Below are 144,179 nucleotides of genomic sequence, written 5' to 3' on the forward strand. Positions count from 1 at the left end.
CAATTAAATGTTCTTGTTTTACCGCGTGTTAGAAAACATTTTTTGCCTCTAAATTCTCGTAGCACTGAACATTCTCATTATTTCTACTTTTTACATGTCCATCTTCAGGTATATGTTGGATATGGTCTTGCCATGTCTTTCTCAGTCTTCCCGATTTCTGCATCCATCAATATTTGCACCGTTAATCTTTTTACACTCAAGTCCCTGAAGTAGTGTACATAGCGACGGTTAAGCGTCAACATGAACAATATAATTTTTTTACCAAATTATTATTATTATTTTACAATTCATATACATATAAGGGCGGGTATATTGCCTTAAGGCAATTTCTTCCTACCTACCCAAACCGTTCAGTTTGAGAAAATTACAAGTACATGAACATATTGAATCTTACAATTTTATACAAAATTTAAAACAAAGATTAGATTAGTATGTAAAAAATAATCGAGCCTTCTTCTGAATCAACCTGTATACTCAATTTCGACCAATTCTTACTAGGTCGTATTAATTCAATTTAAAAGCTAAATTGAATTACTGTCTTTTTCTTCTTTGAATTACTCTAAGCTTGTTTTTATATTTTTAAGCTACATACTTTTGATCACTTTTGGAATTCCCTTTAAGAAGAACATATATTGTTTATCTTACCGAAAAACGTTATTATTTTTTAAGATGTTTTTAAATTAACTTTAATGTATTGTCTTTAATAACGTTTACCGTTGCTTCTCATTTGTTATCTTTAAAATTCCTTAAAATATATATCTAAATATATTTTTCCTCTTTGAAAATATTTTTTTGCATTTGAGCATGTTTTTTATTAATACTCATTAAAATTCTTACTTTAATACGTTTTTTACTTTGATTTCAATTTTCATTTAATTTTTAAACTACTTTTAGATATGCCTTTTCTCTTTTAATATTGATGTTCTCGAAAAAATAAAAATAGTCAATTGATAACCTTAGCATGTCATGTAATATGGAAACTTCACTGATCCATTAGAATTATGTCTAGTTTTGTTTACTATAAAACTATGTAATTGTACTCTGTTTCCTGAATAAAAGAAAATAAAAATAAAGTCACATAAAAAATTCTTTTGTTTTTTGTTTTTTCTGTAAAATGCGTAAAAAATAGAAAGGTCATGTTGCCGCTTAAGTGGCGATATGTATTAAGTTACCTGCATACTACTGTGTTTACCATTTTGTTAACTTTTATAGTATTTTTAAATTAAGCCTTATTTTGCGTTTAATTTGAACGTCATGTCCTTGGGCCATTATTGATTCCTTCTCTAATTGTGTAAAAAGTGGAGCTCGCCCGTAACACGTGTGATCCTACTGCCTACAATTGGAACCCCTTCTACTTTACGTGAATGAATTCTTTTATGATTCATTCTGCAGCACAAAGGCTGTTTAAATAGGTAAAGAGGGTCGGGTTGATAGCGCTGGCAATTTAAGCGAACTTCGCCCAAGGTTCTACAATGGGCAGGGCTTTTCTATTATTAATGGATTTTCCTGTGTCAGTGTAACGCTGACACGGCCGCGTTTTGTGGAACGTGTGACACCTTCTTTTAAGTACAAGATTTCGAAAGGCTTTAATTAAAACACAAAATTAAATAATGGCTTCATCACTTTTACTGAAAACACAACCATGTGTTAACAAATTACAACAGGGATGGAGAATACCTTAAAAAAGGGAATATGGAAGTCTAGGCATTTACAGGGCTTATGACCTGCCAATGGCTGATTTAAGTGGCCATTTTACACACTGTAACGTTCACCATTTTGCCTATGTTTGAACATCCATATTTCTTCAATTCTTCCATTTGTTGATTTTAGTGAAGTTAAAGAGCTGAAACCTTTATTGTTGTGAAGAGATTCATCTGACATGATTATTTCACATACTAGGCAACGCCTGAAAACAATTTTCCAATTTTTAAACTCCTTGGACCAGTTGGTTTTATTACACTATTTGAGTTTGTCCAAATGTTTACAGAAAAATGACTTCACCCCTTCGGGAGTCATTAAGATTAACAAATTACAACAGGGATGGAGAATACCTTAAATAAGAGAATATGGAAGTCTAGGCATTTACAGAGCTTATGACATGTCAATGGCTGGTTTAAGTGGCCACTTAGTCTTTTGTCTGCAAACATTTGGACAAACTGAAATAGTGTAATACAACCATTTGTGTTACTTTCAGTTGTAGTGCGTATATCGATTATCTGATGCTTTTTTACCTACTACTGGTATAGGCACATTTCAAATGTATTAATCATATCAATATTGGATCTAATTTTCATTAAAAATTAAAATTAAATAATAAAGTGTTTACGTTAAAAATAATTTAGAAAAAAAAGAAAAAAAAAACTTTTTTTTTTACATCCACAAGAATTAACTTAGGCCTGAATGTGTAAAATAGTACATTTTTGACAGTTATACTGTGTTTTTTCTTATTTATTTACGAAATAATGGTTGTAGGGGTACCTTAGTTATGTAATTGACAAGATTTCAGCGCAAGTCAAGTGGCGCGAGCGCTCGTAAAAAGCTCATAAAGGTGGTTCCGTAAACACAAGAATATCGCTTAACGTTCCGTTGTCTATTTCACGGTCGTTCGCCAATATTTTTATTGGTTAAACCTCTCGCGTGTAGTTTATTAGTAATAGCTTAAAGCCTAAACAAAACATTGCGCATTCTTTTGGTATTTGAAAAAATTGCGGCTTGTGCAATAAAATATCCTCATTTCGCATTGATTTTTGTAATATGCATTGGTTTATTGTTTATGCAGCCGTAATGAGATATCACACCACCGATTAAATAGAATCATCACTTGAAAAATCTGATGTTGGATAGCTAATAAATTATCAAAAATATTAACATGATTCTAGAACGCGACTATTCTCTCAAACTGTGTTATATTTTAACTTTTTTTTTATGACAATCCAGATTTTTATCGAAAAATCTACTAGCAATTTTTGTGACAAATCTAAATATATATGACGCTTTGGCATTGCTTTTAAGGTAGATAGGAAAAACGAAGAATCGATGAAAAACATACGTTTATTACCGTTTTTTGGCTCTCTTAGAGTTTTTTCTTTTTTTTAATGACCGTTTTATCAGATGGGTGATATAAATTGGTAAAAAAGTCGTATGCAAGGGAAGTGATTTGCTGATCAATGTCGATAAATCGAATATTATGGTTTTTGGAAGACACGAAAGTATGACTAAATGTGAAATCACTGTGAATGGGGTTATACAGAAACAGGTAAAGGAATTTGTTATTTGGGAAATATTTTTACTAGGGATGGAATGACTAAGAAAGATATTGAAAGAAGGGTGAGTGCTGCGAACAGAGTGAACGGTGCACTTACATCAGCCTTGGCAAATAAATGATTACATAAGCATAAACATAAGCATTTTCGACAAAATCAACAAAGCTGTGCGTTGGTTTGGACATGTAAAGCGAATGGACAGCGAAAGGACAGCTTAAAAGATTTACGATTCCGAAGAACGGGAAAAACATGGCATGACCAAATCCAATAAAATATTTGAAGATGGACATGTCAACAGTCGGAGTAATCGGCTGACGCGCATGAGAAGATGTATGAATGTAGAGGAAGAGAGCGATATGGCATTGTTTCCTCTCTGTTTACCCTTTCGGGGAAACAGCGTGATGTTTTTTTTTGTTTTATACTAAAATATAAAATGTGTATCGGTAATAAATTATTTTGAGGAATCTACAATGAAAAACTATAATGATCCTTAAGATAAAAATAACTTTATTTAATTTACTTACATATAACTTTGAATTATGTATCCTTACCTCTGTTCTGTATAAATACATTTAACTTTTTAATAAAGATACCAGTCTCGAAGATGTCGCGAAAGCGATGAAACCGGTCACTGGATATTCCAAATTTGTGGATTAAAGTATCACTCGTGTTTTACTTATATAATAAATTCATAATATTGACATGTTCTGCAAAAAAAATGAGAACAATGCAGTACTATGTATAGGTACATATTTATATGAGATAATTTTAAAAGATATCGCTTTTTAGTGCTTTTGCTAAGTTTCTTGCCGAGATTTGGAAATATTTTCCAACTTCTGTAATGGGTTTGCTTTGTTCTATTCAAATACAGTATTAGTTATACGAAGTTTATGACAAACAATTCAAATGCCAAATGTAGGAACTTCCGAAGAGAACACGTGTTTCATCTTAAGTGAGAACTAATGTACTACTGTTTTTATCATTTTAATAGGAACATTACAGTACATATTTATTTCAAAACCTCTCATACTCTGTATAAAAGTGTACATGCATAGTTAGCTATAAAATACAAGAGCTCGTATACTCGTAGTTGTTTAAAATAAAACATTTAGTGTTAATGTTAAAAAAACATTACATATTTGAAATATTCACATGTTAAAATTACATTACGTATATCATGTTATTCTACCTGAAATGAAAGTATTTATAATACACTGCTTATTTCAATGTATGTAAAATATGTACAAACGTATTTTATTAATAAAAAAGGAATCTATTGCCTCTCTGAAGGCTTTGTTTTCGAGTACAATGTAAGTCGTGTTCTCGAACAGTTTAGGAGAATTAATGTTGAACACGCAGAAAACGTGTAATGCGGTAGAAGGCTTTAATAAATAAAAGCCTTATTAAATTTATCTGGTTAATACAGTTTGATTAGCTCGCCAATTTATTTAGGCAACGAAAGAGAAATAGGCTACGCAAATATCGTCCTTCGGCGAATTTTACTGAAGAATATTAAAAGATCTTTAAATTTACCTACGAACATTTTCTGTTAACAATCTTTAAAGTTTTATTAATATTATGAAACGAATAAGTTTCTTGTAACTATTCACACGCGTAAAGCAGTAAAAAAATTATGTCGCCGTTAGAGAATAATATTTAAAACATTTATGTTTTTACTTTACGTCTAATAAAATGTGTTAAGCATCAAACCTAGTTTTAGTAACAACGCAAATATTTAAGGATCGTGCATGCTTAAATTTTCCTGTGATCTTAATTAGATACTATTTTAATCCACCCTATAATAAATTATTATATACAGTTTGCTGATTGACAGCGGTCGTAAGTTTCTCAACAGCTTTAATAAGATGGTCCGAAATATCGAACGCTTCGTCGAATTATGGTAATTAATCATCTTCGTCTATTTTGAAACGCCGCGTCTCAAACCAGCTTCTAGATTTAATACCTCATTAAACCTACTCGTATTCCGAAAATAATCTCCAAACAGCGGCTAATGATTTTAATACATCGATTAGTTTGTTAACATATTTAAACCTCTCGCATAATTGAAAACTTAACTAATTAAGGGATTTCTGTTGCGAACGATCAGAGATGTTGACTCTGTTAATGTATTGAAAATTTTATATGTTGCTTTAGTACGTAGCCAACTTGAATACAACTCGGTCATATGGTCACCATATTATAAAGTGCACATAAATAATATCGAAATAGTTGAACATATTAATTACTCCTACTTAAATAAGTACTTAATTGTACAAACATTAGAAAATAGAAGAAAACTGAATGATTTGTTATTTTTATTTAAAACATTAAATTCAATATTTGATTGTTCCGAACTGTTACAACGTATATACTCTAAGGTTACAACTAATTAACTTGCGAGGTCCGGGCCGGGTTACCCAATTTAATAAACTATTATATGTAAATGTATATATAACAAACTATAGTGCACACTCGCTAATTAGGAGAATTCATGCGTTAGCAAATGAATACGCAAATGATGTAAATAAATTTAATATAAAACTTTTTAATTTGAAAAGGCAGTGTATTAATTTACTGTCTTCAAATTGAAATGCGTAAATAATACTGTGTTGATTTCCATTGTTCACCGTTTATTGACTTATATCTGTATTCAAAATTAGTTTTTTTCCAATTGTAAGATTATTTCAATAAAACCTACACGAAAAAATGCACTTCTGTTCTCTCCACTGCAATAAATGTGTGTACTATATGTTTAGTATACCCATATGTGCTATACTAATATGTAATATGATATTTTTATTATTTTTCTTTTTCTTATAAAAATCATTTATATTATTTCCTACTTCTGTGTAAAATACAAGTCTGTCTTTATTATATATATGTATGTAAATCATGTAAAAGCGTACAAGGCGTTAAAATAAATAAATAATATAAATAAAAATAATTAAACCAAAATTATCCCAAAGCTTCAGAAATAAACGCTTCAAACAAAATAAGCTTATTATTCAGTTTTATTAAAATTCGTAAGCGTGTAATCGTCTTTTGATAAGATTTCGCTATGGGAAAAACAAGATTGGAACGATTGCCCGGTCAGAAAAGTTAAGCGTTGACTAGTATTTAATTTGAATAAACAACGCTTAATTACTTTTGCTCACTAATACCCATTAGGTACTGTGAGTTTTCCTTGTTGTCTTTCTAACTTTCCGTACACGTGGAGAGTATTAGAATGTTTACAAACATATTTATGCGTACGTTCGGTGCAGCGTGTGTTCTGTGTGCGGATAGTGGATATAGCGCGAACAGCCGTCGCGTCGGCTGAAACACTGCGAAATTTCCCCCCGATAAGTACAAATGGCACACAGTTTTCCGCACGAGCGGTCTCTTCTCTCCTCGCTACTCGATCCCAGTGTATGGGCTCTTAGTCTCCTTCCATTCCGCAGCCATTTAAAGTTTTATCCCAGGTCCATGGAGAATATTAACACGTTCCCTCGCTTTACGTAACCACCGATGAACTGACATAGCTACAATGTCACGACATAATTTATTCCGAATATCTTGTCATTTGACCGAAGTTTGTTTACGTCGGCGGCGGCGTCGTCCTTACCCTTGCCGCAACATGTTTCGCTTATTATGTAAAATAACGCCTTAAGTAACGTTACTCGGAATTCGGATCGGAAGACTTGCATAAATTACCTCGATTTTAATATGTAATAGCTCAGGAGAAGTGAAGAGAGTTTTAGCTTCGCAGTTTGAGTTGCGCTGGGGCGAGAGTAAGCTTCTATCTCTTCCCCGACCGCCCCAACCCCTATCCGGTATTACCTCCATAGGAAGTGAGTTTGAACTGGAAGCATTTTACCGAAGAGCTAAGCTGAGAGCTGAAATATCATAATTGAACGAAATAACGTGGCTACTTCGCCGGAGTACCGTACTCGTTCCATATTATTACACTTTAAAAGTTAATGTGTAAAGTACAACGTTAGAAAACATCACTTGTAAACTATCTTAAATTAAATTAAATTTGTAATAACCTATAAGTAATAATTAATTGTAATAACTTGTACAACAATCAAAGAATTCAATTAAGCTAGCCAATATAAAAAAATATCTATTGTAAACTTTTTTTTCTTCTTTATTTGTGCATGCTGTGTTCACATACGAGGGTACTATTTTCAAACCCGGCAAAATCCATCTTTCTTTATTTTGTGCAAATCGCAATAAACTGATACAATACTTAACTACATTTTTTTTATACTTCAATTTTTTATTATAATCAGTAAATATTTTACACGTAAGCAGTGATGATATAAGCATGAATTTGTCAAGAAACAGTAGTGAAATAATAAATTTAAATGGTACATTCCAACTTTACAATTCTTAGGTAGAGGTTGCTATGTTTGCAACAAACCCGACAATTTAAAAGTCAAGTTCTTACCAATAAAGGCGTATTTTTAACCGACAATGTTATAATTACGGTAAAAAGTAGTATTCTGAATAAGTTTAAATTAATATCTCACTTTTTTAGATTTTGGATTTTGCCGGATTACAAGTAGTACCCTCATATAATTGTTGAACAATACATAAAATAACCATTTATGATAATTATACCAATGTCATATGTATTGTTTGTGAACGAAAATATATAAAATAAAAAAATAAATCATCAATCTCTTTCCCTCACAATACTCATTTATTACATTTAATCAAATTATTTACGTGCAAGTATATTTTTCGTAATTCGTAATGTCGTATTTAGTTCTATATGTAAATTCATAAAGATGAATAAATCGCGAACTTTCCTGTTCCTTCTGATTTTTAAATTATGACTTTTGGTTCGTCCTATTATGATGTGTACTATCAAAACTACTCAATCGATGCTGCCTCAACTGAAATATTTAGAAAACTATGTTTTATATTTACCCTCTTACGATACGTTAATTCGTATACTATTTTGCTTATTACATTATAAGAAATAAGAGAACGGACGCCACAAACTCCGATGACAACTGTCATCAAACGGAGGCGATACGGTTGACTGGACCATATACTGCAGATGCCTCCTGAGAGCCTAACCACGCTTGCCCTCGTTACAAAGCATCAGGTTCTCGACGCCCTGGCAGCCGATAGAGGTGGCTGGAAGTTTTTTGATGACAGTATATGCTCCAACTAGGGAGCGGACATGGAATGATGATTTTGTTTACACTATTCGACAAATTGTATTGTAATGGATTTTAAAGCTAATAAATTCTTATTCATATCAACCACTTTCGTTAAAATGCGAACAGGTTTTTGTTAAAGACGATTATTAAGAATCGGGAATTTCAGGGAGTAATGAATACGTACTTTAACATTCATTACCATAATTTGGATTGTCACGAACGCAGTTCACCTGAAGCCTTTGCAGCTAAGAGAATTCATATGGGTAGATTAGTTATGTAAAACCAGTACGTATAACGGTGGCATAGCGGTGGATTCTGTAATAGTTAAAAGCCTATTCCATTCCGAGAAGGAATAAGATTGGGTAGGTTCATGTAGTACCTAGTACGTTTAGGAAACTTGGCAACTTCTCGAAACTTTACAGTCTGCAGCAGTATTGTAATCACCCCAGTTCGCCATATTACAAACTGCAATTAGCTTCTGTATAATAATCCGATATCCCCTTGCGAGAATATATTTTTTGATATTTGTAAGTCCAAAAAGTTATCTTAACAATACTTTTTCCAAAAAAAAAAGTTGCATATTTGTATAATTCATTACCGATATTGCTCATTAATGAACAACTCGCCTTACATAAGTTTTTTAACAGCTTCCCTATGTGTATATTTTTTATTTGTTTATTGTATCAAAATAGCCCAAGAGGCCTCAAAGCGGAGGAAAAATAGTCAGGATTAAGAATTTAGATTATTGTGATCTAACCGGGTATCAAAACTAGAACCCCCCGAATTTAAGGCATGCGTTTTAGCCATTATACCATAGGAGGCCTTATAACATTCCTTTCTCGATATGTGCTAAGACAAGTAATAAAATCAAATTTGTAAAATGATGCGTGTTTTAAATGAATTAAATAGTTTCTTCTTAATATGCACTTTTTTTCAATTTCAACATCTTCTTTTAGTCCTGATTGAGTTTCCGTAACTCCTGGAAATGTAACATATTGTCATTGTTTTGTATTATGTATGTGACTTTAAAAAAAATCTTGAGTATAAATATTACTATGCCACGTAATAAAACAAAATTTTCAACTATTGTTTGAGATACAAAATATGGAAGTAAAAATGAAGGTAATTTATTAATTAGTGTTTTGCAATGAAAACATTATTTTTTATTTCAGCATATTCCTTTCTGAAATGTTTTTTTTGTTCATAAAATGTAACACAGACAAATTCTTTGCTCATGCCCCATTATAAAAAAATTGGCTGTATCAGTGTACCCCGGAGCAAAAATGTTAATTTGAAATGTGATTTAATTAAATGCTGTTGGTTATAAGAATATGTATGTTTATAAATAACTTTCAAACAGCACAAATTTCTCGGGAAAATTGGATTACCTCGAATGTTCCTTTAACGGCCAACACCAAGTTAGGTATTTTTCTGGCATTCACATGTTGCCTCGGGCTTGGAAACTGTAGATATTCTGTTTTTGTGTGGGAATTTCGCGAAAAAGACACGCGACATTTTCTTTTCAAAACAATGAATAGGCAGAGCCTTTATTATTCCACGTATGTGAAGGTTATTACTGTTACTATTCCACCCCTTTCCACACCCAACGAAAAGGTTTAGGAGCGGTCCTTTTTAAGCCTTTTGCGCAGAGCGAAGTGCTTTTTACATTTTATATTATAACCTTAATTTATTATAATGAGATCGTCAAACTGTATACAGATGCGGTCGTCTGTATCGTTACCATTCAAATAATGTATCGATTTTCTATATTTTCCGTTCACAAAATATATAATTTACCAGATAGGCTCAATATAATATAAGCGGTAATTATATTTTTAATTTATAATTGGCATTTCAAATATTATTAAAAATCTAACTGATTTTAACTAGCCTAACTAATTTAAGATTAGTATCATATATTTTTTCAACCGAGATTAACCTGCTGAGAAAATGAAAGTCTAGGCATTCGCAGATCTTATGATCTGTCATCGGCTGGGTTAAGTGACTACTTGACACACCGGAACATTGGCTTCTCTGCCTATAAGTAGTTGACTTCCATATTCACGTATATTTTTTTTTGATTGTCCGTCTGATTACTTTCGCACGGATGTTGGCCCACTATAAATAATGGAAGTATGGAGAATAACAGCGAAATTATCTACATCACAATAAATACATTATAACTTATATTGAAATTGTATTATATTATTTATATTCAAAGCATAAATTTGTGGTTAGACAAATATTTATTAACACTTAGAAATTGTATCATTTTATGACCAATAGGTACAAGAATAACGAAATTGATTTTTTAATGTTGAAAACGTTGAAAAAGTTATTATATTTAGGAATGCCATAATAATTGCATAAGTATATAGATTTTTAAAAAAATATTCCTGGATTCTGTGGCAGATAATTGCCAATGACTCCTAATCTCCTATCTCCATGTGCAGTATCACCGGGCCGAGATCCGGCTACAGTAAATAGTCAAATACGTTTCATAGTATTGTTATACGCCGCGAGTAAAGCCGGCTTACTTCGAATCTCAGTCGGAACGCCTCCCGCTCTAAATGTTTTGTCATAATAATACTGGGCGCTTTAAATCTCATGCATATTCATCTTTCTCGGGAATATACATATTTGCCCGGTACGGCTCCTCGGGCGCGTGGCGTATTGCCCCAGCCTCCCAGCCTTGCATTTAAAGTAGCAAAGCGTGGCTGCTGAAAAAGAGACGACCGTTCGTTTGATTATTTCCAGTAAAACAATGAAATAGCGTGGATTTTAGTCGCTCGGGGGCCAATTTGTTAATCAAATTGGAGTGGATCTGAATACCGTCTACGTGCTGCCTACCTCGCGTTTTTTTATTTTTTTTATATCTCAATTGATGCTTATTTTTCTCAGCTTTTCCCACGCCCGAGCTTTTCTCTGAACATGACAGAATGCCGCGGGCTAAACGAATAAGTTACACAGCAGGCATTGTTACGGAAGAAATGTATAAAACTAGCGACAGAAATGTTACCCGAGACTCAAGTCGAGTCATAGTTTTTACGAGTATTATTATTGTATTTTATCATTCTTGACTACGAACTGTACGTTAAACAGCGTTGCCAACCCTACCGATTTTTCGGTAGATCTACCGATTTTGGGAGTAATCTACCAAATTCTAACGAATTTTAAACATAACTTTTTTCCATTTGTACATTAAATTTCCAAAATTTTAGAAATGACTGGAATGGTTTTATTTTTTAAATGTTTAATAATTGTTCATTTAAAAAAGCGGTCTTTGGGAGAATAAGACATATTACGAGACTAGCGACGCTGGCCACCTCACGTCGACACTCGGGTTGATAATGAATCTGCCGAAATCAAAATCGAGATCGGCATCGCTGGTTTAGAACAACCCCTCACGTAATCTACGTGAATTATTTTTATTGATGAAAATATATTTTTTTATAACTTTACAAATTTTATATCCCTTTCATAAATTAAATCCCATAAATAATTATACATTCATTTATTACATGTTGAATTTATTATGTTTATTACGTTTATTTTGCTATCGGGGTTAACAGCACCGTATGCATCAGCATCGTTTCTTCCAATCACGTAAGATGCTCGAACAAGTCATTTATACAATCATTAAAATCGTTTGTCGCTAGTCGTCGTTATACACTAAATGACCTGCAGAGTACCGATTTATTCTCATGTAAGTTATTGCAAAATAAGTATCTTCTTTTCACTTTCTCCCATTTGCTCCTAATGGCAACGGTGATTTGGTACATGCATTGCAGTGTTATCTCGATTGTTAGTCGCACAAATGTGCGATCTATAGGTAAGGTCACAAACCGAATATCTCATTTCCGAAATTAAATCGAACCTATGCCTATGATCCGATACATGCCAGTAAAAACCACAACATTATGGAGATAGATGGAATAATTATTCCCCACTTTAATAAGATCAACGAGACATTGAAGCCGTTTGTTGTGTATAATTTAGAACAATCTTTTAATAGAAAATATCCGTATTTAAAAAATCTTAAATTTTTACGCTTTTAACCGTGTAAAGTAGTGTACTTTATACTTATTTATATTTTTTACCTAGTGGCCCTCACATGCGGCAAATTGATATGGAATGACCCTTATTTCCTCGATAAAAATGGCGACGATCAATTTCTGGATTCTATGACGTGTGACAAATTACTTCTGTCACGGATAAATCCTCGATATAAGACATCGCCGCATATAGTTTTCGACATCCGACACAGTTCTTATCTTCGAAAGATTGATAATGATCCCCAAATAAATAGGTAAGTGGTAATGATTTTGCTGACCTGATATAACATGACCATTTATCAGGAACTGGAATAGCGCGATGGCATTGAGCTAGACAATTAACTTCAAATAAAATAAATAATGTTGGTTTAGCTTGTCTCGTGTAGGGCCGTAGTGTAGTTACATGTGTGGTTACTAGTTACACTTCGTGCAGAGTAAATTTCGGTCATGTGTTCGGTTTCTTCAAGGCCGGTAGTAAAATCAGATAAATAATAATTTGTTAAGGTCAGCTTTCCTTTACTCCATAAATAAATATAATTGGTTGTTAACAAAACACGACGCTCTAATCTGGTAAACAAATCTAAACACCTATATGCTCCCATTTTCACAAGTCGATTGTTTTAGGGTCGATACGACGCAGAAATAATATTACTCGATACACACGAACTTAGGTACAGTGCTCTAATGAAATATAAAGTCTCAATAACTATGTTTCATCCTTTAGATTACACATTGCTAGCGAAATAACTGTGTAACGAGAGCTATGTTTAGATAAATGCTCGACAACAGAATCGAAAAATGCATTAAGGATTATTAATTACGCAAAATCTCCACTAACGAGGGAATTTTAAGATAAAGCCGTAGCTAACAGCGTTCCAGCGGATGAAAACGGCACTAAGCGAAGCGATCGGACAGCCCGTGAAGGGATTATAATACTAATGAACTTTTTCTCTCAGTTTTCCGGCTTTTTTTTCGCGGAAGAGAAAATAGGAATTATAATGAATTCCAGAAAGCAGGCGTAATTGAAAAACGTGTAAAGATTACGCAAATAAGTCCCGCTGAAAAGAAACGGTGTAGAACGAGTATCAAAAAAGTTTATTATAAGTCTCAGAAGTCAATAACAAAACCTAGTTCAAAGTTTATATTATCATATTCGAGATGAAAGTGGTCCTAGCAGATAGTATTGCGTAAATGTAAGCCGCTATGCTACAATTGCAGTTTTTTTAATATTTAAAATGCATACTTAATATATATTTCTTCCCAACGAGCTACTTCGTTACTAATTTATTGGGTAGCTTAAATGACCCTAATGCATTGGAAACTTTTAACTTCAATTTGAAATTCTTCACAATTGCAAATTTCTCTATTCCCATCACATCGACTAACAACAACGATTACAAGTCTCGTAACTTATATTATTGCGTGATTAGCTGCAATCTATATGGTATATAATTTTCTAGGCGTTACTAAACAAAAACATGACTATACGGTACTTTATTAAGTCCTAAGCTAGCTGTTATGTGCGCAAACGTGACTTTAGATGATGCACTCTGAATATCGGTTCATTGATTTTAATCATTTATAAGATGTTTCTAATTCTAAGTATCGTTTGTCATTAGTTTAAAAAAACTTCCGTATTCCCAGAGGAGCGGGAATTTATTTTTACCGTGAATTTTGGGGGGTTCTAATATGTAGATGAATACTTGAAGGAGAAGAAGGAAAAAACGAAAAGCATCAGAAATGGATGCTTAAAGTTTAATAGAACAAATTTTTAATAAAAATTAAGTTTATGTCTTCATTTTATGTGCAGTACTCTCATACTACCTAAATGCCCAGCTATCACTTCTCTAAGAGTTAAAGCTGATGCGCGTTTTTTTATTTAATATATATATTTTTTTTAAATAAACCACTTAAAATACTGGTATAATTTATTAAAAATATTTCAATTGCCTTAAAATTGAAAGCTACAAAAAACTTAACTTAACTTCGACCTAACAATTTGAAAACAACAACAACCACTCACTATTTAAATGTATTACTTATCTGGCTTCTAGCTGCTTTTGTCTGACCTAATCTGAAGTTCACATCGATGCATGATTATACTTACATGCATTTTTTCCTTATTGTGATAAATGCCGATGACGTTCATTATATTGCGCATCGTGTGCCTGTGAACGGATTTGAAAAGTGCATCCAATGCAATTTAAAAGTGGGTCTAACACCGCATCTGCCCTGGATACAACAGTAAGTTGATTGTTTCCGTACCGGCTAATGTACAATATAACATATACGTACGTACGGGGTACTCGCTTTGTATTTTATTGTAGTTGGGCGGAAAAATCCGCCCCATTGGATGCGTTTCCCGCGCAGTCTGCATGTAATAATTACAGGATGCGGTTGGAATCCCCAGAGTGGGAACTGCAAATGTGCTGACTCCCCGGGGAATATTGGAAAACTACATCACAATCAATGCATATTGAATATTCTTCGTTGTAGCTGATACTTAAGCATGGTGATTATTTTACGAAGGATCCATTGCCCGTTTTACTATATAAAATTCGCAAATAACACCAGTTAATTGAATTATATTTTAATTATGTCTATTTTACATTGAAAATTGAATAGTGATGGATGAAGAAATACTAAAGAAGGTGAAAGAGATGAAATATTTGGGGATTATTATAGATTCTAGACTGACCTTTTCCCAGATAGCAAGGAAGGTTTCTCTCATGGGAAGAATCAGAAGATATGTAAGTGCAGATTCGTGCAGAATGATATATAATTCCATCATAGTGCCTCATATAAATTATTGTGGTAGTATTTTGTTTTTAACTACTGAAGAGGAAAAAAACTTACGGTTCTGCAGGAGAGTAATTTTGAGAAATAATAGAAACACTAGGATAAAAGGGATGTTGAATAAAACAAACATGATTTTTTGGACTCGTTAATGCATCGAACTGTACAGTTATATTATAAGGAAATACCATTAGAAATAAGAGAACAAAAAAATATTATTTCATTTAAACGTAAGTTAAAAGAATATGTGTGTAGCAGATAAGTTAGCTCTTAAAAACTAATTGTATTCGAGTTGGCTTTGAAGAAGTTTTTATAAAGATTATTTAGAAATGTTAAAAATGAATATATATTTTAACAATAATTATAAATATATTTTTTAGTTTTTAAACTTAGTACATTTAATAATTAGAAGAACCTAGAAAAATATAGATCTTTATTTTCACGTTGATTTATTTAATAACAGTTACTTGCAATAAACACACACACTGCATTCATGTTTATGTCTCGGCTTGCTAGAAATAAAATCCGCGTGAAGCCTTGACAAATGACTTCTTTTAAGTTCAATGTGTTCATTGAACTTAGATGAATAGTCTTTTCGCTACTGGTTTTGTTGGTCTTCCTAAAAACAATGATCATGGACAGTGGCAGTTTTGCGTTTAACCCCCTCATATTGTATATTAATCATTAATTTTACCTTGCTTTCTATGTTGACTTTTTTCTGCTTTTTATGTACGTATTTGTATAAATTGATTTTTTTGCGTTCTCATCGGGAATCGAACCCGGAACCTTCCGTGCGTGAGTTAAACGTCTTAATCACTTCACTACGGAGGCCGCCAATGCATGTTTAAAGATACTTCTCCTTTCTTTTTCTTTTTTTGCTTGTTCCGCCTTTTTTTTGGAACTGCCGTGTTATTATGTGTACGTATTTTTTTTTTCTTGGTGGAAATAAACACTTAATTATTTGAAATGTTTATTTCCACTCATTATGTATCGAAGGCACTGCGTGCCGTATATTTAAATAAATAAATAATTCAATTACGCCTAGTTATTCGGTACTTACCAAACTTTTATATTGCTCTACGAAAATTGTAAATTAAGTGACGTAGTAGAATATCAACCTTACAACATCTGTATTATGTCGAGCGGTCTATGTTGTGTGTTTACTGTATACATATTAGTCCTTAGAGTGTGCGTGTTGCGTGCTTTGGTCTTCGAAGTATTCCGGCTTGTAATATGGCCACTTGAGCAGACTCTCGTGAAAGGCGCGTGGAATATTCCTAAGCCAATGTCGCAAGAAGTAAGATGTGATACTTAAAGACTGCGAGGAGTGCTATGAAGTAAGTGCTCGTCACATCGCGAAGTTATACTAATTAATAAATAATTATTTTCTTTAGTTTTCCCCGATGTACGATATTATTGTGCTGTACAGTTCGCCTGGCTTGAAAGGACTTCCAATACGTTGCTCCGTCACCGAAGCGGCCAGTTTATTTCAATTGAATGTTCCTGTTGGCCACAATAGTAATTAATTAATGACACCATTCGCAGTCCCTTTATGGCAGGACATGAATAACAACTCGCAGTTCACAAGGATAAAGGACCTTCGGTTGCTCCCACATTATTCAATTCGCAAACACACCATTATAATCTGCAACGGTCATTTTCTTTTGTTGAAGTAAATACACTAGAACTCCGTTTATTCGAACTCCAGTCATCCGGATCACCAAATATCCAGATCTTTATCAGTAAATAAAAATAAAGGACATGTTTTAAATTTTAATTTAATTATGCAATTCAATTTGCTGGAAATTTTCAAGTCAGTTTTTAATGTGATTCCATTTAGCTGTATTAATTCAAAAGCAATCAAATCTGGTACTCGTTAATCCGGATAATTAGAGCTTTACTGTAATTTTTTTTTATATCTGTCATTTAAATTTATTTTATCAGTTTTATCCCGATATTTCTGTAAAGATTTAAAATTGTCAACGTTATTATTTCAATGAATTTAAAAATAAAATGAAGTGTTTTGCTGAAAATTTTATATTTTTAATGAAAAGTAAAATATAATTACTGTCCTTAAACATGTTTTTCCTTTTTTTTTTAAGTATTTAAATTAATTTTTTAATTGAAATTTATTGTAACAGAGAATAAACCTTTTTTGAGAACGGAATATGGAATTCTTGGCATTTACCGGGCTTATGATCTGTCATTAACTAGTTAAAGTGACTACTTCTTTATGCTTATTTTTATTAAGTTTCTGACTTTTCAATTATGTTATTCGGTTATTTTTGCAACTTAGCTTTGAAAAGGTCATGGTTACATTTTTGCTGGTCCTCTTTTCATGTTATTTTGAAAAAGAGGAAGTAATTTTATGAATTTTGTCTCAAAAACATTAACCCCTTTGCGTCTAGTTCCGTTTTCCCGTTATGTATGCCATTAAAAAAAACCGTAAATAACATTTGCCCTAAAAAAAGTGAAGGGTTTCTTTGAATAATAGCGCGAGGAAACATAAACATTTGAAATCTTACCTTTGATTTGATTAATGTGTCGAAAATAAAAAGTTACTACTTTAATATCTATCATCAGCGAATACTTCTGTGTAATGTTTTTTTTTTAGATAGATACAAATCAATTTTGAACACCTCGTTATATCTTAACTAATAAACAATACAGATGTACAAAAATAATTTCAAAAACAATACACTGTTTTAAAATCCAGACGCTTTCCGATGACACTCTATCCACTATCTACCTATATGGATGTTGGTTTTTTACAAAAATCATCGACATCCCACGAAACGATGCAATAAGACCCATCATCCCTAGTCTCTTTTGGAAACTCATTAAACATCTTAAATTCTTTATGATACAGATTGGTTTGTACTTCTATCCGATTAACAGTGTTTATTACTGGAATCGAGGAAAATGGAGCGTTTTTAAAATTCCACTTTATTTTTATTACGTTTATCTTTCAAGCGAGATCCTTAACTAATATGTTTGCATTAATTAAATTATATCTTTCCTATGTGGTGGAAAACGTTAGTTGCTGTTATTGTGCATTTTATTAGAAGCCATTAAATAAAATGGAGAAAAATACTAACGTTTAATAAATAGACCCGTAAACAAACGAACCATCTCGCCGTTTCTCCGTAAGGATAGGCAGAGGATAGAATCTCGCTCCCTCTACATTCATACATCATCTCATGCACGCGCGCCGATTATTCGGACTTTTGACATGTCCATCTATAACTGTTGGTTGGATTTGGTGATGCCATATCTTTCTCAGTCTTTCTCTATTTCTGCATGTCTATACTAGGTACATCTTAAATAAAACAAATATTGCGTTGTCCTCAAATTGTACACGCACACGCACGCCGATTATTCCTACTCTTAACATGTCCATCTTAAAGTATTTAATGGACTCGATCGTGCCATGTCTTTCTCGGTTTTCCTTGTATTCTGCATCCATCAACATTCGCATCATAGATCCTTTTAGCCGTTCTTTCGCTGTCCATTCGCTCTACATGTCCAAACCAACGAGCACCCCTTTCTTGATTTTGTCGATAATGCATGTCTCAGCCTTACACAGTTCACGGATCTCGACATTTGTGCACCTGTCATACAATGTTTTACTACACATTCGCCTGAGGGATTGCATTTCGACAGCATTTAACCTACTTTCATCATCATTTTTCATATTCCATTCATCGTATTATTAGCGCTGGGATTTTTTAAAGATTTGTATTTCTAAAACAACTCCGCGTGTGACGTCAGAGGTTCTCTTGCGCTTATTCTCGATCAGAATGTTGGCGGTAAGCAAACCGGAAATCTTCCATAACTCTCTTATCTTTAGTTGATTCATATGAACTAGTGACGTCGTTCGAAGTAGTTCGTTTTTATTAAAATATTTATTATTATCTGTCGGCCTCGTGGTGTAATGTTCAGCGCGTTTGCCTACCATGCAAGAGGTCTCGGGTTCGATTCCCGACGTGGTTGATATGAAATATTTATTTAAAATAGTGTTTTTACACTAAAATATTTCATAGTCCCTGGACGGTACCTGAAGCGTAAAGCTGACCATCTTATCTTCATGCAACAAAAATGATCAAGATACGCTGCGACTGGTTACCAATGCAGTGTCATATGCACCATTAGGTGCGGAAAGGGAATGATGACATTATTTTTTCGTACATTTGCGAGAAACTTTGCCGCACAATTAATTGAAGAAAACATTTATTGTTTCCATTTTCCATAATATTATTTAAGTATAATTTGTTACCTTAGATACGACACTAGTTTGCAACCGTCAAAATTTAAATAAAATACATCTTATTATCATTTATATACATTAGATGCAGCACTAAGTCTTGTGTTCCATTCGACCTATGTTTAATTACACCTCGGTGCGTATTACAGTCAACAGTATTAAGGCTGTCTAGAGATCGGATATTTATTCAGAGAAAACCAAATGCCGCCTATACAACGCCTGCATTTCACCTATTCTCTTCTACGGAAGCTAATCTTGGTACTTCACTAGGGCCCAGAAGAGCAAAATACTGAGTTTTGAGAAAAGGTATCAGACGAATCTTAGTTATGACAACTTTCGTCGAGCGGAGGCGATACCGTTGGCTGGGCTATATACCGCGAATGCCTCCGGGAGCCTTAAACAAGCTAATCTACTTTATAAGGCATCAGTTTCTCGACGTCCTGGACGTCCACTGCTGACTGTTCGTCAGCAGTTTATGTCAAAACTACGGGACGCAAACCTGACTCGGGAGGTCAAACAGGAGTTTTCCAACAAATAAGTTCAAATCTTCGGCGTCCGTTGTAAAAATCGTCTAGGACACCCAACACATGACCAAAATGCGCTCTGACTCCTACCGCTGGTCACGTCCCACGCCCACGCCACAACGCTCGCTCTGTGGCCACGCACTAACTTTATACCAGGTTTATAAGTAAGGCCCTTTTCTTATAAACATCCTAGTCAATTTGACGTGTTTATCCTAAAATGATTAATCAGATTGCAGATCGCTAGATAATTATTCAATTTGACCATTTCAAGTCCCAGTATACTGTATGTAAGTTGCACTAAAATGCTTCACACGCGATTCCCCAATTTAGGGTTCAACATAAGTGGTGCTACAGGGGCCGGCCGAGGAATATCGCCGTGGTAGTCATTTAAGCAATTTGTATCCATTTACTTCCAATAGATGACGTATTGTTAGTTATACTCAGTTATTTTTATTTTGTGCTCATTTGGTTTGTTCCATGCTCTGTCAACTACGCGTTCATTTAATATAATGTTTTGATACCAATCTCACTACAAATCTGATTTTTAAGTAAACTTAAGCCGCCTTTCGCCATGTAAATTGGTATACCGCCATCGTATGAAAAATTGTGACCTTTTACTAACTTTTGTAGGGCAGTCTACTAGAATATATGAGAATGTCTTTGCATTGACTTTGTGACGTCAACTTGTGCATTTGAAATAAAAATATTAAATTTTGAAGGATCCTATGTGCATTTCAAATTTCCAATCATTTCACCAGAAGTCAATATCTGCTATTTATCAAATCATCTAAGAGGAACTTTTGTTTTTGTGCCACAATGTCCAGAATGTGTAGATTAGCCAATTCGTCCCACAACATGGCATTCTTTGGGATAGATTTTCCGGCTTTTCGTAGATCTCTTCGCCCCTAAGAGCCCCCGCTGGATTGTGACAAAAAGTCATAGTGACTTTATTTAGAGGATATTGACGTTATCTAGAATACAGGGTGTAAAATTTTCCTTTTAATATTCGTTCATTATTTATGGGATGTACCCAGTAGTATTTTTTTCGTTTAATTTTCCTTCTGCGTAATTCATGAGCGCAAATCACTGCGAAATCCATCGCTAAATGAACATTTTGTCACCAGTTGTTAGCGCACCCACAGTTAAACACGGTGACAGTGACACAACGTGACAGTGACAAAAAGTCACTGCGACAAAGAGTCACAGTCAGCGGGTGGTCTAAAACAGTGTAGGATGAAGATCGATTGGCATGGTTTAGCTCGAAGTCTTATATGTTTATGAATATATCGTATACCATTATTTTATTGCCCTTGTTTGTTTTGCTACGTAGTTTCGTGTTCTTTTTGTTCAGTTTCTTGCATATTATGTTTCTTTATGTAACTGTTGTTATTGGCTTAGGCCTTATGGTTTGTTAGAAGAAATTGCCATTTGGTAATAAGCCCGCCAATGTACAAATAACATTACTACACAACGTTAAATAAATAAAGACCATAGAAATAATCATTAATGATTATACTGATCTAGGACATATTTTTACCAACCAACGAATAGGCGTGAAGTTAACCGGGAGCCAAACCCCTCAGCATGTCATTCCTTCGTTTTGTAAGTTCATTCGTATCCTATACATCTATCTCCATACGAACTTTTCGTAGCTCTTGTGCTCTTAGAAGAAATGGATGCTGTAAATATACAACACAACACCAACAAACCATCACGCCGTAGAGAGGATACCACTCTGTCTTTGCATACATACCTCGATTCCTCTACATTCGCGCATCTTCTCATGCTCGCAAGCCGAGTATTAGACTTTTGACATGTCCATCTTCAAGTTTTTGTTGGATTTGGTCGTGCCACGGTTTTCTCGGTCTTCTTCACTTTCTTGATTTTGTTGATAATGCTAGTCTCAGCCTCACATAATGCACGGTTCTGGACATTTGCGCATCTATCATACATCGTTTTACAACGATTTCTCGCGTAAAACGATGTTAATATACAAAATACAGTAAAACCAATCATATGCAATCGCCATCTTACACGCCGAGTTTAGTTTAAACAATAACAAAGACCCACACATGTTGTTTTTTGATACGGGTACTCGTATTTCCATTTTTCTATCTCTTACTATGAAGAAAATATTTTTTTCGTTATAAACCCCTGAGATTTTGATGTTGTTTTTGGAAAATTTCTAACGATGCAACAATATTCTCACTATTGTTACAAACAGCACACGTTAGTCTTCTTTATTCTATATTCTTCTCCTATAAACGGAATACCGAGGGTACAGGAAGTAATTATACTCCGCACGAAGTAACAATTTTGTGTGATACCTTTCAACGCACTGCCTATATTAGCGAACTAAGCTCAGTAGCTTTACAGCACAATTTACAGAGTAACGGTCATGACATTCATACCAGAAAATCTTCAAATCTCGTTAAAATTGCAAAGCGCACTGGATTATAACAAAGTAACTGTTTTATTAATATAACCTTCTTTTTTGTATTTCTACTAAATGCGTTAAATTTACTCGAGCGATTTCGCTTGTTAACAACCACCGTTTCAGTTAGCAGGTAATTAATATTGTGGTAAATATATTGGTTGTACAGTAAAATGGCGTAACATTGCTTGTTGTGCTACGAAATTTTCAATTTTATCTATGGATTGAAAATGAAAATGCATGAGAAAAATCACATTTTTTTTACTCATCTATTATATTTCTGTTAAAATACGAATTTTTCATAAAATCAAATCGAATTAATGTTCACGCTCAGCCACCGTACGGGCTGGGCGTGAAATATAGTTCCTCCCCAACCGTAGCTTATAATCTTATAATAAATCTGAAAATAAGTTGTTATATGTTAGAAAACAATGAGTTTATGTTTATAAATCATTAGTGTGTAGTAGTGTAGTCATGTTTCAACAAACAGTGGAAAAAAGAAGACTATTTATTTAATAGCATTGTTTTATACTTTATTCTTAACAAAATATGTGACAAATAGTGAACAATGGAAACTTACAAAAATAGTGCGTCTGTAACCTTAAAATCATAAAATTTTATATGAATCCTTTTAAACCGTTTAAGAATGCATCAGTTTTTGACGCGAAAGTACCTAAATTTTGCTATTTAGAACACTACACCCATAATTAAAAAATTACAACAGTGCTACTAAAAGTGAACTGACATTTATTGATAAATACATAATATTTCAAATATCTGCCTTCTAATAATATACAAAATTATAAATCAAACCGCTTATACACGCGTTTGTGTAATATTCATGTAAAGAAGTGAATTTGAACAGGAATGTTGCGTCTCATAAAACGAAATAATACGGACCAAAATGGACACCAAGTCGTTGGAACAATAGGCGTAATCCTGGGGTCTACACACGTGCGTTTCCAGAAATTCTCCAGCAGCCTAGTGGACCACATGGTGACGATATCTACCTACTGTCTACAAAAGATTCTCTTCGGACATCTATCTCCCTTTGTTAACCATGGAGTTGATACAGTGCTTTATTTATTTAGTTTTTTATTGCTTACTTCTTGGTATGAACACTTGACCAATTTACTACTATACTCTATTTTTTATAGATTTATTGATATTGTTTTAACTTTGCTGGAATTCCTCTCATCCATGCGCTTTGTAGCTGCACGATGATTGGTTATCTAGCTTTCATATTTCAACTTTAAAATACCTTAATTTTGTAAACGGGGTCTAGAATTCCAATCGTCTATGCGCTTAGTAGCAGCAAGGCGTGTTGTAATCTTACTCCTTTTTACTATTCATATTATTATTATTTTGTAATACACTAAATTTATTTGTCAATTTTTAAAATGTGTAAATGGGGGCTAAATTTCTAACTGTCTATGCGCTCTGTAGCTGCAAGACGTCCTGTAATCTAGCTCCTATCTATTATAATTTTTGATTGATCTTAATTGAAAACGAGGAACTAGAATCCCAACCGTCCATGCGCTCTGTAGCTGCAAGACGTACTGGGATATTTATTAATTGTACAGCGCCCTTGAGGTGATTTTCACAAAAATGGCGCTTTATAAATTATCCAACTATATATATATACACCAAATTGATTTTGCCATAAGAAAAAACACTGACTATAAATAAATCTTGAAATAAAAGAGTCATTTTTTAACTCTCAAAAAGCTGTGGTAAAAAAAAATTTCGCGCAGTAATGTCGGCCCCGTAGTGATGGTCAGCGCGTTTGCCTGCCATGCAAGAGGTCCCAGGTTCGCCGACATGGTTGATATGAAATATTTATTCAAAAGGGTGTTTTCGCACTAGAATATTTCATAGTCCCTGAACTGCTACTTGATGCGTAAGACTGATCATCTATCCTCATTAAACAAAATAATCAAAATACGCTGCAATTAGTGTAACAATGCAGTGCCCTATGCACCATTCGGTGCGGAAAAGGAAAAATGATGATGAATGTAACATCGTGTTATCTTAAGTAAAAGACGGATTATTCTGAAGTTTAGACATTTGAAAAAAAAATCATCGAGACATAGTTTTTTTTGCATAATTATGAAAATAAAAATATTATTTAGCTCTGTTATAGCAAAATAAATTGAAAATTATAAATACGCCGGCCATCTTACATGTGTGCACCCTCGTTCACCGCCCATAACTGACCGAATATACGGCCACCGGCCACAGAACATCGTCTCTGTCTTCCTTGTTATGAGTTCTATCTTCGTGCTCTCTCTTACACAGATTTATTGCTGTATTGGCGTCACAATAATTCTTCGCATACCAAGAATAAATGATTTGTATTACAATGCTACATATTTATACAAATTTTACTTTTCAAATCCGGTGTGAAAATGTCCATATGAAGATTACAAAAAATACAAGTTAATCATTTAAACAAATTAAATAAATATATCAAGGCTTGCTTGTATCGTCTGTAGACTAGTGTGACATCTCAGCCACACAAGAGTTAAAAATTATAATATTTTAAGGATTTGTTGATAATAATGTTCCAAATCTAAAAATCTACTATTTTAACTTTATTTATGCAAAAATATATCGAATGAAATAGTGAGATTATCCTTAAAATTCACGACATCCCTCCCACATTACCTCGACTTAAAACGTGGTTCAGATTTCCATCTTGGCGACCTTACGTCTATGTTAGGACTCGCCAATGTCTGCGTCTGTTTGAATTTTTCAATCCTTTTGCACAAAACCACCCCTCGACGTGATGCGTGGTTCGTCTGCATCGCGTGGTCTGAATAATAATATGATTCCACTAAGGGCGCAGGTGAACGTCTCTCCCTGAGGGGAGTTACCGTCCTCTCTGTGCTCGGGGAAAAAATTAAATTGAGTAGTTAGGATAGAGATACCAACTGTTGGATATTTTTGTACTTTGGCTGCCAGTTATCTCTGTTTCTATTAGACGTTTGAGAGCCATTCGGTTTAATAAAATATTTTAGTGATTTTGTCTCAACGTGCTTTCAAAGGCTTCGAATTATTCTCCAAAACAAAGTAGTGCATAACGAACTCGAGAACACCCGATGTAATCGTATTATATAAGCATCTACAATGTTTTGAGTTTGTCCAAATTTTTGTACACTAGGGCTGGATTCAACACCCTAGGGAGCTGTTAATATTAATACATTACTATAGAGAATATAGAAAACCTATATTCCTATGTAGAATGTAGGAATATAGATGTGTAAATATAGGCAGAATGGTGAATGTTACACAGTGTGTAAAGTGGCTACTTAAACCAGCCAATAATAGGTGGATGCCTAGACTTCAAAAAGTTCTTCATCTCTGTTGTAATATGGTGATAAGCATATGTTTGTTTAACAAATAATAGTAGCAATGTAGTTTGTATTAGGCGTGAAACGGGGATGTGTAATGTCACCATGGTTGTTTAATCTATACATGGACAACCGTATGACAGAGATAGAATGTATGGGTATTGGAGCAAAAATTGATCATTTTTCAGTAAGCTGCTTGCTGTATGCTAATGATGCAGTTCTGTTAGCAAGCAGCAAGGATGATTTGCAACAAATATTATCTAGAATGTATGATGTATGCCTGGAGAGCGAATTGGAGGTGAACAAAAGTGATGGAGTTTGAAAGGGAAAGTGAGGTTACTGACTGCATAATAAATGTTAACAACGAATGTCTTGAACAAGTAGAAGAATTTATGTATCTGGGAAGCATGTTTTCAAGGGATGGAAGAGTAGAAAAAGATGTTGAAAGGGTAGTGAATGCGGGCAAAAAAATAAACGTAGCACTAAGCACAGTAATTGCTAAAAAAATATGTCTATTGAAGCTAAACTGGCAGTGCACAACGTAGTTTTAGTCCCAACACTTGCGTATGGAAGTGAAACATGAAACTGGCAGAGGAAGGAGGAAAGCCTAGTAAACGCGGTTGAAATGCGATCTCTTAGACGAATGTGTGGAAAATCAATGTATGACAGGGTTACGAATGATGAAATCAGGCGAGAGTGTAAGTCTGAGTCAATTTTAATTGAGAACTTATAATATTAGAAATCAAACACTGATTTGAGTCTACTGAACACTTTATTTTATTTTTACAAATATAAACATTTTCGTTTGAAAATGCCCTAACAAGGCGAAACAATTGTCACGAAGTTTTGTTTTTATATTTTTTTATATTTGTCAAAATAAAATGGTGTTCAGTAGACTCAAATCAGTGTTTGATTTCTAATATTATAAGTTTAAATATGGAGTTCTACAAATTAAACACCAAATCAATCTATCCGCTATCTGAGACAGTTTGGTCACGTAGAACGAATGGATGACGAAAGAATGTTAAAACGTGAAGACGTGGCATGATCAGATAAACCAAAAACTTAATTCTGGTCTTATCAAAAGCAGACAGAACTGAAGGGCATGTATAACAAGATGTATGAATGTGGAAAAACTAGGGAATATACGCCAGGATAGACGTGTATTCTCTCTAATAGTAGTAGTATGTGATAAATAAATTAACGACGGTTAATTTATTGTTAGTATTGAACGTCTTAAACTTTTATTACACTTCCATTTTTTGTCGATTCACTATTGATCAACTCACAATCTATAAATATTTTTCGAGCTTTCCGTCAAAAGAGCGTGAAATTTATGGGAAAAATGCTGAATTTTGTTGGTCTTTTTCCTTGGTTCGTTCCGCTTTATGCGCTAAATGAAATTTATTTCCCACAAATTCAAGTTTTTCGGAAAAGGTAAAAATCCTTATATGTTTTTTTCCTTATATGAAATATCGGGCAATTTAATTTAACGCCAGCGAAAGAAAAACTGCTCAGTAAAATATTTGATTTGATTACATTAACGATTTTTCCGGAACTTTTTATATTTCATTGAGATCGACAAGAATTATGCGTCTGAAATGTTCTAGCGTGTTTTTTACTATGCGTGAAAAACATCACCTTTCATGTTCGTCTCAATTTCTGCAAATCTTTTTATATTTATATTGAATTCTCAATTGACGTAATGGACATGTTCTAAGTAGGAAGAAAATTGCTTGAATTCCACCCAACGCGATTCATCAATCCATCTTCGGAAAACTGTCATTAAATCATCAATCTCTTTGCTAATCGCGTTTGCTTGGCTATTAACATACATAACGTACATTGTTTTACGCTTAGTATTCCGGAGACTATCCTAATTTTAAAGCATGAAACAAAGACTAAGGAAAATATTCCTAAGGGTAAATTTTAATTCAGGATGGCTGTAGGTTTTTAAAAGTTATTTTTAATTTATGGATACCTTTACTGTGGTACGTGCAATATAAAAAGATACATATTCTAGAATTTCGTTTAATTTAGTTTCTTATATATATAAAAGAGGACATTCTAGAATTTCGTTTAATTTAGTTTCTTATATATATAAAAGAGGACATTCCTTGTTTTATTTTGTATTAAACGTTACGAGTATAACTGAAAGAAAGAAATCCTTTTTTTTATTTTAATGTGGACTGAATTTAAATTATCATTATATAAATTGAACGTAGTTATGCAGAAATAAGCCAGTCTACAATTTTGAAAAAAATGAGATATTGTTGTTATCGGGTGCAGTAAAGTTAATTCTACGTTCTGCTAAAAGAAGCCAGACCGCTTTCATTAAAAAAACTAATATTCACTTTCTGAAAATAGTGACGGTCACAAAAGCGGCATTTCTTAATTTTATTAAAATACCCACAGCACTAAAAAATCTTACGGTACTTTAAAAATCATTAAAACTAGTCAAATAGATAGTAAAATTCTTGTTACGATAATAAAAGAAAAACATTTATTCATTGTTTACATTTGTCGAAGTCAAAATCATTCGAATGTTGTGTAGATTAGATTATTAACTTTTTTCACAAAGGTGCTATTATGTCAGTTTCACTTTTCTATGGCTATGCTTTCTGCATAACTATGTTTAATATTTCCTCTGCTACCAAAATATTCATGCCAGTGACCTAGCAGATGGTTTTCAAAGTTATCGCCGTAGTTGTAAAAATGACATAAATAATATAATAAAATCACCTATTATTTCATTATTTTCGGCACAAATTAAAGTTATGTATAAATATGTCATTTATAAATCACTTTGTTTTTACACCACTTGGACTTATTTCTATGCTTTACTAGTTTCGGAAGGCACAGTTCCTTCCTCCTACATAGAGATGCAAGGCGGTAAAATTACCGCGGTATTTTACGGGAATTTAACAGATTTTGGTAAAATAAGGTATTTTTCGGTGATTTACGGTATTTTTCGGTGTTTTACGGTATTTTTCGGTAAGAAGCGAATTTGACTACTACTTTAGGATAACAGGTTAGCCTGCTTAACAAGGCATCAAATTCTCAGCGTCTTAGACCTCCCCTGCTAATTTAGTTGGTAGTTCATGTCACAACTACGAGATGCGAACCTGACTTGTGGGGATGCACAGGAGCTGGCATCCGACCGAGATGCCTGGAGGATCCTGTCAACACCATATGCTCCAACTAGGTAGCGGACATGGAATGATGATGATGATGGTGATGACTTTTGGTAGGTCAACTATCAAATAATTAGTAAAAAGTTAGTGCAAATAGCGCTCTTCCGCTATTTTGATAAAATGTTTTTGATGTTCAAACGTGTATCTTGGAATGTATTGATCCTACGAAAAAAAATTACTACAATTTTTAGGTAAATGTTATTTTCTCAAACGTTCGTATATTTTTTTCTATAAAATCTTCAGGGACGTATTATACACAAAAAACTGATTTTAAGCACCATTTTTTCAAAATCGTGGCATGATCGGTCAAAACTTAAGGTTTTACTAAGGGCCCTATGTCCACCGGTCCTGTTAAGTTTCAAAACATAATAACCTTTTTTATAAAAAAAAAGTACATACCGAATGACCTTGAACGTCCCATACTTCTAATAAATCTTGACAACCACCCGATGGATCTAAACCTGGTTTTCGCAGTCATGTCAAGTATCCTAAAACAATGCTACTCGTATTTGTAATATCTTTGAAAAATTAAAATTAGTACGTCAAATTCGTTTCTTACCGAAAAATACCGTAAATTACGGTATTTTACCGCGCCTTTTGGTAAAATTTCGTAATTTTACATCCATATTCCTACAGGGCTGGTATTCCAAACGCTCTCGCGGCCGCACATACCGTTTTGTATGTAAACACACGAGAAAACCTGTTTTCTCGTGCCACGAGTGTGGTTCAGAATAGCACTCCTGGTGTTATAAACTGTATTGCATTGAAATAAACTCAAGTGAATAAAAACAGAGTGTTTTCATAATTATAGATTTAATCATGTTATTCCATAAAATTGACGCCGATTCAATCAATAATATTAGTTATGTATAAGTATCACAACATAATAGTGTGTCTGATATTATAATATTTAGTGTAGCTGAACGAACCCTCTTATGAATAAATTGACGTTCCAACGCGTCCTTACCTACTGTAGTGAACTTTTTACTTGGAGACACCTTATACCGAGAATTAATGTAATCTAAATGCAAACAGCGTCCTGTAGCTGAGACATTGTCGTCATATTGATGGCTTTTCTGTTTTTGAAATGAATTATTACTGCTAAACGAATCTTCCTGAATCGAAACCACTTGCTAGAAGTTTATAATTAAATAACAAAATGTTGAAATGACTACGTACTTAAATTTATTGCAACAGAGAGGGAAAACATTTTTGTAAGTCTGCTCATCTTACCTTCATGTAACAAAAATGATCGAAATACGTCGCGGTTAGTGTACCAACGCAGTGCCCTATGGACCTTTAGGTGCCGAAAGAGAGTGATGATCAACTGTTATTCATATTAAACCCTGAAAAACAAAATCTTATTTATGTTCGTAATGTAAGGTACAGGAATGCTTTGTAAACTAATTACGCAGGCGGTAATGAAAATATAATATCCTAGATATTCTATTGTTATTAATTAAATAAGCGTATTCGGCCTCGCAGTGTAATAGTCAGCGCGTTTGCCTACCATGAAAGCGGTCTCAGGTTCGATTCCCGCAATATTTGATATGAAATATTTTTTTAAAAGGGTGTTTTTACACTAGAATATTTTCATAGTTCCAAGTTTTCCCAGGAAATTATGTTAAACCCAAAACCCGAACGACTTTTGCTCAGAGACACATCTTCTTTATCGCACCGAGAGCGTTTAATCTTTTGGAAGAAAGTATTAAGCTTTCAAGGACGAAATCTATTTTCAAAAAAGAGTTTCAAGGCTGGATCTTTAATTTGAGTAAGAAACTCCTTGATGGTTTTACAAATATTTGACTTAGTTTATTTCAATTATATTTATTTTTGTACTTCTAATGTTTTTTCATTATGTGTTCTTTTATATGTTAAAATGCTTTGTATTTTTTAATGATGTTTTTGTTCTGTTATTTGTGTAGTATATATGGTGATATTTCAATTTTATTTATTTATTCATAAATATGTACACTACAAAATGGAATATCCTCATTTATACATAAAGAAACACTAAAAATAAAAATGTTAAATTAAAGGTATACTCGTATATAAAATTTACACATAAGTATGCATAATATTCATATAATAATATGTTAAAAAAGTAAGAGAATCTTGTAACGAAAAACTCCCTCAGAGACGTGAAAAATGTCAATGTCCAAAGTGATGTTGTTCAACATAGAGATAGCCCTTCCAACAGTCATATCCATTGGCAGGTTGGTTCTGTATTTTGAATTATGAAAAAGTCTGTGCTTACGTTGTCTAAGGTAATTAATTATCCGGAATATAAAAGCTGATTCTCCACACAAATACACATTCTTTCTGGTCTCTAATCTGCTGTAACCAAACATTCCTTGGAGGAACTCAGTGGGATAAAGCCATGGATAATATCCGCACTCCCTCATGTACAGAAACCGAAGAAATTTCTTCTGAACCCTCTTCATCATCAGTGATTACTTCAACTCACACGGTCCCCAAATCATCGAGCCACTCTCAAGTCTACCTCGCACCAACGAGTTATAAAGAATTCTCATTACTCGTGTATTACCAAAAACCCTGGCAGTTCGCAGGATGAATCCTAACATCTTCAACGAACTACTACAAACTGTTTCGATTTGATCATGAAATGTCCGGGAACTCACAAAAGTGATGCCCAAATCTTTAACCTTCGAAGTCCGCGTAAGGTTCTAGTCATTTATTCTATAGCGGAAAAAAAGAGTTTTGTTCTTGGTGAAAGACATAACTGAGCATTTTGAAATATTGAACAATAATTTATTTCGTCTTCCCCATTCAGATACGTTTATTATATCCGTTTGGAGAGAACGAAAATCATCCAAAGTTTTGACCTAGTACTTATGTAGGTGAAATAATTCTGTCAGATCAGTTCTCTATCTTTACAAAAATCAGCACGAATCATAATTCAAGAAATATGGCTGTTGGAACATTGGCAGAATGAAGAATGTTACACCATTGCCCAAATAATAAAATATTTCAGGTAAAAAACGGCCTCAAAATATCCATTTTATGTCAACCTCGTTGATAATCATATCATGATCTCAATTTCTCCCATTTTCATTTTTTTTTCTTTTATTTAGGAAACATACAATACAGTTAACGCCTGTAGAGTACGAAAATAAACCAAAGCTTTAACCCTCAAAAATAGCTTCAACTCCCAACTCAACACAGGACTTTGATTCAATGGAGTTGGGATTTGTGTCTGAATAAATGTTACACAAATTTATTGTGAATTAAATAAATAATCCCTGGAGCGTAAGACAGATCATATCACCTTCGTGAATCAAAAATGATCAAGATACGCTGCGATTGGTGTACCAATGCAATGCCCCATGCACCATTAGGTGCGGAAAGGGAATGATGATGATGATTGGTATGCCCACGATATGAACATGTATTCGGCCTTGCAAAGTCAGCGTAGCTGGATCAGTTGTGAAATAAATATTTACAGTTTACGCTTACTTATTCAAGGCTTTTACCGAGCTGTGAAAGCACGCAAATCCTTACACGAGCACATATATTACAATATTAACTACTGCGCTTTATAGGCAGCTGATGGGAAACCCGATTTATGAAATACCACCTTATTATTTATGGTAAGTTGTTTCTGAGAATTTTACATTTAACTCGAGACTACGTCAGGTGAAGTTCGTTTCTGTGAACGTTTATTTTCAAAGACATTATTTCCAATGGTGTCTCAGAGCAACAAAATGGTGAAAAAGATGGCCTCAATGACCAGAACCTCCTGCAAAACGAAAATGGAAGCTGCTTATAGCCCATTTCTCGTGTATCGTCCCAATCCACACGGCACGGTATAATTAGGGCGGGTGGATACTTGTTTATTATTTTATTTTTTCGTTTTATTTATTTGATTTCTACTAGCAGGTAAAAAATCCCGAAAGGAAATCAAGTGGAGATTCGGCCTTATGGTGTACTGGTATAATGATACGCGAATGTAGAATTTCGAAATACAATCAGTAAGTCGCAAGTAGCAACCAATTCTCACATTCAACTTGTTAGGTTACTTTAAACATTGGTTGACTGTTTAGCAAACATTTCTTAAAGTAGGTAATAAATACAAATATGAATATTTAGGTGCGTTAAAAGGTAAAAGAGATATGTTTTAACTCTTAAAAGACTTGATATATTACAATAAACGTGAAGAACATTTTACAGAAGGGAATAAAGAAGTCTAGGCATCTACAGGGCGTATAACCTGTCATTTGCTGGTTTAAGTGGCCACTTTACACACTTTGTAAAATTCACCATTCTGCCTGTAATTGAGTATCTACATTCCTTCGACTCTTCCATCTGTTGACGTTTAAGCTCTGTGGATGCCTATATTCCCTTCTGTAAAATGTTTTTCATCTCTGTTGTAATATGTTAATATTAACAGTTCCCTAGGGGGTTGAATCCAGTCCTTGTCTCCAAAAATTTGGACAAACTTAAAACATTGTTCTTAAAAGACTGCTATAAAATCCCACTTCAAATGGTTCTGTAACATCTGTAAGTCGTTAAGCAAAAGACTAGATATTTTGAAATACTATATTAAATAGTATATGTTCCTTGATTTACATAAATAATCATATGATATAGGCTTGCGGTTGTATAATACGACTTAATATTTTACTAGTGAGATGTATCTTTTTACGTAGAGAGATATATAGAAAATCCCCCTATTGTGTTAAAATAAGCTGTTAATATGTATGTGTGCATTGTTTTCGTATTCCATGTGATTAGAGAATGTATTATAATTTGTGGTGTTGGAGTGAAAATGGAGGTATTTTATATCCTACCTAAGTACTCGTAGATATTTCGTAAACAGTTCGCGCCCTTGTTAGGCGTATTTACCTACTAATCAAACAGAGTTCATGAAACATTTAAAGAATTTCTTGAGTTTATTTCATTTTTAACGAAGATGGAAAACAGATAGTGGAAAGACGCGCTGAAAATACTTTCTATCGGGATCCAGGACACGCAACCTTTTAAAAATGTATCATTACTTTGACAGGTTTGCTGTTTTTACACGGAATTAATTCGTTTTGACGGCAGTTTTAAAATATATTTTTCGCTGCGTAAACAACATCCTAGTCTCTGTTTCATCTCGTTCCAGTTTTCAGATTTGAACATGAAATCAGACTGACATAATATGGCAGATTTAACGCGTTTCTTACAAATATTGACAGCCAGAACAGGTTGGATCGGTGATAAATGTCTGACTATAAAAATTCGAAGATCTGGGCTAAAATTACCTTTAAATAAATATCAATGTACAAGTTTTACGAGGGAATAACGTGTATTCCATAAACACGGGGCAGTTTTTTCAAAAATCGTACTAAGATTTATTTATGTATTTTTTGGATAAAAATACACACAAATATGACATTTAATTAATTAATTTATTTAAAACTTCAAGTACAAAGAATAAGTATTTTGGCGGACTTGTTGCTAAAAGCAATATCTTTCAGCTAACCAAAAAGCAGACTGGTCAAAAGAAGAGTCGGTCTAAAATTTGTACCATAAAACGAAATATCAACAGATACATACATGAAAAAAAAAACCTAATTAATTTAAAAGAACAGATGTTTTTTAAAGGGGAGATAAGGCTTACGCATATTAACTTTAAAAAAGTATAATATGTTATACATGTTAAAGGATGAGGAATGAGGAATCAGATAATGAGTTTGGAAGGAGAAGAAAAGAGGGACCTTAGGAAGTTTTTAAGATATTTATTTTAGTAAAATTATTATTAATGTTTTGCAAATGGATTATTATCACCAGTTTTACTCAATTATCAAAGGCGATTGTAATTTGTTCATAATTCAGAAGTTAACAAATTAAAACAAGGATGGAGAATACCTTAAATAAGGGAGTATGGAAGACTAGGCATTTACAGGGCTTATGACCTGTCATTGGCTTCTTTAAGTGGCCACTTTACACACTGTATAACATTTACCATTTCGCCTATGTTTGAACATCCATATTTCTTCAATTCTTCCATTTGTTGATTTTAGTAAAGTTTAGGAGCTGAAACCTTTATTGTTGTGAAGAAATTCATCTGACTAAATTATTTCACATACTAGGCAACGCCTGAAAAAAATTCCCATTTTCAACTTCTTCTTGGACCGGTTGGTTTTATTAAAATATTGGAGTTTGTCTAAATGTTCGTAGACAAAAGACTGGATTTCACCCCCTCGGGAGTCATTAAGATTAACAAATTACAACAGTGATGGAGAATACCTTAAATAAGGGAAGTGTCTATATTATTTATTATACAGATTAAAGAGCGTCAATGTAAGATGGTAAAGAGCAGTTCTTTGTTGAAATGTCTGGTCATTCAGAATGTTTGGAAATTTTAAATTTTCATCGTGGTCAATATAAAAAACCTCAAGACTAGTGTGATATCACAATAACCATAATATTATTACTTGCAGTTTACTTCACTTACTTCTTCTTCTTCTTCTTCAGCCTTGTTCTCTCCACTGTTCGATAAAGGCCTCTTCCAAACGTCTTCATTCTTTCCTATCACCCGCTTTCATCATCCATGTTTTACCGGCTATGGAGACAATGTCATCGACCCGACCCATCTTTTCTGTGGCCTTCCAACACTTCTTTTGTTTGGCCATGGTTTGGCCTTTATAATTCTGGGTGTCCACCTCCCACTTTCTACATTTTAGTAAATAAAGTACAGCTTTTGCAACATTGTTAATTTTGCCAAATAGTTTTGCATTTTGTGGTTTTTTTAAATGAAGTACCCTACAGAATGTATTTTTAGAAAAAATAATTACGTATTCACTTTTGATTTTATAACTGAGTTATTCCGCTTTTACGAATTTCTTAAAGTGGTACCCATAAAAAGTAAATTAACATCTTAGTTTTACTTTTACGTTTAATGATTGTGAAATCTTCAAGATTGGTTTTTACTAATAAATTTGTAAAATCCCCCCGTATCCTCATTCAGTATTGACTTAAATGAAATCACAGTTAATTTAAATCAATAACTATAGATTAGGTAAACCATCATTCATATCCCGAAGTGAATTGCTCTAAATATGAATATATTATTTACCCAGTGAATGTATTTTAAATGAAGGGAGTGGACTGTGAAAACACTGCAGATAAACGAATGAACTCGCATAAATTTTACCTTAGAAAACAGCGACACAGATTTTTAACATTAATGTGAAAGAGAATAACGTTATCTAAATTTGTATGAAAAAAAAATAACAGTCTCATTTTTATACAGTACAATCTAGATATACTTATACGGAATGAATAATTCCTTAGCTCGTTACATTCTCTAATTAAGTTTTACTGTTCGCGTTACTGTGAACGTGAAATGATTACTAATTTTAAGCTTTCTTTAAATCTCCTATGCCTATCAACATATTTGCTTCCTACAAACGAAATTCCCGGTCCATAGAATTACTTTCTTTCCTAACTAAAAGAAGGGTCCATCGGTTCAATTTATTTAATGCTTCTTATAAAGCTACACAATTTTTAATATTTTCCCTATTTTCGTTATTACCGCTATAATTTATTTTATCAAGCTCCCCTTGGGCGAATGCTTTAAACTTATGGGAAGCTGCACGTACAATATTTAAATAGCAAAAGGGTTTAATTCCGCGTATAATTAAGCATTTCCTATTTATTAACGTCTGCATAAATTATTATTTTCATTTATTGAACCAAATTATGTTACAATATTCTGAATTCACAGGCATGAGTCGTTCATGGTTGTGTCACTATAAACTATGTCTCGGTTATCAATATAATGTTTTTTAATAAATTAATAAATAATTACATTTATTTATTATAGAACCAAAATCTTCATTTAAAACGTACAATGAAATAATTTTATAACATACAATGAAATAATTTTAAAAGTATAACAAATAATTGGTTTTCTTTATTTTTATTATTTTGTTAGATAGTGTAGATATTTACATTATACAAAATTGATTGAAAACATGGTTTGAACATCACCTTAAAGCTAGTTTATTTTGTTTTTAATACTCAAGAAGCCAATTTTTTGAAGGATGTTTCCGGCCCCTTAAAAGTTACGATTTCTTCTTGGTTAATATTTTATTATTATTTTTTATTTTAGGTGAGAATCAAAACAGTTTTAAGAATACTGGCTGTAACATTAGGCGTTATGTTATTTCGATCCTGTTCTACTATTTGTGTAGATACGAGGTAATAATATTAATATTCAACCTTCTGTTTCTTCATCTTATGTATTTTCGTTTATTTTATCGCGTTTTCCGTTAATCTTTCTTCAAAGAGACACCTGCTCCTTGTTCCAAATGTCAGCAATAATCTATAATGAGCTACAGAATCCAAGGTATAATCTTGTCAATTTTTTATGTGTTCCTCAAAAACGATTTATTATACCCAATTACTATTTCAACGCGCTTACGTTGTTTTATTTTGCTAGCAGTACCTGGGCTTAGTTATTTAAAAATACTAAACTTAAAACGTTTTTATAAGTCGTCAATCTTCGCCTTGGACGTGAATTTCGGGTTAATTATTTCTTCATCTTAAATATGGTATACCTGCCATAGAACATAACCAATTATGTGGTTACTTTTCGAATGATTTGTTGTTATACCGAACCGCTAATAATCATAATTAATTTTATCCTTTTTTTCAAATCACGTTTACGTAAAATTCTTTCTAACAAATTTGACAACTAAGACGAAATAAATTTTGATGTTCGTTTGTGGTCAATGTTGCCTTCTTTTGTTTATAACTCTTCGTTGGTCAGAGTTAAAGTGGAACTTTCCAACTCTCCCCGAAACAAACCTTTATACGAACAAATACCAGGCAGAGCATTTAAGGACCAAAGTCTCTTTGGCAGAGCCCACATAAATACGTTGCCAAACAAGAAAATCCGCTCAAAGGAAACTCTCTTTAACGTACTTTATTTTTATTTGTATGAAAATCAACCGATCCAGACACAAAAAATGTTCTTATAACAAATCAAAATGCTTTGATTCAGCGATTTAACCTTTTCAGACCTGAAGTAATTTCTTTGGATATAAAATGTAGTTTTAATTCTGTGTGTACAAAAAGAATTTAAGATATAAGTGGATAAAGGTATTATGTGATGAAAAAACAAAATGCAAAGATATCTTGGGTTAAAGTTTTAACACCAGTACCTACAATTATTACACCTTTGTTCGCTCTCAAAATTGGTTTTCTGCTATTTTTTCATGCTGGTTTTATATGGAGGACTGTACATAAAATTGACATCTATGAAAAAAGTATATTTTTGAAAAATTTGCGACCTAACACCTTCATCTACTCACGTCTCCCACAGTTTTTTGGTATTTTTAATGTTTTTTTACTTTCATCATCATCATCATCATTTCATGTCCGCTCCCTAGTTGGAGCATATGGTATCCACAAAGAGCCTCCATGCATCTATCGGCTGCCAACTCCTTAGCGTCCTCCCAAGTCAGGTTCTCGTCGTTTTCTACTTAAGAAATTATTCAACTTTATTTTTTTATAAACAATGGAACTCAAAACTAATAATCAACCGAAAAAATGTATTTTAAATGTGTTATTATTATGTAATAATACAATATATGTTTATCCAATCAAATTAATTTAATTTTACTGAAATAAGTTCAAGACTTGCCTTACATATCATTTATAAGGATAACAAGTACCTCTAAAACAAACAAACCAGCTGTCAGAGATAAAAAACGATTTTTCTGTGTAGAACTTCGCCTTACAATTTTATGCTCTAATTTTTTAAGACTACATTTTTATCCAATTTCCCGTACGGCTAAACTTCATCATTATACAGATTAAAAACATATATGTTCTTTTCAGTGCTGCTTATCGTAAAATGCGGTTTTACATTATATTGGTTAATTTATACTGTATAGTTTAAATTAATTATTTCTTAATAAATTCCCAAATATCATGCTCTAAAAATAAAAATGCTGACGTATTGTTATTTGCTTTGTATCTGTGACAATAGTAACTATTACTAATAACTATTATGACTCCGTTTATTTCTCTGAAAGGGACCAGCTATTGAAATGGTTTGTTATCCTCACTTTTACAATTTAAATTATTCATAACTGGACATTATGTGTGTGAAATATGAACCAGTGCATTGGCACTATTAAATATCTGTACGTATGTATCTATATAAAATACATCCGATAATTTCCGGGTGTGTAGTCAGATAAGTTACAAAATAATAAAAAATTAGTTTTAAGCGCCACTTGATTATTTTTAAAAAATCTTTTTATGTGAGTAGTCAGCTCAGTCCAGAGGATATTTTTCTTAAGAGAAAATGCGGTCTGGCTTTTCTCCTCACAAATTTATTCCCGTATATTGCTCCAGATTATGGCACTGTGAGAGTTGTGTTTTTTTTACACACTATACATACTCGTATTTAACATTGACGTATCCGTCTCCATTGTTTTACTTTTTTGATAAATGTTTTTTTATGGAAGCTAGGACCATTCAAAAACACACGAAAGCGCCCTGTCTTGTCTGCCGTCTTCGGGCGTACGGTAAACAAATATTTTAAACATTTTTGAAAATCGGGAAAAATACTGACACGGAAAATTTTATTCTAATTTAAAAAAAAAAACAAAATCGGTTCAGTTTTGGGGCGTGGAAAACGGTATTTTTCGCACAGTATCTGAAAGGAATATTTTTTGTATATGACTGCATATAGTTGTTAATTAAGTTAGGTTTTGTGTCAATCTACATAGATAAGTCCAACACTTTTTTTCAAATCGTCAAAAACGTTATGAAATATTTTAATATGTTAGTATGTTTGACATAAAATTAAAAGTCAATACTTAAATCGTTATTTGTTTCCACGAACAAACATAATTTTAATTAGATGAATGTAAATATTTTTTTAACGATGTTTTTGCTGTATCTCAAAATAAGAATTTTGGACTCAACTGGGTACACACACTGGCCCGGGAATTATTATGTAGTTACACGATCTATAAGTCTACTTACACATTAAATATTGATATAGGGAGGGTGCTATAGTAATTGGTCATGCTACAATAATTGGACATTCTAAATCTAATGGTCGCAAATAAATAATAGAATAATCCTTCGAAAAATGTATTTTGGATAAATACAGTTTTTACTGAGTATAGTGACTTTTTAAAAATCAACCATTCTAAAATAAAACATTCTCTTGTTGAAAAATATGTCACAAAGAAGTAACACTTTTTTAACTTTACAAAAAAAAATACTGAAGTTTTTATTCATTTTCGTAAAAAATAGTACCGCGTTTTATAAAATGTTACTGGTTTCTCCTCCAAAATGTTCGGATGGACTTAACGAGCGTTTCCCAGTCGATACTATAGGACACGTAATCCCATATAAATGACGAATATCCTTCAATGAGTGCGGCGCAATATAGTTCAATGAGCAATGAGAATTGAACAAAGGTTCTCGAGGTGAGTCGAGTCGTTTAGCCGTTCGGTGTGTAGTGTTTACGGTCGGTTTTAGAGCGGCAGTATAATCCACCCATTCTCCGTTCTCTAGTACTACGTTCCAGTCCACCGCGCGTAAACCGCACCTTGTTATTTCTGCGCATCCTCGCTCCGGCTTACAAGTTCAAGTTGATTCGGCTCGCCTGCAATGTTCAATAAATAAATAATTACTGACTGTATTAGATACTAGGTACCCACTGTTCGCGGTCGCCGGCCGCTGTCTCCGATCAAAATGCAAAGGCTTCACCGCCAAACAATTCGAAGCCACTACTTCGCAGTGGTCAAAACTATCAACGCTATTTATAATTTCAGCCATGAAATCATTTAAACCTTATCAAAACAACCGCGACAACGACAAAAGTATAATGTGGGAGTTTATTGTACTTTGGTATGTCATTTCGAATGCACGAAAATGACGTCACGCGACAATCTGCTTTAGGTTGTGTCCCTAATTTCCGTGTATGATTTTTTATTTATGGATTCGGATGCGCGATTCATTCCCCGTAATTACCTGTTATTTGTGTATTCTAACTTACAATTTCTACGTATGTATCTGAATACAAGTAATATTGCATTAATACTCAATAATATTACGGCGTTCATTGTACTCGCGTATTTCAATGAATAATTAAATGGAAATTATTTAAACCTGTTTTGCATTAGTACTGGGTTTGGCCTTTTTTTATACATAACCTACCTAATAATTATTTTTGCTTTAGGCTAAAATTAACTCTAACAATACGCCCATTTAAATGCATATTTTTACAAGTAAAAATCTAGTAAAATTGCCGGATTTTCACAACGATTTGGAACTGCATTTACTCGTCGCTTTTCTGAAACTTTATAAAAGCATTCCATTTTCTCCCTGCAAATTTCAAAGGTATTGTATTGTATCTATTGTTGTCAGTTTTATAAAGTTTCCGTCTCGAATTCCAAGTATAGTATACAGTCATATATTGAAGTGTTGAGGGGCTTGCAGGTTTTGTTTTTCTATTCTGCATCGAAAAATATAATAAAATAAGTTTTTTTTATTGTATTTTTATTTGTTCCCGATAATTAATTTGTTCGAATATCAGTGAATAATTTAAATGATGTGTTGCTAGTTTCTATTTTTGTTTGTGGTCTACTTTTCCAGTAAATCTCCATTAAAATCTTAAGTTGGTAAGTTTTCCTTGGCTGTCAAGAGAACGCATATCGTCTGTCTTCACACTGACACTGGCTGTACCGTGTTCGCCATTATTGGATGTCACGTCTATCCGCGATTTTGTGCAGATGCCAAATCGGTTTCAAATAGTTGGGCATCATTACGGATCCCTGGTTCGATTCTCCGTTTGATTAATGCCAGATAACTCCGTTCGATACATTATAGCGCAATTGCTTGACAATTAGTAATGTGGTCATGCTTTCATTAATTGTGAGCCAGCGGTGTCCGTTTCCTGATCCCCGAACGATGAATACACATTAGATATTCTGTATAGCGACTCTTCGCCCACACTTCCGTTGTCTGCTTATAGCAGGAATCAGTTAAGGCGTGCCGATCCAAACCATTGTTCGAATTGAACACAGTCTGGCGATAATTTCAGTTGTAATACGTTATAAAGAAGTATCATGATTTCAGTTTATATTAAACAAACGTATGAACCATCTCGCCGTTTCCCCGTGGGGGTAGGTAGAAAGGCTACAACAAGGATTATTCCAAATTTCTTCATGTCTATCTTCAAGTATTTTTCAATTTGGTCATGCCATATCTTTCTCGGTCTTTCTTGTTTTCTATCAATATTCGTATTGTAAAACTTTCTTTAGCCGTTCTATCATCGTCCATTCGCTGTACATGTCCAAACCAACATAGAACCCCTTAATTGATTTTGTCGCAGAGAGATTGCATTTCAAAAGCATTCAGCCTACTTTCATCCATGTTTTTTCCAGCTCCATATTTCGCTTCCACCAGGACTACACTGTGAACAGCTAATTTATTTTCTGTCAATTCTCTGGGTGATATCTATAATTCTAAAATGCCTCTTTTTCAGCATTTTCTACATCATCAATTCTACATGAAATGAACATTTAATGTAAAATATTATTCAATCAAAATTAAACTGATGTTCCTCCGGCGAGTTGTGCGGTTTCGGCAAACTGTGAAACTTTTTGCTCAATGTTTAAACTTCGAAAGCAAACAATTGTTTTTCCACTAATTTTATTTATTGCTTCAAAATGTTTCCCCCGAAATTAATATAATGAATTCTGCTTGTACATCTCGTTATACGCTGAATTAAATATTAATTCCCTTCGGATTTCATTAACCCTTTTTATTGGTCGTTGTATTAATATGATTTTTATTCCTGTTTTGTTTAGGGGCGGGGGTTGCGGGTAGATGATATTCTGAAACAGCAGGAATTTATGGTGAGTTTCAGTACAAGTCAAACTGCACTAATATGTTAATGTGCACCCACCTGCATCTTAGTTGATAATTGCTGTGGCATGATGGTTATAGTTTATACAATTTAAATATAAAATAGTTTTAATTCACAAATATATCTTTAATTGTGTACTTCTTTTTTGATAGTAATATTTCCATGGAAATCTACCGTTAAATGCATGTATGTATTGTGTTGATTTACTGAATGTTTAAATAGCATCTAGTAAATACTTATGTTTAAGCATGTTTGGTGTTTTTTTTATAATTATTATTATCTCACAAAATACACTATTTAGTTGAGTGTGTTGAAAAAATATTTGTATTGTTTTAGCATAACATTGACACGTGTTTGTATCTATGAAAAAAATATATTTTCATAGCTAACTTTTACTTGTCAATTAGGTTTCACATCATCGGAATACTGGTGTCACAAAATTAAGTTTATAATTATACACTAGTCGATTTTAAAGTATGTTTTAATGTAATACAACAGAGATGAAGAACATTTTATAGAAGTCTGTTATTCCTATTTTGAAAAAGAGCAATCTCTCAATCTGTCTTCGTTGGGGAAACCTAGAACGGAGATGGACCTTATATGCATTTTCATAATACTTAATGCTATACGTGATATCCTATCTCTGTTGCAATCAATTTCTTTTCATGTTTCCAATCGTGTCACCAAAAGTCAAATTCTGCTATTTGTCAAATCTTCTACGAGCAACTCTTGTTTTTATGCCCCAATTTCCAGAATGCGTAGATTAGTCAATTCGTCACACGACTTAGAATTCTTCGGGATAGATCTTCCGGCTTTTCGTCGATCTCTTCGCCATCAACACTATGTGGGATGAATATGGTTTGGCATGGATTAGCTCGATGTCTTATATGTCGGTCGTGTTTATGAATATACTGTACCATTATTTTATTTCCATTGTTTGTCTGTGCTACATGGTTTAATGTTTTTTTTTCAGTTTCTTATACATTTGTTTCTTCATATAACTATTGTAATTGGCTAAGGCCTTATATATAATATATTTTTTTAAATCTAGCATTTACGGGGTTTATTACATGTCGTTGGCTGGTTTAAGTATCCTTATCGTTCACCAGTCTTCCTATACAGGGTGTTCTTTAAACCCTGTCACACCCAAAACCACGATGATCAGTATGAGCAAGAAGACATATTGGCACATTAAAAAAAAATTAGAACGACTAAAATCTTAAAAAATTAAAGATAAATAAAAAACAAATGGTTTACATTTAATTTTTTTTTTTTACATTTTTTTTTTGCACCACAACAGGCCAGATAGCCTAATTACAGTGGTGAATTACATCACAGAGCACCCAGGCTTGAGAAAAATCACATTTTAATTTTTGTGTTCTCACCGGGAATCGAACCCGGAACCTTCCGTGCGTGAGTCAAGCGTCTTGACCACTACACCACGGAGGCCGCCGTGGTGTAGTGGTCAAGACGATATAATGGTTGCTTACTCCTGTAGGGGAGAAACGAAACTAATATGTCTTCTTGCCCATACTGAACATCGTGGTTTCAGATGTGACAGGGTTTAAAGAACATTTGAGAGTTATTAATATTAATACTGTATTTGTATTAATATTAATAACTCTCTAGGTAGTTGAATCCAGTTCATGTCTACGAAAATTCGGATAGATTTGAAATATTGTTGATAAAGTATATTTATTTATGAAACTCAATTATTATTATTATTCTTTATTGATTTTGTATTTTTTTAAACGATTTAAAATCATGAAGTAGTAAATTTAGGTTTTAAAGTTACGTTATTTCGAAAGTGTCCATTAGTCGTAAATAAACCAAACCAAATTAAAATAATTATTCACGTATGTTTCACTTCAGCATCTAAACTAAATCGTTGACATTTCTCCAATTTTGTGGTTTTATAAAAAAATGGGTTTGCAATATTTAAAGTAGAAATGCGTCATGCGTTCAATGTCGTTCGTAAAATACATAATCTTTAACAATATTTTTTTATGTAAATGCTTTTTAAGTCAATATAATAAGGCATACCTTGCTCTAACGTCCGATAATAATTCCTTTTGACTTTATGCTGTTTATAAAATTAGTAGCTAATATTGATGAATATACTTGGATTACTCTACAACTTTTTATCACTTTTCAAATGGTGAAAAGTTTGCAAGCGCTTTTCCGGAAAAAACGTGGACAATGGCGTTTTGTTTGGAATTCAAATTTTTATAATTCGATCTAAATTCTGTTACCAATATAGGTACATAGGATTAAATATTCTTTAAAAGGAGGCTTATTTTATAATGACAAGCTGTATCATCTAAATAATACCAAACAATTTATCTAAAACATTTATGTTTGTTAGTGAAAATTCTTGATGGAAGTTTTAATCAATCATAGAAATAAAATACGACCAGAACCTTAGACGAGTGTTTTTATTATTGGATAGCCACCAGGAAAAAAGCGTGAACAAGTGAGTTGAGATAATTCTGCTTCATTAGTGGTTGGCCCGTTCGCCTACCATGCTTGATGTCCCAGGATCGATTCCTGGTAGGGTCAAAGTGAAATATTCTTGTGACGGTTCAACACTGCAATATTTCACTGTCCCTGGACTGGCACCTTACCTTCCACGTATAAAAAATACCTGTGTACATTGCAATTGTATTTTCAATACAGTGCCTGAATATTCACTTTATTTTAACTTAACTTTTCCTTAACACATAAACTGTATCAACTATTTTAGTAATTCACATTTCGGCGTGAGATGTCTCTACACGAAGGACACAAACTACGAAAAAACACCTGTAAGTAGAAACAGTTTGTATAGATGTGTACCACGTATAAATTATCCTCTTTAGGGATATTTGGAAACTCTTGGAAGAGCATGTCAGGAACGTGGAAGTAATACCAATCTCAGAGGAGAAACATGTCCTGTCGAATATAAAGAGAATACGCTATATGGATCGAACGTAACTTTTAACCTAATTCCGAACCGCTCTTTCGACTTTGCTTCTGTGACGTCTCTTTTGTGCCATCATTTCAAATCTTAGAAATAAATATAAAAGTATTATCATACACGGAGACCTTGAGGTGACAGACAATAAAACATATTTTATCTATTTATTAAAATCTACAGTCAATTATGTAGTTATAATATCGCGACCTTTCAGGCAAAGTCACTCACCTAAAAAAACATCATTTTAAGAAATCGCAATTTGAAAGTTTGGAGACCAAGAAAAAATCTGATTTTTGTGTTTTGGAAAATTTTATATGCACAACAATTGATGTGTTATTAATTCATGTCTTTTTTATAAATTCCATTCTTTTTGATGCGAGGCAAGGTGGCTTAAATTTGGTTAAGTTACTTTTGCTTGTTTATAATGAGGACAATGCAAGCTATTGAAGTCAGTGAAAGGAAGGAAATATTAAAAATAATAAATTTAATGTTAACAAATTAAAACAGGAATGGGGTTCTTTTTAGACAAATGAATATGGAAGTTTAGGCATTTACAGGGCTTATGACCTGTCATTGGCTGGTTTAAGTGGCCCTTTTTACACACTGTAACATTCACCATTTTCCCTATGGCTGAACATCCATATTTCTTCGATTCTTCCATCTGTCGATTTATGTGAAGCACACGTGACTTACGTTTACTATCACTGTCGACATAAAGGGGTTTAAGTTGAGTGATGGATTTATTTATTTATTTTATTTATACTTGCCCTTGTCCTTACCTTGTAGACGATGAGGGGAGGTTTAGAGCGACAGTGAAAGGGACATATTTGTTCGTGCTTTTCCTTACTGAATTTGGTTAGTAGAGGAAGAAATATAATCAACTCGTAATAAAAAAATTAAAAAGTTGCTTGCTTGTATGAGTGAATCCGATGAAAGATATCTAGTCTTTAAAACGGATTCGAGTGTGTGGTGGATGCTTTCATGTTGATTTTAGTAAAGTTAAAGAAGTTATAGTTTAATCCCTGTTGTAATTATTTGTTAATCTTAATAACTTCCTAGGGGAGAAAATCCAGTTTTTTGTCTAAAACATTTGGACTAACTCAAAATATTGTAATTATAATGTTGTTTAAAATTTATTTTTATTTTTAAAAAAAATAATATTTTTTTTATGTTTAAAGACCAAGATAATAAATATAAAAAATATTTTTGTATTATTTATTCATACAAATACATACATATTATAAAAAAATATAGTAAAAACGTATCCCAAACTCCATAAGACCAAGGGCCCTGTAAAAAACAAATAATTCGGATTTACGTAACTAAATCTTTTGTAAGTTTCTTTGGTGACGTTTGCCTTTTAAATAACATAATTTTACGATTCGAATGGCGTATTAACTCAAAACGGTCATTATTAGGGCTAGTGAATTTTGCCTGAACTGCGCCGAATAACAGATACCTACTTAATAAAATGATTTTTATCTTATAATTAATGATATAAGTACAATGTCATAAATTATACAGAAATCAATGCAAAAAATATGCGTTTATGCATATTAAACGTTTTTTTACCAAGAACTATCAACAAAAAACATCAATATTGTTTTTTTTACTTTGTTCGTTCCTAGTATATTGATGTGTTATTTTTCACTGACGTTCTTGTAATACTAGGTATAATATTATTGTTTTACTATATTATTGTAATAAATTGGCTGTCCCAACTCAACACAGGACTTTGATCCCATGGAGTTGGGGCTTGTGCCTCAATAAATGTTAATAATTTGTGAATGTATTAATAAATGAATGCACTGGAACCTCTTTACACTGATAATACGTTCCACGCTGTACCGTATTAAAAAAAAACCCTGCAAAAAAATGTATACTAAAAAAGGAACAATGCTGGATAAGTTTTCTTGTATTAATATCAATTCGGAATATCGAAAAACGTATTTGTTTAATATTTAATGTACTTCATTGTTTTTCTTAACATGACTTTGACGTGAAGATTATTCACTATCACTCTCTTAATATATTATTATACGCCAAGTAAAAGAGCGAGTAGGGCGTTCCAATTTATTGATAAATTAATGTCCAAAAAATTTTTTTATTTCATTTTTTGATTTTTATAAATATTATTGAAAATTATATTAGTAATTTAATGTATTTCCTTAATACCTATAATTTCTTGTGGTTTATATATAAAATTTTGCTGGTAATAATATTTTATTATCACATAACTCTTTAATACTGATTTTAAACATCTCACAGTTTTTTCCGGAATAAGTTTTTTTAGTCGTTTCCTTCATACGTATACTAAAAAAAATTTAATCGCTCGCAAATTAATGGAGGCGTATTAAACAAGAAATTTAAAATAAACACAATTCGTTTTACTTCAACCTGTATCCATTATGGGTTTTTGTATGGCCTTTTAGAAGAGACATTAGGTCCTTCTTGTCTCTAGATGAAGTAAGCAGGTTAAACCTAGGTCTTAATTGCAAAGTACATGCTCAAAATTTGTCTGAATTTGTAACGAGGCTCTTATTATTTACTTGATACATTGATAATATACTTAATGCTATATCCGTGTGGTATGTGTATGTTTGCGTCCCTTTTTTAAAATTTAAATAACTTTGTGAAACAAGTAAGTAGATTATGGTGATATAAATATATGTCAGATATAGGTATATTTATTTATTCATATAAAAATATATATTACAGCAGCAAGGCTTACGGGAGTAAAAAAATATTCTCACATCTCGCAACATCTTCGAGATTCGCACTGGTTAAAAAGCCCAGAGAGAATAAAATACAAGCTTTGCTGGACATTATTCAAAACCCTTCATGAAATAGCTCCAATATACCTATCGGACCTTCGATAAGGGAAAACACATGTCAAAGAAAATCTACTGTTAGGTCAGCATTTGATTCAGGCAGAGGAAAACTTGTCGAAATCCGGAGCTCCACAAACACTAGATTCGGAGATCGTGCTTTTGCCGTTGCCGGCCGCTCCGCCTGGAACCTATTGCCTTCAAACTTACGAATCATTGACAGTCCCAGTCAGCTCAGATCCCAACTAAAATCTCACTTCTTTAGTTTATCATACTCTCAATTTTAATTCAGAAAATAAAATATATCACTTAAGCTTTAACTAAAGTTCAGGTATAGAATTATAAAGCGCCCTTGAGGTGATTTTTCACAAAAATGACGCTTTCAGCCAAAAATAATTATTATCGAAAAAAAATAATAACGTATCCCTAACTTTATGAGGCCAAGAGTCCCGTGTTGAGTTAGGATACAGAAAAATAGATAGTGGGAGAATAAATTCTAAGTATATTTTTAATATGTAACATTGATCTTGCGGCTTTGATTCTATGATCCCTAAAGACAAACGGAATGTAATAAAGATAATTCGATTTAGAAAGCTTATGTCTTGTGAGCTTTGTAAATAATACTGAAAATCCAGAAGTATCTGAGGATATTGGAAATTCCTATCCTGTAATCGGATATGAAATACTGTGTTTCTGCAGGATACGATCGTATTTACAAATAGGCGGCACCTGCTAAATGTGAGATTCTTTACGTCTCGTTTTGCACAGGAACTACAATTTCTTAAGAACTACATTATTGATTATTTTTAACATTTGATAAATAATAATTATAGAATTAATGATATTCAATGCTGTTGTACTTCGACACTTTGTATATGGATTAGTCATATGAACGCAGTGTAGTAAACAAATGCAAGATATTAAAAAGAACAATCATTTAATGTAACATTTAATATTAATAAGTATACTGGAACTACTTAAATATATGTAATAGTATACTATACGATTTATATAAAATAACAAAAATGCTCAATTTATATGAATTAATTTACACAGAAATGGTAAAGATGATATTCAAATTGAGAAACAATAAAATAAAGACGAATATTAAATTGAATTAGAACTACAATATGCACTCAAGAAATACAAGAGCATCAAATGCTCTAATTTTTACCCCGCGTAAGAAAAAAAAATTTGGATCCAATTTCCCGTAGGGCTGAAGTTCCTTAGCATAACTTCTCAACAACCTAGGACTAACAGAAAAATAACAGTTTTTTGGAATTTAAACCTTGACCTTTGATGCGTAAGTCCGGGACATTAGCCACGGGACCATAACCCGGTTCAGCCGTTTGGAAATGGTAACGTACATTTTTGTTTTATTGTTGTTTTTTTTAATATTTCTTTTGCACCACAACAGGCCTGAAGGCCCAATCAAAGTGGTGAACTACATCACAAAACTCACAGGCTTGAGAAAAATTACTTTTTTTTTTTTGTTCTCACCGGGAATCGAATCCGGAACCTTCCGTGTGTGAGTCAAGCGTCTTGACCACTACACCACGGAGGCTGCCGATTGTGTTGTAGCTACATACATTGTAGGTGTACTCATGCCTGGAAACGTATGTAAGGGAAGTACCGAATAAAAAAATATTCTTTTTTATTTTGATTAGATATTTTTCACTTAAAAGGTATTGTACCTGGAAAAAAACGTATAAAATTTTCGGACTGCGAAATGCGAACATTAAAACCATTTAAACATATAAAAAACTTTATAAAACATTTGTTCGTCTCCAGCAAACAATACTGTACTCCTATTTGGTCACCTTTCTATAATGTAAGTATTAATCGACTTTAAACAGTTCAACTACCAGTTAAACCGTAACTTCTCTATGCTGAAAGTACCTATGCAGTACCATGGAATAAACTCTCTTAAAAATCAAAGAATAATGTTAGGCCAGTTATTTTTACACAAATTAATTCCCCTAATCTACTTAAAAGACTTCCATTCCGTGTGCCATCTAGACCGACAAGACACAATCTTCTGTTTTACGCAGACAACGCGTCAACAAACTATTTGAAACAATCTACAACACCTAGAACATGCCAGCAATATAAACATCGATTTGCCGAGGCTAATATTTTTTGATAATGCACGTAAATTTAAGTGAAAAATCATAGAAATATTGAGAGAAGCAGGTATTTTACTAATTTTATTATTATACGATTATACATATTTTTTATTTATTTTCTTTTACATTTGTTATATTTAACATAATTTTAATTATTGTCTTAAATGTAGACATTTTTTTTGGTGTGTTCTCGAGTGTCCTACACTAATATACAAAGAAATTGACAATATTTCTGTACATACTGTTTGTTTATCCAATAAAATTAATTAATTTAAAGGTCGTTGCAATAAATGCATGGACGATCTTATTCCTCCTCCTGCGTGTCAGCAACGAAATTGTGATCACCCGTGCCGTCATTAAAATAGTCTTCATAATCGTGACGGTCTCGTTTTTTTGTTTTTTAAGTGAGTTATTTGTTTCATTTTTCGCCTTGACTTTCTCCGTTTTAGAGGTAGAATTTATGTTAAATGTGCTTGGTAACTCTTTTGTTTTCTACCGCATATTTCGAATAAAGTGCGATATGTCATTATGTCTGTACTTCCTCTACGTATGATGTTATAGAATCATGTTTACGGGCATTATATTTTCTAATATAAGATAGATACCAACTTAATCATTCTTACAAAATAAACAGCACGCATTACTGTTGGTAACGAAATTCATGGGTAAGATAGATAATAATATATATTTCATTTCCTAACCGAATTCCTTCGATTATATTATTTCCGGAGATCACGAGAGGTCAGTGTAATTTAGAGAGAAATACATACCTCTTGTGTAACTAAGGAACCACTTTATTGAACATAGACACGATGCTAAAAAATGAGAATTTAGTGCCCCATAATTTACCAAGTCAACAATTTCAATGGATGTGTATTGCATATTTATAAATACGTTTTATCCTAATTTATTTTTTTGATTTTCCTCGGGGGGAGGAATGCTGGAAACTCCTTGATGATTTTTCAATCATTTTTTATGTAAATCAAATTTTAATCTTCATTTTTTAATGTTTTTTTTTGTTTTTATTTTTCGTCCCACCTCAACACAGGACATAGGTCCCATGAAGTTGGGACTTAGTCCCGATGAATGTAAAATAATAAATTATTTGTGCACGTAAATACGAGTACAAATATATAAATAAATTGAACACGTTATTTCATTGAATTTATGTAAATTATTTTTTACAAATTGCGACTCTTCTACTGTATGACGAGGAGTTTCTCTTTTTTTTTAAATATTTTTATTTAGTTCCTCAAGTTAGTAAATATTGCTGTGCGTATTACTTGATATTTACAATTATTTCATTTACTATATATAAATTTTTACAATCCTACATTTTTTCAATAAACATAACATATTTTTTTAAACTAGTAAGTTTTCTTTCACTCTTTATACGTTCACGCATCTCCTCATATACATAGTTTAAAGTATCATATACTTTAAACTCTTTAAAGACTGTCCTAAAAATCGTTGCTGGTGGTGTTACATTAAGCAAAAGACGAAATGTTTTGAAATACTTGTGTTTAAAAACAAAAAAATAAAATTTAAATTAAAAAATTTAAAATGATGTGTACTCCTAAATAAAATATTTTTCATAATTTATAAAAATAATAATATAATTAAGGTCTGTTATTACAAAATACGACTTCATTATATAAATAAAAAAAAGTGATTTATCAAGTCTTGTATTCAAAGCAAAAGGGTGGCCTTATTCTGTAACTAATTCGCTTCGTAAATTAATTCGTATCGTATGAGAGGAAACAAGACCGAAATATGGTTTTAAATGCGTTAGAGTGAGATAGATATATGACAAACGAATAAACTTACTGTAAGGAATGTAGGTATATTGTTGGCGACAATAATATATCTACAGCCGTCTGCATACCCACACAGCTTGGCCAGTCATTCTAGATTTGTCTCTCCTAGTAAACAGTCGCCTCTAACCACAGTATAAGTATTTATAATAAACCACAGTCAACTACATCAAGTCTTTTTTTTTTTAATGAAAAGAAATGTTTGCGTTCTTATAATTTACGCAAATATTCAATTTCGAGGGCCATTTTCAACGAGTTGTAAATAACTCACTATTAGAAACTGGAAACCAAGTTAGGGTAGAGTGGGATTCGAACCACGGACCTTCGATCCGTGAGTCCGAGACACTACCCACGGGATCACAACCCGATTATTACTGATCTTCATTTACCACCATAGGGTATAACACTTACGAAACGAAATTGTGACAAAATAAGCCTAGGGGCTTTGTAAAATATGTTTTAAAAGCGAATGTCTAAATTTCGAGCGCCATTATCGCGTCTGACTTCTGTTTCACCGGAACAATGAAATAAGTCTAATACGCCAGCGACACATCCTGTCAAAAATGGCAGGTATTTTGATGGAATCTGCGGTCCGCGGCAAACGCAACGTTAATTATTACGCTAGTGCGTTTTTCGGGTATTGCGCCCTCAGGAATGCAAGTGAAATATCATTGTTTGACTCGGCTACGGCGCCGTTTATTGTGCTAGGACCAACCGGTCCACGAACCGTGGCCGCTTCAACAACAGCAAACACCTGCCTTTTGGAGATACATACATTAACAGTTCACGCATTCGTATGAGGCGCGTAGAATAATAATGAAACAACTTCATAATTTTAATAATACAAGCTCCTTAACGAAAATGCAGTCTAAACCTTTAGCATGAAATTTTTCCTTCTCAAAGTTACTTAAATACCTTATTACTAGATGTAGTTTTTGTTTTTCACGTTTTAAACCTTACGTTTTGTCTTTAATCTACGTTTTTTTTAAAAATATTTTTCAGTATTTTACGTTACATTTTCTACAGAAACCTTTTAATAATAATTTATTCAGAAAAATACATTTTTATACATAAATATATATTTTAACTTTTCCCATAAATGAAAAAAAAAACTCATATACTACAATAGGGGTTACGTCTTACACAGACTTCCTTCCTATTTTTGGTTAGTAAATATTCCTAAAATTGCTTATTTAATTACAAAATCTGAAGTGTTTTGAATGATTAAAACTTATAAAAAAGAATTATAAATATAATTTGAAACTTCTTTCTAGAGTATTTTGTACAGCAGTACTCTTTATTTTCTCTGTTTATTTCAGTAAAGAAAAATATTTCTCTTTAAGTATAATAGCATTGCCCAGGTATTTTTAATTTTGGAATTGAGATAATTATTCTAGGTCTCGTACTTGCATTTATAAAACATTATTGATTGTATTACATAAATTGAAACTATTTCATTGCAATTTTTATCGAACTCGTTAACTAACGGTTTTGGTATCACTAGATAATCCTCGGAGTACTGAGGTAGAAAGTTCACTATTTTTACCAACCAGTTTTAGCATGTGGGTACAAGGTACAACATATCGATTGAGAGACCACGTTTGTCTTCTGCTATCTGCTTACATAGATTCGTAATTAATAATATCGTGTTGTGGTCCCGTGGCAAGTGTCTCGGACTCACGGCTCAAAGGTCCGTCATTCGAATCCCACTCTTCCCCAACATGATTCCCATTTTCTGATAGAAAGTTATTTACAACTCGTAAAAAAATGGCCCTCAAAATGAAATATTTGGGTAAATCATATGAACGCAAATATTTATTTTATAAAAAAATACATATCGCTGAATGGTCGTTAATAGACTAAGACCAATGCTACTGTATCTCATATCTTACATACGATCATTTCTACTTAGTGATGATATAATTAGCATTAGCATCAGCATCTTAAAACCAAAATGCATTTTCGGTAGCATTAGCAACTACTACGTAAAGATAACGAAATGCTAAGTATTTTTAACGCACGTAATGCAAATTCAGATATTTCAATCAATGTTAACACCTTATTTCTAACCACTAAATATTTTTTTTATAACCGACCGGTTTCGAAGCTACACAAGCATCCTTATCAATTTTTTTTCTTATTCTTAGAGGTGGGGGTCAGTGCTATTTAAGCTCCTGACGTCACTGCGTCCTGTAAAGGTCTATCGTGACAATTCCACATGAGTAGTATTCGCCCTCCAAGCCCAGGTCTATAAAGAGCTTGGCTGCTGAGTGGAAAGCGAGAGTTTACATTTTGCTAAATCTCCCCCTCCAAGCCTAGATCCGTAAAGTATCAGGCTATTAAGAAAGGGGCGAGCTCTTTAACATCCTCAGGTTTAGCCAGTGATCCCCCGAGGATGAGGCTCCTTTACTGATGTAAAGCATCACATTCACATAGAGTGTGTATCCTTATCAATCAAAAAAATGTCTAAATTTGTTGCAACGGAGACGGAAAACAATTTTAAGAAGGGAGTTGGTATTCAGGTATTCACAGGACTTATGACCTGTCATTGACTGGTTTAATTGGCCAATTTTCACACCGTGTAACATTCACCATTCTGCCTGTATTTGAACATCTACATTCCTTCGACTCTTCCATATATTGACGTTTAAGCTCTGTGGATGCCTAGACTTCTATATTCCCTTCTGTAAAATGTTTTTCATGTTTGTTGTAATATTAATAGATGTTAAAAACATCAAAATTTCCTTAACTCTTCCATCTGTTGACTTTTGTGTAGTAAAAGAGCTGAAACCTTTATCATGTGGGTGAGATTCCTGTTAAACTCTCAGTTGCAACAAATTTTGATCTAAATAAATTCAGCCAGTCTGCAAAAATTTGGACATACTCAAAACATTGTTGAATTGAATTAACGTTGGTGAATTGGTTCAGCCGGATTAATCTCACCCACATGCCAAAAAGCGAATACAATAAATTTTTATTAGCTTAAAGTACGAAAAATTGTCAATTTTCCAAACGTATAATATCGCGTACTCGTCAAGTAATAGCAATAGGACGCTTTGTATTTATTATGCTAATTATATTAGCATGCTAATTATTATTTTTTAATAGCAATAATTTTCATGATTACTCAGTTTATATTTCGTACCTACGACTTTCACTGCTTGAGGGTCCAGAATACGGGCCGGCGCGACACGCACGCTAAATAGCTTCTGATGCAATATGTTCGCCACATGAATTATTCGGAATATTGCAAAATTCAAACAAATTGCCTTTTGCACTCTCGGTTTTTTGTTGGTCATTCATTCAGTTCTCGTTAATCCTTTTCCTTTTGTGCCAAAAGCAGTAGAAGGTATACAGCGGTAACACAAAGAATCGACTTATTTACGCAACCAATTTATATTCTCAAATTCTCATTCACCAGTAACGAATAGTAAGTATTTCGACAAATTTCCACACTATTTTCGTATTTACAAACACGGCAGAAAAAATATTGGAGTCTAAATTAAAAGCCAAAGCGGACATTATTACATCGGATTAAATTTAAAACTAGTAAAAAAAAACAACTTTGGTATCACACAAATTAATTTTTAGAGATAATTTTAACTAGAACTACCTATATTTCTTTACTTGTAATTGATCGTATAAATATTTTTTTTAAAAAAAACACATTTGTTGAAAAAATAATCATCAACATCGTCATTCCTTTCTGCACCTAATGGTGCATAGGGCACTGCATTAGTACACCAATCGCTGCGTATCTTGATCATTTTTGTTACATAAAGGAATATGATCAGTCTTACGTATCAGGCACCAGTCCAGGGATTATGAAATATTCCAATTTGACCTGCATGCGGCATTTGAATGGTTAAGACATGGATTTAAAAAAAAAATAATAATGAAATCACGGCTTTAACTTTGAAATTTCTAGTGATTTCAAACTCTTTTCTTGTTTTTATTATTGTACGAAAATTTTGTGTTGTCTGCTTAAAATTTATTTATAGGAAATAATTTTCTGTAAAACTTGTATTGTTTTCCCAGTAACGTGTACCTACTCGTACGGACGTACGTACGCTACATTACAAAAAATATTCAAATTTATAAACCTTAAGCCCGAGTTAATATAGCCAATTTATCATAAAAAGTATCGTACATAATTAATATAAATGTATTTCTAGTAAGATTACACTTCATTATTAGAGTTTTTAGGTGTTTAATTATTATTTATGAACGGCTTTATGGCTTTTACATCATGGTTTACACTTACAGTATGTAAACAAATTAATGAATGTACCATAACCAAATAAAAATACCCGAGAGTGAATTTTTTTTTTCGTTTATTAAAACAGGACACAAGTTGTTTAATCTATACATGGACAACTGTATGAAAGAGATATAATGTTTGGGTATTAATGGGTATCTATGAATGAAGCAAAAAATTAAGTATAATTTGTCTATGTTAATTATAAAAATTTTATGAAAATTAACTGGTTTTTTTTCTCTCTTTTTTCACCAATTCGAGCCAATCAACAGGCTTATAAAGGCCCTATTAGATTGGCAGTATCGACGAACAACATGTTGAATAAAAATTAAACTAAACAATCTTGGATTCTTAGAAACTATCGAAGAAACCATTTTAAAGTACTGTAGGCATGGTCATGGCAAGATCTAGGCAGACATAGAAAGTGTGTCATTAATAAAAAAAGAGCGACAACACCGCTTGCTTCTTGAATGCTTGCCTTTGCTGTAGGAACTCATCGACAGTACTGTTTAGTGAGATTTTCTTAACTGTTTTGTGGATCCTTGGCAGAAGTGAAAACAACCCGACGTTAGTTTTAAAATTTCCTGCAGCAGACAGCATTGGTACGCGAATTGCGGCTAAGTACATTAAGGTTAACTGGAGCAAAGATATCATGGGCATCTATATAGTTAGGTGTTACCATTTTAAAGAAATAGGTATAAACAAACCTAAATTATATTTTGTCATTGTTGATCTTGGCATGTTTTTATGTTGTCGGTATGTTTTTTTACAAGCGTGGTGCACGCAGCGTACACATTTCATTGTTCCTTAGTAGATACTAAGTTTTCTTTTAAAATTTTGTAGAATTTTTCAATATTTATGTACCAAATAAGAATAAAATTACTGTTAAGACCAAACATTTTTTTAAACTTAATTATTTATTGATAAACAAGAGCTCATGTTGTTAGATCATTGATGTTTGGTGTAACCAATGTCCATTTTCTCTTTTATGTTAACAGGAAACGCGGTCTTACTTTTTGTCATACAAACGTAGTCCCGTATTATCTCCTTGGATTATGGGACTAGAACATTGTTTTTTTACACACTATCAATATTTACCATTGGGGTGTCTCTATCGTTTTGCTTTTCTGATAAATTGTTTTTTTGAGAGCTAGAACCATTTAAAAACCCGAAAAAACGTGCGGTATACAAATGTAACAAAACTTGAAAAACCGAAATGGTACCGACAAAAAAAAATTCATTCTTACGACTCTTTCTAAAAAGAAAACCTCTGATGCAGCAAACTAAAACGCTGGCTGATGCAGCAAACTTCCGTCATCATCACCAAAGTACTTTCGAAACGACCCAATTTTTTACCGGACACGGAGCTATAAGAAGTTATCTTTATACATAGGTTTAAATTAAGGAATGATGACTATTGTCCATGCGATGATAGTTCTTCACAGAGTATCAAATATATGTTATTTCAGTGCCAATTTTTTAGTTTTCAACGCCATAATCTTGAATCAGAAAGCAGGAAAGATGAAATATCCTTAACAGATATCCACACTGTCGTTAAAAGTAGTTATCACGCGCCATTGTTCTTGAACTTTGCAACAATGGTGATTGGACACATAAAGGTAATAAACCAAAATCAGTGATCGAACATCCCATTTCCAAGACAAACAAAAACGATTTTTTCCGAGTACCTTAGCCTTGTACACGACACGTAAAGCTACTAAATATAGGGGTCCAAATATATATTAAAATAAAAGAAAAGAAAACAAGATCGGCTCAGTTTTGAGGTACAGTAAACGGGAGAGTAAAGCCTCGATTTTAGTTTGCCATAGTCAATCCATCATGCAGTTTCTTTTTCGCACTGCGAGATAGTGATAGAAAGACAATGTTCAAATACGTAATCGTCAAAATTTTTACCAACCGCATATCCACTTAATAGTCTTTTTTATGTGTGAATTTACTAATATATCCTTTCCCCATACTAACATTAATAATATCATGTACTTTCCCAAATTATATAAATTAAATTACTTGTTTCATATAATTAATTTAATACTGTTATTTTTATGGCAAGTATATAATACTTGCCCGTTGTACTTTATCTCTACTAGCCTTTTGTGTGTGCATTGATTTCGTTTACTCATTCTTCGCGAACACATTACGTGTCAGTTATGAGCATATTATGTACAATAAATTAGTTTCATCCGTACTTAAACGCCTTTGTGATCTGTAATTATTTTCGATTTATTATTATAAAGTCATCAAACCTGTATGCTATGAACGTTATTTAAAATGATAATTATATTGATTTTTTGTTTTACTTTGTTTCAGGTAAGTTACCTTGGAAATCGAAATCGTTTTTACGCCGTGAAGGCGGGGTAATGTACAGTTATGATAATTCTAATTATTATTTACGCAATTTCATTTTAGTTTTTCACTATTATGAATTATAAGACACCCTGATTAAGGTATATTTTAAAAATTAAACCAAAGTAGGATAATTATTTAAAAAATCGGAAATCTTAGACAATTTTTTTTTTTAAAGTAATTTTTCGTTCAATATAGCTTAAAAGTTGTTTTCGAAATGTGAGGATCTGAAGAAAAGCCAAAAGTTGGCAAAGAAAGAAAGCAAAAGTAAACAGGTGGTAGATTTCTTACCGTCTTACCATGCGCTCTGTCCTGTGATCTAGCTCCTAAGTGTTATTAAAATATATTGTAATTAGAACGAGCTTAGCCAATTTTTTTTAATTTAATTTTTATATGTCGTATTATCAGCGCTGTGATTTTTCAATGTTTTGTATTTATGAAATAACTTCGCGTGTGACTTTAGAGTTTCTTCTCTGTCAGTTCTCCCGATTGGTTCGTTTACAGTAAGCAAACCGGATATCCTTACAACTCTCATATCATTAGTTGGTTCATATGAACCAGTGACGTCGTTCAAAGTAGTGTGTTTTTATTAAAATATTTTTGCACTTTGAAGCTGCAAGACGTGCTGAGATATTTACTGTAGAGCGCCTTTGAGGCTACTTTAACAAAAATAAAGCCATGTTAATTATATATGACAGTAGTAAGGCCTATAGAACAAATCTGGGTGAGTGGAAGGGGGCTTTCAATATTTACAACGTGAATATTCTATTCACCCCAAATGATTTTATTTAAAGATAATAATGACAACGTTGATTAATGAAGTATAATATAGTATATAGGCCTATAATAATATTATGCACAATATTTTGAAATCAGTATCTTGATTTAAACCATTTGGGATTTCATAAAGATAGATAACGAGCCCTTACAGAGACGGTGGGAAAAATATTTGAACAGGTTACACTGAGTGTAAGATGATTATTTGAACCAGCAAATGACAGGTTATAAACCCTGTAAATGCATGCACCTACTAATTTTCGGAATCTCTAAGTTCAGTCATATCACTCCACTACTTCGGGAACTACACTGGCTACGTCTTCCACAGAGGGTCGAATACAAACTCTGTTGGCTTATGTATAAGTCACTGCACAACTCTGCTCCGGAATATCTAAGGGAACTATGCATTCCAGATGAACTAGTTGACAGGCGTCTCACGCTTAGATCAGCTACGTCTTCGGCGAGAGGAAAAGTTATTATACCTTTACGCAAACAGCGCACTAAATTTAGTGAACGCGCATTTGCGATCGCAGGCCCTATGACATGAAATGCTTTCCCAGCAGAGGTGCGAGGCTGTGAAAGTGAAGTGATGTTTCGGAAAAAAATTAAAACCCACTTGTTCTCTAAATCATTTGAATAAATCCGTAGCATGTGACAACAAAGTAAATTATTTTAATTAAATAACAAATTTAAAAGAATCACAATGTAAAGCGCCCTTGAGGTATTACATTACGAAAGTGGCGCTATATAAGTTATCCATAATAATAATAATAACATGTTTCTTTCTCAAATATTTTTTTCTTGATAAGATATATTTATAAATAAACGTAAATGATTTAGTTTATATTTTTTAACTCTAATATTTAGAAATAAATTACATACTCTTGTTATCAACAATTATGATGGCCTAGAATACTTCTACATTTTTAGTTTAGAATTTAGAGAAAATAATATTTATCTTATAACATAGATAGGCTCGCTCAGATTAACTTATCGTATCCCGCCATACCTGATTTGCGTATCAATGCCGTCCTTGCTAGGGAACATTTTAGAACTAACGTCGGATTGTTTTCATCTCAGAGGAGGAACCTCAGAAGATTTAACAAAATCTCTCTAAAAGCATGGTCGTTGTGTTCCTACAGCAACGGTAAGCATTCAAGAAGCAGGGGGTAATATCGCCGGTTTAAAGATAGCAAACACTCTTGCCACGTCTGCCTTGATCACTCTATTACCATGATATTACGATAGCTGCATGTGATTTTAAATAATTTCTGAGATTGTTAAGCTTGAGTTTAGACGTATTATAAAAGTGTTTTGTCACAATCTAATCGGTAGTTTAGCCAGTAAAAAGTATTACTACCTGATTTTTTCCCGGTTCTTGATTTTCTATATGTCTATATGTTAGGTAAAAGTAGATCAAATTATAAGTTATTGAAGTAATAAGGTGCATTCAACATTTCTCACAAGTGGTTTAAGGAAACTTGGTCGTGTTAACATAAATATAGATCCAGTTGTACACGCACCCGGTACTACGCACTACGCACCTATCTAACTATCATCGTTTTAAGACTTTTAACGTAGGGGTAATGTCTGATAAAAAGTACGCAAATCATACGAGTTAGCCACTTTAAAACGCCGTTCTTTCAAAATCACGCATTTAAAAAAATAAAATGAACATGAATTAAATATTTACTTAAAAGTTTTGTATAATTAAAATATTACTTTTCGATCTGCAGATTACGCCTTTAGAAATTGAGACTAAACTTAGGTACATTGGTACTCATACTACTTATATAAAAATTAGATAATGAAGTAAAATTAGTTTAATAATTGGATTAAACAAGAATGCTGTAGAAAAAAAATTGTTTTGGTTTTTAGAACAGTTCAAATATTTTAGTTCATTACATTTTTTATAGAATTATGTATTTTTATGTAGAAGAATAGTATAAGTCAAATATAAAAGTTTTTCTAATTTTCAATTATTCCTTGATTACATTTGAAACCTATAAGCATTTGTATGTCAATCGTTAATATTTTATCAAAATAATTAATTTATATTTGTATTGATGCTCGTGGAATGTACCGAGTACTAATGTCTATACAATCAATATGAGTAGATCTCCCACTCATTGTCTCTCATCGCAGATCACAGCAGACCAGTAAATCAATCAACACGAGCAAACACCAATCAGTGTTCTGCCACCATAGTAAATATTTGCCTTCGATCTGTTATTTGCTTGTGCGTAGCGCTGGGGATCCGTTGTGACGGAGACATGCACCAGACGTTATGTTGATGCTATGCAAACATACCTACGCTTATTTCGTCTGCTAATTTAGGTGATACACCGTTTTTTTATAATATTTTTTTTAACAATAGGTCAGAGTGCTGTCGGAGGAACTTGAAAATATTATTATAGATGATTTTGATGAACAGGTATTTTTTAGCATTGTCTTTCTGTCATTCTCTCGCAAATGCTTCACTGATACTGTGCGAAAAAGACAACTGCACTTCGGACTAATTTTTCCTCACTAAAGTCGACGTTTCGCTATCCCATTTTCCGCTCACCAAAACCACACCGATTTAGTTATTTTTTTTAAGAAAGAGTATCTGACTGAAATTTTCTGTCGGTACCTTTTCCGTTTCTCAAAATTATTTGTCATGTTTTTACATCGTACGTTTGAAGACAGCAAATAAAACTGGGCGCTTTGAAAAAAAAAATACGCATTACAATTTTCCAGTTTTCGGATAAATGTGTAAATCCCACGTACCTACGCTTACTCAACACACGTAAACAAGATCAATTCGTACCCTGAATGCAAATCGTGGTATGCTCAATTAGTGTAGTTTAGAGATACGGGAGTTAAGATTTCACTTTGCTTGAAAAACTGTTTTTTTTTCTGATTTTTTTATGCCTTAATGTTTTAATTTAAACACACTTCCCTTGTACACTTTCAAGCTTGTGACAAATGTGATTATTTTTCATTTAAACCTCAGAAGAGAAATTTGCACTTACTTTCTTTTTACACTCACAATCCGTATTATTGGGTTAAAAGTTCTTCGTGATATAAACATATTAATTCAGATTACCGTAGTTGCCAAATACAATGTTGCTATATAGGTACTTACATACGTATTATAATAATGCACCTTATAAATTCCTGCATATTCGACTTAGTATGTATTTATACAATGCAACCTATATTGGCGTTCGGCATTTCGTGAGAGCGCCATTAAAGCATACATCGCGAACTCGTGCAGTTCGTACGCAACATTGACTCGATGTTCGATCCCCGGTCTATGATTCTCCCAGCTTCAGGACTAGTAAGATGGATGCTATCAGCGCTGTAACTGATTTGATATTAATTTCATCGACCGATATAATCACGAACGGAAAACCTAGTGCAGTCGTGATAGTAACACTCTTAATCACATGTTTGTAAATTTAAAAATACTTACAATTTTGAATAAATCACTAGATCTCTTGAATTCACGATAAAAAAAAACACAGTTTTTTTTAAACAAAAACATGTCCGTATATCTTTAAGCGTTTTAGTTTTTGTTGAAGCAACTGATGATGATATAATATTTTGAAGAAGCCTGTAATTTTGTCACGAAACAAAAAATACGAAAATTTGCTCCCGGTCATTAATCGTTATCTGTGGCCTTACGTTGTATCGTGGTTGTAACTAATTCGTTACGTAAATTCATTCGTATCGTATGAGAGGGAACGAGAGCGAAATATGGTTTTGATTATGTTAGAACGAGATGGATATATTACGAAAGAAAGAACTTACGAAACGAAATTATGACAGAATAAGCTTGTTGTACAACTATGAAGATCGTTTGACTTTTTGCTAATTATGCGGATTCCAAAATTAATTTTTCGTCCCAACTTTAGTTTTTGAAATATAATTTATTTTAATTTTGATAATAGGCAAAAATAACGAAACTGAAAAATCTTGAAAAGCCCAAATAAAGTTTTTTTTTTTTTCGCCAAAATTGAAATGTAATTTTTCATTTCAACTTGCTAACTGCTGACTGTTCATTCCAACTTGTATATTCCTGCATAACCCCAGCCGTAAACTACAAGTAGGAACTAGAGATGGGCATTTCGGTTTTATCATAAAAATGGCAGTTACCGTTTGCATGTACGAGTATTTTATAGGATTCTCATTTTATGGAATAATAATAAAATATTTTAGCTTGAAATTTTTATCAAATGCAAATAGAGACCTTTAAATTCACAAAATGTCATTTCATTTATACCTTTAATTATGTTTTGATTCGGATTATATGTACTTAATTATTAATTTAACATTTTTAATAAATTACCCACATTAAAATATTAATATATACAAGAAATTGTCAGCGTTAATTATTTGATGCACGTATACGGCGGGCTTTTTTTACTTACATTGTTTATGCGAGCGTACACTAAAATTGACCCACATAGTTTATTTGGCATCCCTTTTATACAAATGGCAGAGTCGGCGTTTAAAAAAAATTGTGCGCTTAAGTGCCTCATTACTGTATGTGAATTCCGACAACATTGTATGAAGTTGGGGTGAATGGCGCAAAAACGTAAAAAATATTCCCTTGTCTTATTTTTAAACAGTTTCTTCGAAACGCATTTGTTTTTAAATGGTGAAGAAGCTCACAGGTTATTTAAAATGGTAAAGTTTTCCCTTTCTTTTAAAATGTCTTAAAGGTTACAACTGGTTATGACACCGATTCAGTTTAATATGCTTCTCCGTTGTGGAAACACCTTCAGTTTTTGGTGTTATTTGTATAACGGTAACGACTAACGACTTCGTGCTGTTTAAAATTTCGAATATTTTAAGAAACAAAAGGATGCACAAGGTCATGGGACTGCGCGGGTGAGGGGCGGAGTGAAGATGAGCCGGGGAGATTTCATGCGAATATGTTTATATACTTCTTCCTTGGGAGATAACAATACGAACAGGTAGGTATTATGGATAAAGATTTGAAGTTAGGGCAAAGCGCGGTGCGGAGTGCGGCGGTTCGTTCAATTGCGGTAAGCCAAATGTATTTTTGCATTTGCTTTTGCGCTTGGTGATTTAGTTTTTGTTTTTTTAAACGATTTAATATATTTTTGTGAAACTGTTTTAAGCGTTTCGGAAGGGTAACTGTTTTAAGTGTTTCGGAAGGGTAACTGTTTTAAAACAGCAGTAACTTTTTTTTAAACCACTTTCAATAGGAACTAGTGTCTACCTCAGCACCTGATTAGTTCACAATAAGGAAGTTCAGAGTTTTTTTAAATTGTTAATATACTATCAAACTAAGACAAGATTTTAATCAATATTTTTATGTAAGTATCGTATTATCAGCGCTATGATTTTTAAAATGTTTAAATTACTCCGACAGTAAGTGACGTCACAATTTCTCATCATTGACTTCTGTTGATAATTAAATTGGCTTCCCTTAAACCGGAAATCTATCACAACACTATCAATGCTTGATTCGTTAGAACTTGTAATGTAGTTCAAAGTAGTTCATTTTAATTATTTTTTTCATACATTTTCGAGAAACTTCGCCATAAAATTAAATCCGTTTTAATTGAAAAAAATTAATTTGCTCTATTTTTTTCTGCGTCTAACAAAAACATTTTATGTAATCAATATTTCTTGCGCTGAGCTCATTGAATTTTATTCGTGAGTGAAGCTGTTAGCATTTTGTGTAAATTTTTCACATTCGTTAATATGACATCTAGAATCATAATCATTCGCGATGCGGCGTAGTCCGCCTCGTAGTGCAGTCCCTCGAGGCCCCGGGTTCGATTCCTTGCAGGATCAACGCAAAATATTTATTTCAATGGTGATTCAGTGCAATATTTAACTATCCCTTGATAGGCACCTGAAGTTTACGACTATAGTCCTTAAAATGTAACATGATTAGAATGACAGTTGTCAGAAAAAGTGACGACATAACTTTGTAGTAACGTCAAAGGAGTTATTTATATTGACACGAAAAATCATTTGTATCTGGCGTGTTAATTTATTTTTTTAATACAATGCTTAAAGCATAAATCAACGTCAATATACAAAATCAGCTTTAAAACTAAAATAAACCTAATTATTAACGACGTTACAAAGGTTACATCATTTTGCAAAAGCGTTAGAGATGGACAAATCGATCAATGTAAATTGATCGAATAAAAAAATAATTTATTTGACGTTGTTCATGAAAAAGTATAAATGTCAATTTTTTTTTATAATATTAATAATCAAACACTGATTTGAGTCTACTGAACAGTTTATTTCATTTTTACAAATATAAAAAAATATAAAAACAAAAATTTCGTGACAATTGTTTCGCCTTGTTTGTGCATTTTCAAACGAATGTCGTTTGTTTCGACATTCGACATTCATAAAGTGTTCAGCAGACTCAAATCAGTGTTTGATTTCCAATATTATAAGTTTAAATATAGAGTTCTACAAAATAAACACCAAATCAATCGATGTCTCATTCGGTGAATAATTGTGTTAAACACACTATAATAGGCTTGTTTTTGCGTTTTTTATATCAATTTTCGGAAACAGAGTTTCATGATTGCATGAAATAACTGATAAAATCGATTTGATCAGTGATCAGTAATTTCCCATCACTCATGAAATTAGTTCGACGGCTGTCATTCTAATCAATCTATATTTTAAGGACTATATGACTTAACTTTCATGTAGCAGATTATCGATATGCGCCGCATTATTGGTGATTCCATCGCAGTACCCTGCGATGGCTGCGGAATGGGAAATAGTGATGATGACCTAGGTACTACTCAAAAACATTTTTTAAAACTATAATAACTTTAGTAACACTACTATTTTACAATAATGGTGTTACGAAGCGAACGAAGATTCAATCGCCGATTATCAGATTACTGCGACGGTTCCACCTCTGTACTCCATGCTCCATACCCGTACTTGCCCTGCTGATCGAGCCTCACTTCCTATAGGTACTGTCTCCCACATCGTGCACGGGTATGTTGCGCTCTCCGATCGGCTGCAAATAATAATGGCGCTGGCTACCTCACTTCGGCACAATGTCGCCCGAGTACAGAAATAGCGCGCGCTAATTCGGATCAGCGAGAGCTACAGCCAGAAGCATTGTCGAACTCTAATCGATACCCAATACTCCATCACTGCTTCCGTCCTCCGTCCTCCCCGGGCGTCGCTAGAGCGGCACATTCAATATTACGAGATCCACGAAACTCTGTGTCCTATTTCATTTACCGACCGCTGTCCATACTTCTTCAAAATTTGTGACAGTCGAAGTTTGAAAATAGCCAATTGATATTGGTTTAAATTCATTAGATCGTCAGATATTAAACGAAAAATCCTGAGAGAAGTTTTTCTAAAATGTATGAACAAAATAAACTTTGTCACAAGTTCTTCCGAATCAACTTCTATAAATAAAAAATAATTTCATTTGGCTTAGTTTGATAGTCCATTAACAAATATTTTTATTTTTTGAAAACCACTAAATTCCTCATTTAAAAAAAAAACCTTTTACCCTCCTTCCTTAGGTATCTCAGTTTATAAAAATAATGATTTAATTTCTTTATTTAAAATATTATCATTATTTTTATATGGCGAAATTGTCTGCATTATTCAGCCTTTTTATTTAAATAAATTACTATCATTATTTACCTATCCATATCCAGTAGTGCATAGAGCACTGCATCCGTGCTCTAACAACGTATCTGGATCATTTCTGTTGCATGGAAAGTATGGTTATAATCTTACGCTTTGGATGCCAGTCCTAGGACAATTAAATTGTGCAATGTAGAACCTGTTACACCAATTTTTAGTGTTAACTTAGTTAGAATGTAAGTTTAAGTAAATAATTATAAAGCGCCCTTGAGATGATTTTTCGCAAAAATTGCGTTGTATAATTTATCCTTTTCTTCTCCCTGCCCTTATATTCCGGTTCATCCAGGGTCGGGCCTCCTTGTGCGCAAGCGCCAGGATCTTCTGTCCTGGGTTGAGGGAACAATGGGAACATTTTGTGCTGCCAACTGCTTCTCAATAGTAGACCACCATGGTGCTTGGGTCTGCCTCTAACTCTAGTTTTAGCTGGGATTTTGAGCGCTCTTCTTACTGAATAGTCCTCATCTCTACTCATCTCATCACGCTTGTAAGTTTTCAGCTATCGGTGCCACTTTGAACGACTCTTTGATATACTCATTGCGGATCCTGTCTATGCGTGTTACACCGCTGCCCAGCGCAACATTTTCTTTTGAGTTGCATGCAGCTGTTTTTGTTGCTTTTTGGATATTGTCCAGCATTCTGCGCCGTACAATAGTGCAGGTCTTACCACTTACCAATTCATACATATTTTAGTATTGCTATGTGAAACTGAAGCGCATTTACCAAAATGGAAACACGCATTTTTCTAACAGACTGATGAAATAACAAACAAGCTCTTTCATGTATGATTCGTTCTTACATTCTATAAATTACTATGCTGGTGTTTTTGAGATTTATTCATTTTTAAATCTTTTTTTTTGTGTATTTTACGACTGCTTTCTGCTCAACAGACTTGGTTATAGTCAGTTTTATTTATTTATTTAAATGTACAATATACTACAACTGCCAATAACAATGTACGTATGAGTAGGTATAGTTGACACACCCAGACTTTAGATACAGTAGAACAAATATTATAATTTAATATTTGTCCATAAGTGTATGCTTTGCCCAAAGCTCTTGTTTGTTAGACTGAAATGACGTAGCTAATTTAAAAAAAAACGAATATCGAGTAGGTACTGTAATACAAAATTCCATGGCCCCAATTACAATGGAAAATTAGCAGGATTATTTTCAATTATCTATAAAGTATAAGCGAATTTTAGGTATGAAAACGTAACGTAATTTTCTTTAAACATCTTCAACCTCAGATTACTGTCGTAGATACATATTCGAAAATTCGATTTCATTTTTTAGACAGTTAAATCAACCTATGTTAACTTTCCATTGTAATAGGGCCCAGAATTAAAAATGAAATATTATTTTTATTGGTGTTGTAAATAATGCTTAATGAGGAAGTTCAGTGGTTTTTTTAAAAATTTTTATTTGTTAAAAGACTGTTAAACTAAGTCATTTTTTTTTTTTTTTAATTTTTATATATCGTATTATCGGCGCTACGATTTTTCAAAGTTTTGTATTTCTGAAATAACTCCGCGTGTAACGTCAGAGGTTCATTTCCGCTTATTCTCATTCAGTTCTTCCTATTGGTCCAGAAGCGACAAGCAGACCGGAAATTTTCCATAGCTCTCAGATCATAGGTTGATTCACATGAACCAGTGACGTCATTTAAAGTAGTGCGTTTTTATCAAAATATTTTTATTATTTTTTCTGTACATTTTCAAAAAACTTTGTTTTACAATTTAATGCTCTAATTTTTACCCCGCGTAAGAAAACATTTTTTGTATCTAATTTCCCGTAGGGCTGAAGTTACTCATTATAAGGATACCGACGAAGATATTTCGAAAATGAGTATATTTGTTATTTTACTTCACATAAAGATAAGAGTAAAAGCGAAAAAAAAAATACTATTTTTTGTACACGTACATATAATGTGGTTAGTTATTTTATTGACATTTGTTTTATAGACGTCAAAAAGTTCATTGAATTTCGATAACATGACTGAGAAATTACTCCTCTACTATTTCAATTTACGACATTGGCCCTTTTAGATCCAAGGCACAGATTTATCTTTTATTTTCCATAATCTCTAATTTTAATCAACGTTACGTGAAATTTGCATTGACATTTTGTAACTGGTCGCGTACAAACAATGTTATCGATTGTGTAATAAATAAACTTAAATTAAACTTCTCATCGCGCCCTGATAACAGTTTCATTGGTTATTCAATAAAGCTATTAAACTACATTTCATAGCCTCCAAAATTGAATACTTCTACGGGCTTCATTTACGCCAGCGACTGGCTTTATTCAAATTTGAAGACGGCTCTGAGAGTTTTCGGTATTATTTTCTATTCAAGACGCTTGTTTACTTTTCTTTCAAACGCTTCACGAATTTGACAACACCTGACGGATACAATGTGCTCTTTACAGGTATATAAATCTTCGCATCGACCGTTACGCGACTCGACGTTAACATTTAGTGATATAGTTCCTACTGCCTGCCTATTTTTTTTTAATACTGTTCGTAGAAGATTTTTAATTGATTAGATTTAAAAAAAAATGGTTTATTCATTTTTACGTAAGAATCAGATGGAAGAAATTATCAAAGCTTCACTTTTACATATTTATCAGAATAAAAACAATTAAAAAAAAAATACAAATTTTACGTTCCAATGATTTTTCAAATAAAAACTGTGTAGTATGCCTAAGAAAAAATATTTTACAAAAAGTGTCATTTTAGTGTGGTTCCATTACTTCATTATGTCAGATATAATGCATTTAAGTTTGTAAGTGAAAATTCTTGTGTGAAGTTCATTGTAATTTATTAAAGATATTCCAAATTTGTGGATTAAAGTATTACTCGTCTTTTATTTCTATAATAATCACTTAATGTATTGGGTGAGCATAATTTGTGTTAATTTTTTTGGGCAGTTTAAAATGCATTTAATAACAATATGCGAAGTCGATTTGTTAAGAATAGAGAAGTACGTATCTGTGTAAATTTTACGAAAATCATTCGATGCATGAAGGATTTATGCTTTTTAATAAAAAAAATGTGGATTTTTGCTTTAGTTTTAATTATAATGTTAAAATAAACTCCTGAAATATTGGTTTTCTTTCATGTTTATATAGCATATATAAACATACCTTTTTTCTTGATTCCATTTCTCCAGGTGAGGTTCAAACGCTTTCCTTCCATTGAAGTCGTAACAATGTAAAGTTCATAAATCATTCATTTCCGCTGGCCTAACGTCTTCTATTCAAATGTGCTGAATCCGTTTAGTAAGAAGAACTACGGTGTTTAATTTCCGGTATTAAACTTTCAATACGTCGATAAAACTCACCGCCATTTTTCAGTCCCTTCTATTCACTACGAAATGGTTAATCGAAAATTCGCATAATAGGTCGTTGCCATGGTTAAATTTTTTATTCGAAATGGAATATACATACTATAGTACAAACAAAATAAATCATGTATATACATACGGCGCCGAAGAAAAAACGCATGCCTTACTTCGCGTCAGACATTAGAAAAACGACTAAAAGCTTTGCCGAGCACACATGGTCTCATAAATAATTATCCCTATTTAAGATGTAGCTGCCATCGTTTATCTTTTTTTATTAATTTATAATACATATTTTAAACATTTTTGGGTGCCAGGCTTTGTTTTGTTCAAATTTAATTTTAGCTTCAGTTTTTTTATCCGATAAATCATTTTTTTACATTGTGTATGTAATTTCGTATGCAAAAACGAAGTTTATAAACCTTAGCGAAGTAAATATAAAAAATGTTGGTGAATATTTTTACAAAATCAATTAGATTTAGACCGTAGTTTTTGCTAGATTGTAATATTTTGGTACTTACTTACATACCTACTTAAATAATAAAAAAAATATTACGTGTGTTATAATAATGTATTAATATATATTTATTTTAGTGTTATATTTTCTCAATTTTTAAAATTGTTTAATTTTTTATTAATTTAATTTTTTGTTTTGCATTTTTTGTTTCTTTTTTATGCTATTTTGTAAACTTGCTAAACACAAGAGCCAGACTCTTTTTTGGCAAGTTCAACCTTAAGTGATCCATTTTTTACTGAATGTATTTTTTATTTATGCCAATAAAGATTTTTTTTTTTAAATATACGCGCTTACACACACCTGTACACTTTCATGCAAATACACACGAACACGCCCTTTTTCATGTATATATTATAAACACGCACACACAAAAAAATGTACCATAATTTAAGATATAAGATTTTTATATAGAAACTTCACTAGTCTGTCTATCAACCTTAAAATTATTATGCAATTTAACCATTTTTGACTGTATGTTTCTTTAAAGTAAATCAATAATAATTATTTTATTTACAAAATTTGGTTTTTTCTAATACCGCAAGAGCTTAAAATTATAACTTTTATTTTTTAGAACACGCAATTTTTTTAAAATAAAAAGAATGGCCGTTTTCACACCACACTAAAAATCCACCGGGCTCGATTAAAAAAATACAGCTCGGATAGATTTTTGTAGTTATAGTAATAATTATTTCATTTATTATATTTTATGGCAGGAAACGCACTAACCAGTACACCATGAGGCCGACTAATCTCCACTCGATTTCCTTTTGAAAAAATTTTACCTGAGAGTTGAAAATATTTTTTTTTTTAAATAATTTTAAAAAAGTATCCACCCACCCTAATTTTACCGTGCCGTGTGGATCAGAGCGATAATGTGAAATGGACCAATATTAAAATACATTTTACAAGCATTTCCATGATATGTAGGTAGTTTCATAATACATATTTAAATCAATTTATTTTACCGTGTAAATCAAGATAGAAATCACAACAATTTGCATAGAATTTTCTGTGGCCTCATGTTTTATAAATACGTGTGTATTAGAAACTTTTACATGTAAATTTGATAATTCTCTTTGTAGTTTAAACCTCGAGTGTCATGTTTATGTACCGGCATTAACTTTTCACTTCTCTTTGTTTTTTTGACTACCATTCCTCACCACTAATGGCCACTAAAGATAATTTATTTCTGAAATTGTTTCACTCTCCCATTACCGTATTTCATCATTTAAATAAATAAACAAATTATTTAAAATCTCGCTGATATTTTAAGTATTTACGAGCAAATTAAATGACGCTCTGAAATTAGATCAGGATACATAATTCATTAACGTTTTGCTCGTTTTAAAATTCAGTTTATGCGTCTTTTCCTGTGTCCTTAAAACATTTTCAAAGCATGTTTTATGTACTCGACATATGTTATATGTGATTTTTCTGACAACTCTTAATCTGAATTTTTCTCAAAATTGACGCCTATTTCATTTCGAACATCTGTGACAAAGTTATAATGAAATATTATATTTTTCAAAAGTAATAATATTTTCTTTTTGTATTTTTGTTTTTTATGTAACAGGGCAGACTAAGAATATAGTTGTGTGTGTAATAGAACCAGAATCCTAGACGAGTGTTTTCGACTCGATGGCTGCTCTCTGGAGAAAAGTTTCTCCTCGTAGTGTAGTGATTGGTGCGTTCACCTACAATGCTTGAGGTCCCGGGTTCGATTCCTGGAAAATTGAGAATATGTATTTTTTTAAAGGAAGTTTTACGCTAAAGTATTACATTGTCTTTCACTGGCATCTGCAGAGTAAGACTGACTATCGTCCCGTAACAAATGTTCAAGATACGTGAAATCCACCCCTTATTAAGGAAGTTCAGTGGTTTTATTATAGTTGTTAAAAGACTGTTAAACTAAGCAAATAATTAAAAAATAATATTTTTTAGTGTCTTTGAAGTTATTCCGCCGGTGACATCATAAATTCTTTACGGTGAGTGATCCTGATTGGTGGGTTGGCTTTCCGGTAACTGGGAATGTATCACGACATCGTATTATTGGTTTACTTCGGGAACTAGTGACATCACTCAAAGTAGTTAATTTGTTTTATACATTATAGAGAAACTTCTTTTTTTATCCGATTTCCCGTTGCACTGAACATCTTTATTGGTTGCAGCTTAGTTTCATTAGGTCAAAAGCAAGTCCTAGACAAGTAATCCTTTAATAGTTCCTTCGCATGGTGCTGACTAAGTGCCTTTTCCCAGAGCATTATCTTTACTCTGCTTCAGGGGCGAATCGACCAAATAATCGATTATGCGCAGCTTACCATTATACTTGACTTTCAATAATAATGTTTTATAGTAGTTTTAATTAATTAATTAATTTATTTATTCATTCAAAATTACACTAGTGTAAATATTAATAAACTTATAAGGGCTTTTTAGGATTTGCCCGTGTCAAGCCACATTAAATAACAATAAAAATACATCGTAAAATTAATTAAATTAAATTATAATGACATGTGATGCAATCGAATAACAATCTAGAAAAAAAGGTAAAAGTAATAAATAATAAAATTCCAATAAATACAATGCAAAAAAGATAATCAGAAATTATTATTAAAATAAAAATTATTCAAATTAAGAATCACACGTAATTAAATATACAAAATAATGGTGCGAGTATCATTAAAATCAACAAAATAATAGTAAAATATAGTAGTATCAAAAAAAACAAAATAAGAGTGGAAAAATAAATAAAATAATTTATTTTTATCATAAATTAACGTCACCGTTTATATCTTCCTCAAAAAATAATTATAAACATCTATTAGCTCGCCCAGCCCGTTCTCAGAGGGGAAAAGAAACTAGCCGAATACTGCAGCTTATTTCGTCATACAAAATGTTTACTGTATTTTAACATCTCAAAACTCAGTAGGTATGTTATTATATCCTTCCTGAGTTCTCTCGCAGATTTCAGATATTATTTGAAGCTTCTTTTTTTTGCTTCGTTTTTAAAATATCACTTAAACTTTAAACTTCACTGTTAAATATAAAAAAAAATAAATAGGGGGTTGATTTCTTACTGTCCATGCGCTCTGTAGCTACAAGACGTGCTGTTATCTAGCTCCTATCTATCATAATTGTTATATATTATAATTGGAGACGAGGAACTAGAATCCCAACCGTCCATGCGCTCTGTAGCTGTGCTGGGATATTTATTTATTCTACAGCGCCCTTGAGGTGGTTTTCACAAAAATGGCGCTCTATAAATTATCCAAACAAATATATATATTTGGAGAACAGCATTTCGAACATTATTTTCCAAGGACCATCTTACTTTGATAGTATTCTGTTGACATATGACACCAGTTTTTTCGTCCGCCCATCGTAGATAGTGGTCCTCCGCCGGTGCTTTGTCAATTTTTTGCATTATTTATTTTTAGAAGGGAACGAGCCGTGTATATACTTTATTACGTTTATATATGTTTGTACATGCAGGTGCAAATTATGAAAAAAAAAACAAAAAAAAATAGCTTACCTGTTAAAAATGACACTGTTCGCCACTGCTCTGCTGCCGGGCTCATGACCGAGAATATGAGTTTATTACGATAAGCACATTAGGCAACTAATTTAAAAGTCTTTACTTCATTTTATAATATTTTTTATACCTTAGCCCGATCAGTGATAGGTCGAAGTAAATATGTATAGGTATAATGGTGTGATACTCGTGGGTTCCATTACTAGTTGTTAAATGATTTTAATGAAGCATGAAAGGAGATACATACTATTATAATACACGTAAGAGGTTGGATTAATTGCACCTTATTTCTACTTAATTACACGATCATAGCAACAGAAGCAATAATAAATAGTATCTATTTCAATACCGCAAATACTGCTCCCAGGATTAAATTTAATAGATTTCAAATATTTCGAACCCGAGTTCGCGTTTATCCAATATGGGTTAATCAAACAGCATATAAAAATATGTACCGTTTATAATAATCATGATCTTATAAATAAAATTGAAATACATATGTTAAACATTTTTTTATTTTCTTACCGACCGACTTGGTATTAGGAATTTTGTAGTTTTTTGTTTATTTAAATCTTTGTACAACAAACAACGAAATACAAAGAATTTTAAAGAAAAAAAATTAAGAAACAAACTTGACGAACTTATTTCTTAAAGCAATATCTTCCAGCCAACCAAAAAACAGACTGGTCAAAAGAAGAGTTAATTTTTTTTTTATTTATTTGGAAGTTCAACAAGAATACATAAAATACATACATTTTGTAAGTAAGCATAACTAACGTTCTTTATATATATTCTCAATTATAGAACTCCACCATCTTTCATGAATTATATAAAATAAGAGTGTAAAATCAATTTAATTAATAATAAAGATTAAGTTTAGTGAAATATATGAATAAAAATTGAGTTAAAGAAATAAAATTGAGATAAAATTGAGTAATGATTACGATAAAATTATAAATAAACTTATCAATGAAATTTCTTGGTTTAGTTTTACTTTTTATTATTTTGACCAACGAGCGCTTTCGCCTAAGTAGGCATCTTCAAGAAAAGTAAAACTAAACCAAGAAGTAAAACTAAACCGATAAGTTTATTTACAATTTTATCATAATCATTAACTATGGAGTTTTATAAAGAAATATCAACAAAAAACATCAATATTATTAAAAGAAGAGTTGGTCAAAAATTTGTACTAAAAAACAAAACCATGTATCAAAAGATTTTTTATGGAGAGATAAGGCATGCATTTATTAACTTTTCAAAAAGTACATCATGTTATACATATCAAAGGACGAGGAATGTAGAATCAGATGAGTTTCGAAGGAGAGAGAAAGACGAACTAAGAAAATAAAAGGTACAACAATATGTATTTAAAAAAAACCGTAAAATACAGCGAGTATAGGATTTTAAGGATATACATATATTAATGTTTCAGGTGTTTTTTGAAGGTGGCTAGATAAGGTACATTTTTTATATGAAAAGGAAGCTCATTCCAAAGTCTAGCACCTCGAACAGAAAACCAAAGTCTTTACATAAGAAAGAAACGAAGATGAAAGAAAAAAAAAGTAAACAATACACATATTTTGTTTTTTTTTACATTTTCAATTTGCAATTTGTCGCCCATCTAGTATAGGTACACAATAGAAAAATTGTTTAAACATCAATTATTATTTTAATATCTAGCTTCTACAGCTCATATATATATATATATATATATATATTATCCAACTATACTTCTAAACACAGTTCCATATTTTATTTCTTTAAATTGATGTTTTTTATACACTCATCTTTTTATTTTTATTCCTACTATACTTCTTAACACTGTTCCTATCTTTTATTTCCTTACACTGTATTTTTTTTAATTTATGTTGTTTATATACTCATCTTCTTTTTTTATAAAAACTTTACGTCTAAACACTGTTCTATCTTTTATTGCTTTATATTGTATTTTTTAAATTTTATATTGTTTATATACTCATGTTTCATTTAACTTTCATGTATGTAAAAGCCTTATGGGCGTGAAAAATTAATTTAAAAAAAAAGAATAATAAAAATACAGATATACAAAATATAGGTATATAAATAATATAGATATAAAAAATCTAATAAGTAAGCAAACGTAAAAACACAAAAAATCAAACATATTAACGGTTTTAATAGAAGTCACGTATTTCTGCTATTCGAAGTAACAGCAGGTAAAACCTGCACAGAAATTTTTGGCATTTCACGGTATTTTTCAATGCCTTTTCTTACATAGATATTTCTTGTTCTTTAACCTGAATCTGTGGAAAACAAAAACATAATAAAATTCTTTATGCTATTATTGGTTAGTTAGTGCTTGTTATTATAGTCTTGGTTTTTATTGTTCGGAAAATACTTGTTATAATCGAGTTTTTTGACATCGTCGGGTTTTTCAATAATACGGGTGATTAAAAATTTATTTCTTAAGCGTACCTATCAAAATGCTTAAATACGTTTGCAAAAATTATGCCAAGGAAAGAACCGTCTTGAATTTTTTTTTCTGATAGTTGGTTCGAATTGAAATGGCGAGATCAGTATTCTACAAAACGCAGAAACTCTTGTTCAACCGCGATCTAAGTCTTGGGACTATATGGACAGCGATTAAAGCATATGTATTGCCGGTTTTGCTTTATGGAATGGAGGGTTGGACTCTCAAATCTCAACGATGAACACAATTAAGGTCTTCGAACTATGGTTGTGCAGAAAAATGCTGTGAATCTCTAATCGTGTCTGCGACGAAGCTGTTAATAATAAAAATATTTGTCTGATTTACATAGCGCCATTTTTGTGGAAAATCACCTCGATGGCGCTTTACAATTGTATACGTAAACTTACATTCTAACTAAGCTTAAGTTACATATTATATGAGTATTTAGAATTGAGGATATGACAAACTAAAGTAATGAGATTTTAGTTGGGACATGAACTGATTGGGTCGATGATTCGTAAGTTTGAAGGCAATCGGTTCTATGCAGTGGGTCCGGCAACGGCAAAAGTTCGATCTCCGAATCTAGTGTTTAGGGAGCGCCGAATTTCGACAAGTTTTCCTCTGTCTGAATCAAAAGCGACATAGACGAAGAGAGAGAATTACTGACCACAGTCGAAAGAAGAAAAGCCTCATACTTTGTCACATATTTCGCAATGAGAAGTTTGCCCTTCTGCAACCTTTTGTGGGAGGAAAGATAGATAAAGAAGGAAATAGGGCAGGCGGGGAATGAGACGCGCAAGAGCATTGTGGCTCAGAAATCTCAAGACAGTGGTTGAATGTACCGGATGCAACAGCGCTAATTTGACTAGCCCAGGATCGAGACGAGTTCGACCAGATCCAAATTTACGAAAGAAAAAGAAGTCAATTAGAATTTCCGTTAACAAATTTGGAATATTTATGAAATATGTTCAGATACCTTTTACGTTTACATAGTACCTAACGTGTTACCGGCCGAATTTCCTTAGAATATTTCACTTTTTTATCCGGCAAATTCGAGTTTACTGTATTGACAGAAATTGGTACCTAAATCTCACATATACGCATAATAATACAATATTGGTGTAGCTACTTAATAAATATAATAATATTTGTGCCTTCGTGCCCAATGACATTGGTGAATTACGGCCAGGCTTAAGAAAAAATACATTTAATCGTTTTGATTTCACTAGAAATCGAATCCGGATCCCTCCGTGCGCAAGGCAACCGTTTTTAGCCATCACGTATGTATCGCTCAAAAATAACCGATACGATGTAGGAACTGAAAAAAATGCAGATATTAAATCCTTCTTTCTCATGTTTTTTTTTATTTCTAAAGGCTTAAACCGTTTTTCAAGCTCTAAAATATTTCAATTTTACATTTATTCAAACCGCTCAAACCGCCGAAGGATAGAATATCTAGCCCTTGGCGCTGTAAATGCGTTGAATAAATTTGATATTTCGTTTGAAATTTCACGCCGGTTAAATGTTTTACGGGCTGGTATTGGTTAGTTTGTTGGGTTCGTAACTAGGCCAGAATTTATCTTTACCACAATACTAAATAGTGCAGGAGACATGATTGGGTTTCATGGCCGAATAGTTTGTACAAATTACGTATGGCGATCCAGTTCATTGCTACTTGTAGTCCGTAATTGTAATTCAACATACATTAATGGTCTAGTTTACACCACGAACTTGTTGGCTTGGCTCGGCTTTAGGATTATCAGTAATAATATTGTTCCACGTCGTGCTACTGATATTCAGTATTTGTATTTACTGCATACATTCATGCATTGGGTCAACTCCACCTAAAATGATTATCTAGAAGCAAAATTAAGTCAATTAGGTTTCAGCTCTTTTACTTCACAAAAGTCAACAGATGGAAGAGTTGAGGAAATGTGGACGTTCAAACATGGGCAGAATGGTAACTGTTACACAGTGTGTAACGTGGCCACTTAAACCAGCCAATGACAGGTCATAATCCCTGTAAATGCCTAGACTTCCATATTCCCGTCTCAAAAATGTTTTCCCTGTGTTAAAATAAATTTAAATATGAATAACTCCCCAAATAAAAATAAAAAAACCAGCCAATGACAGGTCATAAGACCTGTAAATGCCTAGACTTCCATATTCCCGTCTCAATTTTTTTTTTCGTCTGTTGACATAAATTTCAGCTTTCATTTCAGTTTTGTTTTTTTTTATTTGTCTATTAAGACCAACATTTTTTATGCTTTTTTTCTATCGTATTATCAGCGCTATGTTTTTTTATAATTCTTTTTGTTTTCAGTATGACCCAAACCTAAATAAAAACCCTCGGTCTTTACAACGGTTTTTGGTTTTGTGGAGGGAGTGCTTTCTAGTTGTAACTACAGTAATAAGTAGTTATTTGTAATGATTACAAAAACAGTACAAAATAATTACCTGTACTGTCATATCTTCGTGATCGTAGAACAAAGATAGATGTGCGAAAAATGCGACGCTGACTTTCTCTTATATTTATTCTTGATTAGGTTTTATGAAGGCTGTATATTGTAGGTTTAAAAAAAAAATGCATAACTAACCCAAGTTTCAAAAGATATACTTCAAACCACTATCATTTAAAGTTGAAAAAAATCACATGCATCATCGTTGTTTTATGATAATGACGAAGCTTCATTCCCTTGCCGTAGCTAATTAGTGATAAACTTTCCGACAATTTATTTAATCTTAAAATAACTTATTCCATTTGTTAATACTACCTAAATATATTTTTTTAATCTTACAATATACTTTATGACTATTTTTTGTTGTTATACGAGTAGTTAGTCTACTCATACTCGTACACATAGTCTATGTACTTTTTTGATACATATTTTAACGGGGGTGTATTACTTTTTTGTGAAGATATCATTATGGATGTCTATGCATCATTGATTTATTAATACACTAATAAATCAATGCTATGCATCTACTGATCTACTGGGTCTGTCATTCATTGAATGAAGTGATCATTTTACTTGTGAAATATAAACCATTCTGCCCATGATAAAGCATTGGTTTTTTCTTCAACTATTTTTATGTTTGCTGTTTTTATGCGTCAAACATAAGGAATTTTTTGTCGGTATGCATTTTCAAATAGACGAAACGTTAAAAAAATATGAAAAACAAGAGTTCAAACAAATCGACATTTGGTATTTAAAAAGGTAGGAGGTATATTTTTTACTCCCCTGAAAAAATTCAAGGCTACGAAACGGAATGTTTCGTTTCTTCTAACCAAACTTGTTTGCTGGTATGTTCCTAGAAGGATAATCAGACAATACATCTATAATCATTGCTACATAATTATTATAATAGTTACCAACAATGCTTTAATTATCTTAGACCTGTTATTTTAATAAACTTTTTGAATTTTAACTGTTTAAAAAATTATTGCCATCATAATCCGTTGATTCCATGATGTGTAATGTGTATTTTATGCGGGATTTTTTTCTAGAAAGTGCTGTAAAAAGTATGTATATAAATTTATTTTAGTTACTTGAAATAAATATTGATTATGTATCAGACGTTTTTTTATGTGGGTATGTAGTATATTGCAAGTGGTCATTATAAAAATATAAAAAAATCGATACAACCCAATCGGGTAATAGGAATAATTTGTATTTTGTATTAGAAAAAATACTTTATATACGTACTTTGGCGACCTTTGCTCCCCTATAAACACCCCGACCTGTAGATCCACACCCTATTGTAATAGTGGTGGTAATGAATTCACACTACTGCGAAACACAGAAATAGCTTACCTTTTTTTTATTGATTTTTATAATTATAATTATTATTGAGTTTTATAAAAATTATAATAATTAAATATATAGCGCCATTTTCTTAATCTTCAACTGCCTCTAGATATAATGCATTTTATCTTAAATAACTTGTAAAGGTATGATTTCGTATCACAGCTTTTAACTATTCCTGTTACATCAGTTTGCGTCTACTCTCTTTTAATGAAAAAATATGTTTTTTTAATCACATTAAAAATAAATATTTGATTTCTCGATAACATTGAATGTTAAGGTCAGTTTTTAAGTCTTTAACATTAACCATCCTAACAAATTCTAAAAAATAAGGGTTAGAATTTCTGAACTTTAATCTGTAAGTTTATTTATTATTTATTTATTTATTCGTTTTACAGAAACAAATAGTCAAAAATGATATAATAACATTAAAAAAAATACGGTTTAAAGACAGACCAGCGAAGTTTCTAAATAAAAATCATACAAATAACATATTACAACAGAGATTTAAGAGAAGGTAATGTAGAAGTCTAGGCATCTACAGGGCCTATGACCTGTCAATGGCTGGTTTAAGTGGCCACTTTACACACTGTGTAACATTCACCATTCTGCCTATATTTGAACACTATATTCCTTCAATTTTTTAATCTGTTGATGTTTGTCAAGTTAAAGAGCTGAAACCTTTATTTATGCGGGTGAGATTCATCTAATTGATTTATTTCACCTACATACTAGGCAACGCCTGAAAATATTTTTTTTTCAATTTCTATACTTCTTCATGGACCAGGTAATTTATCAACAATATTTTGAGTTTGTCCAAATTTTTATAGACAAGGACTGGATTCAACTCCCTGGGGAGCTGTTTATATTAACATATTAAAACAGAGATGAAGAATATTTAAGAGAAGGTAATATAGAAGTCTAGGCATCTACAGGGCTTATGACCTGTCAATGGCTGGTTTAAGTGGCCACTTTACACACTGTGTAACATTCACCATTCTGCCTGTATTAACTAACATCTATATTCCTTCAATTCTTTCATCTGTTGATGTTTTCAATGGACAACAACCCGGTTTATATCAATACTATTGTATTGTACGACAATACGATGTATTAATCTGTTTTCTAAATTAATAAATTTGAAATTTTATTACCTAAAATATATCCCTTTACAAGATTGTTAAAAAAAAAAATAAAAGGGTTTTAAAAAAATATTATTCGAACAGAATTACAAGAATGCGTTTATAATATATAATACAGTAAAATATGTTATCGAAACATTTCAGTTGGTTTAAACAAGCTATTTTGAAATATCTCCGCCGTGTTGCGGTCGTTTTGATAAAATAAACTTAATGTAATTCACCGTAGAAATATTTACTGCGTGGCGGAAAATTTGTGAACACTTTTGAAAACTGTGAACATACATACGATGGTGTATTTATGGCCGTTGAGAATTTGGAAAAATAACGCTATGTTGACACGAGTGTTTGTAAAACTCATGGTCATACTCCCAATATGTTTTTACACTGCAGAACACCGGTTATTAAGGCTGAAAATCTTAAGGAAATCATACGATTTTGCCATTTTAAAACACCGTTCTTTCAAAAACGCGCCAATAAAAAAATAACGTAAATGGTTTTTTGTTTACTATTTTTTCTGTCAATATGTATTCCATTTCATTGCTACGTAATTATCCTTTTTTAATACTCTGATTTACCTCTTATGATGTTGTAAAAAAAAAACAAAAAAAAATAAATAATAAAAAAAAATATTAAGTTTATTATATTTTTTTGATTTGATTATGATTTCATTGGGAAGTCAACAAAGTTCTTTAATTGTCTTTTAAGTATAATCGTTTTTTTTTTACAAAAGTATTATTTGTATAAAAATTTTAAGTATCTTCGTCGGTACATGTTTAATCAAAACACTAAAATATTTACATGTACGTATAGAAAATGCGATTTTTCCTTACGGACATTGAAGTTAACAGTTACCTTCAATTTTATCTATAAAGTAAAATTAAGTTTTCTCTACGAAAAATAGAACACGCATACAAAGGTTCATACTGAAGCTGTTCAATTAAAGGTTACCGACGAAGATGCTTTGAATTTTCTTACAAATATACTCATTTCCTCTGTTAACTTCCCATTGTAATCGGGGCCCGGATCTATTAAAACATGATTGTTTTCAATAGGAGATGTTAGCTTTCTCCATACTTTCATCCTCTATAGTAAACTAACGAGATGTAATATTCAAACTAAAAATATATAGAGAATCGAAAAACTCCATTCGTAAATATGGTAGTCAACCACGTAAAGGCAGAATAGTGAATATTACACAGCGTGTAAAGTGATCACTGAATCCAGCCGATGGCGGATTATAATCTTTGTAAAATGCTTAGACTTGCATATTCTTGACAGCATCTAATAGGGATATTGAAATAGATTGAACATTGAACGTAAATAAGTGTCCCACTTTTGTACATTGCAACTAGTAAAATACAGATTTACCTAATTATTGTATGTGTGTATGGATAAATAAACATGATGTATGTGTATTTTATTTGTACTTCTGATCATTCTGCGACCTTTCAACCAATGACCGGTGCCTTCCGTTATAATTTGAATTGATGGGATTCCATTTGACTTTGTATCTGGAAACGATTCGGAATATTTCGTCCGAAACGTGGCATTTATTTATCAAAATACTATTAGAACGCAGCGTTGAAAGATTGCCAGAATTCGGCGATTTATTGGAGCATTCCTCGTCAAAGCGACATTTTGGCAACGCGAGGACATTATAAATACTAATCGGGATGGGAAGGTACCGCAGTTTCATCATGATCACTTAAAATTTACCCACCTTAAAATATATACTTTCTTTTGGATTTATAATCCACAATCGGCTAACGGGGTTAACAATGCAGTCCTGATACCAACCATAAAGTTTTTTCCCCCGCGGAATTTAGCGAAATCCATTGCACCATCAAAGCATACTTAATTTAATTGCAAATTATGTATGTAATGAGACATATATCTATATTATTAAAGATGGAGACATTCTTTCTGAAAGGGTTTCAATGAATCTTTTTTTCACCTCATGCGTTATAATGAATAAATATTTTAATTAAATGATAGGCACCGTGGCACTTAACGGCCAACCGTGAAAAAGATATATTTGTTTTCCCATAGTCTGGTTGTGGTATATTTTTCATATCTTCCATACACACGAAAATAAATATTTTTGCCATTTACTTATAAGCCTCTAACATAAAGGCTTAGCGGGAAGGCTTACCTGTCGAGAATCAAATAAAAAAAATAGATTATCTAATTAAAAAAATAATATAACAATGTTTTTACTAATTGTATATTTCTTTTGTTTCAGGTAAGTTCCTGGCAAATGTTATTGACATCGGTGATAAGTGATAAGTAACTCAAACATTTTTTTTGCTTTTTTATTTTAAAGTTTCCATTGAATCCATTTATTCTTTTGTTTATTTCAATTCCAAATATTGTTTTTTTTTATTAAAAAAAAAAAAATTTAATTTTAAAATATAAAAATAGAAAACAAAGTATAAAAATACGTGTTGTTTTTTTGTATATGCGCGGGGGAAAAAACTTTATGGTTGGTATCAGGACTGCATTGTTAACCCCGTTAGCCGATTGTGGATTATAAATCCAAAAGAAAGTATATATTTTAAGGTGGGTAAATGATGATGATGAAACTGCGGTACCTTCCCATCCCGATTAGTATTTATAATGTCCTCGCGTTGCCAAAATGTCGCTTTGACGAGGAATGCTCCAATAAATCGCCGAATTTTGGCAATCTTTCAACGCTGCGTTCTAATAGTATTTTGATAAATAGATGCCACGTTTCGGACGAAATATTCCGAATCGTTTCCAGATACAAAGTCAAATGGAATCCCATCAATTCAAATTATAACGGAAGGCACCGGTCATTGGTTGAAAGGTGTGGTCGCAGAATGATCAGAAGTACAAATAAAATACACATACATCATGTTTATTTATCCATACACACATACAATAATTAGGTAAATCTGTATTTTACTAGTTGCAATGTACAAAAGTGGGACACTTATTTACGTTCAATGTTCAATCTATTTCAATATCCCTATTAGATGCTGTCAAGGTTATGCAATTCTAAGCATTTTACAAAGATTATAATCCGCCATCGGCTGGGTTAAGTGATCACTTTACACGCTGTGTAATATTCACTATTCTGCCTTTACGTGGTTGACTACCATATTTACGAATGGAGTTTTTCGATTCTCTATATATTTTTAGTTTGAATATTACATCTCGTTAGTTTACTATAGAGGATGAAAGTATGGAGAAAGCTAACATCTTGCTAACATCTTCCAAGACCGCCGATTGACAGTAGATGAAATGTCTGCGATGTTTCCACAAATTTCCAGATCTCTTTTAAACGAAACAATTACAAAAACGCTGGAATATCGAAAATTTGGCTCAAGATGGGTCCCAAAACAACTGTCAGAGCAGCACAAATTGAATCAGCTCGCGAGTTCCTCAAGCGATTTGAATTGGAAGGTGAGGATTTTCTGAGCTCCACTGTAACTGGTATTGAAACATGGGTGGTTTATTACAACCCTAACACAAAAAGACAGTCATCACAGTGGTGGCGCACTGGTTCCCCGTCTGCAAAAAATTAAAAACCTCAATTTCGCCCAAAAAATCATGGTATCCGTGTTTGGGAACGAAAAGTGATAATTTTGATCACTTATTTGCCTCAGGGGGAGACGATTACTGCAGCACGATGCGACACCCTACATAAGCTCAAAAGAGCAATTCAAAACAAACGGTAGGAATGTTGACAAAGGAGTGTATTCGTTGCACGACAACGCCCGCCCGCACACGGCTAACGCCAACAAGGCGCGTTTGAACTCGTTTGGTTTGGACATTTTGAACGACCCCGCATACCCCCTTGACTTGGCGCCTTCGGATTTTCATATTTTCACCGACCTAAAAACTCATATGGGTGGAAAACCGACGAGGAGGTGAAACAAGAGGGCTTGAAGTGGACGAAGGAGATGGCGGGAATGTTCTATAAGGAGGGCATCAAAAAGCTTGTGCCACGACTTACAACCTGCATAGAACGAGAAGGCGACTACGACTACGTATGAAAAAGTCCGATTGTATCTTTAATCATCAATATTTAAATAATAATGTTTCCAATTATAATAACCACCCGATCCGCCAAACCCTTTCAGTACCTACATATTTTGTTTTTTCTATAATTATTATTTAAATTTTGTTTATGTTAACACCTAATAATAGGTAAAATTCTGAATACCCGAATTGTTGTGTTATATCAATATTAAACTCGTGTGTGGGGTAAAATACAGTGTTTTTGTGATGTAAAGAACTGTTATTAAAATAAACGTTTCACATCGACCTTACCGGGAATCGAACACGGGATCTTAGATATGAAAGGTAAACGTACCAACCAGTACACCAAGAGGTGGATAATTCTCCACTAAGTTTGTTTTCAGAATTATCTGAGAGTGGCAATCGAGTCGAGAACTCTCGTCCCGGGTTCTGGTTCTATTTCGCATACAGAACTACATTATTTTTTATAAATAACCCGGACGCATATTCGTAAATACCCGACACATTATCCATTCGGGATGCTTCGGTATCACTTGAAAATACATATCCGATTCGGGATTACTCGGGCGCTCGTTGTTAAATAATATTATTCAATTTCGTAGCAAAATTGCCCCTGAGTAGCACCTGCTAACGTCACTTAACATAAACATTCTCGTTTTCATTGTAGTATCTTGGCTACGTCATAAAAGTCTTGTGAAAGAATTTGGTTTATTTCGATTGTTACTAGGTGGATAACGCGTCAGGTATTTCCATCCGACACGTCTGCTATTTACCAAGCCACTTTGGGTGGATTCTGAAATATCCCGAACGTATAACGCGTCGAGTATTTATGAATATGCAACCTGGACACAAAAAATCATAACTTTAAAAATGTCTGTTTTTATTTCTATAAACAGTAAACACGCATGTAAAATTATTTGTTTACTTTCACAATGCTGGCCGTATCCGTTAACGTGTTTCGAAAAATATTTTTGTTAGATCCGTTTTATCTTTCATCCAGTCCAGAGGCAGACGTCTGCTGGGAAATATTATTATTTATTGTTTATTTTACCGTTTGGGTTTGCGAAAATAAAATTGTGATAACATTCCTGCTTCCAGAATTTTCCATTTTTATTAACATACACAAACATTTATTCTTGTATCTTTTGCAACTGTAAATAAGTAGATTTCCCTGTAAACGAAAATCGCCGTCAATGTAGACATTGTAACGTATGCGTTATTTATATTACTAAGAATCGGATCACGCGTAAATATAACGTGTATGAATGTAATTTTTTTTAAATAAAAAAATGCGCTAAACAATCGAAGCAGACTTATTTTAAAAAATCCACGTAATTCATTTATATAATTACTAATTACAATAATTTTTGGCTAGGAATATAATTATTATGTCATACTTGTATTAATAAAGACACTGGTGGTGTACCAATTCCTCTGTCTACTGCGTGATGGTGGTAGTAGTTTTTTTTATTTTTATATAAGCAAGATGTAACATATTCGATGTGGTTGTTTTTATTGACCAATCGTCATGATCGTAGAACAGCGACGTATGTGATTTTCTCCAACTTTACATAGGAGCGGTTTAATTTTTTTTTACACTTTTTGTCATAACTTGATGAGCTACAAAATTATATAATTTGAACGTAGTTATGCAGAAAGCAGCTATTCCACAATTTTGAAAAAATATCGGGTGCATTAAGGTCAATTCTATGTTCTGTCAAAAACGGCCAGACCGTTTTCATACAAAAAACTGTATCAATCACATTTTGAAAATGGTGTCGATCACAAAACCACATTTCTCAATTTGCAGAAAACACCCACAGCACTAGTAAAATAATTAAAACTGGTCAAATACGTAATTAGATTCTTGTTTGTATTATAAAATAAAACTAACGTATTCATTGTTAATCGTTTGTCAAAGTCAAAAACATTCCAACTATTGCGTAGATTTGATTATTCATTCTTTTTACAAAGGTGCTAATATCTCAGTTACATTTTTCTATGGCTGGCTGCTTTCTGCATAACTACGTTCATTTGATATTTATGTTATAAATGTTATTTTCTTCAAACCAGGAATATAAAGCCTTTGCATAGTTTTTTAAGATCAAATATAAAAGAAAGTCAATATCGCATTTTTCACACATCCGTCGTTGTTCTACGATCCCGACGAATGTTGTTTCAAATGTGTCCTAGTAAACGGAAATAATGAAACTACTATAAATTACTAATACGTACTCATTTCACTAAAAAAAGTTTAATTTATTTATATAATTACGCAAAGGAAATGTACTTATTCATAATAAAACATGGAAAATCCACAGTCAACCAGCTTAATTCATTGAAAAATTTATTTAACATGACAACATGTCCGAACATGATGTGATGTGTGATTATTTTTATAAGGTGTAATTGTAACGATACTTTCACAACTTAATTCCGCAATAAATGTAGAGAATGTGTTTTCTGGCTCAAAAAGCATGTCCAAGACTTAATTGAAGTATTCTGAGTTTTATTTCAGTTGTAAATGTCTGTGGAAATAGATCACACATAAAAAAGTTATATTTATGTATTTTCGGTGTTATAAATGTCGAGTCACTAGCTTGGCTACGAGTATTTAGTTTTCATACATAATACGTACGAGGGTTCCCTACTGAATCCATCTCATTCAAATGTTAGCAACTGCAGAAATGATGAATTACTTTTTAAGTACATAATAACTAAACTTTTGTACTTGCTCGGTCGGCTATCACGATGGCTGTATAAATACAGATATTTGCAATTTTGTTGACGCATTGTTTGCCACTGAAACCCAACATTTGAATCACAATTAAATTTGTAATTTGCTCTCCTCTTGTGTCGACTTTGTGCCGAATACCGAATATTTATTCACGTCCAATAAAACCACGAACATTATGTTTACATGCACAAATGTTTGCGATTCATTATATTAAATGTATCATGCGATTTAACTTTTATATACCTTTGTCATTAGTCAATGATATTGAAAAAATGATATAAAAATGCTTAAAAAATAATCGGAGTTACCAGCGGCGATAATATTTGTTCGTCTCAATTTGCTAAGATCGATCTACCTTTACAGATTTGTAATATTTTTTACATTAATACGAGGCATATCCAAAAAGTAAGAGTACTCAGTTTTTGTATTAAAAAAAAATATTAAAAAAGAAATTATAGTAGGTACATTGTTTGTATATATGTATATTATTTATTTTTCCACGTAGTCGCCTTCTCGTTCTATGCAGGTTGTAAGTCGTGGCACAAGCTTTTTGATGCCCTCCTTATAGAACATTCCCGCCATCTCCTTCGTCCACTTCAAGCCCTCTTGTTTCACCTCCTCGTCGGTTTTCCACCCATATGAGTTTTTAGGTCGGTGAAAATATGAAAATCCGAAGGCGCCAAGTCAAGGGGGTATGCGGGGTCGTTCAAAATGTCCAAACCAAACGAGTTCAAACGCGCCTTGTTGGCGTTAGCCGTGTGCGGGCGGGCGTTGTCGTGCAACGAATACACTCCTTTGTCAACATTCCTACCGTTTGTTTTGAATTGCTCTTTTGAGCTTATGTAGGGTGTCGCATCGTGCTGCAGTAATCGTCTCCCCCTGAGGCAAATAAGTGATCAAAATTATCACTTTTCGTTCCCAAACACGGATACCATGATTTTTTGGGCGAAATTGAGGTTTTTAATTTTTTGCAGACGGGGAACCAGTGCGCCACCACTGTGATGACTGTCTTTTTGTGTTAGGGTTGTAATAAACCACCCATGTTTCAATACCAGTTACAGTGGAGCTCAGAAAATCCTCACCTTCCAATTCAAATCGCTTGAGGAACTCGCGAGCTGATTCAATTTGTGCTGCTCTGACAGTTGTTTTGGGACCCATCTTGAGCCAAATTTTCGATATTCCAGCGTTTTTGTAATTGTTTCGTTTAAAAGAGATCTGGAAATTTGTGGAAACATCGCAGACATTTCATCTACTGTCAATCGGCGGTCTTCACGAACAGTTTCGTCAATTTTTTGCACTACTCATCGGTCACAATTGAAGGCCTTTCTCTCCTTTGCTCGTCATGAATATTCATTCTTCCTGCATTAAACGCGCGACACCACTTAAATACCTTCGCCCAAAACAGTTTTGATCCGTGCAAAAAATTCAGTCGGAGTTTTTCCTTCCGCGAGAAGTAACCTAATGACAACGCAACCTCGCACTTAGCGGGATTTCTTATTTACATCTTTCACACAAACGAACACCACGCGACAAGTTTTGGTACTAACGAGGGTCACCGATGCTCGTTGTGTTCAGGAGACCCCCCCCACTACCAATCAATGCCGCCGTCTTTTTGAAAAAAAAAATCTCACAGCACGAGAGCCAAACAGTAGTCTTACTTTCTGGATATGTCTCGTATAAGGAATGGGAATAAAATAACAATGAAAGGAATACTTGAGCGACCACAATAGCTAACAATCGTATCAAAAGTGAAAACGCGTATGGTCAAATGTGGCACATATACCTTGGTCCTAAGATTTTTAATACTCTGTAACTGAGTTTTGCAACTTAAATCGTAAAAAAAAAACTTTTTTTTATTGGTGGTTGGAAGAAATTGCGATTTGGCAACAAGCCCCCCAATGTACAATTAACAGTATGTAAAAAAAGTTAAATAAATATATGCTCTCCATTTACCAACTAGATACTTTAGTACACAATGTATAAATCATCATTGTTCACTACATTCTTTATATGCAGCTTTACATTATATGATTAAATCAACGCTTTTAAATAGTTTTCTTGTCGAGTGTATTGTATTCATTGAACCTCATTGTCGAGTGGAGAAGAGACTAAGAAATTGTGGTGTAAATATTCAATATTTCTGGGTAAGCATGTCACAGGTCACAAATGAGCTGACAAACTCGACATAGCACGCAAGACTGACATTTCTCATGCTAGTGTGGGATCCGAACAGTCGGCTGTTGTTTATTTTCTGTTCATATTATTTCTCTGTATCCGGCATACTGGGTGCATGTGTTTTATGCGTCCATTATTTGTTTTTGTTCCTTTGGCTGATCCTTATAAATAACCAGCTAGAAAGTGCATTAACAGTAAACTCTGTGCACGTGGCCCACGTCTCCCGCCAAGGTATTGTATTTTTCCATTTTATTTTTTAAAGCTCATTTAGTAGAAACAAATATAAATATCATGCCACTTCTTATTGAAGATATTTACCCTCTCGTTTGTAAATATCTTGACACGTTTTAACTTCGTTTTGATAGTTAGAAAAATATAACTTCAACATCGGAAAAAAGAACAAAGAAATTCGTCTACGCAAATGTTTTTTTAAATCCTCATTGCGATTAAAATTTTAATGTAATTTCGATAATTTAAAAAAATTAGTACTGCATCATCATTATCATATCATTAGGTGCAGCCAATGTTGCGTAGGGCACTGCATTGCAATACCAAATCCAGCAATCCTCGATCTTGGAGTATTATCTGTTGAGAGAAGGCAAGATGATCATAAAATAAAGCTAAAAGATAATTTAATTGTTTACAAATCGGATTGCTTTACATTTCCATGTGTGTATTTTTCATGCTACAAAATAGTTCGTCTAATCACGAATTGTGAGAAATCTATTAATAAATAATAAAAGTTTCCCAATGAGGAAGTTCAGTGCTACAGGTAATTGGATGCAAAAATGTTTTCTTAGATTAGAGAATTCAATTGCACGGCGAAATTTCTCGAAAATGTATGAAAAATAAATAAAAATGAACTCCTTTGTATGACGTTACGAGTAATTTCAAAACTTTTAACATTTTAGAGCTGGATAATACGATACATTAAAATATATTTTTTTAATTTTGGCTTACTTTAATAGTATATTAACAAATAAAAAAATATTTAAATTTAGTAAATGGGGTCTAGAATTTCAACCATCCATGCGCTCAGTAGCTGCAAGACTTGTTGTTATCTAACTTCTAATTTTATAAATTTGCTTTTTATTTCGTTTTTAAAATATCACTTAAACTCTAAACTTCATTGTCAAATAAAAATTTTAAAAATAAGGGCTAGATTTTTTATTGTCCATGCGCTCTGTAGCTGCAAGACGTTCTGTTATCTAGCTCATATATATCATAATTGTAATATATCATAATTGGAGACGAGGAACTAGAATCCCAACCGTCCATGCGCTCTGTTGCTGCAAGACGAGTTGGGATATTTATTTATTGTACAGCGCCCTTGAGGTGATTTTCACAAAAATGGCGCTATATAAATTATTCAAACATTATTATTTTATTATTATTTTTTAAATATTTTAATACCACTGAACTACCTTATTTGATGAGTTAAAAAAAGTTAGTTTAGCTTAGCAACATACTATACTTGGTGAATAAAAAAACGAGTTTCCTCAAATTTCTTATATTTTATCTTTTTGGTGATAGTAAAACTTGCGCAAATATATTAATTTGTAACAATGCACAGCGATGGATTTAATCTAACGGAATTAGATGCTTGGAGCAAAATCCTCACAATAATTTTACCTTGTCTATTCATAAATGCACTCTCACCCACCGCTCCTGCTCGCAATACTCCAATTGCACTCGGGACACATGTCATTGTGTTCTAGGGTATTATACAGGTGGCCAAAAACATAAGTTTTGACCCAAAATGTAGAATTTAAGTTCGAGCGAGTCAGACTTAAACTTTCAACTTAAAATAAAAAATCTAAAAGGCGATTCCTTGGTTTTTGAGTAACTTTATAAACTGCGCTAGACTCTTAAGCTTTCGTAATAATAAAAGTAGTATTTATTAGTTCACATACTTGCTATCATAAATATTCCACCTCAGTACCTATCTTTAAAGACCGATTTCAGCGAATGATTTTAAATTTGCTCAGAAACGTAGGAATTGCCTTTTTTAGATTCTGACGTCTGACTCTCTCGAACTTAAATTCTGCATTTAAGGTCAAAACTTTTGTAGCTTCCATTAATATTACGAAGCAGATTATTTTATACGTAAAAGTACAATTTAAAAACAATGCGTCTCAAAAAAAATCCTGAAAAACCGTCCTGAAATTAAAAACCGATCAGGTCTAAAATTATCACAACCCCATTTAAAAAATCATAACGCGAAAACTACGCAAAATCGCGAAACATACAGTGATTCGGATACTCCTCAATATGAGGCACCTACATTTTACCTTTGGACGTCACTTCTCCAGCCTTCCATATATCTTACTCTCCGTGTCGATCTGTTGTTTCGTAATTTTAACTAACCATCGAAATCAGGTTGTGGTCCCGTGGCTAGTTTCTCGGACTCAAACTCAAACACTCTTTCACGGATCAAAGGTCCGTGGTTCGAATCCCACTCTACCCCAACTTGATTCCCATTTCCTAATAGTGAGTTATTTACAACCCGTCGAAAATGTCCTTCAAAATTAAATATTAGCGTAAATTATAAGAAAGCAAATATTTCATTTATATTAATAAAAATAAATTAAAACTAGTATTAAATATGTAATATATCTAATGTTATAATTTGAAAATTATACAACTACTGTTGTTTACAAATTTTTATCAAACGAAATTAACTTTCGATCTTGGCGGTGTGTTTTATTGGGGCGTGGTACGTACATATGTATATAGCAGAACCAGACTTCAATTCGGACTCCAATACATTAATTTTCAGACATCGGGCGTTATGCTCTACTTAATTAGGTATTTAATTAGCATAGACCGGGTGACCTGTACGCTCATAGTAATGACCCCCGAATCATTCGCGCATACTTCGAGCCGGGAAAATAAATCATTCCCGCTTTGTTTTGTAGAATCGAAAGTTTTTAAAGAGTGTCCGAACCTCGTTTCAAGGCCGCCTGAGATAGAGGAATGCACATTAACTCATTAATCTTAAGTATTAAGTAATACTTGACCCGTGGAAAAACAAACAGCAACGACTTTGTTTGAAATCCAGAAAGTGTGCCGTCCATAATAAATGTTCAACAATGAAAACGTATACTATAATAGGTTGTGTTTCTTAAATATTAGGTCTTTAGATAAAAATGGCGCCAGTGCGCAATGCTAAAATAAAGCTGATTTATCGCGTCACTCTGTCGTCCTTTGTTGTTGGATATTTGTGCTATGCGACAGGGCCGGAGCGGGGCATTTCCACCTTTATGACGAAAAACTTAGCATTAACATCACGACTTCCCAGTAAATTTACAATAACAATTAATATACATACACATTTCTTCATTGTTTCTCGTTCATAGGCACTAAAGCATTGTAATAAAATGTATTATATTATTTATTTGATAGCTTTTTCAACAGCATTCATTTTCATTTACGAAGAGAAAAATCAAATATCTTTGAAATAATGGCAATGTGGCATAACAAAAACATAATATACATAATATTTTTTTATTGTTTCATCTAATCCAATAGATTTAAGGCTAGTTGCATCGAAATAAGTTAAGTCAGTTATAGTTGTTAATATGTCAAATTGGGTTGCATGAAAAAAAGTAAGCTAAATCATATTTTTTTGATAAAATGTAACAAATTGTTTTTCGATTTGTGCAGTGCCTTAGCGTACATGTAGGCATTTTAGTAATTGCAAATTAAAATTTCAAATGTAGTCAAGGAATGTTCGCAACAGACTAAAGCCCGTTCTATCAGACATATGCCAACTGACCGCAGGTTGAGGAACGGTGATGCTTACTCTAGTTTGAAATAATATATAATATGTACCTCAATGGAAAAAACCGCCCATTTTATAAATTTTTGTCGAAACAGTAACATTTGTGTTCAATGTTTAAACTTTTTTCGGTGCAACTGCCACAAGTCCATAAATAAATAACTATACAGTAATAATAATAACAAAACATGTCTCTCCCCTACCCATGAGAGCAGTTTCCCAAACATCTGGCGACGGTTCTATTCCTGGCGGTCGCCATCGCGTGCTCTTCCCCGAAATAGCCATAACCTTATTCGAAACAGCTCCATGTCGAAAGTCGACCTCTCACTGCACGCAAATATGGTATTTATGGACCTGGTCGCAGGACGCGTAGTTCCTTGCCACATTATTCTTTGTCATTTTGTCCGCGCGGTATTCACAACCGACATCAGTGCCTTTGTTCTAAGTTTTAAGGAGGCATTAGGGATGGCCACATCGTCCATCGAAACATCGATACATTTAGAAATCGATGTCTTTCAAATATAACTATTATTATTATTTATGAGGTTAAATATGACTTGAAATATTTTACCTGCTCCCACGAGTTAAAATAACTTATTGAGCAACCTATTTTAATCTATATATCGACATTTTGAGTTTTGATAGAGTTGCATTAATAGTATTTATTCTAATAAAGCATTTTTTATGTATTTTTATTAATAAAGTCTAATAATGATATATTTTAACGATAATTTTGATTGCGTCGTTTTCCTAAGTAATATAAGTAATAACTTCAAGCGCCCTGTACATTTTTTACTTTTAAAAATAAATAAAATGTATCTATAGGCTAACTCTTAATCATGTAAACTATTTTTTTTTTTTTTTTTTACATGGCATTTATTGTAACATAAACAAAACACAAATCAAAAAATGACTTTTTTATATTTAAGGTTAGTAATGTAGGTATCATAATAAAAACGTTTGACAAAAAATGTATAATCTATATTATGTGTGTAACAAAAAAAGCAATTAGTACCTTAAATCCGAATTGTAAAATGTGGGAAATTTATTTATAAAAATAAATGTTTACGTTCTTATTAAAATATAAAAATTTTTAAGCGTTGTAAATAAAGTTATGGTAGAGCCGTGTGTCTGCGACACAAGCCATTTGACCGGCTCTTAATATGACATGTTTTTTTTTATCCGCGCAAGCTGTCATATTAATAAAATATACACATATCCAAATACTAATTTTAAGTTTTATTTTTTTCATGTTCCTTTGTGTAACAAAAACAGTGATTTTGTATAAATATACAGATTTTAATATATTATGTAGAACACACCTTTTTAAACGAACTGATCGAATTTTAAACGATCTATCGACGTTTTCGAGTCACGTGTATGTATCATCCCTAGTTCTAAGTAAATTTCGCGTATTTTGATACGATCGCATTGAGCGTAGAGTAGACAGCGGCGCGGCGCGGCAGTCCCACATTGATGAAAGTCCAATGGAGCGTCTTTTCTTTCCGAAATCTACCGACGCGGCGTGATGTTCTGCGCCGCGGCGTTAAAAATACGCTCTAAATTTATTAAAATGACTATTTTAATATACGAACGCATGTACAAACATACTCCTGTCATCTAGTTTTACTGATGTCATCTCATGTTATGTTGCAAAGCTATAAAACTAGACTAATGTGCTTCTGGCGACATTATTTGCGAGCGCGCAATTTTGCGAAAGTTTTATAAGCGGCCTGTTACATTTTGTTTTAATATCTTTGATGTTTTTATGATTCATTAGCAACACGCGTTAATCCTACCTGGCTCGGCTTAACGAGACGCGTAGTGAATCCATCCAACCAGGTTGGGTTTATTAAATTCGCCTTGTTAGATTGCTGAAATATCCTGAAATAAGTTAAAAAATGCCTTAATTTAATTAAAACTTTAATTCTTGCATCCCCTTTTTTAGGAAACTATGTGGATTTATGTTTAATCAATATTGAAAACTGTTTTAAAGTACCTTCCAGCTTTTCTTATTCAACATTTTTTTATAAATCATTTAATTTTAGTCACTAAATAAAACATTATGTTTCGGAACACAACCGTTTTTTTTATTCAAATGACTTTGTAAACTTAACATTTTACAACAGAGATGAAGAACATTCAAGAAAAGGTAATATAGAAGTCTAGGCATCTACAGGGCTTATGACCTGTCAATGGCTGGTTTAAGTGGCCACTTTACACACTGTGTAACATTCACCATTCTGCCTATATTTGAACATCCATATTCCTTCAATTCTTTCATCTGTTGATGTTTGTGAAGTTAAAGAGCTGAAACCTTTATTTATGCGGGTGAGATTCATCTAATTGATTTATTTCACCTACATACTAGGCAACGCCTGAAAATATTTTTTTTCAATTTCTATACTTCTTCATGGACCAGGTAATTTATCAACTCATTGAGTGTTCTTCATCTCGTGTTCTTCATCTGTTGTAAAATGTTAATATAAACAGCTCCCCAGGGAGTTGAATCCAGTCCTTGTCTACAAAAATTTGGACAAACTCAGAATATTGTTGACTTTGTTAACTATTGCCAAATAAAGACCCGTAATAAAAAAAATACTTTAGGCCTATTATATTTTTTGGTCCTGGGTTCGATCGCTAGCAGTTTGAACGTGAAATATTTATTTTGGAGTTGTTTTTTGCTCCACACCAAGAAGCCCAATAATAATCTGTTGTCACCTGCAGCGCAGGAAACCTAGGCTTGAGAAAAATCACATTTGATTTATTTTCTCACCGGGAATCGAAACAGGAACCTTCCGTGTGTGAGTCATGTGTCTTAGCTATTACACTACAGATGCCGATTGTTCAAACGGCAATATTTCATATATCGGACTATCGAAATACGCTGCGTTTGGTTTACAAATACAGTGCTCTGTGCACCACTGGGTGCGGAAAGGGGAACGATGGTGACGGTGATTATTATGTCTTTGAACGTCCGAATACATTACATATTTTTTATTTAAATAACTGAGTTGGTAAGTTTGTTGAAACAGTATTGTTTAGAATCCTGCCTGCGCAGTAGTATTTTACTATGTGACTTTAAAATATTAATAAGCTATTGAAAATAATACATACCTATATATGCAGAACCGCAAGGTTTGACCAGAACTTCGAATAATTTTTAATTTAAACTTTCTCCTGAAAAGAGATTGACTCGCACTCGGTTAATTTGGTCTGTGATTCGGATGAAGTTTGCAGAATACCGTAATAAAGGGATGATCTGGATCAGAAAACACCAGAGTAGGGTCGCCAGGCTCGTTACAATAGTTCTCAATTGCTACTTGATCCGAGTTGTTAGTAAACCATAACAGATTACATTGATTCTTGAATTAATCTTCCCTTGTAGATAAGTAAAATTTCCAATTTACCAAATTGTTTTTTTATAACTAGCCGGAAATAAGAATCTGCAATTGGAAATTAATTTTCTGCTTAGATAACGCTCTTTTCATCCACATACTACTATCAAAATACAGAGTGTTTAGAAAGCAATCTATTACAAATTCTAAAGGTAAAGCGTGTATCCTGTCGCAACAAAACGAGCATATTACATTTTCTCGGCGAAAGCCTGATAACCTAGTAGATCGTTGAACTCTTTTTGTCTCGAATATTATTTTCTTTTTCACTCGCCACTCAATTTTCCCGCCTAAGAGAGCTCAGAATTTTCGTAATCTTCGAGCGGCTGGCAGCCACCGAATAATAAAACACTGCCAAAAATGTTATTAATTTTGTGGCGCTTTTATTATCGTTAATCGCGTCGCTGGCGATCTTCTACGACGAATATTCACATCGGCTGTTTTGATAAAAATACTGCAGCTGAGATACATCGAGATATATTATTTTTTCGTCACTTCGCGAGTAAAAACACGAAGGATTTCGACTTCGCAATTAATAAAAAGAAATTGTGATTTATACGGCGCAGATAAAAGCGTCAGTTCGAAAAATAAATCTCAACAAATATCGTGCGTTTGAGAGAAAATAAATTCCACGCATTTGAATTTGAAATGTTGATATTTATTTAGAGATTTTGATAGAGGTTTTAAACGTCGTGGATACTGCGAATTTTTAATTAGGCTCGTTAGACACACGATACGCATACCATTCGTTACTTATTCCCTTTTTAGTGGGTTACACAAAGCCACCCTAAACAAATGTTATGGAATCCTTAACAAAGGGATATTGTGCTTTTAGACAATAATGAGTATGTGTAAAATTAAACCAATTTGTGTGGAATACATGAGTCATTAAAAAAGATTATAACAGTGTAATTTTATTTTTTAGTATTTAAAAGGATCATTAGCAGAGTAATTTTATTTTTTAGTGTCTCAATATTTACATATTCCTATTTTCGGCTATTTGATACTTACCGTATCTATTTAACACGCTCTGATCATTCTAAATAACCATGACGATATGACTAAAATCTCAGGTTATTACGCTCTAGAGCTTTCGTTCACCGCACCGCTCCGTTTCGAAATTCACCTCCGGTAGATTTGAAGGTGTGTGATGCGTCTCGAATATAATAAAAACATTTGAACTTCCGTACATGACGCGTCCTTCCGCCTTTTCCCTCAGCTTAGTACTTGGTCGTTGTATTTTTAATAGTAATTTAGTATTAATTTTAAAGCTTCAACATTCGGCCGTCCCATTCCGAGGGCCGTGGCCGACCGACCAATTGCTGCCAATTAAGTTAATGGCCTGTTGTCTCATCTAACCCTCCATGATGCGGGCTGGAGACCGTTGTCTGCATATTCACACATTCATGCCTAGTACATATTTTAATAGAAATTTCGCCTCTCTCGTATTTGAGTAAACTTTTGGTGCAAAATCTTTGTTTCGAAAATTCAAAACAGAGTGTGTTTTAAACATTACGAATCTCGGTTTACCTGTGTTCACGTTCCGCAGTGTCTTAACTTAATTACGAGTACATTGTCTAACCTTTTCCGCTAAGAATTCTAGCTTAAAACGCCCTTTCTCTTCTCTTTCTTCTTATAGTTAGTTATGTAGTTCTTTTAATTGGAAGTGCGATATCTTTCTTGTAAAATTAAACTTCTCCATTAGTTCAATTAAAATCTAGAGTGTATCTCGAACATTTTTTTAAAACATAAACTGAATCCTTACACATGGTAATTATATTTATTTATTCATGCATTTCATAAATATATATACAGTTTTTTGTTCACTTTGCCCAGCTGTGTGAAACAGTACTTATGATTTGCTTGTTGTTTTACTGTAGAATGTTTAATATTTAAACTTTCTACTGAATATGCTGTATAATTTTTAGGTCATTTTTTTAAATATAAATCTTGTATAATTTTAAGTTTATTTTTTTTTCATAAATCTTGGGTATAAGAAAATTCACGTTTAAAAATATATATGTTAAGCCAAATATGTTAATATTTAAAATGTTTGTAAAAGGCAGATTTGCCGTTTATGTTTATAAAATAAATAAATAAAATAACTAAATAAACACATGTATCCTATATACAACGAAGATTACAAATTTAACTACTGATCTCGTCGGTCTAGCCATCTGCTTCAGTAGCGTCATAATATCTTGTCTCAGGGGATTACGATATTTTTGAGAAACACATTAAACCATGTTCCTAGTACGATTTACATTCTGTAAATCTACCTAAAACTGGCCATATTTTTGGACGCTCCGGTTTCTAAGAATTGTGAAACTACTCAGTGAATCTGTGATTGGAAGCGCCAGTCGTTATTTGTAATAATTATATGGACGTGCACTTTGTTTTTATGGTCTGCTGTAATGCCTTATGAGTTGTCTTTGTCTTTTTTGTTTATTTCCAATTAGATATTTAAATTTACCTACTAGTATACTTAATAACATTATTTAACGTTCTTCTGTAATATGGGTACTTGTGACTTATGAAGGTACTCATTTTATGTACCTGTATAAAAACATTTGTGTTTGTTCTTATACCTTGTATAACGTATCCATAACCGCAAGTTCGAGGCAATGAGAAAGAAAATCCTAGTACAATTTAAGTTTTTAGTTAAACCCTCGGATTCGCAGTTTTTTGCGAACTCTCCGGGTTCAGAATTTTTTTTAAACATTTCGTTTATAAAGAGAAATTTTCAATAGATTATCGATTTACTTTTCATCTTTATATTTTTTCTATTCTATTTAAGGAGCTTCGTCGGGGCGCTCCAAAGTATCGGATATTTGATATGCTTTTAGAATTTAAGTTTTATCTCGGAGTGCCCATTGTTTTCGTAGTTTCTTAAATTAACCCCCTTTATCAGTGGAACCTCCAACTGGTTTTATTGTTTCATTTAAGTCATGCGTAATTAATTACGATCATTTGACATAAATCCCTAATGGTGCAAAGAACACTGCATTGGAATAAATTATCCCTCTTAGAGTAGATTTTCTAAACTCCAAGTTATCACCATATCGATCATTTGTTACATTCATTCATTACGCTTAATTATTATTATTGATAACATAACATATTGTACATCTCCCCCCCCCCCTCCTTATCCTCTCTTCAGGCATTTTTGTCCTTATCCCGCCCAATTTACAGTAACTTTATGTTCTTAAATTTAATATTTAAAATATCTTTGATTATTGAGTACTTGAAAATAACATTTTTATACGTATAAATTGTATGTATTTATTTGATATGTAATATATATTTTCTTTACTAACTTTGTATACTATGTGGAAATCTGTTATTAGTTCTGAGTTTATACACTATATCTGTTTGTTTACTAAAAATATGTATGTAGAACTGTTGATTTCCCTAATAAAATAAAAATAAAAATAAAATATATGGCGCCATTTAAGTAATATGAAAAATAATTAAGAAATTATTATGGTGAGAAAACGACTTTGTAAATTAATATTCAATTTATCGGGAATTGACTCAGGGCCTAATGCAAAAAAACTATATTCATTACAGCAATATGGCGGCCTCCGTGGTGTAGTGGTCAAGACGCTTGACTCACAGACGGAAGGTTCCGGGTTCAATTCCCGGTGAGAACACAAAAATTAAAATGTGATTTTTCTCAAGCTTGGGTGTTCTGTGATGTAATTCACCACTGTAATTGGGCCTCCTGGCCTGTTGTGGTGCAAACATAAAAATAAAATACGGGGCAAAATGTCATAAAATATTTATATTTGATATTTATTTATTATATATACGGCCTAAGCCAATTACAACAGTTACATGAAGAAACATAAATGCAAGAAACTGAACAAAAAGAACATAAAACATATCACTGGAATTTAACATGCGTAGGTATATAATGTTGTTTTGTTTTGTTGTAATGACGCTGAGTAAATGAGTGAATAGCATAATATCAGTTAATAAGCCTTCCCTTAGTCCACATAGAGAGCTTTTGCTTTGCTATTGTAACTAGGGGATGAGCACTAAAATCTAGCGTCATGTGGGTGCTGGCGCTATTTGCTTCATGTTCATACCTTGCCACAGTCTGGCAAACATTATAATTAGTTCCTTGTTTGTGGGTTCTTGTTTTCAACTGGAACTTTTCAACTGTTGCAAGAATAATTCTGTGTGACTCCTCCCTTAGTACGATGGTGTCCTCAATATAAAATATATGAAATATTTATTATTATAATTATTGATAGCGCCATTTTCGTACTATAATACCTCAGGGGCGCTCCACGAAGTGATTTTAGTTTGATAAAATATGAAAGTAAAACAATTTATTGTCTCATCACATGCTACAGATTTAGTGAATAGGTGGGTTTAAGTTTTCTCCAAAACATCACTTCACTCTTACAGTTTTGCACTTCTATAACTTTTCCTATCACTGTAGATGTAGCTGATTAGGGAATGAGATGTCGTCTGTCAGCTAGTTTATATATAACATGCATAGTTCTTTTTGATGCTTTTTAAATAGTCTCATAGAAAGACCGTTAACATAACGAAAAACTTATGAGGTTTTCTGAGCTCTAGGTTTACATGAACAGGTAACGTTTTGTGTTGGTAAGTTAAATGATTAGTAAAGTATCTACTATAATTGTACTCTTTTTAGTAAAAAACAATGTGAAATTTGTTTTTTTTTTTCATTAATTTTTTTAAATATGCCTTCTTTTTCAAGAATCAACACCTTACATGTTGAAATTTTATTTAATCTGCGTATAAATTTTAACATGTTATTGCAATTTATTAATCCATTTCTTTAATGATTAGTATTAAAATTAAGCTGTTTTATAATCTTATACAAGTGACAACTGCTACACTTTTTACAATTCATCCAATAAATTGGTTATAAAACGGTCGTATCCTTCATATAGCTACTAAAACTAATTTCAAACCTTGTATTTTGTTCAAAGAAAACGTTTAGATTCAAAATATAAGTGCGGATGGACTAGATAAATTCTGTAGCGTATAAGAAAATCAAATAAAAATAAAATAGCATAGGAAAAAATATTTATGCTGCGACATTTATTATTTTTGTTGGATGGATTCCTTGATTAGTCTGGATATATCCACGACACAGCAGGTACGCGTTATTACACAAATCTCGTGACCAGAGAAACTAAACTTGATTTACTGCGTGATCCAACATTACGGTTTTGGATTTATGGTCTGTGTTGTTTGGTGACTTCTAATCTCTAAATTATAATTATTATAATTTTATTTCAGTGAAAAGGCTGAAAAGTGCATAGCCAAAATCACCATATAAACAAACAAAAAAACATATTATTTTCATAAACAATATAAATAATTGCAATTCATTCAAATGTCCCTATAAAATCAAGACATTGCAAATAAACTATGTCTTAATGGCGGTTGCAAGATTTGTAGCAAATGCGTGAACAAGGGGTGAATGGATCCACTCTGCAGTGGCTTGGAGAAGCGTATTATTGGAACATCTTAGGCGTCGCTATAAGATTCAGAGCCCCGATGACGGAGTTAACAGAGTTATCTTCAATTTTCTGTAAAGCAAAATTGAGTTATCTCTATGAAAAATTGAAATACATTCAAAAGAATTTTCGAAACGTATTGAATTACTGATTTCAGACGAACACAGTTCAAATATACGCATTTTCGTACAGAAGATTCGATTTGACTTTATAGACAGTTAAAAACTCGGTTACGTTCCAATTGTAATCGGGGCCCTGGGGCGTAATTACAATCGGAAGTTTACAGTTCGACTGTCTATAAAGTAAAATCGATATGTATCTACGAAAATGTGTATATTTGCATGAAAGTATCTTTGCCATTAACCTGTTATTAAACATGTTTAGGAAAAAAAATTGTTTGAATATTCTATTTTTCATACAGAAAACTTAATTTTACTTCATCGACAAAATTAAAGATAATTAAATGTTGATGTCCCATTGTAATACGGGCCCCGGGTCCGTATTCTAATAGGAAGTTAAAATGTATCTGCAATTTTATATACAAAGTAAAATTAAGTTTTCTGTATTAAAAATATAATATGTGTGCATTTTTTCTAAACATGTTCAGTTACAGGTTACCGACGAAAATACTTTGAATTTTCATACAAATATACACATTTTCGTACGTAAATATCGATGTTAATTTACCGTCTCGATGTGTACCGATGAAAATAGCGTTCATAATCGCGGCGCTGGTCATATTCTCATGCGTCAAACTCGCAACAAAACTGTTATTTGGTATTATTTTTTTTTCTTTTACTGTTTTTGTATTTGTTTTTTTAAAATCGAAAATAGTGTAGGGTATCCCGTGCCATGGGATACACTTTACGTAATTTTGAAACGTGCATTAAATTCGTAGTAAACAAAACTGTATTTTAACATTATTTGTCTTATAAGTAACACTACTAGAAAAACACTTTTTTACCTACTTGGCCTGCTCCATTCATCGATCCATGCGCAACCCACTTCCACTGTCGTCTTCTTGATGGCAATTTTATAGTGTGAGTACTTACTAATTATACTCGCCACTGTCTATGAAAGGTTGGGTTGTTTTGCTTATTGAGTTTATTAAATTAAGAAAATAATATGTGTATTCATTCTTCCTTTATCCACACAAAATGGTGCATATGGTTCTAGATTGACATTAAAATTGCACTGTATTATTATTCACAATTTACGCATACTTATATAAAAAATTAAGTAAATGTTTTATTATTATAATAATAATAATAATGTTTGGATAATTTATATAGCGCCATTTTTGTGAAAATCACCTCAAGGGCGCTGTGCAATAAATAAATATCCCAACACGTCTTGCAGCTACAGAGCGCATGGACGGTTGGGATTCTAGTTCCTCGTCTCCAATTATGATATATTACAATTATGATATAAATAAGCTAGATAACAGAACGTCTTGCAGCTACAGAGCGCATGGACAATAAGAAATGTAGCCCCTATTTACATTTTTATTTTTTATTTTTTTATTTGACAATGAAGTTTAGAGTTTAAGTGATATTTTAAAAACGAAATAAAAAGCAGATTTATAAAATTAGAATTTAGATAACAACAAGTCTTGCAGCTACTGAGCGCATTGACGGTTGAAATTATAGACCCCATTTACTAAATTTAGATATTTGATAGTTGATAACATTTACATAATATGATAGCTAACATTACAAAAAGTCTTGCAGCTTCACAATGCATCGACAAATGGAATTTCAACAACATAAGAATGATTTAAAAAAATTAATAATAAAAAATAATTTTAAGAAACGCAATAATAATACATTGAGCAAAGAACTAGTAAGTATGGCAATTAAGTGAACATGTAACAGCACAAAAAGTAAAATATAAAAGTAAACAAAGATAGCATTCCTTAACTTATTATTAAGGTTAACAAGACAATAGACGATACCCAAACTCAATCCTTTTATCGGGATATAAAGATATTTTATTGATCCCTAATAAATTTTAGCACTTTTTAACTATTTCAGAATTTCTCGCCTTAAACAAACTTTGAGGAAGCTAATAAAAATAATATCTTTGTAAAATATTTCATGCTGAAAACATCGCTTTTAACAGCACGTTTGCTTTATTAATAAATTTTTATTTATTACGTCGTTTAATTTTATAATTAAAATTCATGGTCTTCAAAGAACGATAGGTAAGACTTAAGAAAAGCCAAATGCAATAAGATTTACACGGTTTTCTTGCGTCTTAAATATTATTTTAGTACAAGTTTAATGGCGTTAGAAACATCAATTCTAACAAAGGGTGGTTCTAGGGCTGCTAATCTTACTAAATACAAAATGATTGAAGGGATTTGTAAAGCCTGAGGCTTAAAGTTATCACACTTAGCATTACCTTGCTCCAAATGGTTGTGACAACTGTAGTATTAGATGTAAATAATTATAACGAGGCTTGGGAATGATAACTGGGCGTGGTTCTTGTTCTCAACACTTTGTTCTCTTATGTCATTGTCTGTTTCTCTTCCAATTTATATTTTAACGTACCAGTAGCTAAAACAAATTAGAAGGTTTTACGTTACACGAGTTTTAAATGAAATTTGTCTGAGAATTCATAATGAATAACATTAATGCCTACATTTGGATTTAGTTTAAAAAAAAAACAACTAGCATATTATGGGCTAAGATTATTACATTTCATATTGATAACAATTCTTCAAAAAATAACCGTAGGTACACATACATAATTTGTAGCTATGTGGCCATTTACCAAAACATAATATCGGCCGAAAACAATTTACCTATATTCACAGATTATTACAATGAGGATATTATAAACGACGGATCCAGAAAAATGTAATAATGATGCCTTAATATTATGATTTTTGTTTATTCCATGTTTGGTCTTTATTTTACAAAGTCGGTAAATTGTCTATTTACCTATTTAGGCCATTTAAAGTACCAACCACTGAATAGATAAAAATACTATATCAGTGGTACCAACTCATACTAACACCTCTGTAGGTATTTTTATTTTTTCATTCTCAAATCGGAATCCAATAAATAGGTAATAAATATTATTTATCATCGTCGTCGTCGTCATCGTAAGTTATCCATAATAATAATAATAATCGGCCTCCGTGGTGCAGTGGACAAGGCGCTTGACTCACAAACAGAAGGTTCTGGGTTCAATTCCCGCGAGAATTTCTCAAACCTGGGTGTTCTGTGCTGTAATTCACCACTCTAATTGGGCCTCCTGGCCTGTTGTGGTGCAAAAAAAAAGTGAAAATTGATTCACAAATTTGTCAAATCGCAATTTAAAAAACAGCATTCAGTATTATATTCAATACTTATTATACTAATTATAATATAAAAATTCCATTAGCAAGTATAAAATCAATACTTACCTTATCTACGTTAATGTAAAAACTTTGTTCAAAAAGACTTAAATTTGTGGTTTGCAGCAGGCTATCTTATAACATTATTTTACGCAATATTATTTTGGTATGTATATATATTTTACATATTTATACACACACAATTCTGGGTTTTTTATCCCAAGGGGGAGTAGGTATATTATTATTTATATCACTACAGAGATGGGTAGAATTTTTGTTTCAAGATTATGGATATTCGAGCGTTTACAGGGCTTATGACCTGTCATAGGTTGGGTTCAAGTGGCCACTTTTATGTAGAATTCTACAACATTCCCCATTCCGCTTATTAGCGAATATCCATATCGGTGACATTTTTGGTTTTAGTATATATGTCATGAAACAGGGAAAGCTTTCGCTAGCGCGTTTGGAGCGCGATCTATGTATTTGACATTGAGGTTAAGTATTAAAGCAAATTACTTAACCAAAAATGTCACCGATATGGATATTCGCTAATAAGCGGAATGGGGAATGTTGTAGAATTCTACATAAAAGTGGCCACTTGAACCCAACCTATGACAGGTCATAAGCCCTGTAAACGCTCGAATATCCATAATCTTGAAACAAAAATTCTACCCATCTCTGTAGTGATATAAATAATAACATTATTTTAAGTCATAAATAATAAAATTATTTCGTATTTGTATTTTTTTGCACCACAACAGGTCAAGAAGCCCGACTGGATACAGTGGTGAATTACAGCACAGAACTCGTAGGCCTGGGAAAAATCACCACCTCCGTAAATAAGGCATGCGTCTTAACCTCGGGGGACGACTTTATGTTGTTTTTAGATTAGGTTCTCTTACAAGTACCAGCATATATAATATGGTGTTTCTTTTTTAATACTTAATGTATTCCAATAGTTGTTATTTGCGTCAAGTATGTCATGCACTTGTCACTTGTTTCATCACAAACCGGATATGATCGTTAATAGTAGGTTATTACATCCCGTTTAGTTTGGCTAATGAATAAGTTACTGTCCGATCATTGCAGCCACTGCGTGCAACTACATACATTAAGAGCAAAGTGGTACACCAAATAATAAGCTTTCTGTCGCACTTACCAGCATTTCGTTGGTGTTTAGTAGAAAGGGCGAATAAACCAAATTACGGTATTACAGGAGAAGCGTTTTTAACTTTCGGTTTCTTTTTGAGCCACCTTAAGCAAACATGTAAAATATGTTCATTTTCACATAATAATAATAATAATATTTGGCTGATTTATACAGCGCCATTTTGGTAAAAAATCACCTCAAGGGCGCTTTACAATTGTATATCTTAACTTACATTCTAACTAAACTTAAGTGATACATTATATTTCCACATTTAAAATTGAGGGTATGATAGTTTAAAGAAGTGGGATTTTAGTTGGGATCTGAACTGACTGGGACTGTCGATGATTCGTAAGTTTGAAGGCAATTGGTTCCAGGCAGAGGGGCCGGCGGCGGCAAAAGCACGATCTCCAAATCTAGTGTTTGGGGAGCGCCGGATTTCAACAAGTTTTCCTCTTCCTGAATCAAATGCTGACCTAAGAGTAGATTTTCTTTGACATGTATTTTCCCTAATACAAAGGTCTGATAGGTATTTTGGAGCCATTTCATGAAGGGATTTGAATACTGTCCAGCACAGCTTAATGTCTAAAGTATGTAAATAACTGTGGCAGGATAATTTTTACAATATTTGAGTTTGTCTAAATGTTCGTTGTCCAATTGTAATGAAACCAACTGGTCCAAGAAGAAATTAAAAAATTGAAAAATTGTTTTCAGGCGTTGCTTAGTATGTGAAATAATTCAGTCAGATGAATCTCTTCGCAACAATAAAGGTTTAAGCTCTTTAACTTCACTAAAATCAACAAATGGAGGAATCGAAGAAATATGGATGTTCAAACATGGGCAAAATGGTGAATGTTGCACAGTGTGTAAAGTGGCCACTTAAACCAGCCAATGACAGGTCATAAGCCCTGTAAATGCCCAGACTTCCATTTTCCCTTATTTAAGGTATTCTCCATCCCTGTTGTAATTTGTTAATCTTAATGATAATTTTGTTTATGGATTAACACATTTTCCTAAAAATGATTTATTCGCCCTTAGTATAAAATACTGACAATTTATGATCATTCAGTTTAATTGATAAATGTTTTATCGTTCCGATACGACCTTTGTCCCATAAAAAAATTACAAACCAACCATCACGCTGTTTCCCCGTAGGGATAGGCAGAGAGGATAGAAAGCCGTATCACTCTGTCTTTGCATACAGACCTCGCTTCCTCTACATTCATACATCTTCTCATGCACGCACGCCGATTATTCTTACTCTTGTCATATCCATCTTTAAGCATTTGATGGACTCGATCGTGCCATGTCTTTCTCGATCTTCCTTGTTTTTGCATCCATCGACATTCGCATCGTAGATCATTTTAGCCGTTCTTTCGCTGTCCATTCGCTCTACATGTCCAAACCAACGCAGCACCCCTTTCTTGATTATGTCAATAATGCATGTCTCTGCCTTACACAGTTCACGGATCTCGACATTTATGCACTTATCATACATCGTTTTACCACACGTTTTACACACAAAAACAAACATTATATCACATATTTTCAAGAAAATTACATAGCTTACAAACATAATTTTGTATATCACATGCCATACGTAACAAATGCTGAATGCTGTTGAAATACGATATTTTATTCAATTATGTGGTAAAACTAAGTACGATAGGTGCACAAATGTCGAGATCCGAGCATCGTGCGAGGCTGATAAAAGCATTATCGATCAAATCGAGAAAGCGGTCAGTTCTGGTTTGGTCTGGGCATGTAGAGCGAATGGACGGCGTTGGATGCAGAAAACGAGGAAGAACGAAAAAGACATCGCATGACCAAATCCAAAAAATACTTGAAGACGGACACGACAAAAGTCGAAATAATCGGCACGCGAGCATGAAAGATGACTTGATGTAGAGCAAGCGAGGTCTGTATTTCTATCCGTTCTATCTTTTCTGCCTATTTCTACGGGGAAACGCCGCGATGGTTTGTTTGTACTTAATGAAATTCAACCTTACATTAGTATATCGAAAGCAGCATATCTCGTCAATTTGTTACATGATTTAAATTTATTTCAACGGAAAGGGAAGAAGTTTTCGAGAAGGTAATATGGAAGTCTAGGCATTTACAGGGCTTATGACCTGTCATTGGCTGGTTTAAGTGGCCACTTTACACACTGTGTAACATTCACCATTCTGCCCATGTTTGAACATCCACATTTCCTCAACTCTTCCATCTGTTGACTTTTGTGAAGTAAAAGACCTTCTCGAAAACTTCTTCCCTCTCTGTTGAAATAAATTTAAATACGAACAACTCCCTAGGGGGGAAATCCAGCCAGTCTGCAAGCATTTGGACATAATCAAACATTGTTGTTACATGATAATTATTGTCATTACAAGCTTCAAATGCCATTTACGAAACAATCAAATATTGAAATATAAATGTTTTCTTTGCCGGAAATACCGCTCGGTACAGGAGGTACCGTGAAATTTAATCTAATCGAACAACTTCTAATTAAACGGAGAGCTTTTTTCTAGAAAATACCAATATGATAAAATAAACCCGCGTTCAATCATCTTTTTAGCCTCTCATTCAGATGTTATGCACATAAAACCAAACAATGAAGGTGTAATTGATTTTAGCACTTACTAATTAAAAACTTACATTTGTAATGTAATACCACTACCATCACGCCGTTTACCGTAGGCGTAGGCAGAGAAGAAGGACCTTCACACGTGTCTATCCTGACATACATTCCTAGCTTCTTCAAATTCATACATATTGTCTTACATGCCCTTCGATTGTGTCGGCTTTTGACATGATCAGACTTTAAACTTTTGGCTTTATTCGGCAGAACTAAGGGACGTGAATTGGCGTGGGAGTAGGGAAGAGTGCTGGCTGGCGATATGACTCCTGATGGCATCTGGTGATATCTACGTGTCTCGCGTATGGATAAAAAAAACTTGATATTTTAGCATATCTGATCATGCCACGACGTTCTCATCCTCTGCTTCTACTTCTACGTTTTACGTTTAAAAATATTTAATATCACATTGTGTTTTATCTGAACTTTTTAGCTGAAAAAACTCACGTATAAAGTTAGCCAAACGTTATTCATAAAAAACGACGTGTTAACACGAACCCATTTATAATAAAAAACACGTATATTTCCCATATATAGCTTTTTTCTCAATCAATTTTCCGTGTTATTTTATGCATTTTTGTTGATTTTACTTGGTAGACAACTTGTAATCGTGATTAGTATTATTGCAATAAAAGCCAGCTACTTACTATGCTATTTTTCCACAAACGCAACCCCTGACACTAACTTGCTCACGCGAGGGTCCAGCCGAAGTGGCGCTTTGCATGGCACTGTTACACCAAGTAACAAATATAAATAACAAGTACTCTGAACTTCCCGTTGTTGAAAAAAACGTGATTTTAATTTAACCAACCCTTATTTGATAACTTGCATAAAATTTAACATACCCAAAAGTCTGCTTGAATGTCAGAAAAACAGTCAAACTTGTATAAAATGATTTCCAATATTGTATGTTCCTTTACCTTCTGATCCTTTTTAACATCTCTTGTATCTAGAGAGGTACAAAACTTTCTTAGCGAGTATTTTATTGCTCTGTTTTTTTATTCTAACTTGCGCTAATATGACCATACATTTGACATCTTCCGTTTCATAATAAAAATATTAAAAAATCACTTTGTTCCGGAGCCACACAAGCTTCATACTAACCCTTTATAAGACAAATATTTTGTATTGCAAACCTAATAAAATATTTTATTTTTAAGATAATGAATACTCATATTGCATATGAAAAAGCTGATTGGAAGACAGATCCACCAGTGTTCACTATACGATACTCTTGTGACTTAAGACTTTTTATTAATATGAAATATTAATAAATAAATACCGCAATTCTGGTGGTGTATTTACGAGTATGTACCACTTTGTTCTAGATGTCCTTGAAAGGGTTATATTTAGTAATGAATATTCTATTTTTAATTTTAGCAGCGTCTACCGAATGCTAAATCTTGTACATTGGAGGCAATAAGTCAAGTATTTGTGTTATGCAGTATTTTGTGTTTGTAAAGGTATGGAGTAAGGAGTGAGAGGAGTTGAAATCAAATCATTTTCTCTTCTAAAATTAGACAACAGCGGACAATATGAAATATTGTTTATTTGATTATTATTTAAATAATATAATGAATAACCACTAAGCTATTGCTTCCTATCTTATTTATTGGGCATATTATTTATTACTTATATTTCTTACTACAGTGTATAGTGAGTTTATACAAACCTTATCTCAATTATCATTTTGATTATATTTTCATATATATATTATTTTTCTATTGATTTTAATGATACTATAATTTTGTTTTTTTTTTCAATACTTCTATATTTTACTATTATAATTTATTTTGGTGATTTCAATGATACTGTCACTTTGTATAATCGATTATGTATGAATCTAAATTTAAATTTTACTCTTTATGTTTGATTATCTTTTTTAAATTGTATTCGTTGGAATTTTATTATTTATTACTTAAACCTTTTTTTTCTGGATTTTTATTATATTGCTACACATGTCATTATATTTCAATCTAATTAAATTTATTTAAAATAAAAAACTTTGTAAATTTACCACACCAAGAGTTTAATACATTAAAACACGTGTAAAACACAAAAGTGTATTAAACTCTTGTGGTAAATTTAAAAGTGTTTTATTTGAAATGAATTCAAAATGTTTTCCCACAAAGTAAATGCTGAAACAATAAATAATATAATTAATTTTGCTTTGTATTTTTTATTTTAATTTATTATGGCTTGACACGGGCATAGCCTAAAAGTCTAAAAAGCCTTAAAAGTTCACTTACATTTAAATGAGTGTAATTTTGAATGAAGAAATAAATAAATAAAAATAAATTTTATCTTCCATTTCAATCTGGACGGCCTTTTGGTCGCCTCGTAATTTTCGATAGATGAAATTATTTTTAATTATTTACTTATCCTTTAAAAGCGTAACATCATTTTATACATCCATTTTTCTTTTCGATTGGAGTCAAGAAAAATTATAATGAGAATTTATCACTACCCTGCAGTGTAATAATTTGGTAATTAAAACTGAGAAGTACCGTTCAGGCGTGTATGTTTTAAACACTGGCTTTGTAGTGCTTCACCTTGTTATTTTTTTGTATTATTATAGGTGTGATGCATAAGACGTTGTATTTTTTAAGTTAATTTTGAAATTATGAATTATTCCTAAAATAACCGTGCGCCATCGTAATTGTATTATCATCGTTTGAAGTGAAAATTAATGCGTGTTCATAATTGATTTAATCAAAGGTCGTAATTCGTAACTGAGTTTGCACTTCTGTCACTTATTTTGGCTAAATTAGTGCCGTGAAATATTTCCCGAACCTTAGCATAGATTGAATGTTTTACCGTCTCCGTTTTGCAGCGCTTTTAGTATTTTCACATCGAAATATATTTCTCAGTGGTAATTTTGCTGCAAACGATTTAACAATGCTAACAGAAACACATTTTACAGTTTATTTATCTGCTTTTCGCAACAAAATATCGCCATAACTCTGTCTTTATTAGTTCTGGAATCTGTTGGCTATATTTCATTGAATACCTTTATAATGGCGGCCTCCGCGGTGTAGTGGTCAAGACGCTTGAATCACACACGGAAATTTTCCGGGTTCGATTCCCGGTGAGAACACAAAAATTAAATGTGATTTTTCTTAAATCTGTGTGTTCTGTGATGTAATTCACCACTGTAATTGGGCCTCCTGGCCTGTTGTGGTTCAAAAAAAAATTATTTTTTTTAATATGCACCAGTCCATAGAATCATAATTTTACAGTTTTCTTCCTTACTCCTTAAATCTTACGAATTTCTTAAAACTAAATAGTACAATAATTAAAAATAGCATTAATATCATAAACCATTCAAAGAGGAAGTTCAATGTTTTTTTTAATTAGTAACAGACTAGCAAACTAAGCCATAATTTTGGTATTTCGTATTTTATTTTTTATTTTTAAGATATACGTATATATATTTGGACCCCTGTATTTAGTAGCCTGACCTGTCATGTACAAGGCTAGGGTACTCGGAAAAAATCGTTTCTGTTTGCCTTGGAAATGGGATGTTCGATCACTGATGTTGGTTAATTACCTTTATGAGTCCAATCACCATTGTTGCAAAGTCCAAGAACAATGGCGCGTGATAACTACTTTTAACGACAGTGTGGATATCTTTTAAGGATATTCCATCTTTCCTGCATTCTGTTTCAAGATTATGGCGTTGTAAACTGGAAAATGGGCACTGAAATAACAGATGTTCGATACTCTGTGAAGAAATATCGCATGGACAATAGTCATCATTCCTTAATTTAAACCTATATAGATAACTTCTCATAGCTCCGTGTCTGGTAAAAATTTGGGTTGTTTCAAAAGTACTTTGGTTATGACGACGGAAGTTTGCTGCATCAGCCAGCGTTGAGAAAAAAGAAGCACGGTAATGATCCTCCCAACGCCGCTGCGTATATAGTTTTATACAGCGTTTAGCAAAGCTAAGGGGAAATTCTGAGAAGAAAGGTGCCGTTCTTTTACAAGTTGCGGCTCTTGCTGGTTCATCTGCTCTCTCATTTCCTACGATACCAGCATGTCCTCTTATCCAGCATATTTGAATAATCATCCCTCTGATATTTAGATGCTCAATTTTACTCTGAATTATAAGCGTTATGATTTTTTAAAGTTTACGGTTTTTCAATTACTCCGCTTTTGACTTCAGAAGTTTTCTACGGTTAGTTGTCCTAATTGGTTGGCTTCTTGGTAACCGGAAATGTATCGCAACTCTCTATAGTTCATTTTTATCAAAACCATTTTTATGAATTTTTTCAAACATTTTCAAGAAACTTCGCCGAACTAATGAATGCTCTAATTTTTACCGCATGTAAGAAAACTTTTTTGTATCCAATTTCCCGTTGCACTGAACTACTTAATTTCAAATTATTTTTGTTGCTTACAAAATTGTAAATGATACTTGAAAAATATTATTTTAACTACTAGTACTATCACGCCATTTTCCGAAGGGGTAGGTAGAGGGGATGGACCGCCACACGCGTCTATCCTGACTCCTGACATACATTCTTAGTTTTTTTCTCATTCATATATCTTGTCATACGTGCCCTTTGGTTGTGTCTGCTTTTGAAATGACCAAACATGGGATTCTGTTTTATCTGATCATGCCACGCCTTTCTTGGTCGTCCTCGTCCTACGCTACCATTCTTTCGCCATACGTTTATTCTACAAACCATCTTAGTGACCTTTTAATGCATGGCAATTTGAAATGATTGGCATATTTATAAAAAAAAATACAAAGAAGAAGAAGAACCTTTATAATTTAGTTGTTATGTGAAAACATAATTTAACAAAGAATGTCATAAAACGTATATTTAAAGTCAAAGTAGGTATTCAACTGATAAATGATATTAAGAAGTACAGTCTACTACTACTACCATCACGCCGATTCCTCGTAGGGATAGGCAGAGAGAATGGACCGCCACACACGTCTATCCTGGCATATGTTTTAGCTTCTTCTACATTCATACATCTAGTCATTCATGCCCTTCGGTTCTCCCCGCTTTTGACATGACCAGACTTAAGGTTTTGGTTTATCTGATCATGCCACGTCTTCCTTGGTCGTACTCGTCCCATGTTACCGTTCATTCTCGCTATATATATATATATATATATATACCTGTGTTACTATTCTTTCGTCATACATTCATTCTCCATGACCAAACCATCTCAGAGACCCTTTTTTAATCTTATCAATTATACCTGACTCAGATTTACACTCTCGCCTGATTTCATCATTCGTAACCCTGTCATACATTGATTTCCCACACATTCGTCTAAGATATCATATTTCAACAGCGTTCACTTGCCTTTCATCCTTCCTTACTCCATGGTCTTAGCATATTGCGCCATTGCTCGAACAACGGTGAATGGATCAACCCTGCAGTGGCTTGGAGAGTTTTGTTATTAGAGCTTTTCAAGCGTTCCCATAGGCTCCAGGCTCTTTGGCGAAGTAGGGGAGCGAAGGTGTTTATTCGTCCAGCTGTAAACATTTCAGAGGCACTGCAGTACCTAGGCAATCCGAATAATTGTCTGTATGAATTGTTATACGTGACCCTTAATTAATTCCATGCTGCTTGCGTATAGTTGTTCCATAGTTCCGCTGTATACATGGACGTCAAATACGAAGTAAAGATGATTTTCTTCACTTCGTTATATTGACTTTCAAATTATATTTATTTTTCTAAAAATAATTATAGACATTCGAAAACGGCATTATTTATTCTTGTATGTCGTATGATCAAGCTTCTGTCATTTACGCTGTAGAAATCGTCCAAATATGTTTGCATTGTTAAGCATTGTGCAATTTCATGGTGTAGGTACCCTATAAGTATTTTGATACTGACGAAGGTTCTGCCATGAAGAGTGATCCGTCACAACATCTCAAACACTTTGTAAGGTTCAATATTTGCTTTTTTCCCAATCATACTCCCACACACCTCCCTGTCATTCTCGGATTACGTCTCTGAAAAGCTCTCATCGATACTTGGCGTATTTAAAAATATATTTTCGATTTTTTTGGTGTTCGTCCGTGATTATATTTAAAATTCAGCATTCAGCCGAACTTGGTTATAACGATCACGGAAATAGCGAGATCTCGGACATAACGAGGAAACATTAGTTGACAGTCTAGTTTGTGGTTTTCTCCAAACATTTATTAACTTTTATAACGCGCTTCTTCTCGGACATGCCGAACAAAAATACTGTCAACAGTTGAGCGAAAACTCTTCAATCGTTTAAAAACATAATTTTCGAAATGCATACCTAAGTAATAAAATCCAAATGGGGGGCTAACTTAGAACCGATGCCGCTTAGTATTGGGATCGGTTTACATTTATGACACTATGCAAGTGTCTAAATTGTTTTTTTCGCCAACATTGACAAGATATCACTTGTATGGCGGAAATTGCGTTTAAAATAGCCGAGCTTTGTGGACTTAGTAAGTTCGGGCAAAAATCACGAATAATTTTAATGTTTTCATCGGGATTCAACTCCGGAAACTTTCGTGTGTGATTCAAGCGTCTTAACCACTACACCACGGAGGCCGCTAATATTATTTTCTAACATATTTCCGTTCGTTTTCGTTCCGCTTTAGAATATTTTATTCAGTTAATAACAAATGTAAGTATTGCACTCCTATAATCTGATTGAGTTTTTATACCTGGTGGTTTGCTTTTGTAAGGAATGAAAAAATAGGAGAACGGACTGAACTACAGGATGCGAATCTGACTTTAGAGGATGCACAGGAGGCGGCAGTTAACAGAGATGCTGGTAGGCTCTGTGGAATTGCCTTCAAACTTACGAATCATCGACAGTCCCAGTCAGTTCAGATCCCAACTAAAATCTCACCTTAATCGGGAAATATAATATTTCACTTTAGTTTAGTTAGAATGTAAGTTTAAGTATACAATTGTAAAGCGCCCTTGAGGTGAATTAACACGAAAATGGCGCTATATAAATCAGCCAAATATTATTATTATTATACTATTTGCTCCAACTATGGAGCGGACATGGAATTATTATGATGTTAATAAATACATAATATATATCGATTATTTTTCTATTTTTGAGGTATTGTTTTTTGTTTACTTGATTGTACAATTGAATTAGTGTTTGTTGAAATGTTGTTTTTTTGCTCGTATAGTAATCGATTACTGTGTTCTTTGATAGGATTGGATGAAACGATGAAAAAAAAATGGTAATATTTGTGTTTCATAATTTTCTAATATTATCCGCTAGATGGTGCGCTGTCTGAACTGCCAAACTTCACTTAAATGTCAAATTAAAATTTGCATACTTTTCTTCGTGTTTTAAATAGACTCTAGTTAAAAGTAGTCACCTTAAAACGATTTAAAATCAAAATAAATTTCTGTTTATTTAAAACGTAACGTTGAAAGTATTTTTTGTCACTTCCCGTGTGTACTGGGGGGTACGAGTGCACTCGATAAATATCGATGTAGATATACGAGTATACGTCACAACTCGAAGATGCGGGTCAATATTGTATCTTGTGGAGCAATGGTTTGATTCATGTTCTGAAGTGGACAGTAATTTTTCCCTTGATATAATTCTGTACCTTAGAGGCAGACGGATGCAAATCCAAACGTCAAATGTTCAAAAGAAGCCCAAAGAATCTACTTTCTTTAAGTGATTTCTTACGATTTATTGCATTTATTTGAATTTTCAGTATCTGCATACATTATTTTTTTCATTATAAGACTTACATTTCTTCAAAATCAATGGACATTATCATAAACGGAATACATAAAACAAAATGTCATTTCATCAAATTCTGGATTTGCATCCTTCTGCGTCTGAGGTACAGAATTTGATATCGCGCTTTGGTAATGTTATAAGTTGTTAAAATGTACTGATCCTCCGAAATCCGTCTTTAAAGTAGGGTTTATTACTTGTTAATTACTACAATTACGTGACCGAAATAGTTAACCACATTATACGGTATTACTAATTAGATAACGTATGCACACACGAAGTGATAATAACATCCTCCTCAAAGACTCGGGAATGACATTCGTAATATATTACTTAAATATTGATCGTAGACACAGAACCAGAAATCTGTTTGCGGTAGAAAAATATTGACCCTTCTGTAATAGGTGTAGGTACACCTGACTAACGACTCAATGGGTGTCATATTTACGATGCTTGCTCTGTGCCGGGAGCAGGTGTCAATAATAAGCTCAGCCGAGAAACTCAATGAATATCTTTCCTAATTTAAACGATTAACCGAGATTACTTTCCTCTTTGCATAAAGTCAACTCTCCTTAAAAAGGAAAAATATCGAAGTATGTAAATATATACAATTATAAACTGTGTCTGGGTGAATGAAAAATACAGTTCCGCGCATGAAATATAACCAGAAATTTGGACGGGTGTTTTCAACTCATCGCTGCTTTCAGAGTAAAGTTCTTGAGAGGAAATGCGGTAACAGAGAAATTTGATTAACAGGAATTCGAACAAAGTTTTGCTGTCACTCTCTCGCAGATGCTTCCCCAATATTGTGAGCTGCACATCGGACTGATTATTCCTAAGATTGACAGTTGTCCCGTTTTTCGCTCCTCAAAACTGAACCTTGTCCGTTTTTCAAAATGATTACGTACGTCCAAAGACAGCAGATAAACCTGGGCGCTTTTATTGGTTTTTGGATGTTCCTAATTCCCACAAGAAACAATTTATCGAAAAAGCAAAACGGTAGAGACACGCAAATGGGAAATATCTATAGTGTGTAAGAAAAACACTGCTCTAGTATCATAATCCAGGGAGAAAATACGGAATGCGTTTGTATTAAGAAAAGTCAGACCGCGTATACTCTTAAGGGAATCAAGTAGACTAGATAAGTCCACCCCGTAGTGTAATTGGTTTGCGCATTCGCCTACCATGCTTGAGATCCTAGGTACGATTCCTTGAAGGGTGAACTTGAAATATCGATTCTAAAGGAGGTTCTAAACTGCAATATTTCGTGGTTTTTAAACTGGCACTTAAAACGTACGATATGTTCAGTAAACCACATTTATTTTCTTATGTCAACTAAACATGAATTGTAATTTCAACGTCTCACACAAACGTTTCTTAAATTGGCTTCGAAAGCAATAAGCGCATATCGAATAATACTCTTCTAGGAACATTTTATCTTGTCTAGTAAATCCTATATGACCAACACAAATTTTCTTTGATAGTTAAGTTAATATTTTAAGCGTAAAATAAAAAGATACCCTGAGATAAAAGGACAGTCATAAAATTTGAAATCGGCGCCATAAGGAGTTTTTCTTCGTTTATCTCGTTTATTTTACGTTTCTCGTCTTAAAACTCAACTCACCTCAGTACTTGTTTGTGCACGACGTCTTTTGCAAATACCTTGTTACCTGTTACTGGCACTTGGAAAGTCTTCTTAGGTCGTTAGGTCATTACTTCTCAAGCATACCTTCCTATTATTTTATGTACATTTTCATACACGGTAGTTTTAAAATGCAGTATTCTATGAACCTTTATACCCGCAGTCAGTATATGTCTTCCTCTCAGCTTAAAGCATAAAAAATGCAGAAAGACATTAACTGAACACGTGAGCATTTTTCGTTGCTTCGTCCAGGAACATTCAAACCAGTGATGGGTAACCTGTCACGTCATAGGTGACACGACAAAAATGTACATTGTGAACTCGTTACATGACCAGTTCGGTGAAAGATTTAAGGCATTTAGGTCCCTAGCTAAAAACAAATAACAAAAAAATCAAATATCCCGATGTAAAAGTTTACAGCTCAGAGTAATAATTCACTGGAGAAGCCGTTTAGCTCTATTGCATAAACAAAGGCGTTCCAAAACTTTGATTTGGTTTTTAGTTAAACAACAAACGGACGGTTTCGGTTTGCGCTTGCGATTGCAATTCTCGACTTTAGAACTTACGGCCCATCATATTTATTTTATTTTATTTATTTATTTACATGCATAAGTTTATAATACATTATTTGAGACAATAAGTACCACTCCATGGGACTAAAAGTCCTGTGTTGAGATGGGACAAGCAGTTATATGACACAGACACACGAGTATATCACCATAAATATAGGATTAGAAAAATAAAAAATAATTGTAAAAAATATTTTTAAAAAAACATATATATGGCACATCAACATGGTAAACAGTAAACTCAAGCATTTGGAAAATCATCATATTAAACTGTAGCTAACTTCTTAGTTGATAATCATAGAATGATTTTTGTCAGTAAGGGGGACTCTATTAGTCATGGCGTGTTATCACTCTATGGTTTACGGTGATTTAAAATTAAATGGTTTTGAAAGGATGTGATGTGATGCTTTGTATTTGCAACTTGCAGAATTTCAAGAGAGCATCTGGGCTCAAGAGTTCATCGACTTGGAAATTCGTGAATCTAAAAAGAAATCGTTTGGACAGTAAAAATGTTTTTTTATGCTTGAAACCGATTACCAAACACTTTTGTCACTCTGGTAAAATCTAGCGTCAGCTTTTCTCATAGTATTTCCCGTAACGTATTTTAGTGAGACCTTTTTCTCGGCCCTGAACAATAATAAAACAAATAAATGAAACCGACTGACTGATGAAACTTGTCTTTAAAATTTACTAAATATTATAATAATATTGAAGATTTAGTGATTGCAATTTAGCAGCAAAAATCGCTCATGAATCAATGGTTTGTTTTTGCTTTTTAATTTATTTACTTATTATTATTCCTAGATGTGACCCGGCACCCGGGTCAAGTCAGTTTTTTTTTTCAGAATTTTGACACGCCGAGCTAAAAAGGTTACCCATTACTGTCCTAAACACTCGGATTATTTACTCTTTTGTATTGTGTATATGAGACCGCCCCTCAAGTCCGCCGTACACTGAGGTCTCCTATTCACAGTTTCGAAAATGGAATGTATTGAAGAAAGAAAACGTTTAACCCGCCATACACATGAATGGCGTCACATATTTTGAGACGGATTTTTAATATATTTCCTCTAGCCCTCATTTAGCTGCGGTGGTCCCATTATTAAATCTGAATGATCAATTCTAGAACTTCGATGATAGGTCTGTGAAGCTTTAAAGACCTTTTTATGTCAGTAATTGACATCATTATGATCTGTCTTCTAAACTTTGGCAGAATTACGGCATGTAAACTCGCAATTCTTACGTATAAAAGATAAACATTAACTCTGATTTATATTTGACAAAAGCACTAATTTACATGTTTATGAATGTGCTTAGTAGGTTTATAAATTCAACTCGTGGGGTATATTGTATTTAACACAATATTATTTTTGGTATGTGTATATATATTTACATATTTATACACACACAATTCCGGGTTTTATCCCAAGGGGGAGTAGGTATATTATTATTTATATCACTACAGAGATGGGTAGAATTTTTGTTTCAAGATTATGGATATTCGAGCGTTTACAGGGCTTATGAAAAGTGGCCACTTGAACCCAACCTATGACAGGTCATAAGCCCTGTAAACGCTCGAATATCCATAATCTTGAAACAAAAATTCTACCCATCTCTGTAGTGATATAAATAATTATATTGTATTTATTTATTTATTTTTGCACCACAACAGGCCAGGAGGCCCAATTACAACAGTGGTGAATTACATCACGGAACACCCAGACTTGAGAAAAATCTCATTTTAAATTTGTGTTCTCACCGAGAATCGAACCCGGAACCTTCCGTACGCGAGTCGAGCGTCTTGACCACTCCACCACGGAGGTCGCCAATACATATATATATCTATCTGCAGCGTATATGCGAATAATGGCACACATATTTATTATATATTTAATTATACTAATTCCTCTCTACCACAACTAGAATCCTATTTTTCCACCGCAAGTTATGTACGAAAAAGTATATAATAAGAACTGCAAAATTTATTTAATAAAAATACTGATTTTAAACATTATTTAAAAATAAAATGCGTTAAAATCGAGTATACATATGAACGAAATAAATAATTGTTTTATTTGTAACGTTCCTCTATCATTCTCGAGGGCCTGGATTCAATTCCTAGCACGGCGGACGTGAAATATTGATTTCGAAGGTTGTTCAAACTGCAATATTTTATTTTTCCTGGACTAAGCGCCTTACCTTCTTGTAACAGACAAATAAAATGCCCTTTGCACCACTAGATGCGGAAAGGAGAATGATGATGACGGTGGATAACATTTTCGTAATACGATACCGTACAAAAGCGCTTTACAAAGTTATTCTGTGAATATTGTTTTTTTTATTTATTATTAATTAATAAAGTTACGTAAAATGAAACATATTTTTTTTTCTATTACAATTTACTCTTAAATATATTTTTTTAATCTTAAAACTGTTAAAATCGTTTTCTAATAGCGAGTTATTTACAACGCGTTGAAAATGGCCATCAATATTAAAGGTTTGGGTAAATCATCAGAGAATTACTATTTCTTAAAAATAAAATAAAACTAGCTCTCGTGCTTGGAGAGTGGTTTTCGCTGCTATACTTATTTAGTAATTTGTTATATATGTAATTAAAATAAATAAAAAATAGTGTTAGAAATGTTATTTATTGTTTCAAATATACACATACATACATATACATACACATACATGTACACACATACATACATACATACATACATACATACATACATACATACATACATACATACATACATACATACATACATACATACATGTATACATACATACATACATACATACATGTATACATACATACATACACTCATATATGCATACATACACACACTCACACCATATATACATAAATACCATGCAGCAATTTAGAAATAAACATAAAATCGTATAAAAAAAACTGTTTTACCTCAAACGAATACTGTATATATAGTACATAAGAATAAAAAAATCATACGAAATAAAAAATCAGACTTTAAATGTAAAACGTTTTATTACTTGTTTAGTTTAGTTTTAGTTAAGTTCAGTATATTTTTGCATAGAATTCATTTAATCACTTATAAACGTCAATAAATTAACTATGTAATACAATTCAACAATTATTAAATTAAACTTAACAAACTAATAAACTTTCATCAATAAACACGAATCTAACGCCAAGCTGTCTTGTCCTGCAAATATTCTTCGATTCTATGAGTAGCTCTTTTCAAACAACCTGTGCTTTACAAAATCTTTAATTTTTCTAGTTGCCTAAGCCTGAATTTCAAGAGGTACCTAATTGTAAAATCGTATGCAGTTTGAGGCAAAAGAATTGTCATTTTTTTGTAGAATAGTAACTATTCATATTGATAGTTATTATAAATCGTCACGAATCACAATTACGCGTATTACAGCTTTGTGAAATGTAGGAGGCGGGTGATTCGATGATTTTAATATTTGAAAGGCAACTGATAAATCTGGCTTGTGTACGCTTCGATAGATTTCTGGCGAGGCGTTCCCGACACATTTCTCCCATATTTCAGTGTTTTCCCCGCGTTTTCACTTGAAATTATTTTCCAATTCCGCGCTACGTTGGGGAAGGGCGGGAGAGTCGAGAGCCGCGCTGGCACTAGAGTGACAGCTCCTTTGAGACTCTCCGTCTTGTTTTATTCTAGTTTTCTAAAGTGAGAACAACTTCCATATTTCTGGAAGCACCGCTCTGACCTACTCGGCAATTGTCAACCGTCCATCCACCGCTTGTTCTACACTGCTTGAGTGAGACAGATTTAGACTTGCAATTGTCGGACACTCTTTTAACTTATTTTTGTTCTGTTTATCTTATTTGCGTGAATATAAGTGAAAGGCTACCTTTTGTTCGTTTGGTTATCCAGCTTTATTCGCGAATATTGAATATTCATAAAAAATAAGCTTTACAAACAAACCATTTACATACAGGTAACAAATTATCTAAAAATATTCTTAACCCCTTTAGACCTGAATTAATTCCTGTGAATACAAAAAATATTTTTTATATGTGTATGTTTATTTATCTTATATACTTACTTATAAATCGGGTATAAAGTTAACCTTGAGAATAGTGGTAGAATAACGATGGTATAGCAAAAAGTATTACTTATCAACCTCGCATAGAGTTAAACTCGGTTTAAATCTGGGATAGCGACCATAGAAACTTATACCTGCACATTATGTGGTATAACGCTCAAATAAGCACGCGATCTGTCAAAAGTCATATTTTTCGGTAATAAAAACTAATAGTTAATCAGTTTTTTTTTTCAATTTTAAACAATTTCGAAGCCCTGCGACCTTCTCAGTCCTGCGAACTTCTCCTCTTCTTCCTAATTTTGATTTCTTTTGCTAACGGTTTTCTCCATATACTTGATTACACTGACTGTAGTCTCGATTTGATTTGACGTTTGGTTGTGTTGCTATAAAAGTTACTGCGCACATATTAGTTTTCACGGTTTAAAAAAAATATAGCATGAAATAACCTGTGAATTCTGTAATAAATATTTTTATAAGTAAGCTTTTTTTTATATCGGATATAAATAGTTAAACCGGGTATAGTTATTTCTTAATATAAACCTGGTATAAGGAAATGTAATAAGTAAGGCCCTTAAGAAATTATTAAACGTTCATTTTTTATACACAAGGGTCTCAAACTCTGATAATCAACCGACAAAATGCATTTAAAATGATTTCTTATTTCACAATATATGTTTAATCGACAGGAATTCGCTCCAAAACAAACTAACCAACCAGAAACCAAAGTGAAAAACAAGGTTTTCTATGTAATATTGATTACCGACGTATACAAAAAAATAAAGACGTACTTAGGGGTTCCAGTAATCAAAAAATAAACCCGCCGCTTTTAAATTTCGGTAGGTACGAGAGTAAACAAATCTTAAATTTCGCGTTTATTTTAATGAACACCCGGGTTGAAAAGGTCAACGCACACGTTATATTTGAAATATTTTCTTGAAATATGAAAATTCTACTGTGTGTAATTAATTTTGATTTTAAAATGTCTTCTCCACAGTAATTTATGTAAATTATAAATGAATTATGTATGGCTTATTTGAATTCCTTAACAATTTATGAATGTAACTACTGCGTATATTTTCTTGATTTAAATAATTGTTATTTTGTCAATGGTATCCTTTATCAAAGTACCAACAATTGAAACGGAGTGTTTCTTAAAGCTCTCTGAAATAACGTTTTCTTAATGACACACGTTTTCTTTGTAGTCTCGTGCCCGCCTCAGAGGGCTGTCTTATAGTTGAAGGTCTTGATAAGGCTTTCAGTGCGTCATTCGCCTATTCAATAATAACTAGGATGGATTTAAATTAATTTGCTAATGCCTTAATTCAGCGTAAATGCGCTTCATTCATTGTTAAATTCTGCTATTGTAGTAATATTAGAGTTACTGGTTAAGGATATGTCTTTAATTGTTACAAATGTTATCATATCGTATCACTTTGTACTTATTCGCAACCATATAGGTAATAATAATACTCATATGTCGTGCCCACGAAATATATTATAACTATTTTAATAATATATGTTATTCTATCAGATATTTGATTTAAATTTCATGCCATTGTTCATGATAGCAAACGCATAGTATGCAAATAAAAGCATTGTCGCCATTTTAAAATTCAATGAACAGATTTTAACTCCCCAATGCGGTCCACTGAATAGTTTTCATGACACTAATTAAATAATTTTATGGAAGCTTTCATGATTCGGGCTCCATCGAATTGACAAGTTGTATGAAGTTACTTTGTAAATTTAATAATAAATTAGCAGTAGCGAAGCTTTTTCATTTTATTGCTGTTGATATTGAATATTTGAGTTCCCCTTTTAACTACCCGTTATGTTCCCTCGAATTTTCAAAAGAGGGTTGTGAAAACTTGTAAAATTTCATCATCATAAACACTATACCTGTTACTGTTACACTTTCTAATCAGAAAAGTTAGAACTTAGTTTTAAATTACAGGGGCATGGTTTCATCCCGAGCACTAACTTTTGAGAAAAATCTAATTATTTGAATAGAATAAGACCGCAAAACTTTTGGAAAAAAATGGGAGAAAAAATATTTTTATAGGCAGTTTCGAGGTATTCGTCCTAGTTCAATTTGTCATGGCATCTTTCAACAATTAGTCAATAATATTAGTTGCCGTTTCTCTCTTGGATTAATAAATACATGTATAAATCTGAAACGGGAAGTATAACTTGTAATTGTAATATTAGTTTATACGTAAATGCTAATGAAAAATGCGTTTTGATGTCAAGTCATACAATCGTTGTAAGTTTTGCAACGACCAGTTAATAGAGATTTATGAGATCTTTATAAAAACATAATAATCATCTCACATTCCAAGTATAAATTAATATCTTTGAGAGATGGTGTATTTTTACTTTCTCTCTTTACGGCCTTCTGTATTGATAATATAGTGGAGATATTTAACCTTTTTTTTTGCCAAAAAAATATGTACATATTTCAATGTTTTATTTTACAGTGAAAATAATATATTTCAATACACATACAATATATTCAAATACCATTGATTTTCTCAAATTGAACGTTTTGTGTACGTAGGAAGAAATTGACCACCCTTATGCATATGTATGTAAACTGATACGTATATAAAGTGTTTAAATAAATAAATATTTTTTAAAGGATAGCAGATTGACGAAAATAATTTTAATTAAAAACATGTATTTATTCTAAAATAAACTTTATATTTGAAGCACTAAGTTTGCGGTTATTTATTTTATTGTATTTATTTATTTGAATAAAGTAATTTACCATATTACAATAGAGGTAGATAGCAATTTACAGAAAGTAATATCAGAGTCTAGGGCATCTATAGTGAAATTAAGTCCTTTTTTACAGAAATTTTGACAAACTCAAAATATTGTTGTTTAAGATAATTAAAGTTACAAATTGACAATTACACCCTCCCCCCTCTCTTCATAGCATAGTGTAGATTTTAGTTTATGTTTCAACCTTTGTACAAAATTAAAAGATTTTGTATTTATATACATAGAATAAGTCCATGTATTTATTTGTTTCTCAAACTGCACGTTTTGGGTAAGTAGAAAGAAATTGCTTTAAGGCAATATGCCCGCCCTTATATGTATACAGAGTGTAAAATATATAAATACAAGGAGACCTTATTTGATCAATTCGAATTCGCGAATACACCGTATTATTATTTTTTAGCGAGTTATTTATTATATTTCAATGAAATGATTTTAATTCATAATATAAAAGTAAGTCTCCAAAATACTGCTTCCAGCTAGTCTATTAAAATTAATTTGATAATTTATTTAACTAAGATGCGTCCATCTGGATCGTAAATTTTTGATCTGTTACATTTTCAAGGCGCCTTACATTAGTAACTAAATGTCAATGTACAACATGACACATATACACGCTTGGGATGGATTTATTCTCATATACACAGCATCGTTTAGATTATTCAATTGGCTTTAATTCAAATCTTCCGGCATATTGCGCGTGGACACGTTGAATATCATAACAATATGAGGCCAGCCTGATACTAGCAGGCTACAGAGCAGTCATTCCTATAATTGATTGATTAAATTGTGGTCCGTAGAAAACAATTCAATTGATTTACTTTGAATCACATTTTTTAATCATATATTTTTATTGGTCAAACAAACAAACAATCACGCCGTTTCCCCGTAGGGATAGGCAGAGAGGATAGAACGAAATTATATTGATCACCTTCCTGTTTACGATAAACAAATGAAAAAAAAAGTTTTTATGTTATGGTTATTTAAAAATTCCTCGGGATGGTGTAATCACTAAAATATGCTTAAAAAAGTAATTAGTGATGGTTTATTTGAATTGTTTTATGTCAAATCAATAAAAGTGGTCTTCATGTATTTTTCCCTTTACATTTGGGAAATAAAATAATCTGATAGGATACTAAATCCTCAGTCAAATTGGTTCTTCTATCAATAAAAATAATTATTATCAAATTGTAGATTTTTTTTCAATTAAATAAATTAATAAATTATGTTCTTGTTTGGTGACTCACCACATCTGCATTTTTGTATTTTTCTTTCAAGTCGATTAGTCATAAAATATGCAGTCTTTTCCTGTGTTTTTGCCATTTTCTTTTGTCCTCTTTTGTCATTATTCATATAAATAAACCAACCTCCGGAAAGATTTATATATATTTTTATAATGATTTACTTCCTATGCATAGCTTGCCTTGAGGGCTCTTTGGTACAAAATATAATTATTTTAAATTGAATTGAATTTCTTTTCCACCTTTATGATTTTAATATTTCACTCTTTCAATAGTTTTAACTCGAGCGTCGTTTTGATCAAATTGAACGTTCATTCAATATAACATCAAAATCACTCAGCATTGCATTTATTCAATTTTCGTTAAAAACCTCGTTTAGATTACAGTCGACAGACAACCACACTTGCCCATCAAATCGGTAGCGTGGTTGCGTTGCTGCAAAAATGCGGTCATAGTTTAATTTCGGCCATTACGACGCAATCTATTTATTGCCCCCCGGGATTCGGTTACCAGGGCAACAGGAGGTGGGAGATGCGAAGCCTGGCTCATTGAGGATAGATAATGTCGGTCATTGTGATGGTTGTAGAGGGGCAATATGACGCATACCTCTTCGCATTTCTGCTACCCCTTTACCCCTAGTACGAGTGTATTCGTAAATAATACGCATTTAGGAGAGTTACGAGCGTATTAATATCGATTTAAATATCTGAATAGGACATTAAAAATGTACTATGTCATTCATTCATCATAGCTAACGAGAATAAATGTAAGCAAAAATAACGTGTGGTTGTATGTGAAGTTGAAATACGCGATGGAAATGAAGTGATTTCTAAAAATATTTTTTTAACAACTGGGAAGCTGTAATGTCAAACTTTTATTTCGATTTGTTTCGTAATTTATTTTGCAAGTTGAACACCAATCTTGGTATAAATCAGACAATATACCATCTTTTCCCGCTAAAAGGGCGATTGTTTTACTAATCCTTTTCTTGTCCTATTTTATGATTATTATTTTTACATCTCCGAGTTTTGCCTGTTGCTTGACAGTGAGGAACTTCAGCCCTACGGGAAATTGGATACAAAAATGTTTTCTTGCGCGCAGTAAAAATTAGAGCCTCAAATTGCACGGCAAAGTTTCTTGAAAATGTACGAAAAAAATAATAAAAAATATTTAATTAAAAACGAACTTCTTTGAACTACTTATATTTTACTCTCCCTACTCGAACACCCGAAGGTAAGGGAGATTAAACTGTTGAACGTTATTGTAACGAAATGATTCGAAAAGTTAATCTGCATAGAAGAGTGGTAAAGCTTCATTCTGGTGTTAAATGTGAACTAGAAACAGATCGACTGGAGAAAGGCCAACATAGGGCAAATCATTCAATGACCTTTAGTACTTGACCCATCTGAAAATTTCAGTAATCTTTTTAATCAATTACAAAACTTTCGTAAGGGAAAATCAAATAAAACCATTTGTCAGAACGCTTGAACGCATTATTTATATTTAATTGAAATAAATAAAAAACATTACAGAATTGTATGATCTTAAAATAGTACAAAATTAATTATGTATACCCTATAATAACTTAAATCTAATTATCATTAAGCTATGTATTAATTATCAATATTAGTAATTTATACACAATACCCATTTTAAGAATAAACTTATTTGGTACACACATATTTTTTCAACTAATTAGTTTATTTTAATTAAAATAGAGTTTCACTCTCTTGGAGAGGTAGAAACATTATTAATTATGTATGGACCAATTATTTTGAGATTTTATACTTATTTTGACAATATTTTCAGTAATGTTAATAAATATTAGTATATAACCACATACCGACTTTCTATGTAACTTATTATTTCGAGACGTACCCGTCTTTTCTTCAGGACACTCAGGTACGTCTAGAAACCGGTAGACTTAAAAAGTAGGTGCGTAGTTCAATACTTTTTTTTTTTTTAAATTTAAAAATAAATGTTTGCGTTTTTATGATTTACCCAAATATTTAATTTTGAGGGCCATTTTCACTATTTACTAATATTAATTTGGCCACGGAGTGAATGTAAATAATAAAACATCTGCTCTAATTTCTAATTGTATTTCCTCATAATTTTTGTCGATATTACAATTATTTTTGGTTTCTAATGAATAGGCACTACACCGGATTCTGCCTTCTTATCGGTCACACGTTCTTAGAATTGTATAATATAAGATCACTGTATTGAATTACTGAATACATTTTGTTGAAGGTTACCAGAATTTTTATTGTCAAAATAATTTGATCACTTGCACCTGGAGAAATATGCGCCCAGACCAAGGATTTCACAACTATGATCATACATGTATTTTTCACATGTATGTATTAAGTTTTAAATTGTTTGTTAGTTTTTATTATTTTTTTTTAATACTTCGCCTATTCAAGGAATAAATCAGTTGAAGTATTCTGTAACAAGCATATTTTTGTTTTCATCAATATATTTCTTAATAAATGTATTACTTAACAAAATTCACCAAATCTTGAGATCAATAGGAGGCAATCTCTTCTTTACTCTGTTTGAGTTTTATTATAGTTATTATGTTGAGTATCTTGTTGGTTGTTGTAGGGGGTGATAGTGAGAGATATTTCAAAGGAATTTATTTTTCTTTGATGGAAGAAATATTAACAATCAACGTCGGATGAAAATTTTCAAATTGTGTTTGATCTGTAAACTGAGGACCGAATACTCTGAAGATCGTAAACTCACTCCGTCTTTATTTTCTTGAAAGTTTAAGAGTTTTTCTTTTCAGTTTATTGAATCGACGATTTTTCTTTCATATAGACGATATTTCAATAGAATTTCGGGACTTTCTTAAGTAAATGTACAAATTTAAATAATTCATCAGTAGCTGATTCCGTTCCTGTGGAAAAAGTAAAGTATACGAGATTACTTAAACATTTATACTATCCAAGGTTGTAATATAGAATCATAGTTGAATCAGTTGTCAGTACTTGCATATTTTAATTTAAGGCTGTAGTCGGGTAAAACGAACGCAAAATTAAGAAATCATTCGATTTTGCCATTTTAAAACAAATGTCGCCCTTTCGAAAGCGATTAGGGCTGGTCTGAAGGTCAGTCTAAAAGTCAATAAGACATTGTTTTAAATTGAATACTACAACCAGAATTATCTTCTTTTTTAAAAAAAAGAGAATACAATCCTATAAAAAAAAGTTCCAACTGAAGTATTTCAATAATTATTTTTTTAAAGTATTAACGAAGGCATAATTTAAACTAGAAATAGAGGAAAATGTCAGAAAAATGTATGTGATTTTAAATGCTTGTATTTTTTTTTCAAAAACAAACAATTAAAATTTGGATGCGGCTACTTTACCCTTAATAAATAATACCTTTAAAAAATATTGTTTTTTATCTATTTTTTTTTTATTATTGCGCGATTAAAAAAAAACATTCGTTTTAAAATGGCAAAATCGTATGATTTCCTAATTTTGCGCTTGTTTTACCAGACTACAGCCTTAAATCCTCGATAACATTGAGGCCACACTGTAACACTATTAATATTTTAAGATGAAAGATTTTAGATTGAAAACGTCTATCTTAGGTTGGGGGCTGATTGTTAGACACCCCTCAACACGATACAGCGTGATATATATTATATAATGTTCGAGTTTTATCTAATTATTAATACCGCGACAAATTTCCCCGTGAGCCGTTCCGGGTTCATTAACGTCAGCAACTAAATTTCTCTGATGTAAGCGAAACTTTCGGCGGGTGAGTTAATATTTAATTACACGCCTCACGTAAAGGTTCTCGGCAAGACGTAGTAAAATGAAACTTTGTTTTTAATCTCAAGATTGGGTTCTCGTCATTCGGCCGCTCGCAAATCGAGTTAGTATTCCCCCGACTCGATAGTAAAAAGTTTTGTATTGTGGGATTAAATTCGTCGAGTCAGATTTTTGTGACGTTCTGATCGAAATTACAAAGGGATCGTAAATTTTGCGAGGACGTTCGCGGGCGTGCACCCGGGTACGTGCGCGCGTGAGAGGAGCCTACAACATATCGCCATCGGGCGTATGTCGTATGTAGAGTTGGAAGTCGGCAGCTTTCCGCACCCGGCATTGTGTTGCCAGCTGTGGGCGATTATAGGAGTGCGGGGGGAGTCAAGAAGGGTTCCTCCATGCCTCATGGCAGCGTGCCAGTTTTCAACCCCCTCGACATTCTCTACCGTTGCTTAGCGACCAGTTCCTCTTGCATTCTAACGTTTCACACGGTGGATGCATCAATGAACGTAATATGCAGAAAGGAGCCAGCAGCCAGCCATAGAAAGGTGAAACTGGGATAATCGCAATTTTGTGAAAAGTGTAAATAATTAAATCTACACAACAGTTGGAACGTTTTTTACTTCAACAAATTTATGTTTGTAAGTGAAAATTCTTGGTGAAAGTTCATTGTAATTTATTATATAAATAAAAGACCAGTGATACTTTAATCCACAAATTTGGAATATCCAGTGACCGGTTTCATCGCTTTCGCTCTCTTAAACTTAATCTAAAACTCTTTAATAAAGATACCAGTCTCGAAGATGTCGCGAAAGCGATGAAACCGGTCACTGGATATTCCAAATTTGTGGATAGAAAGTATCACTTGTCTTTTATTTATATAATAAAACTTCAACAAATGATTAATAATCCATATATTGTTTTTTTTTATAACACAAAAAATAATTTCATTTTGTATCTGACCAGCTTCAACGATTTTTAAAGTCTGGCTGACCACACAACCTAAGATGTGCATTTTGCAGAAAACAGCCAGCCCTGGTAACAGCCCTTTATGTATTAAACACATTATTTTTAATTGATATTATAGTAGTTAATTATACAGAATTAGTCAATTAATTTATCATAATAACATTGAAAATAATTTGTTTATGTGTTAAAGGAGTTTTGGTGTTTTTTTTCGTTTGGCGACCACGCAACCTAAAATATGCATTTTGCAGAAAACAACCGGCGGTGCTATTCTGAACCGCTCTCGCGGCTGTAGAAAACACTTTTATCTCGCTTATTTAAATACAAACTACGGCCGCGAGAGCGTTTGGAATATCACCCCAGTTCTAACATTGAATTATACCTCTTTCAAACTCTGAATGCATGGGTGACATTCTATATTAAAACATGGTAGGAGGTATTTTTGAATGAATGAAATTATAAAATTAAAATACTTGTGTATTTATCTTCGTTAATTAAGAGATCTAGATTTCTGGAGGTATTAATCTTCCCATCAGCATCTATACGTAAGATTTTCTGGATTTTTTATGCAAACTGATAAACGCCGTTTTTGTGATCAACACTATTTTCAGAAGGTGATTATTACAGTTTTTTGTATGAAAGTGACGGGTCCCCGTGAATAGTTCTTGCCCTCCTAGCCCAGGTCTATAAAGAGCCTGGCTGATGTGCGGAAGGCGAGAGTTTACATTTTGCTAAATCTCCCTCTCCATGACCAGGTCTATAAAGAGCCTGGCTGCTCTCTGGAAGGCGAGAGTTTACATTTTGCTAAATCTCCCCCTCCAAGCTCAGATACGTTAAGTATCGGGCTATATGGTAATGGGTGAGCTTTTTAACTGGACCTTTAGAATCGACCTTACGGCACCTGAAAACACTAATATGTTATTTTTTCGAAATTGTGGACTGGCTGCTTTCTGCATAACTACCTTCAATTACTACTCCGTATCGCGAGGGTGCGCAGTATAAACTGGCCAACACTTATCGCTTGCAGAAAACCGATATCCTCTCCTACTTAAACCTTCCAACCAAAGCACCCCTCATTAACAGTAGTGCCTCACAGGGGGTCAAATCTTTAGAATTTTGCATACACCTGCGTAGTGAGCTTGCCGCCTCAAGGACGTTTGTCGCCTGCTGAGTATATTGGAAACATTGGGATTGAAATAAAGTACGTAACACCCTTTTTCGGAAAGATAAGCAGGGTAGCAATGAATTATTTGTCATGTCACTAAAAACGTACCGTCTATACCAGTGGGCGAACCTTTTTGAGAAGTGGGTCATATTTTGTTAATTTTTTTTTTAGTACTGACTTGTGGGTTACTAATTCAGTAGCGTCACTTGAAAGGGGAGAGTGAGGATGGTTAAAAAATACTTTTTTTTCTCACTTTTGACAATGAATACAATTACTTTTGATTTAAATTATTTATTGACAATTCTTGATGGAATTCCATTGTAACGATGTAATAACTTATATTTATATATAAGTTATTAATTTTAAAAATACTTGGTACACTTCCATATATTTTATTGACCAATTAGCGCATTCACCCTCTAATGAGCATCTTCAGACTGGTGGATATTATACAGTGTAAGGATAATTTATATAATACTCAATATTATTTTAAGTGTTGGTACATTTAAATATAAGTTGAAAGAGATACAAGTTACAATACGCAATATTTCAATGGAACAGCCATCACATCCACCGCCAACACATGTTTCAATAATTTGTCCCACTCTGTTCCATTGAAATAATGCGTATTGTATATCTTTCAACTTATTTTTAAATATACCTACACTTAAGATAATATTTAGTTTTATATAAATTATCCTTACACTGTATAATATCCACCAGTCTGAAGATGCCCAAGATGAAGCACAAGAAATTCGCCCTAGGTGGAGCAACATATAAATATGTCATTAAGTGCACAAAATGTTTGAGTATGTTCAAATGCTTGCAGACTGGCTGGATTTCCTCCCTAGGGAGCTATTCATATTTAAATTAATTTCAACAGAGAGGGAAAACATTTTTGAGAAGGGAATATGGAAGTCTAAGTATTTCCAGGGCTTATGACGATAAAGTGATAAAGGTGCGTGATAAAGGTTTCAGCTCTTTTGCTTTACAAAAGTCAACAGATGGAAGAGTTGAGGAAATGTGGATGTTCAAACATGGGCAGAATGGTGAATGTGGCCACTTAAACCATACAATAACAGGTCATAAGCCCTGTAAATGCCTACACTTCCATATTCCCTTCTCAAAAATGTTTTCCCTCTCTGTTGAAATAAATTTAAATTTAAGTGCACAAAACTTTACAAGTAAAACTTCTTGTAAATATTTTATTGTACATACGTTAGAATTCTTAATAACTCGTTCGTACATATATGATTGTACAGAAAAGGGATGAAATTTGCATAATTACTTAATTATCTAGAAAGATTAAATTAATTTTGCTGGAAGGATTTGTAACTAACAACTCAAATAGCTATTCCACCTTTAATACGTTTACGTTGTTTGAGGCCATTATTTACACCGTCGAAAAATTAAAGTCTACTTTACACGTTTTTCGTTATAAAATAATAAAGCTTCGTCAATTCCAACCCACATTTTCTTATAACCTGTTTTAAAATGTGCCTTCTTGATAAATATTTACCAACTCGATAAATTGGGGCTGCTAACTTAAGAGTAATTTAATAATTGATCACTCCTTAACGACACTTTAAGACTTCGAAATACCTTTTTAGATTAAAAATGCCATGAATCTACATAAATTGTGGCTTGAAGGATAGATAAAGTGATAATTTTTCTTCGTGATTCAATTACTCACCGAATCCGTATAATCTTGTTATTAATTTGTATTTTTCCTTTGTTTCAGGTAAGTGTTTTACGAATTCAAAGCTTTGAGACTTCCAGAGGTGACATTTATTTATTTCAATGATTCATCAAAGGTAAAAAATTGTTAATTTCTTTTGATTGATATTATACGCCCCTCAAAGGAGATTTCATTTGCTACAATTAGTTTGATTATAGTGAACACTCCGTAATATACCAACGTCTGAAGTACATCAAATAAAGTTTCAATTTTTCATAACTATCGCGCTCTTTATAAAGCAACGTATTAAATATCGAAAAACTAAGGGAACATTATTATTTCCCTTTTTTCTTTTAGTATAGAGAATATACGGCAGCGGTTTATTAGGGTTAAACTAAGCTTATTGCTTTTGTTGCCTCGGTATTATATCTATTTACGAATCCTTTTGATTGTACGCAGCCTTAAACCGTGGCTTTAATTATTCCCTTTCATGTCCTGAAACCATAATAAAGTGTTTTCGACAGTGACCTTAATCAGAATAAACGCGTTTCATTTTGTCAGAATCCTTTTCTAACGTCATTTTATTTTTCTGTAAATCTACCCGAAAGTCTATCAAAAAATTCCTCCCGTTTTTTATTCACACTTAAAGGCCCAATAACGCGAAATACCAGAGTAATACACGCAACATGGCGAACTTCAGGAGAGAGATAAGACACGGCCGTTGAAATTAATACTTTTTTATTTACATAATGTGTCAATTACAATTAATTTGTATAATATCTGTATGTACGTTCTCCGAATAAATTTATTCATATAATACATGTACAGTTTTCAAATAAAAAAAATGCCTAGGCACTTATAATAAATAGTTATGACCTGTAGATAGGTAGCGACCTATAGCAGCCCGAAATCCGTTGAATGAATCCATACAAAACTTAGATCAAGTGAAAAGGAAATAAATCTCATTTATTAGGAAATTAATCAATAGCTGACGTCTTACAACTTTTACTTATAGATATTTTATTTATTCAGCCGTTTTCAAAGAGTCGTACATCCTGTATAGTGGCCAAAAATGAGAATACAATTGTGAGGGATCGAACATCGGACCTCTGATCCGTAGTTCGCGACGACTACCACGAACTATAACCGGGCTTTCTATAATAAACAACCGATATGTTTCTTCATATAGATGTTGTTATTTGCTTAGGCCGTATATATATTAAATAAAATAAAATAATTTATACTTATTTTTTTATATAAAAAAATATTATGGATGTGGTTTGTCTGTATAAAAAAAAACCTTAAATATAATTGATTACTTATTAACGTACTCAGTTTAGGCACTTTTCATCGTTCAGTACCTAGTACCTTTACAATATGTCCGCCTCATGGTAATTTGCCGTTGGGCGTTTGCCTATCATCCAAGAGGTCTCGGGTTCGATTCTCGTCATGTTTGACATGAAATATTTATTTAACCAGTTGTTTTTATTGATGAATTTGAAAAATACTTGGTACACTTCCACTTATTTATTTTGACCAATTAGCGCTTTTACCCTCTAATGGGCATCTTCAGACTGGTGAATATTATACAGTGTACGGATAATCTATATAAAACTAAATATTATCTTAAGTGTAGGTACATTTAAAAATAAGTTGAAAAAAATATAATACGCAATATTGCAATGGAACAGAGTGAGACAAATGATCGAAACACGTGTTGGCGGTGTACTTTAAGAGGATATTCTATGTTATGAAAAATATTTATTGTTTTATTACAATGTACAGGGTCTAACTAAGGGGTCTAATAAGGGTGAGTTTTTAAATTCTATCTGCTGATTTATTAAAATTCTATCGCTATTATTTTTTATCCTATTTATTTCTAAAATTTCTAATCTATCTAACTTTTGACCTTTATGTCCTACATGTAAAATTTTTAGGTTTTTTTCTTTATCAAAAGTATGTTTAAATTCATTTAAGAATTGTCAATAAATAATTTAAATGAAATAAGGGGTTTTTATCTTGGATTATTTATTAATAGTCTTTGTATGCACCTGAAGCGTGAGACTGGTCATCTAGCCTTCATTTGAATTAAATTCTAAAATACATTTTAACTATCGAACATTTTTGCTATGATTGTGTGCCCTAAAATTCGAGGTACTTTGGGGTTCAATGAATATTATTTGCCAGGTACTTTAAATGACATAAAACTTATGTTGATTTTACCTCCGTAAGGAGTAATCACAACATTCCTTATCCGATTTTCTCACGAATCCATCTATCGTGCGTATCAATTAGACAACATTAAGGGTTGACCCAGCCACCCTTGTTCATAAATGGAACTTTTCGTACGTATTATTAATATCTAGCTAGAGATTTTCGAACCTTTTGCTTTATGGATCTCAAGTTACATTATTGAATTTGTTCATTAATTAATTACTGATTACGTGCAAATGATTAGTAAGGGATATTTACTTTTATTAGGTGTTCTGTTTTATTCACGTGTGTTGTATATGGGTACAAAGTAAGATTCCTAGGGATTTCTAAACATTCCACGATCGATAAAAAATGTTTCCAACATATGGAAAAGAAATTTTACTTTGATTTAAGATTTAAAGTAATGACGGAACATATACATGAGAAAATGTAAATATATTTCATATGTCGGCCTCGTGGTGTAATGGTCAGCGCGTTTGCCTACCAAGCAATAGGTCTCAGGTTCGATTCCCGACATGGAACCGGAAAAGATTTTGATAATATTTACATAAAAACATCTTTTCACAAAATCACTTTCTCAGAGTCTATTGAGAGAATTCAGAATAAGTTTCTTAGATATATAAATTTTAAAATGGGTTTTTCTAGTAATCAATTAAATTATAACAAAATTCTAGACTCTTTAAAATACTAAATTGCAAGAACGAAGAACATCGACCGATCCTTCGACTTAATATAAAAGAATAAAACCAATGTTTGATATCCTTGATATACTGAAGTTGATTTAATTCTATGTACCACCTAGGTTAAGCAGAACATCAACAATATTTTACTGTCAAATTCTCGAACGGTAGCTCAATATAACTCACCTATTTTTAGATTACAGAATACCGGGAATGAATATGCATCATATTTTTATATATTTAGTGTATCTCTGCCTAACTTAAATAAAGTGACCAATATATTCTTATCAAAAAGAGCAAATCAACTTTAGGAGATTGAGTTAGAATAGTTATAATTTCCTTAATTGATTGAAAGTATTTTGTTATTCTATCGGATAGTTATTATAAATTTAATAACTCTAAAATATACATCTATTTCAAGTCATTTATAATGTGTTTAGTACATTAATAGATCATAATCGATTTTTTTTCAAGCACTCTTTAAACCACATTTATGTAAATGGCAGAATTGCCGTATATATAAAAAAATATATTTTTATATATATATATATATTTAAAAGGTGTTTTTGCACCAGAATATTTCATTGTCCCTGGACTGATACCTGAAGCGTTAGACTGATCATCTTATCTTCATATAACAGGTCTCTGGCGCTCTGTAGCGGCCTGACGTGTTTTTACTCGCTCCTCAAAAAACAATCTTTTTTCTAAAGAAATCTGACTTTCTAAAATCCGTATTCTGTATCAAATAATTTATTAGCATTATTACCTCAGTTTAAGTGAATAAAATAGTTTATTTTGTTTGTACATCCGCGTATTTTGACTAAATTATAAAGTAATTTTCTATCGCTAGTGTTAGTTCAGTTGAGTTTTGTGCGTACTAAACCATCGGACTCGTGAGCCACCGGAACCTAAGACGAGCACGTGGACGGGGATAGCGGACAGAGAACTGCCACATGTTCATCACTCTGCCACTCCGTACCCTTGAGGGAAGTTACAAATACCCTTACTTGATTTATGATATGTCGACAAAATTGTTAACAATTTGTCGATTCTCTAAAGTTAAGGCATGTGCAAAGGAGTCTCTTCATTACCTTACATTACCTACACAACAGACTCATTGCTTCAGTTTAAAAATGTAAAAGAACGCTTAGATCAGCATGTTATCGATATAGTATATAAATATAATTTAATTTCTTCAGGACAAGTTTCAAATCTATTTAAGAAATATAGAGGATGTCGTGGGGGAAGAAAAATAAAAAATAAAAATAAAACAAACACAGTTGATAACACAAATAACACTTTTATTAATCAGATTTCTAAGTCACAAGTCACATATTTAAATAAAGATAAAAATCAACCAAAAACAATTAAACACGTAAAAATAAATAGAAACGCAAACACACCTTGTCCTCTTTCACTTGGTACATGGAATGTACGTTCAATCAGAAATAAAATTGATGATATCCCCAACATAATTAACGATAATAATCTAGACGTTCTTGCATTAACGGAAACTTGGCATGAAGACCATAATTCTGTTACCATTAATCTACTTCGTAGTAAGGGTTTCAATGTTATTGAAGAGGCACGGAAACCATCCATTGAAACCGTTCATAAGAAAAATAATATAACATGGACGAACCACGGTGGAATTATTGTACTAACAAAAAATCAGCTTAAATTAACAAAAATTAAAATACCACTCTACACAACTTTTGAATGCATTGGCTGTAGGGTTAGCGCAGGCAGCAACCATTTTACCTTAATCACAATTTATAGACCAGGTTCTAAAGCACCACCTCGGAAATTTTATTCGGAAATAAAATCTTTACTTGAATGGGCCATCACTCGTACAGAAGTAACATACGTAACTGGAGATCTGAACATTCGTTTCGACCGCAAGACGGATTCAGAATCGGTTCGTTTTAATGCACTTTTAAGTGATTTCGATTGTTCACAAGAAGTAAATACCCCTACACATGATGCGGGAGGTACACTTGATGTTATAATACGACGGAATTGTGATAAAAAAATCACAGTTTTTGTAACAGACATCGGACTTTCAGACCACAGATTAGTGCACTGTAAAATTAATATCCAAAAACCAACACCAACTTACAAAACACTCGCATCAAGGCCATGGAGAAAATTAAATTTAGAACATTTTAAATCCGAACTTCTGACATCGTTGATTGGTCCGGACATTGACCGTCGCTCAAACGACGTCGATCAATTGGTTGGGTTGTACAATGAGGTACTATCTAACCTGATAGACAAACATGCACCATTTACTACGAAAACTATTCGAAAAAGGAAATCTGATGCATGGTTTGACGAAAATTGTCGACTCAAAAAAAAAGAGCTAAGACGTCTAGAACGCAAATACAGAAACACACTGTCAACTTTGGACCGATCAATATGGTTAGATATGCAAGCCTCTTATAGTACATTTATAAAAGAAATAAAATCTAGTTTCTGGTGTACAAAAATCACTGAACAGAAAAAGTCTCCAAAACAACTCTGGCGAAGCCTTCAATCTGTTCGTGGTGACTGTATAGCAGAGACATCTAACACAAGCGCTACTGCCACTGATTTTGCCGACTTTTTTACAAATAAAGTCGAAAAAATCAGACTGGCGTGTAGTTCAGCGAAAAAACCTGTAATTTTAGATAATGCCCTTCAAAAATTCAGTAAATTTGAACCAACGTCTATAAATGAGGTTAAAAAAATTGTTGCAGCATTACCCAACAAACAATGTATATTAGATCCGATGCCAACATGGCTTTTGAAAAAATGCATTAACGTATTAGCTCCATTTTTAACAGATTTATTTAATACATCCATGGAGCGCAGCATTGTTCCGAGAGCCATAAAAAAAGCAAATGTAACTCCACTTTTAAAAAATTCCCAACTAGATGTGGAAGATCTTTCCAGTTTTCGCCCTATTTCAAATCTTCCCATCGTATCAAAAATACTAGAAAAAATAGTTTCTCACAGGCTCGTTAACTATATCGAGCGGAATTCTTTATTTTCGGTAAGGCAATCGGCATACCGACGTTTTCATTCCACGGAGACGGGAGTGATAAGAGTACTGTCTGACATTATAACGTCGGTGGACTCTGGTAATCTGGTGTTGATGGCTCTTCTGGACATGAGTGCTGCATTTGATACTGTAGACCATAATATTTTGCTTGAACGTCTGGAGAAAACTTATGGTATCCGTGATCAGGCACATATGTGGTTCAGTTCATATCTTAATAAAAGAGAATATGCAGTCGTGTTCCAGGGTAAAAGCTCAACCAACTTTCGGGTGTCTACAGGAGTGCCTCAAGGGTCAGTACTCGGACCACTTCTCTATCTCCTTTACACTAAAGATATAGAGAACATTATCAAAGAATGTGGATTGTGGTCGCACTGCTATGCAGATGATACGCAGATTTATTTTTATTGCAAACCAGGCGAGAGAAGTGTGCTTGTCAATTTAATTGATGGATGCATCAAGAAAATAGGAAACTGGATGGCTGAAAACAGACTAACATTAAACCCATCAAAAACTGAACAACTGTGGGTGGCTTCAGCCAGACGACAGAATTTGATCCAGGATACGGCTCTACCCAATGTAGGGAGTGCCGTTCTACCCACCGTTAAACTACTGGGAGTTTTACTCAATTCTGACCTATCTCTTGACGCTCAAATTAGTAGAACGATAAGTTCATGCTTCTACCAGCTGAGACAAATTAAATGCATACGCAAAAATTTGCCGGTTGATGCCGCCCGTCAATTAATAAATGCGTTTGTAGTGTCTAGAGTCGATTATTGTAATGGTATCTATGCAGGTCTACCAATGAACAAAATGACTCGCCTACAATCTGTATTGAATGCCGCAGCGAGACTTATTTTCGGAATCTCTAAGTTCAGTCATATCACTCCACTACTTCGGGAACTACACTGGCTACGTTTTCCACAGAGGGTCGAATACAAACTCTGTTGGCTTATGTATAAGTCACTGCACAACTCGGCTCCGGAATATCTAAGGGAACTATGCATTCCAGATGAACTAGCTGACAGGCGTCTCACGCTTAGATCAGCTACGTCTACGGCGAGAGGAAAAGTTATTATACCTCTACGCAAACAGCGCACTAAATTTGGTGAGCGCGCATTTGCGGTCGCAGGCCCTATGGCATGGAATGCTCTCCCAGCAGAGGTGCGAGGCTGTGAAAGTGAAGTGATGTTTCGGAAAAAACTTAAAACCCACTTGTTCTCTAAATCATTTGAATAAATCCGTAGCACGTGACAACAAAATAAATTATTTTAATCAAATTACAAATTTAAAGCTTCAATTAAATTAACTTAACAGTAGAATCACCATGTAAAGCGCCCTTGAGGTATTTTATTACGAAAATGGCGCTATATAAGTTAT

The sequence above is a fragment of the Micrasema longulum genome, unplaced genomic scaffold (genome assembly GCF_059751315.1).
Source record: "Micrasema longulum isolate JH-2025_06_02 unplaced genomic scaffold, ASM5975131v1 h1tg001197l, whole genome shotgun sequence".
In the NCBI taxonomy this organism is placed as follows: Eukaryota; Metazoa; Arthropoda; class Insecta; order Trichoptera; family Brachycentridae; genus Micrasema; species Micrasema longulum.